The sequence below is a fragment of the Empidonax traillii genome, unplaced genomic scaffold (assembly GCF_003031625.1).
Source record: "Empidonax traillii isolate 1590-97213 ecotype Southwest subspecies unplaced genomic scaffold, ASM303162v1 scaffold149:size904812, whole genome shotgun sequence".
NCBI classification, from domain to species: domain Eukaryota; kingdom Metazoa; phylum Chordata; class Aves; order Passeriformes; family Tyrannidae; genus Empidonax; species Empidonax traillii.
Window position 1 is genome coordinate 148,964 of NW_020955342.1, and position 111,131 is coordinate 260,094.

General features: G+C 42.4%; 3 protein-coding genes, 1 long non-coding RNA gene and 2 other non-coding genes across 8 annotated transcripts; 3 read left to right on the forward strand and 3 right to left on the reverse strand.

Annotated features, from left to right (window-relative positions):
- Window positions 1–24,283: 24,283 nt before the first annotated feature.
- Window positions 24,284–32,056, reverse strand: ALOX5AP (arachidonate 5-lipoxygenase activating protein). Its single transcript, XM_027884591.1, has 5 exons — window positions 31,930–32,056; window positions 28,162–28,261; window positions 26,695–26,765; window positions 25,314–25,395; window positions 24,284–24,729 (listed from the first exon to the last, which is right to left on the reverse strand). The coding sequence occupies exons 1-5, from the start codon at window positions 31,997–31,999 to the stop codon at window positions 24,567–24,569; spliced, it is 486 nt and encodes a 161-aa protein (XP_027740392.1). The 5' UTR covers window positions 32,000–32,056; the 3' UTR covers window positions 24,284–24,566.
- An 8,342-nt stretch (window positions 32,057–40,398) lies between these two features.
- On the forward strand, window positions 40,399–40,472 carry TRNAN-GUU. The gene has a single exon. It is a non-coding gene; the product is annotated as a tRNA-Asn (tRNA).
- Window positions 40,473–40,726: 254 nt separating this feature from the next.
- On the forward strand, window positions 40,727–40,799 carry TRNAV-AAC. Its single transcript has one exon. It is a non-coding gene; the product is annotated as a tRNA-Val (tRNA).
- Window positions 40,800–43,695: 2,896 nt separating this feature from the next.
- USPL1 (ubiquitin specific peptidase like 1) lies at window positions 43,696–60,443 on the reverse strand. Of its 3 annotated transcripts, none has more exons than XM_027884582.1 (8): window positions 60,428–60,443; window positions 55,551–55,679; window positions 53,640–54,282; window positions 51,510–51,596; window positions 50,967–51,096; window positions 49,598–49,723; window positions 48,754–48,914; window positions 43,696–47,228 (listed from the first exon to the last, which is right to left on the reverse strand). In XM_027884582.1, the coding sequence occupies exons 3-8, from the start codon at window positions 53,995–53,997 to the stop codon at window positions 45,322–45,324; spliced, it is 2,769 nt and encodes a 922-aa protein (XP_027740383.1). In that variant the 5' UTR covers window positions 53,998–54,282; window positions 55,551–55,679; window positions 60,428–60,443; the 3' UTR covers window positions 43,696–45,321. The 3 variants fall into 3 exon arrangements, with proteins under 3 accessions (XP_027740383.1, XP_027740382.1, XP_027740381.1); XM_027884581.1 differs by lacking the exon at window positions 60,428–60,443 and adding an exon at window positions 56,295–56,665; XM_027884580.1 differs by lacking the exon at window positions 60,428–60,443 and adding an exon at window positions 56,224–56,665.
- Window positions 60,444–73,673: 13,230 nt separating this feature from the next.
- Window positions 73,674–84,918, reverse strand: LOC114057834. The gene is made up of 4 exons (XR_003571316.1): window positions 84,578–84,918; window positions 83,449–83,495; window positions 74,999–75,049; window positions 73,674–73,755 (listed from the first exon to the last, which is right to left on the reverse strand). It is a non-coding gene; the product is annotated as an uncharacterized LOC114057834 (long non-coding RNA).
- Window positions 84,919–103,602: 18,684 nt separating this feature from the next.
- On the forward strand, window positions 103,603–111,005 carry HMGB1 (high mobility group box 1). Its single transcript, XM_027884590.1, has 5 exons — window positions 103,603–103,798; window positions 106,626–106,788; window positions 107,068–107,213; window positions 108,192–108,366; window positions 110,363–111,005. Exons 2-5 carry the CDS (start codon window positions 106,639–106,641, stop codon window positions 110,537–110,539), a joined length of 648 nt encoding a protein of 215 aa, XP_027740391.1. The 5' UTR covers window positions 103,603–103,798; window positions 106,626–106,638; the 3' UTR covers window positions 110,540–111,005.
- The last annotated feature ends 126 nt before the right edge of the window (window positions 111,006–111,131 follow it).

Below are 111,131 nucleotides of genomic sequence, written 5' to 3' on the forward strand. Positions count from 1 at the left end.
CTTCCTTTTGGTTAGAACATAAACTCATCAGAGTTAATGTACATAGTTTTTATATCTTTGGAGTAAAGATACTCTCAGCCTTTTCCACAGGCAAGCCCTTTAATAGTTAAAAACATTGATTAAGTCTCCTCGTTTTATCAAAATCTATCCTTTTGGAATTATTGAAACTGTTATTCCACAAACCTACTTGTGTTCATACATCCCAAAAATTCAGATGAATCAGTTCAAAGTTATCTTCTCTGCCCAGAAATCCTGAAAGGTTCCTCCTACTTTCAAAATCTCTGTGTGGTAGAAAAAAATACATTGAATAGCACATCTTGGAAAACATACACCTGAGCATCGCCAGCATTTTCAGTCCAGATTGTCACTTTAAAGTAAGAGTTGTAGAAGACAAGGATTTCAGCTGTCCTGTTGTGGCTTGGAGTAGAGCAACAGTGCTTTGTAGCTTTAAAAATTAATAAGCTGTAATATCCTGTTCCCTTCTAGGCTCTGGTGCTATTGCCTATATGAATATTTTAATTCTTTCTTGGAAACCTCTAGCAGTTTGGGCTCTATCACTTTGCTTAGCATCTTGCAGAGAGGGTTATGGGATTTCAGAGGGATATGTACCTAAAAAGTTTTGTTGCCATGCCTCCTCTTTTCCAGTTGAGAGTGAAGGCATTGCAATGACATCTTGTAGGAACAGGTACCCTTTTATGGAAGAATTTGCAAGGGGGAAATTTGAACTAGAACTTGCTTTCACTCAGGAAGCCCTTCTGCCTGCAAAATGCCTCTCTCAGGAGGGTTAGATGTTTTTGGTTTTTCTTTCCCTTCTGCATTTCAGAGAAAGTTGCAGAGAGGGTTGTGAGTGAGCTCCCTCTCTCTCTCTGGTATGCAGAAGAGAAAACGTTCGCAGACACGTACAGGGTCCCCTTGGCCCAGAGAGGACGGGGGAGGACAGAGAGAATACAAAAAGCCCTGGAGAGGGCAGGGACTTGCCTTTCCCGAGGCCCAGTGCTATCTTGAGCCTTCCTTCTCATAGGGTACTACAACCCTCAGCACTTTACTTGCTCTGTATTCATTTTCCACCTCCGGCTGGAGCTTACCAGTGAAAGGGCACATCTTGGTGATTAAAATCTTGTCTTGTGAACCTGATGTTAGGGATAAGAACAGAGGACAAGTCTTTAATTAATTCCTGAAATATTCTGGTATTGTAGAGTTCCTTAGGGCCTTAAGAGTGTGAGGCATCCTTCAATCTCTTCTGTGGCTGATTTCTACTAAAATTCCTGGTGCAGATGATGTTTGTTTGCAAGATACAGCACGTGAGCCACAGGAGCTGGAGCAGGAGATTGTTGGAGGCACAGGAGTGACTGATCTGAGTTTAGGCAGGAGGGGAACTGGTTTGAGGTCAGAAACAGTGAGGTCCACATGTGGGCAGGCTGGAGTGGAAACTTTAGCTGTTAGGGTGTAGGCAGCAGGGATGAGAGATGCAGACCAGCAGTACAGAAAGGCTGATTTCTGTGGACTTAAGCTGCTGGATCACAGTTTCCCCTAAAACCTTGCAATCAGGAAGGATGTCCATGGGATCCATACAGCCTTATGAGGGGGAAATGCAGATACAGGCACATCAGGGGTTGTCTTCCTCTTCTCACACCATACCCTGAGTCTCCAAGGGAGTATCCAGCTTTCAGAGCTCATTGCACCCAGCTGACTTGAAATACGGTTAAGCAGGGTTTTTTATATTACTAGACAGGGAAAAGGGGCTGAGGGAGGGGAAGCAGAAATCCCCCAGGTCCGTGGACTACTTTTGTCTGGAGCAGTACCAGTGAACAGAGGGCACTGACAGCTAGAAGACTCTGGCTATTTCAGGGCCTGTGCTGGTAGGAGGGTCTGGGGTGGCAGGAAGGTGTAGGGCCCTGTGTGTCTGCCCCTCAGCTACTGAGGAGCCTGAGGTGGGTTTCACAGCAGGGCATCCGTAACCAGTACAATTCTGGCTTGGGAAATGCTTGTCTGGTTCCCTCCCTTTTCCAGATGCCATCTTTGTGTCCAGTGTCTTAACCCAACAACAAACAGGCTGCTCTGAGAAGAGTGTCACTTACGGCCGAGGCTCAGGCATGGTTGGTCTCTTGAGGAACTCATGGTGGTGGCATGTCCACGACTACCCACTCCCTGTGAACACTGTTTTTAGGACAAGTTGCAGGCTCGCTCTCCATTGCCACGGTCTCAGTTCCTTGGGTAGGCGGCAGTGACAGCTGTGCTGCCTGAGTCATTCTCTGTGGGCATTAGCTCAGCTCTGCAGGCCTGGTGGCATTGCCCAGCCCTGGCACAGCACCAGCCCTGGTGAAGAGGACCCAAAGGATGGGGTTTCCAGAGGAGAAGGTGCCTGTGGAGCCTGCTGCCATCCTGAGAAGGCTCTGGCAGGATCATCCTGCAAGCAGAAATGCATGATAGTTCACAGCTAGGCTGGGTATGTGGGCAGCGTGTTTGCTTTTGGGAGGGATGGATGCAGCCACAAGTAACATAGCTCAGCAGGTGCCAAGAAGTGGCTGTGTGCTAGGTGATAGGCATGGCATAAAATAAGGACAATTTGCAACACATAGGCCACTTAGTAGTCAGGATTAGAGTCTGAAAGGTCTGCTGATAAACCAAATGCTTGGGATAACTGTCAAAATCAAAAAGGAACCATTAGAAGAAAGTGGTAAAATAGTTCATCAGTGCAAAGAGAGTCTCTTCCAGTGATTTATTTTCATACCATGCACAGACTTTAAAAAAAACAGTAGAATTAAACCAGCATTTGAAGCTGCCCTCTAGAGACTTTGTTTGAATGTAATATATTTCAATTATTGTGTATTCAAAGTTCCCATGCTAATATACAATCTGCAGAGACTTATAATGTGTGTTGGTTGAAATCTGAGATAAATTAACATAATCTTTTCATTAAAAAAAAAAAAAAGAAAGAATCTACTTGGCTGCAAGTAGAATATTGAGCAGAAAAGAGACAGAATAACTGGGGAGTGATTTTGAAAGCAGCTCTTATGGCCAGTTGTTCAAAGCCACTGCCAGAAAATAAGGGAAACCTTCTTTTATTGAACATGATTGCTGTGACCTTCTCTGGTTAACCTACAGCAGGGGAAATGAGCTATACACTGTGTATGACTTGTTGTTATTACAGCTGGGTTGTTTCTCAGTGAACTTGTAGAAGATGGAATGTTTATTTTTATTTATTTTTGCCTTGTTTATGCCCAAAAGAGTAAAACTAAATGCAACATCTTCTATGACTGCACATGTGTACTAATTTCTCTTTGCCTACTGTGACTGCGACCCCTGCTCTCACCTCCTTTGTGAGCATCACAGCTATTCATGTCCCTGCCTCTCTCCCTCCGGGTTTAGGAAGACAGGTTCTGCAGTGGGTATTGAGCATTGTCCTCTTCTCGGAGCCGAGACTGAAGCTGTACCTGACCCTTGAGGGAGGACTGGTAAGGTAAGCTTTCTCTTATCCTTCCTCCTCTGAGACAAGCACCACTTACGCTCTCCTGGGGATTGCATAAATGAGAAGGAGAGCAGCAATTTGGCGTATTTATATGCAACAGAGTCAAGAGGGTCTCACTGTGCTTGGGATGCACACGAACAGAGCTCCAGAGAGCTCCCGCTATGGGGCACCACAGGGACAAAACAGACCAGCAGTAAGACTGGAGGGACAAGGACAGTGCAGTCATGTGTGTGCTTTTGCATTCTTGTCAGCCTTGGAGGTTTTTTGCAGAGGTACGTTAATGTATGCAGCAAAATCAAGAGCATAAGAAAATTCCCACAGAATCCAGACATAGTGAGCTAATCGTGGATTAGGTCATTTTCTATGTGCTTTCCAAGATGACTACATGTACCTAATTAAGATGCCTAATGTATTTTGTTTAGCCCAAATGGTGATGGAGGAGGAACGTTATTGGTCTGGTGTCCAGGGTATTGGCAGGGATGATTTTTATGTGGATTGGAATTAAACAGGCTTTCAGTTTCCAAGGAATAAAGTTACCAACAAGGCTCAGTCACACAATTACTTTAAGGAACAGTGGAACCACTGAAAACATTTTCTGAAATCATAAGATTTCACTGATTCATCTTTGTGTGTCATTTCTTGGCCTCAGCTCTCACTTTAGGAAAAATACTCATTTAACTTTTGTTGAAAACAAGGTTATTTAAAGAATAAAACAATCAGAAAATGTTTGAGGATGGAAGACACCTGGAGATTATCTAGCCCAAACCTCTGTTCAAGCAAAGCCACCTAAAACTGGCTACCCAGGACCATGTCCAGATGGGTTTCGAAAACCTCAGGGGATGGCGACTACATAACCTCTCAGAACAACCTGTTCCACCGTTGGATCACTTGTAAAAAAAATGTATTTCCTGTATTTCCTGTTATTTGCATTATCTCCTGATGTTCCATGTAGGACCAATGAGCAAAGTCTTGTTTTGTCTTCTTTATTGTCTCTCAACATTCGGTATACATTTATAAGGCCCCCCTGAGCCTTCTCTGGGCTCCCTCAACATTGCCTCATATGTCAGGTGCTCAAACCCCTTAATTATCTTCTTGGTCCTTCAAGGGACTCTGTCCAGTATCTCCACATATCTCTTGTTCTGGGGATCCCAGACACCAGTCAGGACGTGGCTGGTCATCTTTGCCAAGTCCTTCTTTGCAAAGCTCTTTCCAGCTGGCTGGTCCCCAGTGTGTTCTGGTGCACACTGTTATTCCTCCCAAGGGGCAAAGCTGGGCACTCCTCTTTGTTGAACTTGATGAGATCCCTGCCATCCCATTCTTCAGCTCTTGAGGTCCCAGCTGGTGCATCAAACTCTCCTGCTCATTTTATATCCTCCGCAAACTTGCTGAGGGTGCACTCTGTCCCATCATCAAGTTCATTAAAGAAGTTGTTAAGTATATTTGACCCAGTATAAACCCCGGGATACTCCACTAGGGCCTGGCCTCTACCAGGACTTTGTGTCACTGGTTACAATCCTCTGAACTCAGCAGTTCAATTAGTTTTCAGTCCACCTTTTAGCATTCATATATCTACGCTAAACTTCATCAGTTTGTCTGTGGAAACAGACTTGACTAAAATCCAAGAAAATAAAGGCCACTGCTCTCTCCCCATCCACCAGTCATCTCATTTTAAAAGGCCATTGGGCTGGCCAAACATAATTTTACTTTCATAACAGTCATAAATAATGCTGACTTCTTGTAGTCATCATATTTTTCTTCATATATTTGGAAATGGTTTCAAGAATTACTTGGTCCATTATCTTCCTAGGCATTAAGGCAGGGCTGACCAGCCTATAGTTCCCAATACCTTTTTCCTTGCTCTTCTTGAAGATAGGAGTGATATTTGCTTTCTCCCTGTCCTTAAGTATTTCCCCTGATCACCACAACCTTTCAAGGATATTTGAGGTTGGCCTTTAGCTGCAACTGGCCAGCTGCCTCAGCACTCATGGGTGACTCCCACCATGTCCTGCAGACTTCTATATATCTAATTTGTTTAAATGTTCCCTAAACTGATTCTCCTCCAGTAAGAGTAACTCTCTTGCTCCAGACACTCTGATAAGTGTCAGGATCTCTGGGATTGCTGAATGTAGGCCGTACTGGAATGATCAAGATAAGGGTGACTTTGGGTACATCAGCATATTCCATGTCCTTTGTCACCAGATCCCCTTCCCCCTTCAGCAGCAGCCCCAGTTTCCCTTTTATTGCTGATAAATCTGTAAAGTCCTTCATGCTGTTCTTCATATCTGTTGCCAGATTCAACTACAGGTGGGCTTTGACTTTCCTAACCCCTTCCCTACACACTCCAATGCCTCTGTATTCCTCGTGGGTGCCTGACGCTGCTTCCACCTCTTGTGCACTTCTTTTTTGTGTTTGGGTTTTGTCAGGACCTCCTTGTACATCCATGCAGGCTTCCTGATGCCTTTGCTTGATGTCTTGTGCGTCCTGTGGGGATGTACTGCTCTTGAGCTTACAGGGGGTGATCCTTGAAAATTAACCATCTCCTCTGGACCCCTCTTCTTTCCAGGACCATAACCCATGGGATCCTTCTAAGCAGCCATTTGAAAAGGTTTAAAGTCTGCTCTTCTGAAGTCCAGGGTTGCAGTCCCTCTTTTTTCCCTGCTCACTCCACTCAGGATTCTGAATGCCACCATCTCATGGTTGTGGCAGCCAAGGCCACCCCAGCCTTCATATCCCTGACCATTTTTTCCTTGTTTGTGATTCTGAAGTCCAGCAGATCATCTCCCTTGTTGTCTCTTCAGCCACCTGTGTCAGGAGGTTATTGTCAATATATTCCAGAGATATCCTGTGTGCCCTGTTGTGTTGCCCATGCAGCAGAAACTAGGGTGAGTAAAGTCTCCCTTGAGGATTAGGGCCTGTGAATGTGTACCTTCTTCCAGTTACTCGATGAAATAACTTTTTTTTTTTTTACTAGTTTGATGAAGTAGCAACTATTTAAATAAGAGTGTTGAATTAAGAAATTACTTATATCTATTCTGGTTTGCTTTCAGTCTATAATTGCAATTTTCCAGATCTTTCGCCTTTAGTGCTAAAGTTCTCCAGTAAGGAATGGGTTTGGAAAATTTGAGTCAAACTGGATTATTTATGTTTGAGAATGGAGAACACACACTTCCCCACCAATCAAGTTTATTTGAACCTTTTCTTGAGCTGTCTCACAGCAGAATGGAGAGGCACCTGAAATTTGGCAAAGAAATGCAATACCCAGAGAAGATGCATCTTTCAGTACTCCAGTAAGAGCCAGATTCATCACTGTCCAGTTGTGTGCCCATCAGCAATCCACTTGTCCCTATTTTTTACCCATTTTATTGCAGCATCATTCACATTCCCTTTGCTGTGCAAGTGATGGATGCAAATCTGAGGACATGGTTAGTAAACTGGCTGTCTCTCTCAAGGTTTTCCCTTTCTCTGCTTGCTGAAGTCACTGCTCATTTGCTTGAGGTCTTGCTTCAAACTAGGAGTGCACTGATCAGCCTAACTTGATGTCAGTTCATGACAGCGTTCTTCTATGTCTCCTATCTTCTCCTCCTCAGTATCTCTCAGTGGCATTTTTCCTGTTCATCCCCATGCTCCCCTTCGCACTGTGAGGTGTTTAGTGACCAGTGCCCAGGAGAGGCAGGTGACCATCATGGTGGCATTGGGAAGAAGAAAGTGAATTCAGCCAGGTAGGGCTGGCCCTGCAGCACCCAATTCCCTTCTGCTTCTCAAATCCACTGAATCCCTTCTCCAGTGTAGTATAGCAGGACAAGGGAATTTTTTGGTAAACTGTCTAGCCCTGGGGCTATATGTTGCATATGCAGCAAAATATGCACAAGATAGGTGGGGAGTCTGTTGGATAATCACACAAAAAAGAACTTTAGAGCACTGATGTGCATGGACAACCATACCTGTAAAATAAAGAGTGTATGTAAAAGGTAAGTGCTGGCTGAAAACGAAATTTTTTATGCGAGAGATTGAGTGTCACGTGGTTTGTCAGAGGCAAAAGTCTGTGGCCATCTGTGAATGGCCAAACACTTTTACAGGACAAGTGGTAAGGAGCCAGTAGAAGTGAGAAGTGCCTGTGGTGTTTGACCAAAAGGACCACCCACATGTGCTTTGGGCCAAGTGCTGCTTTGCAAACAAGGTGGAGGCAGTAAAATGAGTTACATAAACCATGCAGAATTCATGTACAAAAAAGCAGTGATTCTGAATGTCAGCTGTCAGTCATCTCGTGGGGCTGTGGGGTTCATTATGTCTGGCAGGGTTCAGTGTGCTTTCTGGGGCATCTGTAGACTCATTTAAGCTATCCTGTTCCCAAGAAAGCAATGGAGAGTGCAGCCAGTGGAGGCTCTTTGTGTTTCACAGCCACTTGCTCTGTTGCAGGGACATTCCTTCTGACCATAGGCTCATCAGTAAGGTGAGGAGCATCCCAGGGAACCGGGTAACCGCGGGCCTTGATGAGAACAAAAACTGTAGTGGTAGTGCCATTATGAATAGGGTTGCTGCCATCTGTTGGTTGAAATCTCATGGGGAGCTGGAAGAATCCTTGATCTGATTATGCCATCTAAGATTTAGATATACTGAGAAAGGACTATTTTGGTTTTAATGACAAGTATGATGTGCTCATGTTTTAAAAATTGGAAAGTGGGGACAAAACTATTTGTCTGCATTATTACATTACCTCATTGCTATATATCAGCAACGATATACCTGTATATCAGTTTAAGTCCTTTCCTGAAGTACTGACCAAAGTTTTAACTTTTCAAGCTGTGGGTCTACAAACATTTTTCTTTGCACCACTGCCAGCTTCAGCAGTTTGTGCTGCTAATTGCTCATGGTCATTCCACAGCTGAATATTTAATGGTAAGTTTCCAGGACCTATCTGTACATCCTCCCACGAATACAGCACAGCTGAGGAGGAGGGAACCCTCTGAGGCAGCTGAAATCTGCCCTGCTGCTGTGAGAAATTCCTGCCTGTGTCATCAGGGCTTTCTGCAGAACAGAAGTCTGTAGCCACTACCCAGATTAGTAAAAGTTTGGGACCAGCCTATGAAATGGCTGTATCTCCAAGGGCTGCAACTATCAAGATTTCTGCCTCTCTTTCTCCCAAGCCCAGAGCAGCTCAGTATTCACATTCACTGCCCAAAGCTCTGCCTTATTGTATGTCTGTTAAAAGTAAATCCTACAGAACGAGAAGCCCTGAGACATGATAAAGGTTCATTCTTCAGCTTTCTCCACAGGTTTGTTAAACAAAGCTACATGCACCAAACATTTCCAGAGTGAAGGGTTTCCACATTAAGTTAAATTGAACCTGTAGTCTCCTGTGTCCCAAGTGATCTGGGTATTTGATGTTAACCCTCATATTGAACATCCCAAGCTCTACAGCGATTTCTTGTTGTGTCCACTGGGCTCTCTTCATGTTTGCCTTCTCCCCTCTGAGTTCTGCCAGGCTCCATTTCCAGCTCCATGCACCCTGCCTAGTAGTTCAACCACAACAAATTTCTTGCAAAGTGCAGGAATAGCTACTAGCATACTGAAAAGGCAGGATACTTACACTGGGATGTTTCTTGACCTTTCATTGGAAATGTGCATAGATAGAAGCACCAAAATTTCTAGCTAATAAACATGTTTCCTTTAGGCTTGCCAAAGTTTGTGTTTGACCCACACCTCTCTTCATGGTTCCCACTAGCTTGGGTGGATGAGGAATTCTTCCTCATACGTGATCTAGCAGTTCTTGCTCCTCACACTGCTCAAGTTTCATTGCAGCTAGAGGTCCAGTTTCTTCTGCTGTCCACCTGGTAGGTTACTGCACTAATGTTTCCCACTAACTGCCATAGGCTACAGCATATTTTGAAATTTTAGGTAAGTTCATTTCAATTTTTGTGTGATCTTTGCAGAACTGGTGGAAATCAGATGGAGGACAGCCAGCTTCCCTCAGTAATTTAGAACTCTAGCTGAAATCTTGTTCAAATTATAGGAACTATCGAAGAAAGACTCACGTTCTGGAAGTCTGCCTGTGCCTTTCAGCAGAGATTTAAAGGAGAATTAGCTGGTTAGGTTAAACAGTGCCTTGCTCATTCTTGTAAATCACAGCTCTTAATTCTTATTTTGCTTTTTGTGCGAGAATTACAGGCTGAGGATGTGTTCTTGTAATAAGCCAAATACATGAGTGCAAGGCTCATATCAAAAGTATCGATGAATATAGACTAGAGTCATGTACACAATGGTTATGATGATACTGATAAATAAAACAGGAGATAATGGACCCTGTCCTTCCTTGACCAATCCGCTGCTCTGTTTCTGGCTCATTCCTTCATTCAGTTTTGCATGTGGTCCATCTAGCTCTTTCCATGACAAAGCTCAGGTAGGGCTCTGAGGAGCGTTCACTACCCTAAATGTGTAGAAGCACCTTTATCTGTCTTAGACTAATCTACTGCTAGTTTGATCGTGCTTCCCAGAGTTCTAGTAATGAATAACCATTCTGCATTCACCTCATCCATTGCCATTTGCAAATGTCAGTCAAAAACCCCAGCCTTCTCCTCCCCAGAGACTTTAGTCTCTCCTTAGAAACTGTTTCATTCCTTTATCATTTTAGTTGTCCTTTCTGCCCTTTCTCTAACTTTGTCCCATCCTGGAGAGGACACAGCTCAACATCAGTAGGAATGCCTTCTGTGTGGGTTGTGCAGTGAAATTCCCTAATTCCAGACACAGTAGTACCCTATGGAGTGTGCTTCAGCCTTTCAGTCCCACAGGTCACCTCATCAGGGAAGTGCTTGGCTGTTCCCATCATGTTGCCCTGACCATATCTTACTGCACAGGTCTCCATGGGCCAGCAAGGACCCCACTCAGAAATTCCTTCTAATTATGTGAAAGTTTATGATAAACATGGATAAGTTCATCCCCCTCACCTTCCGCTACATACAGTGTGCAGGCACACAAAAGGTGTGAAGGCAACCAATGGTATAAAGAATAGATTGACTTTTTTATGATATCACTGCCCTTCTAGGAGGACAGACAAGTGCAGGGCAGTGTCAGTGGTGCCTGGATGCTCTTTGAGGATGCTCCTCTAAGGGCTGTGCAGCAGCGGAGAAGGACTGTGGGGACAGCTGTCCAATTCGTGAGGCAGATGACAAGTTCAGCTGCTAAGGACAGAGGTTCTCTGGGGTGTTTCACAGAATCATAGAATCATTTAGTTTCACAAGGTAATAGCAAAACCAAAACTCGACAGGCCAAAGAAATGGGGGAAAAAAACCCAAACAAACCCTCATAGGAGCAGGAGAGCACTTGGTGGTTACTGAAGGTTTTTCTAGTAAATAGAATGACTAATGTCTTTCCTGAAACTCCTGGCCCCCTTCCAACAGCCAGCGAACTACCATCACCACCTGACAGCCCTGCTTTGGCTCTAGGGCAGTGACTCCTCCCAATGCACCTCAGCAAAAGCCAAAAGCCAGGGGCAAGTGACCCTCCTGCCAGCCAGCAACATTAAAACCTCCAATTTTGCAGAGTACTCAGGGCTCCTCTCAACCCCTGCATGGGGTGTGAGTGAAACATGTGCAGGGAGCAACTGGCCTGGACCTCAGCAATGTGAGCCCATGCCAAGGTGGTCTCCCAGGGTCTGGGGATAAAGCCCAGTGTGTGGTTAGGGTGCTGGGAAGGGGGAGGTGTGTGGCCAAGCCTGGCTCGCTGACTCCAGAGCTCTTCCACTTTCTCTGGAATTCCAGCAGAATCATATCCTATGCATTTGTAAAAGTGTTTCTATGGCCCTTGATGCAAGGCTTGGACCCAATGGAGTAAATAAAAATGTGGTTATGAGAAAATATTAATGAGATCCTACGGATTGTCTTTGTCTGACTCAATGCATTAGAGTCAGGGTTTTACAACTGAGTGATGCAAAATCTGCCCATCCTTAGAATACACAGAAAAAGCAGTGCTTATCTACCTGCTTTACTATGGGTACTTGCTGGTGTTATGCTAAAGGTCTTCAGAAGGACAAAAAGAAATTTGTGTCACTAAAAAATAAATCTTGCATATAATCTGTCACCCTTGCCCGGGGTCAGAACTGAGGCATGAGATGATAGGCCAGAAGCCAGTGTCTTTACTTGCTCTTGTACCCCAATGTAACCATGAAATCAAGTTTATTGACACAAAAGTGAGTCCAGTTTTCCTAGAGATGTCGGGTGGACTGGCTATAACCAGTCTTTGCTTTGGGATTCAGTAATGGTCATGTCTTCCCTGCCCTGCCTGCTGCAGATCTATTGCCTTTAGCTCTCAACAGCACCCAGCTGGCATGCAGTGGGGAGAGAATCAAGTGTAGAGAAAACACGGGCTTTTGGGTCTTCTGGATCTTATGATTTACATTTCTGTTTGTATAAGAGTCAGTCTGCTCTCAGACAGCTTTTGCCTTGCTTGCTTCCTGCAGCACTTCCCCTAAGGAGGTGCTAACTCCTGTGGGCTGCAAACAATGTCCCCCTAAACTGGAAGAGAGATTTCAGCAACCTGGGAGAAGAGTGAAGACAGGGATGGGGGATAGAGTTGCATGAGAGACTGACAGAAGGGGAAATTAAAATGGGGCCAGATATGGCTGCAGTAGTGATGAGGGGCAGCAGAGCCCCACTGACACGATGCACAGCACGTGCCATACTGGGCTTCAGCAACGGAGTCAGGAGAGGGGGGAAGGGCAACAACCTTGTTAGCCTCCCACATCCTCCTTCCCATAAATCTGCCTCCAGCTGATGAAAGATGATGTGCTCATCTATTTGCAGTGCTAAGGGTGCCTGTCCTTTTGTAAATCTAACCTGATATGTATTTTCCTGTCCTTGACTGTATGTAGCTGTGCAACATATGTAGCTGTGCAACATTTGGGCATACCAAGAGTGAAACGGGAGCAGTGTAGAATTCCGAGAAGTGAATAATATTGCTAATGCTGCTCTTTGTGTTTTCGTTATCCCTCACTTTCTTAGATGCTTAATATATATGCCTGCTAACACCAGGTCCCATGACAGCACTGCAATAGCTCTCTCTGCCTTCCTATGAGGACCTTCTAGACATTAACCAACACTTCCTCTGCAAGGTTAGAGTTTGTTTTTGGGAGTCATTGCTCTTCCTTCAGAATGCTTCTTCAGTGGGACAATGTGGTCTGCCATAGCTCTGCCATATCTCAGCATTCACTCAAGGCAATCAGAAGCAGTTTAGAATGGCTCCATCACTTCACGATGGGTTTCTGCCTTGTGCTGATCCACTTCTCTGTTATTCTTTGTGTATGTGTGTTTTGGTCCTGGTTTTGTCAGGGATAGAGTTAATTTTCTTCTTAGTAGCTGCCACAGTACTGTGTTTTGTATTCAGCATGGGAATAATGTTGGTAATACACTGATGTTTTGGTTGTTGCTAAGTAGTGCTTACCCTAAGTCAAGTACTTTTCAGTTTCCCATGCTCTGTCAGCAAGGAGCTGCACAAGAAGCCATTAGAGAGCACAGCCAGACAGCTGATCTGAACTGGCCGAAGGGTTATTCTGTACCATAGAACATCATGTTCAATATTTAAACTGGAGGATGTTGACTGGGGAATAGAGTGATAGCTATTCAAGGATGGGCTCAGCATTGGTCAGCAGGTGATGAGCAACTGCATTGTGCATCACATATTTGTCTGTTGGTTTCATTCCCCATGAGTTTTACAGGTGTTTTTCATTATTACTACATTTTACTTTGTTTCAATTATTAACTGTCCTTATCTCAACCCACAGGGTTTTTTTTTTCCCCTTCTCTAATTCTCGTCCCCATCCCTCATGGGTGGGGGGGAGTGAGCAAGCAGCTGCATGGTACTTGGTTGCTGGCTGGGGTTAAACCACAGCAGTTTGTGTATGTGAACCATCTCCAATATAGTGAAATGCACCTATACACACGGAATAGATGTATTTTCTATGAAAGACAAGTCTGATAATTGCACAAATAAAGTACAGATAATGGAAATAAAATCAATGTACCCAGACAGGAAATAAGTGATTCACCAATATGAAATGCACATTACACTACCGACAGGTGTTTTAATATAGCTTGTGAATAAGGGATTTATTTATAAGAAAAAAGCTAAGACAAAGCCTCAGAGTCTAATTATTTATCCAGCTCTGCAATTATTAGTTATAAATCTCTAGAATGGCTGAGAAAGTGTTTGGGAAAATGCCAAGTCTGGCTCTGTGTAAATTGCTATTGCTAGGAACTGTGTTATTCCTAGCTATATATTATGGCCAAAGACACGAGAGACTTTCCATTTTCTGGGAGCTCTGCCTTTTTGCAGCAAAAACTATGCTTTCAGTGATGGCTTTAATATCATGTTACAGGCTTCAGCCACACAGGGGAGGAGGAATGGAGGTAGCTGGGCCTTTCTGGATTAAATGTCTATTATATGGTTGCAAGGTATGACAGGGGACTGGGTTTAATGGCCCAGGTGGTCCCTTCATATTCTGTACTCATATCCTCTGCTATTCAAATGGTTCCTCAGGGATCTCTGCCTGATCAAATATGAACTGCACTAAATCCTGAGACCTGTTGGAAGAGCATTGACCTAAGTGATATAATATGTGCTGAGGCAGAAGAGAGAGTGTGTGAGTTAGCATGGCTCAGTTTATCCTACCCTAGCCTCAAAACTACAGTATTTGAGGCATCAGATGGTGACAGATGTTCAGGAGGGAACACAGTTCTGTTTCCATCCTGGCTAATGCACAGAGAGGTTCTTTGTAAGAAACTGTTCCTGATCCAGTGCTCTCTGCACCTTCCATCCAAGGCACACCTAATCCTGGAAGGTTCCTTGTACCCAAAATCTCTGTGTCACTAGACACTTGCCAGTGGTAAAGTAATAAACTCGTTTATGAAGTTAGAAGGGTCTCTTGGCATAATGAGCACAGTACCAGTGCAAGAACTTTGGATATATGTCATAATTTTATCTTTACCCGCATAGATGATTAATGTAGAGAATGAGTTATGTACCCTTGTATAGTTTCCACAGTGCTATACCATGACTATGCAGTTATGGAGGGATATCTTAAGCATACCTTCCACAAATTTCTACTGCAATTTATAAGAAAAGATCAAGAAACTGGACCAACAATCAACTTTAGATACCTTGTTAAAAACATAGTACACTAGTCAAACATAGGAAAAAGACAATTAGAATTTGCCATCTGGGTTAGAAACCCGCACACAGCAACAGTAAAATCACTGCCATGTTTGGAATGAAACTTTTGTGAAATATTGCCCAGCTGACACTTGCCAAGGCCCAGTGGAGACTGGTTTGAACTAGGTTTAGGAAGCTGTCCATATGCAGAGGCTTCCGGGATGTGTAGCTTTCCTAGCCTTGCTACACCTCCACTATAAAACTAAGAGCTGGAACACAGGCTGTGCTGAGGAAATGACTGCTACATTGTCTTCTGTGTTCTCTCAGGCCAGAAGGGAGTGAGGGAAGCATTAAGGATCCTGCCAAATGTTGTCCCAAGCCACACTTTCACAGCTGCTGGCACTGGATTTGTTCTGGCTCTTCTGGAGGCATACATCTGGGTCTGCCCTGAGCCTGCCTGCATTTGGTGGCGTTTTTGCTGAATGAGGCGGAGCACAGGATGCAGGGGGTGCGGCAGTTCAGGCTTCCAGTGCTTTGGGTGGCACTGCAAGATGCATGCATCCTGTATTTCATGCCTTCTGCATGGCTCTCTCGGGCCTGCTCCTGCCATACTTGTATGAAAAAACCCTGGGTGAAAACAGCACATCAGTCCCAGGATGCCAGTTCTTCCATAAATTGAGGTTCCATACTGTCACCCTGCCACACACTCAATGTCTTGTGCAAGCTGCAGTGGGACCAGCAGTGTGGCTGTCACATGCCACTGGTCCTGCAAGTGGCAGTTCAGACATGATTTGGCTTCCTATTCACTCCAGCTCCCTGTAACCACAGACTCAGAGCAGAGCTGCTGCCTATGGCTGCATTGCTAATTTTCTCATTGATAACAAAGGCTTGGAGGGGCAGCACCATGTCTTATGGGGCCTAACTCCAGGAAAAGGGTGCTGAGCACCGCCAGTGACATGCAGCAGCAGTGGAGGGACCTCAGGATGGGAGAGATGGTGTTTGCTGTGTGTGATCGCGTTTCTGTGTCACGGAGAACAGAGTGATGAGAGGACTGTTGATGGAAGATGGCAACCTCTGACAGCAGGGTGACTTAGGACATAACAAGATGCATCCTGGAGGTTTTGTTTCATTTTGCTTTCAGGTAACAGCAATATAGAAGAGGAGGGTAGGTTTTGCTTGTGTGAGCTTGCCCAGATAGATTGGGGATGCAGATGCCAATGGAACGCTTACTCAGTGGGCTGCTGCTTGGCATCACAATGAGTCCCAGGACATGTCTCCTCACCCAAGCCTCACAGAGAGTGTTCACACCTACCTGGATGCTGCTACAGCCCTTGGGGCTGGGGCTGCACAGAGCTCCAGCATGAGAACCATAACATGCCCCAGGCCAGCAGAGAGGTCTCCTCCCCTCTGAAATGTTAGGAGGGGGCTACTGCTCCATTGTAAGCCGTGAAGCAGGTTGGTGCCACCCAGGCTTGTGGTCTGTGTGTGACTGATAGTCATCAGATGGTGGAGGGAGAGAACAAGCCCTGCCCAACTATGATCTTGAGGGCCTGTGGACTAATCTTTCTTTCATTTACACTTCTGAATTTTTCATGCTACACTAATAAAACCTATTTGTACCATCCTATAGTTATTTTCTGAATCTTTTGACAAAGGAATAAACTTGGTAGGGTGTCTCTTAATCGAATTGCATCATGCATCACTGCTCTGTGCTCCTCGCCTTGCTGGACAGCCACGGTGTACTCTGCAAAATTTGCTGGGAGCAGCAATTCATCAAAACATAAGATCAGCTGTACTGAGTCAACCCAAAAAAATGCATGTTGACATGATCCTACCTCTGATGGTGTCTTAGAGCAGATCTGTGCCAAGATATAAGCACAGGGCAAGCATAATGACACTTCCCAAGCCTCCTATTAAATCTGGTTGCATTTAAAAGCAGCAATTGAGCCTGCACAGGATGAGCCTGCACTGATCTCAAGTTCAACACCATAACTACCCAGGCATCTTCAAGTGCAACCTCAGCTACATCAAGCTGAACACACCTCACAGATACAGACAAACACAACTTCCTGCCCTGCATTTAATCTTGCAGAAGATCTGGCTTCTCAGATTCTTTCTTCAGACAGCTGTAACCTGCAGAAATTAGTGGTCTTCTAATATTTGAGGGCATGGAGTGGCTCAGGGAAAGGTTTGCTGAGTGCTGAGTGCTGAGAGCTGAAGCAAAGGTGGGGATGAGACACCAGGACCAGGATTGGGAAAGCAAGGGTTGGGAAAAGCACACGAAGCTTTGGACCATCTCCTTCCAGTGCCTGGAAGGTATCAAATGTGCTCAGTGGTGTGTGAAGCCACAGCTTTGCTATGTGATGTGCACCCTCGCAATCAACCTTCACTTGTCACTCATTATTTGCATGGTGTCAGCACCTGGGAGACTCAACCAGACCAGCTCACAACCACTCAGTGGGTGTACCCCAAAAGCTTATCCTGGGGCAGCCCTGCACATCACACAGCTGTCAGTGGGTCTGGAATGCCCGTGGCAGCATGGATGAACATTGTGCCCTGTGCCTGATGAGCCCTAGGTACGCGGCCCTGGTGGGATCCTGCTGTTTTAAATTAGTGTGAGTATGCTGTCACCTGGAAGCTCCTCAGACCACAAAGTGCAGGGGAAAACCAGAATGTGTTACAGGGAATCTGCGAGAGCAGAGGGAAGAGAGCCAATAGGTGATTCAGCCCATCAGATGAGCTCACCATGGAGTAAGTGGTGATGCAGGAGACTCAACACCTTGGAGGCCAGGGCAACCACTTCCTAAAACCTTTTACAATCAAATACTGCACCAAGGTGTCACTGAGGTGCAAACATGACAAGCTTAGAGCTCTGGGCTTGCAGCATCTGAGAACCCTCAGGCTCAGGGAGTCATATGAAATCCCATAGGGTTGTGCTGGTTCCAGTGGGATGGGGACTTGTTGGCATCTCATGGGAGCAAACAACCTGATGGCTCAGTGCACTTTGCTGGGGAGGCTGGGCTGTGAACAGGTGGGGGTGTATCACTGTTTATCCACCTTTCTGCTTTTCATTTCTGCCATAACAGGCTGTTTCCAAGACAGTATGAATTGTGTGTGGACAGGAAAAGCTACTTTTGCCAGGAAGTTGGAGCTAATGTGTTATTAGCAACCTCTTTAAATTTGAGCTGAGTCTGTGCTGCTGCCAACCTTGTCAGAAGGGCTACATCTTCCTATTTCAGTCAGAAGGAAACCCCCACAAACCTACAAACTAAAGCCTCTGTCTGGGAAATAAAACTACTTTTCTGAAATACAACCACCCAGGAACCAAGCCAACTGTGGGTGGGATGAGCAATGATCAGCAGGGTTTTTGGTCCCCATAACATGCTTGGACAGAGTTTCCTCCCACTATTTCTCATTTGTGAGCAGTGTCACTGGTATGTCATGGGTAGGGTCTGTGCTGTCAGAGATCTGCAGCAGAGGCTGCAAGCTGGGCAGAATTCAGGTAGAATCATGTTTCCTGTGCTACATGGGATGCCATGTCAATCCTATGGACAGTATGAGGTGAGAGAAGGGGAGGTTGGCCTCTGGGTAACTCTGTGGTAACTTGGTGTGAACTAGAGGAGGGAGACCTCAGCCTTGCAGGAATGCCTCAGGACCAACATATCAGCACAGCATTGACACCATGCAGAGGGGGAAACCCTGCAAATCTCACAAGTATTTCTGTTAGGGTTCCCACCTGCAGCAGTGAGGATCAGGGAGTTAAAAACAAGCTAATAAAGGGGAGAGAAAGGGTTGTTTTCAGCCAGATCAGGTTCCTGTACCAGCTCACCAGGTTGCTCTACCAATATGCGTATTGATTGTAAGGAGAGATGTAAATGTGACAATAAACACGGTGAAGGACAAATGAGTGAGACTGGCACTAAAGGGAATGCTTGGGAAGCATCCTGATGGGAGCAGGGAGAGAGGGCACATGGGATTTGGGGAATGAGGTCAGAGTCAAGCTGAGCAGTGGGGTCATGCCATGAAAGCTATTATTTTCTGCTCTTCAGCACTGCCTCTGCTGAAGGCAAGTGGAGCAAGATCTGCTCCAAAAAATCTCACTATTGTTAACCATAGCTCAGGACTGAGCTGCAACTTTTTGCAACTGTGATAAATGACTGTCTGCTTTGGTTTATGGCTGAAGCTGCCTAGGTTGAGAGAAGGAAGTAAATCTGTCCACCAGCATCTGTCCACCAGCAAAGGTGCATGGTCCCCACAGAGGCAGGAGAGCACAGGGACACAGCAGCCTGCAGGGCCGCAGCCCCACAGCTGCTGGCAGGGATGTGCACCAACCCCTCCCCTCTGCTGAGGGCAGTGGGAAGGCTGGCACTGCTTCTTGAAAAGAAATTCCTTTGCTGTAGAAAAACGAATAGGAGGAAGCAGCTGGCCAGGAGACATCGTGCTGTTCTGTTTAATCCCAGAGCACCAAGGGGTCTCTTGCTGGATCAGGCTGACGCCCTCTGAACTTCTGTGCCAAAAGCACAGAAAACATTGTTCGGGGATGAAGGCAGCAGTGGCACTCCCTTGGGAAAACACAGGAACAATGAATCAATCCTATGCTTGTACAAGTGGTGGCAAATAGCATCACAGCAGGCAGCAGCCCCTCTCCGAAGCCTCCCAAAAGCATCTCCTGGCCTTGCAAGAGGTCACTGCAAACAAGCAATCCCTGCCAGTTCCTGCATGCCGTAACTGCAAGTTTAACTCCACTGCAATGTCATCACATCTTTATTTCTTTAGGTAAAAAACACACCTCATTTCCTCTCTGCCCCCCACGTCACTGCTGTCCCTTTGGTGTCTGATTCCCTTCCCCAGGGATGAGCAGGAAGTTCCCAGAGAATGGCATCTGAGCAGTTCAGGAGGCAGCCAGCACCAAGCCCTGGGAGCTTCTCTGTCTGATGAAATCATCTCATAGTGTGAAGATCCTCTCAGCTGAAATTGAAAAGTTATTTATTTCTCCTCTAAAGGGGAAAAAACATCTCACTGTGGAAGCTGTTTGTCCTTTGGGGCAGGAATCTCACTTTTGCCAGCTTCTGTGTTTTTACATGCTGGCTTGGAGGAGTGAGATGCTCTGGCAGGCAGGCAGGACAGAGCAGTGCTGATGCTCTCCCTCCTACAACCTCCCTCTGCCAGGTCAGGTACACTGAGGGGCAGAGGTCAGGCACTGGCTTGAGCTGTTCCTCTCCATGGGATATTTTCCTGGGGATCACAACAGTGCTGCTAAGACCACCTTTTTCCCCACATCAATACAGACTCTGCTTCTCCATCCTTACCCCTTGAGTCACTGAACTGCTCTGATAGGAGCCGCAGATGAGATGTCCTTCACCCTCTCTGGAGACTCCAGGGACATCAATCTTCATTACCCAAAGAGACTGTGAAGCTTGTACCTGTTCCCCAAGTGCTCCACAGAGACATCATGGCATCCAAGGTCCTTCCAGCTCTCAGGAGTCAGCATGTCCTCTGCAAGGGTGCTGATAGATTCTGCTGGGCTCAGTAGACCCCTCACTGAGGGGCTTTTCCATGGGAATGCTCATCCTGTTCACTCCAGCTGGGACATGAATCACACAGGGAATGGTTTTACCACTATTTTTATTCTGCGTTGCCCTTTCACTTATCAAGAGCGGACTATTTCCAAGCACAGCCTAATCCTGCTCCCACTGCCATCTGCAAAAGGCACACCCCTGCCTTGGGGCAGTACTCAGTGCCTTGTAGTATCCCATGCCAGCAGAGCATTGTAAAGGTTTCTGTGGATGTTAAACCAGCTACACTGCTAGAAGAAAGTAACCTCAGAGCAGGTGAGAGATGAAGAAGCTGTCCAGGGCCAGTTTCTGTTCCAGCAGAATTGTTTTCCCAGTTCTCAGACTCATTCGGGAACTTGACTTGGCAGAGATGTGACTTAGACCAAGCTGATACTGTGCAGGATGATTTTGCAAGCTCTGGGAAACTGGGGATCAGTGAAATACTGCAGGAAACTCTTGTGGGTGGTGCACACAGACTTTTTATCCCACTTGAATGTTACCTACTTGCTAAGCAGAACTGCTTGCTTCAGCATGAGTAGGTTAGGGGTCCTGCTTCAGAACTGGGCCTCCTATATGCCTGAAAAATAAAAAATAGCATTCAGTAGCAACAATGCATCTATTCAGAAATGTGGGTGCTGTCGTGTCACTGTCAGGCTTGAAACCTTGAAGGAAAAGCTCATTCCATGGCCAGCAGCACTGGCGTGCCGATAGGGCTGAGTTTCCACTAGAGGGTTGTAGTGCTGTATGGAAGCAGATGCGGTTACTGTGGCAGAAATATTGTATGTACTCCAGGCCTTTGTCAGCAGATCAAAAGCATCCTGCGATATCCTGGCTTCCAGCAGTCTCCGCAGTCTCTGATGTACACAGCCTGCAAGCTGCAAGAGGGCTGGTGCCTGAGCAACCTGCTTCCCTGCCTTCCCCGAACAGCCTCCAGCATTCACATGACTCAGCACCCACAATACGTATATATACATACAGAGAGAGATACAGATACAGTAAGTAAACACACTGTGCCTATGCATATACACACACAGCCAGAATGTTTATTTGTGTACCTTGGATTCCGGTGCACGGCAGTGACACAGCATGGCAATGAGCCAGGCACCACTGGCGAAGCAAAGCCCACAGCCTGGCAGCACAGCAAATGGGCCAACTAGCAATATCAGCTCAATTATAGAATCATAGAATCATTTAGGTTCGAAAAACCTTTTAGGTCATTCAGTCCAGCCATTAATGCAGCACTGCCAAGGCCACCACTAAACCACGTCCCTCAGTGCCACATCTACAATGTGTTTTAAATACCTTCAGGGATGATGACTCCACCATGTGTCTAGGTAGCCTGTTCCAATGTTTGACAACCCCTTCAGTGAAGAAATTTTACTTAATATCCAATCTAAGCCTCCCCTGGTGCAACTTGGGGCCAGTTCCTCTTGTCCTAGTACGTGCCGCTTGGTAGAAGAGGCTACAACCTCCCTTCAGGTAGTTATAGAGAGTGATAAGGTCTCCAGTGCCTCATCAGTGCTGACTAGAGGGGGATGACCAGTTTGCCGATCCTGCTGACCATGCTGTTGCTCATTAGCAGAACTGGGAAGCATTAGCTGTTTATATACAGTTGTAGCTCCGGGTCAGGAGCTGCCACACCCTGCATTGCACCAAACATGGGTGTTGTTCCCTGCAGCTTGCAAGCCAGCCTTAAGCAGGAGCCATCAGAGAGGACTGCCACTTCTGCCACCAACCATGTCCCCACGTCCAGTGCAGCTCTGTAGGTCCTCATAGCTTCACGTGTATGTGACACCAGTATGCGTCCGTACATCTCTTACAGTGGCGGTCGTATTATTTATGTGGATCTATAGAATCATAGAATCACAGAATGGTTTGGGTTGGAAGGGACCTTTAAAGGTGATTTAGTCCAACCCCCCCTGCAATGAGCCTGTGTGTGTAGCTTTCTGAGTAGCTGGTGTGCTAAGTGCTGGCAACTGTACCAACAAGATCAGGATGGTTTTGCTGCTGAAAACAAAAAATGGAGCTGTCTAGCACAGTGGGGAAAGCCCAAATATTATTGACGTTGCCTTCTTTCACAGAAAGCGTAGGAAGGCAAATGCAACCACAAAGCTTGACTGTAACATGGAAAACACAGCGTGACATTCACCAAGAATTTACACAGTGATCCATTTATGTACCACCTGTTTGTCTGATACTATCACTATTTCCATTTACAGCTGGATGGAAAATAAATTTTGCCTACATTTTAATCCCTTTTGTTATCAGAAAGGCTTTGAGGAAGCAAGTAGGAGATATTCTTGCAAAATAAATTATTACAGCTAAAGATAGGCCTTAGTTCCCCTGGAAGATGACCTAATCTTACCTAAATTGAGATGTGTAAGAACCAACCATTGTGTCAACAGAGAATCATAGAATATTCTGACTTGTAAGGGACCCACGATGATCACCAAGTCCAACAGCCAGACCGTAGAGTGCTGGAATAGATTATCTGACCCAAAATAGACATTTGAATCCTCTCCCCTTTATAGCTGACTTGTGGAGTGCCTTTTCTCATGTTAGTGGTGAAAAAGGAGGTGATCAGTTGAGCTGCTTCTTGATATAGAGGATAAAAAGGCACCAGGGAAAACTCAACCATATGAGACTTGCAAGGTGGACACACAGGATTGGGAGAGTCATCTCCCACAAGTGACGGTTTCCATAAACAAGTCTCAGACCTCATGGAGACCAGAGAGGCTGCAGAGCAGGGACTGGTGCTGGTGAAGCTTCTTTTGCTGATAGCAGCAATGCAGAAGATCTCTGTAACTCCAGGCCATGGGGATTACCCCTTTCCGTCTGGGTGCTGCCATCCCTTCGTGGGCTGACCCCACGCGGCAGACAGGTGGTGGACGGGCAAGGATGGGCAGCTGGCAATGAGTTACGGAGAGAGCTATGACAGAAAATCATGGTGTGAAGGAGGGTTTGGAGTGTGTCAGCTGAGAAGAAGGGGAGGGAAGGAACATAAGGAATAAGGTGTCTCAGCACTTACAGGTTAGAAGGGTTGATTATATTTTTTGAATTGCCTATTCTAACCAGTGAGGACATTTATAATCATCATGCAATGAATGTGTTCATTACTAATCTTTCACATCTAAAATTCCTGTAGAAGATTAAAAAAAAAAAAAAAGGTGTATGTTATTTGGGCAGTGTGAGTGGTCAGGTGCAGAGGAGGGCAGCTGTACACAGGCACCTCTGCCCCATCAGACAGCATCAAAACCCTCCAGCCTTGGTGTGGTACAAAGGCAGGCAGCCTTCTGCACCTGCCTTTGTGAACAGCTCTGCAAACTTTCTTCTCGCAGAGCAAGGAGTCTCATTCCCTGCCGAAGGAGTCATAAAATACAGCTATATCCATCCTGCATGCTGCAATCAGGCAGGCTTAAGAGCTTAAGCACTTGGATGGTAGCAGTGTTTTAAAAGATTGCACCGACCTGTTTGCCTACCTCATTCCGCATCGCTACTCAAACCACTCCTCAGTACAGACTTTTGGGGTACAGTGTTAGTCATGGAGGCAGAACACTGAACTTGCTAATAGAGAGGGAGTTCTTAAGCTCGGGTTCTTTTCAGGAGGGCGTGCCCAGGGCGATTAGGAGCTCTCACAAAGAGCCCAGAGTTACTCCCCTTGCTCTGCTTACCAGCCAGCTGCTGAGCCATGAAGCTTTGGGATCATGCACCAGCCAAAGAAGATGGCAGCAAACAGATTTAATCAGTTAAGGCTGTTTTATTAAACAAAGCCAATCAAAACAAACCCAACCCCACCGGCAATACACCACCAAACCCAGCCCCACCAGCAATACACCATCTCCTCATTTACACAAGACTCCTTTCCCCAGCACTGGGAGAACAAAAAGGCTGAAGTGTAAATGAGATCAGTGTGGTGAGTGTTACACACATGAATATTTATCAAGGAAGACAGGAGAGGGGCCAATTTGCTTACCTCCTGCTACACCAGGAGCTCTGTCATCAACAAAAGGGAGGGAAAGGGTAGGTGAAGAGGCTGGTCCATGCCTTTGTGCGGGCAGGGGTATGTGAGATGTTGGCAAAGGTCTATGTGAGGATAACTGTAGGAGCCATCAGTCATGCAATGTCCCTTCCGGTCATGCAATCAGCTCACAAGCAGCACTGTTGGGAAAAAACCTCTAAAGAACTAACAGAAAGTTGTTGCCATTCCTTGGGCAAGCCAAGTGTTCATGATAAATCTTTTTTCTGAAGAAAAAAGCAAGGTTAAATCAAACTACAAAACCCATCAAGCATGAGATTTACAGCAATGTAACTGGGTTATGGGTTCATTTCTTAAACAGTTGAATTATGGCAGCTTCTGGATATGGATATATTAAGTGTGCTGACCCCCTCAGCACTGCAGGAAGTTAGGGTATGAGCAGCAACGGAGAGATCGCGCTGGTTATCGTTTTAATGTGTATTTCAAAGTCACTTCCAAAAAAGAAGATGAGATAGTAGTTGAGTATTCCAGCCACAGACATGAGAAACAGGAACAAGATGATGCGCTTTCCAAACAGGTAACCGGGAGTGCTGAGGAAACAAAAATGGGGTAAAGCAATTTGTTAAAGTGCATCACCTCACATCAGTGAGAACTCTCTGACTTTGGACTCTGCTCTCGAGACCAGCTGGAAGATCTCAGAGCCTGAAATAGAGAGGTCAAATTTCTGTTCTGTCTTGCATGAAATGTCATTTTCAGGACCCATTTGGGTCTGGATTTGGCCTCCTGTTCTCAGCAGAGGCTGCTGCTTACAAAAGCCTCTATTCAGAGAGACTTGGATGTATTCTCATCCATCAAAGGCTGTGGGACAACTTTATTCCACACATGCATAACAGGCTTTATTAATATAAAATGACAATCTTGTGCAAATAGTGGCACAAACATGTAAATGTGTGTTTGCAGAGGCTGTGAGCAGGAACTGCAGCCCCCCCGATCCCAGTGCAATTGCATCTCCAATGTCTTCCACAGCTACTCCCATTCATCCAAAAGAGAGGGGCTTTCCTGTGCTACCCAATGCCAGCAGCTGTTGCAGGCAGTACCACAAGCCAGAGGCTGTGTCTGTGGAAGTGGCAGCATCCAGCTGCCACATTTGTAAAATGGCTCCTCAAGTCCTTACCTCTGAGTCCTCTCGCCGAGGTAGCCCACAAAGTACTTCTGCCGCACAAACAAGTACATCAGGCCAGCAAAGGCAGCAGGAGCTGAGTAAAGGGTAAAACAAGTTAAATCAAGGTAAAACAAACACTGGCTCAGGTCTCGCTGTATCTACTGTTCTCATCTGCTGCCTAGGCTGAACTGGGAAATGGGAATCTGCAGTCTTGGGTTGTGGGAGAAGCACTAGAACTGGGATGGAGACGTGCATGGGAAACAGAGCATTTGCCTTGCCCTTGCTCCAGCTTTTCTGAAGACTTTGTGGGTGTAATTCTGCCCACAACTGTGCCCACTGTAGAGCACACACTTGTCACCTTCATTCCTAAAAGCAGTCTACAAGAAATCTGGAGAGTGACTTTTTACAAGGGCATGAAGTGATAGGACAAGGGGGGGATGGCATTAATCTGAATGAGGGCAGGTTTAGATTATATATAAGGAAGAAGTTCTTCATTATGAGTGTGATGAGGCACTGGCACAGGTTTCACAGAGCGGTTGTGATGCCCCATCCTTGGAAGTGTTCAAGGCCAGTCTGGACAGGCCGTTGAGCAACCTGGTTTAGTGGAAAGTGTCCCTACCCCTGGCAAGGGAGCTGGAACGAGATGATCTTTAAGATCTTTCCAACTCAAACCATTCAATGATTCTGTAAAACACAATGTAGGTTACATCAGGCTCAGGAAAAAGGGTGCCAACTCAAGCACTGTCCTCACCAGAAATAAAAGGCAACTGATGGATGCATTTCACTAGGAGTAGGTGGAGGACTATATTATGGTCCAATACTAATTTCTGAGCTCATAAAAAGGGGCTTTCCCCCATAATTCTACCATTCCCCGTAACTGCAGGCAAAAGCCCTTCTCCTCGTCAGGAAACCTTTTCCTTTTCCAGAAAGAATAGCCATGGACCCCAGGCGAGTACTCAACTTCAGGTAAACTCACACTGTATTGAATATTGTATTGAACCATATTTAGAAATGCAGGTAAAGACTCCTGAGCTGCCCTCAGCAGTGGGCAGGCAGTTTAATAAAATGAGCCCATTTCCAGTCCCAAAAGTGAATAATGTGGCATCCAGCAACTAAGTACTAAATCCTTCACCCCAAACAAAGGGAAGTCATCCATAATGCCAGCAGGAGAAATGTCCCTGGCCTGGAATACCTTGAATCATGTCTGAGAACATATCTGTTCTCAGATGAGTGCTGAGTGTGCTGCTACTCAAACAGCAGGACAGGAGGGTGAGATGTGTTCCCCTGCTACTGGAGGGTTGGTCCCTGGAAGTGTAACTTCTGAAGCACTCGCAATCTCTTCCTGAAAGTGGTGCAAGTTTGAAAGGACATACAAAATAGCCCCCAGCGTTACCTTGGCTACAGAGAAGGCCAGCACACCAAAGCACGGCGAGAAATGTAGGGTACGCGTGTCCGCAGTTCTGGCTAGAATGGAATTTATAGGAAAGAAATTAGAACACAGGGAAACAGAAAAAAATTAATGTGTTTCACCAGCAGAGAATGGTGTGGTGTGAATTTGGGCTACACTAATGCCATTGGGGGTAGTCTTTTACCCCAGAGCAGTGGGATGCCCCTGACCTGCCAGGAGCTGGTTGGTGTATTTGTGTCTGAACACAGGGGCTCCTCATCCACTTGTCTGCTTCCCTGTTTCCTCTCATAGATAATGGGTGCCTTTGTCCTGCCTGATGAGGAAAAGAAACCATCCCAGGCACATGCCTGGCACCTACGAAAGCCACTTTCTCTCTAAGCTGTTTGATCGTATGTATATGTATATACATATGTATATACATATGTATAAGACACGCTGTGTGCTTTATTGGCTTAAAATCCTTGTCACTGAGTCATATTAGTCAAGCTACTGAATGAAAACTACCAAAATAGAATTGCAGCACAGATAAGAGTGTCCCACAGAGTTAACATGTGTCTTTGCAGGGGAACAGAAATACTTTTCAGCTGCCTCCTTCAGCAGGGAATGCTTTCTGAGGGGGAAGCACTCTGCCCTTGGCAGAGGCTGCACACCTGTGAAGGGCAGCACTTGGACATCCCATCCAATTTCAAGCTTGTTGACAGTACTTCTGAGGTAATAAAAAAATATTTCATGTTCTTTTCTGATTTAGAATTAATTTTTCCTCTGGACTCTCTGAAGAGATCTCAAAGACAAGAGGTACAAAGGTATACTGGAATGGGTTGACCAAGGATGCTCCATCTGTCAAAACATTCAGAAACATTCAAGCTCAGGTGGGACAGAACTCTAAATAACCATCAGTTGAAGATATTCCTGCTTATGGAAGGGTTGGACTAGATGAGCTTTAAATGTCCCTTCCAACCCAAAGTATTCTATGACTATGTGGCAGAGAAGTGGAGAAGTGGACATCTGTGTCCCAAGGGAGGTGCCAGGAACCAAAGGGTTTATATAAGCTTTGCCACCTACTTGCTCCTCAGCAAGTTGGTGTCTCTCTGCTGGCTCTTTCCTTCTGAACCACAGTGCCCTTGGGACTCTAGCTGTGCTTGTCACACTTCCATCACAGAAGGGTGGACTGGTTCCCAAATGAAGGGACAACGTACTCGTAAAGGCTGCAAGACCTATATAGATGCAGCACATGGAGTCCAGAAGGATGCTTGATTCATCCAGCAAACATATTGGAGAACCACAGGTCAGAGCACTGTCACAACAGGCACAGCAAAGGATTATGTATAAAGCCTTCAACTGAGGGCATTTGAAACCCACCTCTGGGCCCCAAAAGGGTTTGGATTAAACCCTAATGAAGAATACAATGAACTCCATTCTGCCCTCACTGCTCCTTGGGTCTTGTCTACTCACTTGGCAGTGTAGACGCGGTCGAAGCAGGATGATCCCTGCCGCTGGAACCCCTTGCCATTGCAGTGTTTGCTTTCATGCTCCAGTTTGTTAGCAAAAAAAGCTGTTAAAAAAACACAAAGTATTCAGTCTGAGATATAATTTGGAGGTACTGCAGAAGCTGGGATTTGTGAGCTCAGCTCTGTTCTCATGAGCATCCAGGCAGGACAGACAGCAGAAGAAAACACGGGTGCATGGAGGGGCAAGATGTGGCCAGCGAGCTTGTTCTGTCACCCAGAGGTTAATCAAACTCCCTGTGCAAGAGTGCAGTGCAACGCAGCTTCAGACATCTGCACACGTCTGTATGTGATGGGTAGCAGGCTCTCACCTCTGTGCCTGTTTCATCCCCACATTGCACTTCTGGCAGCCTGCACCTCTTCTGCAGAAGCACTGCCCTGACCCGGTCCTTTGAGCCCCCAGTGGGAAAAGAGCTTTCCAGTCAGAGCTGCCAACCCCAAATCTTGCTTTCCAACAGGGCAGAGAGACAAGGAGGTCTATTCTTTTTTAGTGAAACCCATCTGCCAAACCAGGGACATCCTGCAGGGCTGGTTCTTTTCCCAGAAGGGCCCATTGTAAACCTCATCCTGATAGCTGATCTGTATGTGTCCATCTTGTGTGCATCCTCCTTTTAAGCAACGGCATTTTGTTGGAGTGTTAGCTGCTGCAAAAATGCAGCACCTCAAGATAATGTATCATGTACTTGACAAACACGTTTTATCTGATGACACTAAACCAGAGACCGTCAATCATGTGTCTAAATACACCAGAGAAACCCTGGCAGGCTACAAGCTGCAAACATTGTGTTGTCGTGCACCCCATCTCAGTGCATCTGAATCATGCTATGGCTTAGAATATTAATCAAATATACACATAAAAGACAACCCATTAGGAATACATTATTATAACACTAGAAGTGTAAATAGATAAACTGCAGGATTTCATCCCTGCAATATGAAAAGCTGACCCTTTTTTCCCCCTCATTGATGCTGTAAATAGGTCTTTTGTACTTCCATTGTCTTCACTAAAAGTTACTGAGTTTTTCCACTTTCCCGTATTGTGTGATTCCCTAGGTACATACAGCCTTTCCCCAGAAAAACCCACAGTGTTTTAAGCCAGCATCCCTACACTGAGCCAGGCTGCAGACCTTCCCACTGCCTCCAGCACAGTGCACTGGCCACTCCTGAAGGACCCAGAACAGATACCATCCAGTGTCACAGCCACCAAGAGTTCCCAGCATCTCCATCTGCTCACCAGCCCAGCCTTTGGCAAGAGGCTATTAACCTGCCTACAGTAACTAAGAGGACCTAAAATTGAAGAGGACTAGGTTGATCAGCATTTTTTTGTCCAGTGCAAAGCTGCAGTGATGGGAAAACACTTCTTGCAGGTCTGGGACTGCGTGGGCTCACTGGTAACACACATCCTCCTTTCCTTTTAGCATGTGTGTGAAATCACTAGAAGATACCACAGCTTCTAAACAAGCCAAATAAGCTATTTATCTCCCTCTCCACTGCTGTAGTCGCTGCCACTTCCCAAATGTCAGCATGCTGCCACAGAGAGGCTTCACAATGCCCAGAGGCAAGAGGGTGGTTTCACAAGCCAGCATGAGATGAGTGAATGGAGCAAGACTGGAACAGAGAGGTTTAATTCAGCTTAGCTGTTCCAGGAGATAATGCCCTGAGGCTCCAGGGCTGCATAGACTGCCCAGAGCCTGAACTATGGCAGTCCCACTCTGGTCAATTTAATGTGCAAGAGTTCAGTGTAAGCCTGGTTGTTTCAGAAGTCCATGCCAACAGAAACTATGAGCTGAAGATCCAACCTAGCCAGTACTGGAAAATGTGCCCCTTCTTTCTCTCAGTTTCACGTTTTTCCTCCATCCCAATCTTCTCAGCAATGACCACTGATTTTCATCCTGAAAGCTGCTGGATTGCAACAGCTCTCTGACAAAAGAACAAAACTTAGAGCTGCCTGTGTGACTTAGTGGTATCAGGCCACACGAGTCATTCTGTAGCATATGGAGATTTCCAACATGAACATTATGTAAATGGACATCAGACAGGGGCAGCATCACCTCCATCTTTAGGAATAACAGCATTCATCCAAGATGTTCTCTAATTCTGCACCAGATGCAGAAAAGCACATAATCGCAAATTTACATGACACTGATTTCATGTACTTAAAGTCAGTTAAGCAAATGTTCAAGTGCCTTGCTGAATGAAAGCCACAACAAGAGCACAGTATAACTGATAGCCCTTGACAAGCATTTCTACTGCCTTAATTATTGTGTTCCTTGGAAGGCTTCGTATCAAGTCTGGTCTTTCTAGACAGAAAGCCTGGGAAGAGGAAATCAGACGATGTAAGGCTCGAAATCATGGTTTAGGGCTGTCTGACTCACGTGCTTGGCACACTAAGTCTTCTGCCAAGCATCCTTCTTCCCCTTTGTGGTAGTTGGGTCAATAATCTCACAGACAGATTTCCATGAGATAAAAATGAATGTCAGAATGGAAAGCTGACAAGTTCCAAGTGAGAAGAAAAAGCCCTGTGTATAAAGTCATATGACTAAATAGCAAGAAATGTATATTTGACACATTTTCTTAATGATGGTATGTGCTCTGATCTCAACATGCCATATTCTGGTGATGTCACACACTGTGCATTTACTGGAAAACAACATCGGGCTAAATGATTAGTGCCTATGTTGAAAGTAACCCAGTCTGCATCTCCTTTTTTTTTTTTTTCTCTCTAGCAGCTGGGCTCCCACAACTTCCCCTCTCTGCAGCAACCCAAGAATAGCCCATTTCCTAGGACTGAATGTGGGACTGAATATGGAGTTTGTGCTCAGTGGGAATCTCCCAATCATAAAAAGAAGCCTTAACTAAAGATTTCTGGAATTTGCACCAGCCCCTCCACCCCACTGCTAACTCTCCTTGAATCTGGGCAAACTCAGTGCAGCTGGGGCAAAACTCACTTATTTCTTTGTAATCTGGACAGAATTTCCTGCTAAAATGATTAAGTATTTGTAAAAGATGATGATCATGTTAAAATCAAATCTGCACAGGAGAGAAACTTGATTTATTTAAAAAATCCCCAAAAATAGTAGTGATTATAGGAAGTCTGAATAAGTGCTAGAAGAGGAAACTTCACCATCGCAGGAAATGCGCAGTGTTCTTGGGAGCACAGTTAATTGATATTACTTATACTGTAGGACTTGGAGATAGAGGAAAGCAGGGGAGCTATCTGCCCACAAATAGCCCACACAGACTCCTCCAATGAGGCAGTGCAGTTTTCTCCCCTTCACCCAGCTCCATGCAAAGGTCTGACCCATTGCACCCCCCTGGGGACCCGTCCCTGCCCACAGCAGCAGCTGCATGAGAGCAGCCCTGGCTGACCATGGCAGGGACCTAGGCCAGGAAAGGACACCTCAGTCACCAATTCAAAATGCATGTTGCCACAGGATATCCCAGCATATTAGTCCTTTCACTAGCTGACACATTTAACAAACTCATTCCAGAATATCACAGAGTAGGACCATGCAACTGCCAGGATACTGCCACAATGGCACACAAAATGCTATGCTTTGAAGACCATTTCTAAAGCTAAAGCCATGCCTGAGCACTAACCACACATGTACTTATAACCAGAGATCATCTATCCAAAGGTCAGCTCAGCATACATCATCCTGAACTTTCCTCAGCTCCCCTTCAGACCTTAAATAAATGCTTATTTTTGTCTTACCATTCTGGACAACACTTAGCAAGGTGACAATGGCAAGCAGGACAATGCTTCCCAGGGTCTCCTGGTCCATTTTGTGAGCGGGATGTCAGGGTGGATGGTGCAGCCTCGATGGTAGCTCAGCCCTACAAGCACAGAAGGAGGAAGTGAAGGTCTTATCTTGAATCATGAAGCACTTCCTATGGCTTCACAGGAGAGTGTCAGCACCCTGAGCTTTGGTGCATGTCAGACCAAAAAGTGCACTCATCATACACAAATGAAGCCCACAGAAATAAGAGATTATATGTCCGTGATCTAAAAGGATATACAACATGGAAAGGTATCTATTGCCCTTCCTACACAGGAGCAAAATCCAACCTTGATATCTGAAGTATGTTTGAACATTTGGCTAGCTGTGTGGAACAGCAGAAGGCTGGAATAAACCAGCCAGGCTATCACAGCATTGTCAGCAAGAGTCTGACCACTCCATGAGTAGTTGGGAGGAGAAATAATGTTGATGAGTCTCAGTAACACTATTGCTCTCAGACAGGTGCCCTCCCTGGTCACATCTCCATCAGCCTCACCAGTGAGGAGACCCCGGTTCTACAGGTCAGAAGCAAAAGCTCCTGATCCACCTGGCATACTGGATGGCAGTATATTAATGCTGTGAGCATTGCAGGTGAGCACAAAAATACGTCTTTCATTACCAGCCATGGATCCGGTGTCCTTCCCCCATACAAATAACTCCCTGGAAGTCAGTGACAGCTATGAGCACTTGGTGTTTTAGTGGCCCAGACTTCACAGTTGTACCCCAGTTTTAGTACTTGAAGCCCAGTACGGCTGAATACAACTGCTGCAGCCTGTTCACAGCTTGGCTCTGACCCCCTGATGATAGAGAAACACAGGCTGTGGTGTTGGAAGTGTGGTGGGTTGACCTTGGCTGAATACTGGGTGCCCCCCAAAGTCGCTCCATCTCTGCCCTCCTCAGTGGGACTGGGAGAAAAACTATAACAAAAAGCTCATGGGTTGAAATAAGAACAGGGAGAGATCATTCCCCAGTTACTGTCATGGGCAAAACATACTCAGCTTGGGGAAATGAATTGAATTTATTGCCAATTATATAAGAGCAGGATGATGAAGCAAAACTTATCTTTGAATGCCTCCACTCCCCAGGTTTAACTTAATTTGCAATTTCTCTGCCTCCTTCCCCAGCAGCACAGGGAAATGAGGAACAGGGGTTATAGACAGTTCATCACACATTGTCTCTGCCACACCTTCCTCTTCAGAAGCAAGACTCCTCACACTCTTCCACTGCTCCAGCATGGGGCCCCTCCCACAGGAGACACTCCACGAACTTGTCTAACAAGAATCGTTTCCAGGGGCTTCAGCTCTTCATGAACTTCTCCAGCATGGGTCTCCCATCTCCTTGATGTCTGCTGAGCTGTTGCTCTCTCCTCCCTCCAGCTGCAATTTTCTTCTGTGCAGTGACATTCTCCCCTTCTTAAATCTTATCCCAGAGGTGCTACCCTCATTGCTGATGGGCTTGGCTTTGACCAGCAGTGAGTCTGCTTAGAGCCAGCTGGCATTAGCTCTGTTGGACATAGGGGAAGCTTCTGACAGATTCTCACAGAAGCTACCCCTGTAGCCCTCCGCTACCAAAACCTTGCCAAGCAAACTAAATACAGACAGCTGCAGAAAGTCCCACTGTTTCTGTCAGATTGCTGGAAAGCATCCTCATCCAAAATGCATATCACTCGCTGACCCTAACTACTCTGTTCCCTTTTGCCCATATTCTAATTGGGAAAAGTCTCATGATAAAATGCTTACCTTTAGTAGGAATTTAACACTAATAAAAAGTAATATTTCCACTGGACTTCACCCTGTACAATTTTTGCCCCATCTCTCTGTCTGTCTCTACTCTACTGCATGCTGAGGTCTGAGTGCTGCCTGGCATCCAAACTGTGGCCAGACAACTGGTTACCTCTCTCTGGATGGGACACAGCCAGGCAGGAGTTCCCAGCAGGAGCCAAGCTGCAAAATCCATCTTGTTCAATAGGGATACATTTACCTACAAAGGGGGTTTTATCCAGTCTCTGTATCATGCAAACTTTTATAATCTGTACTCTTAGATATGGAAAACTCTCAGGTACTTTGAGTATAAGCAAATATACAGAAATGAACTGGCTGACAGGTAGGTGATTAACACTGTGAGCTGTGACCTACTGTTACCCTAATAGGAAAAGAATGTCTTTTTGGGAGACCTTCCCTACAGTCCACACAGACATGACTGTGTGAGAAGCAAGGCCATAATGATCATCTAGGTTTAGATTTGGCCTGTGATATTTTCTTCAGATTTTTAACTCTTGGCAAATTTACTTCAGGAAAAAAACCAAATCCAAGAACAAAAAGAGAAACACAATAGGTCTTTGAGAATGCTTTTATTCAGGCTGAAGTTCTCTTTTTCCTCAGAAAATTATCTTTTCTTATTGAACATCAAAGTTTATGTTTTGTGGTCTGCTGAGCACAGGAATGTAGCTGGTATTTAGGGATGATATTTAATGCTAAGCACCTACTAACCTTCTGAGAAGAAAAACCCATCAACTAAAAGAGGTTATGGAATTAAGTCAAAAAAGGAATATTCTCTAAGCAGAGACCAATGTTATGACTGTAAAGAAAGAAGCAGGAGGGGGAAAGCAGGTGTGGTGGGAGGAGGGAGCTGCAAACAGAAGAGGGCAAAGGGGACAGCAGCGGTCCTCAGGGCATCTGCGCCAGGATGACTCCCAGTCATCCTTCCACAGCAGGCATTGAGCTTTCTCTTTCTTCTGCCTGTTTTGTGCTGGTGCAAACCTACCAGGCAGCTTGCAGCTTGCTTTTTGATTTACAAGTGGCAGTACAAGCACATGAGCCTGCTCCAACTTGCCAAGAAAACACACACGCTTCCCCACTAAGTCTTCCCCAAAGTGACTTCTATTCAGCAGAAGTGTCCTGTAAAAGGGAGTAGGAGTCAGGCTGCTGAGCTTTGAAGTTGCCACAATGCCAAAAAATGTGCAACATACTCTGTGTTTATGCCTTTCCAGCTGGCTGACCCAAGCTCCCAGCCCTCACCCTGTGGGATGGCCAGGTCACAAAAGCTGAGCTGATGATGCCTTTGCTTTCTCCTTGTCTCACACTTTGTTTTCCAGCTCTTTGCTTTGCTGCCTTTCAGTGCCTCTCACCACAGCCTCACGACCACTTTGCTCTTCTGCTCTGCCCCTTCTGATTTCCATCTGTCCCCTGGCACTTCTTGGCATCACAGGATTCGTTGGCATTTTAGTGCTTGGCATTCCTGGCACTTTGCTGGAAATGCAGCCTGTTTCCTCCTCTTGCCAAGGTTTCCTCCAAAGCCATCCCACATGTATGTGTGGAGGAAAACATGGTTTCGCAGCTCTTCCTGCAATAAAAAAAAACCTGTGACATCAGTTCCAGGGCTTGCTATGATGATTTCTGTGTGTGCAGGGAAAAAAAACTTTGCCAACAAGAATCTGTTTGGTATGGCTGCCTTAAAATATGAACTGCAGGGGTTTAGTTTTGTTGGGGTTTTGTTTGTTTGTTTGTTTGTTTAAATGTAACATCACTCTGTGGACTCTGCTTGAGGAAAAGCCAAGGAAATCAAGATGGTATGAGAGACATCAAAGAAATTCTGCCCCTTTACCCTGTCAAGTCCACTGTACAGTCAGATAGAGCAGAAACCCCTTGTGGGGAGGAATATTACTTTTTCATACCCCTTAGCACTGGAATAGCTGCAGGATAGAAGGAGGTTCTGGCAACTTTTTTCCAGTTTGGGGAATTGTCTTGGCAAGGGAGAGCTAAGATGGGGCTAAAAATGACTCTGCAAATAGCTTCTGCACATTAAATGGTTCCCTCTCCCTGAGACCTTAACATATACACAGGATCACTGTCTGGGTCAAGCAAAATTGGCACCACTGGAAAACCCTGTCCAGCTGGGAAAAAGATCACTGCAAGACCCTCCATCATATCTCAGTTGGCCATTTGAAATAGGGGATTTTCTCAAGTAGGCAAAATTAAAAAGGGGGGAGCGGGGAGGGATACACATCTCGGAGAACAGCACCTGCACCCTCTATAACCACAGCTGCGGTCAGACCTCTTCAGGCACAGGTAATTCTGTGCTTCAGTAGCTGCTGTCAGACCCCAGCCCTTTTGCTTGCTGCATTGCTGTTTGACATCCACATCGTCCTGTCTGAGGAAGATAACCTTGACACAGCGAGCCATGAAGCTCACGAAAATGTGCAAAGCCAGTGAGCTTTTTCAGTTGCGCTGTGAGGCTTCCAGCACATTAATCTCCTCCTCTGAAATCTTGAACAGCCAGTCAAAATAATCCTTTTGTAGAATTGCTTTCATAGTGAAGAGGAAAGGACTGGGAACACAGATCTATAAATATCTTTTGGGTTGTTCATCTCTCTTCTCCTCTCATGCACTCTGATCAGCACTCAGCTGCAAGGACTCCAGTGAGAGTGTGCCTCTTGATAAAATAAAAGCTTCTCATATGAAACTCCTCTGTATAAATGCCAGGTGATACACAGCCATCATGCTTTATCATAAATGCAACGAGACACAAGCCCCTCAGACTGGCTGGTTAATATTAGCACTGTGTTTTGCAAACCTAAAGTGCCACAGCACCATCAAATATAGTACATACACACACGTGTGGGTGACTACCTGCCGTCACTTAGTCTGCTTCAGCATCGCGTCCTCGTTGAAGCCTGACAAAGCCCCAGTGGAGTGTATGAACAGAGCTGGAAATGTGAAGTGCAACATGAAGAAAGGGGCAATGCTGCAGTTTTTAAAATGCTGTCTTCATTTTGCTCAGCCAGGAAAATGACACTGTGGGAGCAGCCAGAGCGCCACCTCGGAAACCCCTCCTTCTCTACATTTTCCAGGCTTTTTCCTTTCACTTGCTGTCTTCATATTCGATTTGTACAAATTCAGCTTGAAACATGGAGCTGGAAGATAGAGCCTGTAGTCCCTTTGGGCCCTCTAGCACAACCTCCTCCTCTTCACCCTCTGTGTGTCATTGTTCCGGTTTAAACCCAATCGGCAACTCAGCCCCATGCAGCCACTTGCTCACTCCCCACCACAGGGATGGGGGAAGCGAATCAGAAGGGTAAAAGTGAGACAAAGGAAAGCAAAAGTCATGCATGCAAGCAAAACAAACCCAGGAATTAATTCACTGCTTCCCACTGGCAGGCAGGCATTTAGTCATTTCCAGGAAAGCCAGGCTCCATCATGCACAGTGGTAACTTAGGAAGACAAACGCCATCACTCCAAACTTCTCCCCCTTCCTTCTTCTTCTTCCCCCAGCTTTGTATGCTGAGCATGACACCACATGGTATGGCATAACCCTTGGATCAGCTGGCGTCAGTCCCGGCTGTGTCCCCTCCCAACTTCTTGTGCACCCCCAACCCACTTGCTGTCAGGATGATGTGAGGCAGAAAAGGCCCCAAGTCTGTGTAAACACTGCTCAGCAATGACTAAAACATCCCTTTGCGATCAACATTGTTTCCAGCACAAATCCAAAACACAGCTCCACCTGAGCTCCCGTGAAGAAAACTGGCTCTACCCAAAACAAGCACATTCACATCCTGCTCTCGTCTTCCTGTTCACATCAGAGCCACACTGCTTAGTGACATCCCTGTGGCTGCACTTCACCCCTGGGGTCCCCTTCCACAGCGCTCCTGCCTCACCAGCGAGCACCATGCAGTGGGATCTGTGCTCGCCGTCCCCAGTGCAGGTAGTTGGGCTTGTTTATCTTTATTAAATCTCAGTGGGTTGAGCCTGGAGAGTTGCTGCGAAGTGTAGCGAGACCAGTTTGAATCCAAGCCCTCTCCAACAGGACACTGGAAAGCACCTCCAACATGGGCACAGCTGTGGGTTTGGTATTTTCTCTGCTAGCAAGAGACTAAATTGAGCAAAGCCAGGACAGCCCCTTCTGAGGCCTCTAAGGCAAAGCCTTGTGATTTTCCAGGAAGCTATGGATTAGTGGGGTTTGAACAGTGCCCAGTGAGTGGCAAAACCACTTCACAGGGATATTCTCTCTGTTATCCTTTCCTCCCTTGCTCCCAAGCAGCAGCTTCTTAGCAGCTATTGTGATACTAGACAGCCCTGACAACCACCCACCCTGTCAAAGGATGAAATTCACAGAATCACAGAAGGGTTAAGGTTGGAAAGAACTTCTGGTCCAACCACCTGCTCAAGCAGGGTCCCCTAGAACAGGCTGTCCAGGATCAGCTTTTGAATATCTCCAAGGAAGAAGGCTCCACAACCTTCCTGGGCAACTTGTGCCTGTGCTTTATCGCACTCACAGTGAAAAAGGGTTCCCTGATGTTCAGAGGGAACCTCTTGTATGTCAATTTGTGCTCATTGCTTCTGTCCTGTGATTGGGAACCACTGAGAGGAGCCTGATTGCATCCTCTTCGCACCCTCTCTTCAGGTATTTATAAATACTGATGAGATCCCCCCGAGCCTTCTCTTCTCCAGGCTGAACAGACCAGTTTCTTCATAGGAGAGATGCTCCAGTCTCTTAATCATCTTTGTAGGCCTCTGCTGGACTCTCCCGTATGTCCCTGTCTCCCATGTACTGAGGAGGTCAGAAGTGAGCACAGTACTACAGATGTGGTCTCACCAGTGCTGAGGAAGAGGGGCAGGATCACCTCTCTTCACCTGCCAGCAATGCTTTGTCTAATGCGTTCCAGGGAATCATTTGCCTTCTTGGACATAAAGGCCTATTGCTGGCTCACGTTCAACCTGATGTCCACCAGGACCCCCAAATTTCTTTCTGCCAAGTTGATTTCCATCTGGGTACCCCCAGCATGTACTGGTGCATGTGTTTTGTTGTTTTTTTTTTGTCCACAGGTCTAGGACTTTGCAATTCTCCTTGTTGAACTTCATGAGACACCTGTCAGCCTGTTTCTCCAACCTGTCAAGGTCCCTCTGGATAGCAGCATCACCCACTGATCTGTCAATCACTGCTCTGAGTTTGGTGCTGTCTGCAAACCTGTTGAGGTTACACTCTGCCCCATCATCCAGATCATTAATGGAATGTTGAGCAGTATTGATCTTCGGGGTACACTGCTAGTTACTGGCCTCCAACTAGATCATCCCACTGGTCACGACCCTCTGTTCAGCCACTCTTCAATCCACTTCACCATCTTCTTGTCCAACGCACACATCAACAGCTTCTCTGCGATGATCTCAGAGGAGACAGTGTCAAAAGGCGCCACTGAAGTCCAGGTAGACAATATCCACTACCTTCCCCTCATCTACCAGGCCAGTCACTTCATCATGGAAGTCTATCAAGTTGGTCAAGGATGACTTACCCTTGTTTGAGCCATACTGAGCACTACTGATGTTTTCTTTGTCTTTGATGTGCCTGAAGATGGTTTCCAGGATTAGATGATCCATCATCTTCCTGGGCATCCAGGTGTAGCTGACCAGCTTGTATCCCCCAGGTTTCCTTCTTGCCTGTCTTGAAGATGGGGGTGATGTGTGCTTTCCTCCAGTCCTTGGGCACTTCCCTTAGTTGCCATGATTGATCAAAGCTGATGGAGAGCGAGCTTACAATGGACCTGCCACCTCCCTCAGCACCTGTGATATGTCCCATCAGGACCAATGGACTTATATACATGCAGGTTGCTTAAGTATTTCCTGACCTGAGCCTCATCCCCCTAGGGTACATCTTCCTTGCTGATTTGGTTTTCACAACTCACATTTGCTGTCATTATCACCTTATTACCTTTTAGGTGACTGCAAATTGATTAATAATTCATTTTCTAGACTTTTTAGAGCTGAAGTGAGGCTGCCTGGGCAGCAGATTCCCAGGTCTTCCTCTCTGATCCCCTTTGAGAAGTCTCTTTTGCCTTGTCTCATTTCTGTCAGTGTACCCACATTCCTTAAGCTCGTGCAAATAATTATCACAGTCTTTGAATACTGTGGGGTTAATTTTTTCTTCCGTTCTTCGAGTCTGTGGTCACAACTGGTCCTTTTGGTACTGAAATTATCAGAAGGAAAGATGTTGGATACTTTGGCCATGTATTGAGTAACAGGCAGATGCTAATTTTTGCCTTCCTTGTCCTTGGCACATACTGTCAGAGCTTCCGCTTGCTGTCTGGTCTGTCTCAGAGAACAGCTTTCAGGCTCCCATCCGCAACTGTCCCACCAATAGGCAGCGCTTTAACCACTAATATTTTCTGCTTGTCCATTGTTTCCCAATCCCTTGCTTGCTCCTATGGGAAAAGGCACCGAAAACAACAGAGAAAAAGGATAAAAAAAAACAAAACAAAACTGTTCTTCAGATTGAAAAAGCAAACGGCCACCAAACCCCAACCCACCCACGCCCGGCCTCCCAAAGCGGAGAGAGAAACCTTGGAACCAGGCGCGCGGCCCGCCCCCGGTCGCCGCGGGAATCAGGTGCGGCTCGGCCAGCTCTTGGCCCAGCGCGTCTCTGTGGCGCAATCGGTTAGCGCGTTCGGCTGTTAACCGAAAGGTTGGTGGTTCGAGCCCACCCAGGGACGGAGCGCACCTTTTTTGTGGAGCTCGCGCGTCCTTTTTTGTTCCCTCCCGCAGGAGCGCTTTCGCGGCGGCTGGACCCAGCCCGCGCCGCCTTTATGCAGCTGGGAACTGCCCGAGACCCGCTTTCAGCCCCAGGACCTTGCACTTCCTGTCCCCTCCGGAGGAGTTTCACCCATAGAATGTATCAACAATGGAGTTTAGGGTGCTCCGTGTGATCCCTCAAGGGGGGCTGCAGAGGCCCACACATTCACCGGGAGTTTCCGTAGTGTAGTGGTTATCACGTTCGCCTAACACGCGAAAGGTCCCCGGTTCGAAACCGGGCGGAAACACTGAGACCTTTCTTTTCCTTCCCGTGTCACCGCGGACGTCGCTTTTCCGAGCTCCTTCTTTCGAGAGGGCCAGCGGCCGCGTGGAGCACGTTCCCCGCGGGGAGCTTGCGAGTGGTAGAGAGCGAACGGCCTCCTGAGCTGCAGCGGGGGCGGGACAGGGCTGGGGCTGTGTGCTGAAGCTGTGCTTCATTCCCATGCACGAGCTTCCCCTTGGCAAGTGCAGTTTCCATGGAAGGATGGAAACGAGAAGGGGAAAAGAATCTCAGCTGAAGTGGTCAGTGGTTTTCATCAGAAAAGCGGTCAGCGGTTTTTATCAGAAAACAGCCCCAGCCTTGGGTATTACTGAAGCCCCTTCAGATAGTCATTTACAAGAGTAATACAGACCCACGTCCGGGGAGAACCATCTCTTGAGGGTTTCTTCAGCTTCTCTGTTGAAAATGTAAGCTGAAGGCACCAAGCACCCTACCTCTTTACACTCCTTCCCCAGCGTTTTCTCTCCTTCATGAGCCCCATGGCTCCACCGTGGTCTGCGCTGTTCAGCTTCGGCATCTCCCTCACAGACAACTACACCATGTAGCTGTGCAAAACTGATCATGCTGCAAAATTCATCAGCCTGGTAACCCCATTAACCTTGTTTTCTCTCTTGCTCTGACCGCACATTGTCTTAGACTGTAAGTTCTTCCACTCCAAAACCGAATCCTGGCAGACTTCAAAGCACAGCACACACTTAAGAGCTGCATGAACTGCTCGAAAGCTAATGTGCTTGGCTCTGAGCACGAAGAGGCTCACATCAGGAACAGCAACTGTTCAGCTTTGCAAAAGGAACACTGACAGGACACAATTGGTCTCACAGATACATTGTCAGGAAGGGAATAATTACTTAAAGTAAAAACCAGTGCTGGAAGAATAAATGGCAATAGCCTGCCATGAAAAACATCAAAATTGGATTTGTAATCAGCACTGCAGTGCATTTCTAGAATGTGCTCTAGCAGGTATACAGCTTAAAATCCATCCAGGCAGCTCCTATGCATATCTGCTTGCTTGTTGTAGGCAGGATGTGAAAAGGCGGCCCTTTTTCCCACCCTGTGCTGTGACTGAATGTATCATCAAGTCGTAAGATGTGAATCAGAGTGCTATCTCCCCAGAGCTGATTCTGAACTCTAAGTGCCATGACTGTGCCTTTCCCAAATCAGAAGACACAGACTGATAAGGCTCCACAGATGCATCTGGACAGGCTGGACTGATGGGGCTAAGCCCAACTGAATGAGGTTCAGTGAGGCCAAGGGCCAGGTCCTGCATTTGGGTTACAACAATCCTATGCAGCGCTGCAGGCTTGGAGAAGAGTGCCTGGAAAGCTGCCTGGAGGAAAACAACCTGGAGATGCAGCAGCTGAACATGAGCCAGCAGTGTGTCCGGGTGGCCAAGGCCAATGGCATCCTGGCCTGTGTCAGCAAGAGTGTGGCCAGCAGGACCAGGGCAGTGATCGACCCTCCCCGTACTCTGCACTGGTAAGGCTGCACCTGGAATACCATGTCTAGTTTTGGGCCCCATACTACAAGACATTGAGGTGCTGGAGCATGTCCAGAGAAGGGCCACAGTGCTGGGGAAGGGTCTGGAGCACGAGTCTGATGAGGAGTGACTGTGGGAGCAGGAGTTGTTTAGCCTGGAGAAAAGGAGGCCCGAGGGTATGAGTGACTAACCTGATCACTCTCTGCAACTACCTGAGAGTGTAGCCAAGTGGGGCTTGGCCTCTTCTCACAGGTAGAAAGCGATAGAGAGAAAATGGCCTCAAGTTGCACCGGGGGAGGTATAGATTAGATATTAGGGAAAATCTTCACCAAAGAGGTTGTCAAGCACCGGAACAGGCTGCCCAGGGAAGTGGTGGAGTCACTGTCCCTGAGAGCATTCAAAAAACGTGTAGATGTGGCACTTGGAGACATGGTTTACTGGTGAAGATGGCGGTGCTTAAAGCCATTAGACTTTCAGAACTTTACCCTAGAACACTGATGAAACCCCATAATACAGTGACTAGTGATTGCTAAACTCTGCTTGCTCTCTGCCCACTTAGTGTATTTCTAACTGACAAAAACTACTACAATACTTTGTATTCTCTTTGTGGCAAATAAAAAGCTGTATTTTAAAACTAGTCTCAATTATAAATGTCCAGTAACCACCAAATTCCAAACAGTTTCTTTGGTCATGGGTTTTTCATTCAATCTCAGCTGAATTCTCACCTGCACAGGCAAGTGAGAGGCAGAAAAACATTTAAGGAAACAAACAAATCAACACAGATTCATCTTTAGTTAAAAAAAGGCAGCCAGGAACATGCAGCACTAACAGATTTGTTTTCATACTTACTTTAATCTCAAGTGCTATTTATTTGTTCTTGGAGCTTCTATATATATGCGTATCCACACTGAATCCCACGCAGCTGCAGACCAAGATGTCCTAAAGTCAGTTTGCAGAGGGGCTGCCAGTGGTGACCAGAGGCCTTTGCCTCTGTCTAGGTGTATCTTCACAGCAGGTGTGTCCCCAAAGCCCCCGTCCTCTGCTGTTAAGCTCATTATAATCCTTACCACCAGGACTTTCTCATCCTCTATCAGGGTGTTTTCCTTCTGTTGCCCTATGCATTCTGCATCACCAACCCCAGGCTCGCTGCTTTACTCACCCCTGGGTCTGTGCCATGTCCTGAGCCAGTGCTGAAGGAGCTCCCACTGCACAGGTTGCTGCAGGTCACTGCAACCCAGTCAGTCCCTGATGGTACCAACACTTGAAGGCAGCTCCCCACTGCTCCAGGACAAACCGTTGGGGCTGGGAAAGATGCTGCCTTTTAGTGGTTTGCATACATCACTGCCTGGAAAACTCCACACGGAAATGCCATCACCTTCCTCAAGTCTTGCAGAGGTGCCTATTTCATTATCGTATAAATCAAACTCTAGTTTTGGTCAGCTTTTTTTTGATCAGGGAATTCACAAACAGGCAAACATTTCACCAGCAGTGCACCAGCACTTAACATTCAGAACCCATTGATTTGTTTTCTATTGTAATGTTACCAATTACAGTATTTAAAACAAAGAAGGAGCTCAAGTTCTTCACAGACTTGCATTTCAAGAATTAAACCATTCACTGCCTGAAGTACCAGTTTGATTACAATGTATGCAACTGCAGCAGAAATAACTTGACATGGTGAGTTTAGGGCCACCGACAGTTTTTTTGAACAATTTTTGAACCTAGTTCAAACAATCTAAGACCACTAAAATCTGCAGCCATGCCTTGTAATAACTATTATGTTCAACTGCACCTATCAGAAAAGTCTGACGACTTAATGTTTTGAACTTGGAATCTAAAACAATGAAAAATGCAGAACACCTCTAAAAATGGCTGATACAAAGACTTGCTGATAAAATCTTTGTTATTTCTGAGAACAAGAAAAATGTACAGCTATTTTAACTTGGCATGTAATACCCTCAGCTCTGTGTCTATGCGTTTAAAATACTCCCATCTAGCAAAACTAAATCTATACAAATCCAGAAACACCGAGGTGTGAATCCCTCTGCTTAGTCAGTGCTGTTTTGCTACATTTTCCCATTACTTTCTTCCTATTGACCTTGCCTCTCCTTGCCACTCCCACATATGGACAGGGGTGCATTGCTCTAGTCATGACAAAATCCTAGCGTCAATGGTTATAGGCATTGACTTGCAGTTAAACTGGTTCTTAGAAATCTTTGTTTTATTAATGATTTTGCAGCTACAAACAAGTAAAAGGTGCATCTGTTATTCTTTCTTAGTGATGTAAACTCTGGACTGACTGTTACCAATTTTACCTAAAAAAGTAACCTGCCTCAGAAGCATATCCTGCCAAATTACATTCACAGTTAGCCAGGATGAAATCTCAGTACGTGCTGTAACTTTAAGTAGGAAAATTTCTATCACGTATCCATCCTTCCTTGGATCCAAGGGGCATGTGCATCACCATGAGCTTGTAGAACAGTAATTCTGTAAAGAGCTGAATGCCAGTCTAACAGAATGCCAGTTTCGAGTTTAGAATGTTACAAACAGTCTTCATATCAAAGGACTCAAAATTCCCTGACTACAGAATGTATTTAAACTTTTTTTAATGTCAGATATTCAGAAGTGATCCTGTAAAATAAATCAATACTACATAAATAATATTTCTTACACCATTGCATCATTAAGACTACTGAAGTTTATTACTTCTCAAACTCACTAGAGTATGGATGTTTTTCATATTTAAAGCAGCAAAAATTAAGACTCATAGGAGCTTCTAATTAAAAATCATCATATCTGACAGCTAAAATAACTGCTTCTCAGAACAATGAAATTCATTAAAACCTGATTTGCTTGTTACAATAAAATTTTAAGAAAAATATTACATCAAATGTAAATTGTTCAAGTACAGCCAGTGTGCAATTAAACTAATTAGAAAATATAACTTAGTAGTGCTTTGTTTCAAAATATACATAATACTGAAAAAACCACTTAAAACCAAGAAACCGAATAGTTACCAAGTTTCAAACAGGGTTTCATCAAAATGAGGTAAATCTATGTCACCTGCCATTGAGCTTGGTGCTGAAATGGAGAACAGGTCTTCAAGGATATCTTCTCTTGTAGGACTTTCAAAAGCAAGTTTTTTCCCACTGGGTTTGTTTATTGCATCAAGTTCCAAATTAGTGTCCTTTACAGGACTGTAGTAATTGTGGTCCTCACTTGTCACTGCTGCATGTGGCACACTGGTCTTCTCATCAGACCCTGTTGTTGCAACACTGCTATCCACCATCTCCATGTACATACATTCGTCCTCACTTTTTAGAGCCTCTAAGGAAGCAACAGTTGAAGCAGGGGACAGTAACTCTGCCAGTATTTCATCAGTGTTACTATGGGCAGTGCACCCTGACACAGAGTTTACATTAAATTCAGCCTCATTATTTGTGGCATCAATCTGATACTGCAGTTCCCTTAAAAAGCTCTGCAATATTTCACTGTCATTCTGAGATTCAATCTGCGATGGGGTGCTTATGTTGCCACTCACAGGTTTTTCCTGTTTCTTCTGTTCCACTGCTAGTCTATCCAGTGAAGCCAGCTGCTTCTTTTTAGCATTCAGTTTTTTTAACAGTTTCAGGCGAAGTTTTTTTGTTTTGTCGCTATCTGACTCTTCTGCCTTCCCAGAGTTACAGTCAAGTGAATGGCACTGAGTCACTTTACCTGAGGTACCCAATGTACTTCCTGACTTACTCCAAGCTGGATCAGCAATAGTGGTATGCCTTGCTGTTGGAAGACGAGTGCTTTGAGAAAATCCTTTGTAATCTGATAAAGGATGTCTATTATTACTCTGAGGAGCCAGTGACTTTGGGGTCTCAGTTGTTTTGTTTGTACCTCTGCTTTGAAATCCACCAAAGTTACTTGCACCCTTAACTGGCAGCCGCACTTCACTTACTTTTTGCATTGAGGGAGTTTTGCAACTTCTCTCATTCTTGAGAGCTGAGGCACTTGAAGGCATAAAGGAAGTATTCTTGCTTAATAATTTCTTTACCCAGCTTCCTACAAATCCTCTTTTTTGGTCTTTGTGTGAAGGCTGAACAGAATCATTTGCAGCAGAAGAACTGCCAACTTGAGAATTAATGACAGTTTTGCTTGCATATCTCAAGTCAGGTGATTTTTGTATAGTATTCTCTACTGCTGGCAATTTCTTGTGTAGCTGTAGTTCTGAATTTAATCCATGTTCTCTGTTAGCTAAATTAGTTCTGTCATCTGTTCTTTGAGCAAGTGGTGAGTCAGACGAGTCAGGGTCATGTTTTTTAGCAACAGAAGGAGTAATATTTGCTGGGTTCAACTCTTCTAGAGGTAAGCAAATGTTGGAATTTTCATATAATGTGCATTTATTGTTCATAGCTAGACTGGTACCAGCAAACTCTCCTGCATATGGAGTGTTAAGTGAGAAAGCTGGTTCCAGCTGTTGCGGTGTGCCCATTTCAACAATAAGGTTATTTCCCACCCCCTGTCTGTTTGGCAGCGATTTACCTTCTGAGTCAATTTGAACTTCTTCAGGCATCAGTGTTACGAAATCATTGTGTGCCAGACTTTCTAAACCATCATGAACAGTACTTTCATCCTCAGCTACTCGCTGCTGTTTCTTCTCTGGGGTTCTCACAGAATCCTCTTTGCAGTGTTCTGCAGACGTTTTGCCCACAGTGTTATCAAAACCACAGTGCAACACCATGGAATTTGACTGTATGTTATTAAGAGGAAAATCTTCAGTATTTTTACTCTGGAACTGTGAATTCAGTTCTTCTGGCACATGGGATGTTTTCTTTTCCCAGACAGCAATATGAATCTCCGAAGAAGGAACTTCAAATCTTTTATGTCTCTTGCAATATGGCCCCTTTAAATCATCACATTCAAGCCAAGTTCCTGAAAAATAAACAGCAACCAGTGCAGAGACTCAGAGACTTTTAAAGTTGAAGTCACTATCCTCACACTTGTCAAGTACTTTTATTAACCCATTCCCCTGACAAGCAAAAAATAGAGGGTTTTTCTAAAGAGAAAACTGGGAGACTTCCACTGTATAAAGATCAAACACAAGCAGAACTTGCAGCAGTATTATTACAAGTCAGAGTAGGTCAAACATAAAACAAAGCTAAGGGATTTTTGGCTGAGACATCATGTCTGAAAATACCTTCACAGGTCTGAGGTAAGAACTACCTCTCAAATTAAGTTCCTCTGTAGATCTTTACATTGCCAGGGTGGGAAGGATGGAGGTTTAAGAGAAACTGCTCATTTTAATACTCTTGTGTCATCATCTGCAAATTGTCCATGGATCATGAACAAATCTTTTACAGCTTAAAGAACTTAAAAATAGATATGTGTAATGTATAGGAGGCTCTTAACTATGCATTTCCCAGCTGCTCCCTCTTTTATTTCTTAAACTCTGGCAGTATGATTTAGACAATTTTCATGTTGTCACAACACTTCATAAGACTGTACTCCATTCTCTCTACAGAAGCATGAGTATCAAAATATCAACTTTTCACCTTCTCTGATTGTGGAGTTTCCAGCCATCTTACCATTAGTAAAGTTTCTAACATGGATTTGTGCCTCCCACTCCTCAGGTGCCGTAAAGTTCAGAAATAAAAAGAAACTTCATTAATGCTCATAGTTCCATAGGTGCCCTCGCTTCCAGCCAAGAATGGATCAATCTCTGGTTTCAAAATAACCATAACCAATACTATTTATCCCACAGTCATGGTCAGACTGAATCATTTAACTTTTACAAAGTTATGAGCAGAAAAAACCCTGGCCAAGTTACTTTTGCCAGTGAGTGCACTGCAGGGTGCTGAACAAATCAGTTAAATCAAACCAAGTTCCCCCAATTAGTCACATTTTAATACGAAGTTTAGAATACAGACAAATCTTTGTTATTATATATTGACTGTTGAGACTACTGCAGTAACCCATAAAACAGTAATGCATGTAAATTTATGAAATATTATGAAGATAAGAACTATAAACTCTACTCTCTTATGAGGAAAGGCTGAGGGAGCCGGGCCTGTTCAGCCTCGAGGAGATGACTGACAGGGGACCTCATCAATGTCTGTAAGTATCTGAAGGGAGAGTATCAAGGAGGATGCAGCCAGGCTCCCCCCTCAATGGTGCTGAGCAATAGGACAAGAGGCAAAGGGCAGCAACTGATGCACAGGGAGTTCCACCTGAGGCAGAACTTTATTACTGTGCAGGTGACTGAGCACTGGAAGAAGTTGCAGAGAGGTTGTGGAGCCTCCCTCACTGGAGATATTCAATAACATCACTGGAGATATTCAGGAATCATCTGGGCACAAGTCCGTGCTATGTGCTCTATGATGGTCCTGCTTGAGCAGTGAGGTTGGACCAGATGACCCACTGTGGTCCCTTCCAACCTTACCCATTCTGTGATTCTTACCATCAGGATTCAAACACCAGGCTATGAAGTGCTTCTTATCTGTCTGATATTGAATAATAGATGTTATTTGGTAAGTGTCTTCCTCAAATTGAAACGAGTATTTCTTCAAGTTGTTATGTGGCAAGCCTTCCATGAAATGTAACATTAATATTGAAGGTACTCTGACAAAGAAACAATAAAAAACCAGTTTATTATGATAAAACAGTGGCAAAAGTTCCTAATGAAAAAGTAAGGCATCTCTAAGAGTATGTGGTTCTGCCCTTATTATTCTACTTCCTCATAGGACTCTTCAGATTACACAGTAGTCAAGGGAAAAGAAATCCCAACTGGATATTTCATTTTGTTATAGATTTAGGGGGGAAAAAATACTACCAAATAAGGGATTTGGGGAGTAAGGAAAAACTGGGGGGGAGGGGAAATAAAAAAAAAAGAAAGGAGAAAACTGTGCCATAATCTCAGTAGGAAAGGATATTGTTCCTGAGTCAAACTAGTGAACGAATGATCAAACAACAGTTTTATTCACCAATGGTAGGGGCTATGGAAAGGCTGACAGCGCATATAATTTTTCTGTATATACTCCTTGATGTAAGTATTTATATCGAACAAACACATGTGCTGGTCAGCATGTTAAACACTGTTCTATGTTTCATGTTTATTAAACACTATTTGCCATTTCAGCATTCAAGAATGATCTAAAATATTAAAAACTGAGTATTTATCAGATTTTAAATTTTAGAATCTCTGTACACCCAAATAACAGATTGGCTTTGAAAGTCATACATTCAATAAACAAAGTGTCACAATTGTATGTATTTTATTTTCAAGTTCACATATTCAAACTTACTTTTCCAAAATCATCTGTCGTCTTTGAGATCTATCACCACAGTTATTACATGGTCCAATATGAACAGCGTTAAGTGGATGCCAATCAGGGATTGTATTTGCAAATGTTGTTAGTGTTTTCTCAAATCTGGACACACAAAAAGAAACAGAGTAAGCTGAGTTGCAGATCAGAAAAAAATAAATATACACGCTTTACCAGGAGAAAAAAGTTATAAACCCAAATTTTATATAAAAGCCAAATTCTATTAATGTTCAGGCCATTTCTGTGAAATTCACTGTGATTGCATCACATCCAAGTCAGCACTGAATTCAGCTCTCTCAAACAGCATCAGTTACAATTTGTTTTCAGCAGCTCTGCGGCCTTCAGTTTTACATTATTTGATTATCTGCTCTTTTTCCCTTTCCATGTTATCTTCGTTTCCTTTCCAACATAGGACAGAGCTTGTATCAGGATCCACATAATTTACTAATACGGAATCTCAAGAGGAGAAGAAAGTGGTAACAAATTACCTCGGAATCCATGTTATACAAGGTCTTGTTTTTAAAAAACAGAACATTCATAGCAGAGGTTATATTGTACAAAAATACAATGTACGGGATATTAAAGTGAAGTAACACAGTGTATTCATTCATTAGCCACAGAAAGGACTTCCATTATATTCAACCTAACCTAAATTTTTCAACTTTTAAAAAAGCACAGCATGTAACCAAGGCTATTGAGCACATCCTATTAACCAGGGCTACCTATTAACTGTAAGAGTAATAGACAGCATTAATCTCATTTCACTTGGGAATCTAGAATTTTATTGTATAAACCTAAGACAGTGGAGAGAAACAGATGTTTTTCAAATAAAGTGAGCTGTCTTCTGAAGGTGTCTCTCCTCTTCTTCTGACTCTAAAAGGAGCCCAAATTACTAGCTTGTACCTGCAGCTATGCAGAAGTAAATCAATTCTCAAAAAATTACTTTCCTGTAATACTATTTTAAAATAGATACATTATGTCAGAGAATCTCTGATTCTTTGTAATCCAAATGAATATTACAGGTATTCTTCAATAGGAAAAGTGTATTAGGCATATATTCTTTAGAACCACAACAACTTGAATACTCCCAGCAAAATACCAGAGCAAGTGTGGCCACGGACTTGCGGTGTTACCTATTATTTCTTCCTTAATTGATAACGTGGTTTCTTAAGACACAAAATAGCAGTAAACTATTTGCAAATGCTAATCTAAAAAGGTGGATCACGTACAACTCCACCAACAAGCATAAGCTTTATAAAAGCTGCAAATCTGAAGAAAGCCAACTATCATATGTGGATTTTAAAAGGTGGGATAGAACAGTGATATAAAAGCTACTTAAAAATCTCACCGGTTCTGGTATTTGTAGCCACAATATACACATTCAAACTTCCATGAAAATGAATGCAAGAATAGTTTCTCAGTTTGTTGATCCAACTGCAAGAGTAGATGGAGTGCAAACACTGGATTCTCCATATTACCTTCAAAGAAAGGGCAGAAAAAACCGTCACTGAATATTTGAAATCACCTTTCAGTACTTCAAAAAGGAAGAAGATAAGATTATTGCTAGGATTTAAACTTCAGTTATCATTTCAGTTATCATTTCAAGGCTCTGTTTCTAATCCTCACAGCAAAGGGAGTTGTTATCAATGACAATGTCATGACTACAGCATAATTACAAATATGGGAATATGCTCTCCAAAAAGTCAGAATAGGCAAGGGACAAACCAGCTGATTATACTATAAAGTATGTGTATGTTGCCAATTCAAGCAAATGTATTTCCAGACTGTGTTGCATGCATATGTATACACACGCTTTTACGAACTGACATAAAAGGCTTTACATACAGAGTTTTCTGTAAGTAAATACTGAGATGCTGCACTAAGTACTTACCCAATTCACACCTAAGCCGAGGCTGAAGCTCTGTAAACATTACGTTTCTGACTTCATTGAGATGAGATTCTGCTTCTGGAAGAACATCTACAGAAAAAAATACGGCTTTGTGTATTTATGTGTGACACTCCCACCTTTTCACACACATATGTAACTCCTAACATGCACTCTTTCTCTGCAGACTGATGCCTTTCATACTGACCCATACTTGCCTGAAACTTAGTAAAACAGTCAATTCTTGGTATTAATTGATTTGAAAATTAGAGAAGAATTTACACAAGTTACTCACACTTTACTACAGTGTGCTAACTAACAACTACTTGATCTGATTAAATTATGGCTAAGAGCTAGATAGTAACAATTTTTAAGGATACTCTGACCACATATTACAAATCCTGCAGATTCAGAGATTAAGAGAAAACTTTTACATACTTTCTAATGTTATTCAATAATAAAACATTTAAATGTACTGTTTCAGATTAAATACTAACTTCCTAAGTGAGTCTTTAAAACAGTAAAAATAATTTTACACTTAAAAATATTTTTTTCGTCATGTATCTTATTATGTATTTTAATTTCGCCAATTTGTGTATTTCCACATAAACACTCTTTAGGCACAAGCAAGAACATAATTTCTACTACACAATTATGATTGTAACCTGTAGAAATTAAAGGATGTACTTAGAATAGCTGTTAAAACTGTTTATTACATACAAACTCTATACACAGAAAAAAGGAAAAGAGAAGTTTCTTGCAGCTATATTGCTTTCTATTGTTTTTAAAAGCAGCTGAATGAAAGAGATGCTGAAAAACTACACACAAAATACCCTCTCCACTTTAACCCAAACATAGTTTTGGAGCAATTCCAATTCCAATGAAAACGTTTAGGTTCTCTCAAACACCCCTATATTCCAACAGTTAACATTCCCATTTAAAGGTTATTGCACACCAGAGCTCCTTTGCAAACACAGCCCATCAAAGGGGAAGGAAAAACATCTCAGACATGTTCTATGAAGAGGGCTTCCCAGTAATAGCTGAAAACCTTGACTCAAGCACCCTGACTTTCTGGCAAGCAGAGTACATGAACTACTTCAGAATATTTTGGCTCCCCCCTGCCCTCTCACCTCTGTAACATGAATTAAACCACTTTTGATATACCTCTAATTTTTTCTTCAAGTTACCTAAGGCCGTTCTGGGACTACAGTCTCTATGTTCAAACACAGATATTCCAATGGGACGTCTATGGAAATTCATGAAAGGTACTGCCAAACCAGGGAGCTCTTTAATTATCTAAAGATCATGCCTTAGAAGTTTAGACTTATGACACCAATGGTCCAGTTCAAGAGGACTGAAAAAACCATGATCTTAGTTAAAGAATTTTAAACTGAATCCACAGAACAGAAAACGACCAAAGACCACACCAGCAGACTACAGTAACACATCCTCCCGAGTCCAGCTGTGCTGCTCGAAGGTTGCCCTGAGCTGCCCATCACAGCCCCTGTGCTCAGAGGTTACAGTCCTCAAACCTGTTAAGCTGACCTGACCCGTTAACCCCCTGTTAACCTTCCCAGACCACATGAATGAGGTTAATATGTTTGACTACTTTTGACTGAGACAGGTTAGGAGGCACTGTCATCTACACTGCAGCCTGCAGACCCTAGGGGAGGCATTCTTTCAATAAGCACAGCTGGAGCCAGGAAAGAACATATGTTCCCAGCTTTACTATTTTGGTGTCATAAGGCAACTACTGCCTATTTAAACAATGATATAAACCACAACAGAAATTAATTTGAAGATTATTATTAGAACAGCATCCTAACATGCTAACCAGGGAAACAAAGTAAGGCTCAATTACATAAATAATGCACAAAATCTTCCTGTGACATGACAAAACAATTCAAGAGAAGCTCAGTGTTTGATGCCTTCAAAGAGTGCACGTTTGCCCCAAGAAAAACAATTTCAGAGGTTACTAGGATTCTGCTATACAAAGCACACTACTCTGCAAATTCATGGTAATGAATTGTAACTCATTCTTTTGTGATCTTGAAACAGAACGGAGGCATATTTAAGTGCACTGTACTAAATTCCACATATTCATGGCCAGAAGAAACAGCAGCTAAATTTACTCACCTTTTACTTTACTCCTTTTACAGGTATTCAGGAGCATAGTTGCTTGACTATATTTTGTTAGGAGTTTCTGGAGTAAACATTTTCCATTGTTACGTTCTTCTGCTAGGGCAAGCTTTAATGTTTCTAGGTGTACCAGTGCTGACAAAATGCAATCTAGCCAACAAAGATTATGTATGTTTCTCCACTGAAGACAGAAATCTATGTTATTAGTGGAACCTGTATCCTCTTTCAGTGAAATTTCAGACGTTGATAAAAGTTCAGAATTTGGCAAGAGTTGTATTCTGGGATTAGAAGTCTTGGGTGGGCTTTCTTGATGGTTGTCAGTCTTGGTGGTTGTTTCAAAGTCCACCTTCTGCATGCAAGACTCCCCATTGTTACTAGGTTTCTGCTGGTCATCATGTAGGCTTGACTTAGGAATACATAAGCTATTCTGATAGCATTTCACAATAGGGTCTGTATTAATAGCGTGCTCAGCATTTACCAGATGATTAGTTCTTGCTTTTTTTGGATCTGATTCAACAGGAGAAAAGTCACTGGTATCACACAATTTTCTTTTCTTATGAGTAGATGGAGCTTGATGATTTCCTGAACCAGCAGAAGTAATTATGCTGTCTAATGGTTTATAACCAAGTGGGTAGATACACTAAAGGAAAGAAAGTTACAGTGAAATCTACAAAGCAATTTCAGGAGAACAAGAGCTAAAAATAGGTACAAAACATAATGTTAAAATGGAATGTAGAATCACAGAATGGCTTGGGTTCAAAGGCACCCTACAGACTATCTAGTTCTAACCCCCTGCCATGGGCAGGGACACCTTTCACAAGACCAGGTTGCTCAGAACTCCATCCAACCTGGCCTTAAGGACTTTAAAGTGATACTGTAATTAAGTCAATACATATATTCAGCATATATATGACAGGAAGTGTCTTTTACTCAAACATTGTTTTATAAGCAACTGTGAAGTAAATGTATGAGCAGTGGTAATTCAACACTACTTTTCCAGTAAATTTTTCCAACTGCTGAAAACAACCTCATTTTGCTAAGGAGCGTTTTCTAGTGTTATTTTGCGCTAAATGCATTCCTTCAGGATACAGATTTGGCATGATCATCTCATGCCTGAGAGACTACTGGTGCCCAAACTGGCAGGGTATCCTCTCAGGCTATCCCGATGCCTTAGACTAGGTGTTGGTAAAGTCGTATATACATACAGCTATTTTGCAACCAGAATACAGACAAGTTGCTGTTACCAATCTCCAGAACTATACTATAATTAGTTAAAAGCAGGAAGGGATGGAAAAGGCATCTCAGAGACCACTATCTAGTCTAGTCTCTACTAATTTAAGGGCACCGGTCCATTTGGGATTGCTATACCCTCCCCACATGCATGAAGCAGTGAAGGGAGATGCAGAAAAATCACACAACTCAAATATCAAGCAGCACAGAAATCCAGCTAAGGTTAAACATAAAAAGGAAAAAAATAAAACAAAAACATTGTAATTATAATTATAAACCCATTTGCATTTCCCAGACTTAAAGAAGGAAAAATGGGACACTCACACCTGCAAGAATCATGAATTAGTTACATGGGCCATCAAATTCTCACCTCCTATTCTGACTCGAACAAAGATTCATTTGGTACCACTTGTGTTCCCTTGTTACATAAGCAAATCCCTCCTTTATTCATTTTAATTTACTCTTTTAATTCTTTAGAGTAAGTACCTATGCCTAAACACTGTACAAAGGTTAATTATGGAGTTTTTTCTATATACAGGCAGATATCCTCAAGCATACAGACTGAAAGGGGTCCTATTTCAATAGTCTGCTTACCACCACAAAAATCACCAGAGACATGAAACCACTGAAGGTAAAGGCCTCTGCATTGCCAAATAAAATTGTTTATTAGTATAATACCTGAGGATTTTCACAAAGGAAAATGGACTCTTGAAAATTAATCCGGTAAGTCCGTAAAGCTTGGATCTGACCCTTCTCTTTGCAGACTGGACAATACTCATGGGCAGTTGTTTCCACAGGATTAGAGTTCTAAAATAAAGATAAACCAAGAAAGATAAAGCAGCATAAATTTATGCATTTCTTATATTCTCCAAAGGTAAGACATACATATCAGGATAAAAAAACAATGTGCAACTTCCAAATAATACCGTACAATATAAAAAAACTACATTGGTTTCTTTTTTAGTATTTATATATTTGTATGGTAGCAAGTTCTAAATAAATTTATATTTTTATTTAAATATTAAAATAAGGCATCTTTAACAACAGTTACGCACATTTTATTTTATTACTTGAACTAAACCACAGGGCACTTACTGCCAGAGAACACAAGCTCAGATCTTTTTAAGACAAATCAATTTTCATAAGAATGCAAACAATTCTAAAAATAGTGCCAGTAAAAAAAAAAAAATCAGAGGCACTGATTTACTTAGAATAATCTTTCGCCATTGTTATAGATTTCCGTGGAAAATAATTTAGGGAATTTTTTTGGTAAAATTAAGACCAATTAAAAATCTCTCAAAACAGAGAAAAATATGAACTTTGCACATATGTAAAACAAATTTCAACTGACTTTTCCCAAATACCCCACCATGTGGAGTGTCGATTTCCCTACACCAGTCCCTTCTCCAATCACTTGCAAACCATTTGTAGTCTTCTGGGTATCCATCATTCTGAGCCACTGGCTAACTTATGTCCCTTGTAACAATGTCATGACCACTAAGGGTTTTTCAAAGACTCCTGAAAAATAAGAAGTAAATAAAACAATTAAAGAAAAATTAGGCTGAAGTTTGGGGAAAAAAAAATTACCAACAATAATGCAGCTTGTATAATTTGTGGAAATTAATTCAGAGGAGTATTTACTTAACGGAAAATAATTTTTTTTTTACAGTGCAGATTATGAACTCAAAATTAAGTCACATAATAGATTTAACAGTTTTAAGTCTTGAATTTGCGAGCTTATCTATTCTTCGCACTGCAAGGTCTCACATATTTTCCAAGTGCAGAAATGTAGATGTCTTATACTTTGCAGAAACGCAGAAGTCTTGCTGGGCATCTCACCTTACTGCATCTAATCCTCAGAAAGAATGAACTTTAAAAATGGCCACAGTAAGATCCCATGGGGCTACCGGTTGATGCTGAGGAACATTAAAAAAAACCACCAACTAAAAAAACCCCACTGCTGCATCTTTCAAAGCAGTGAATTTATTGCATAATAAACTGTCAGAAGTTTGTCCTGCAAACATAACAATTTTTAACTACAGAAGGGCATTCTGCTGCTACTGCCACTTTTGGAAATTTCTCCTAATGTTAATTTAACAAGGTTACAGTCTTCCTAGCAAACTAAAGCTCTTCCGCAGTATTCATGACTGTGTAACTCCACTGCATATTTTACAATAGGTACTGAATCTTGTATTTCCAACGACTCTCAAATTCAGAGTCAAAATCTTCTCTTCTCACCTATCACACATACACACAGATTCAGTTGTGGAGTACCACTTCAGTACGACCCAGGTGCACATCAGAAGGCAGCTCTGTAAGTCCATTCTTTCACTGGCACTGGGGTTAACTACACCTTCAATTAGGCAGCAAAACAGGGGGGTGGAACTACAGGGATCCAATTCTGCTCCTGCTGACTTCCAATGGAACTAATTAGAATAAATACGTATCTCTTCAAGATGCATGAGGAAGTTAAGGTAAGCTGAATTGCAAAGTCATCAATGTACTATCTTTCTTTCAGTCACAACTGTTCCCTTTTCAGTACTTCCACTGAAAAGTATCCTCTCTCACACCATGGTGTCCTTTCAACCCTTTCATACAGTACAGCACCAACTCAGATTCTAGTTCCTTCCAAAAAGGGAAATTTCTCAAGCCATTCTTTGAGACCAGTGCCAATACCAGTTCAACCTAAAAGCATTTATAGTATTTGGTAAGGAGAGACCCTACACAACTGGACAGAATGCTAAAAATCAACAGAGCATGAATTAAAAACAGCACAGCGGAACAATGCAACCCCTCATTTCAAATCAGACCCCAACGACAACTTAAGAGCAGGTCAAAATGAGATGATGATGTGTCACATGGACACTTTCAATGTGTTCAGCAGCACTTCCCAGAATTAGCAGGCTGCAGCATGTAGAGACAGTATACCCTGACTTATAAAACTAATGGCTCTAATAGAAGGCAAGAGCATAAAATATCAACCCACATGCCTTAGCACACGTGTTTAGCTTTCAAAGTAATGCTAGAAGGTGCACAAGAAAAAGTACGTTCCTGGGCTCCCACAAGGTGAAGATTAATGAATTAGCTAAAAGCATGCACACTTGTTGGACTACAAAGGAAAAGCAAGCACTCCCAGTTTTTCACCCAGTGGCAACAGCACTATCACACTGCAGCTCAACTATATTATCATATATTTAGTCTAGCCAGGAAGCTGATTTTTTTTATACAAGTTGCACAGATATCAACCTATATCATAGGTTATATCAGATAACATGTAACCCTAAAACATGTAACTTTACTCTTCAAGGGACTTTTAGTAAATTCCTTGGCCTGAAGCAGTCTCAGCTCTCCATTGTAAATAAAAAACATAGCTCACATGACAGGAATTCTCCAAGAAATTTCTCACCACGTAAATAAAATATACAGTTAAAAGGTTAGTAACACTATTAAGCTGCAGGTTTTTCCTTCTAATCCCTTTGCAAGTCCCTGTTTTCCCTATTAGCCTCCTCAAAAGGAAAGCAAGTTGTGTTTTTTTTTTAGGTTATGTTCAGTCTCTGTTACTTCTGTTCTTCTTTTTAGAGCTTAAGTATTGTTCTGAGATGTACAATACCCCCCCCCACCTATAATCCCTCAGCAATAGTACTACGGAACTGGAGTAAAGACATTTTATTCCTCTTGTCAATTTAGTAACTTCAAAAAAAGATTAATTATCCTTTCAGTTCAAACACAAACACAAAAAGCAAATAAAACAGGTCTGCTAGTACTAGATATGCAGAGTGGTACTAAGTGGCCTGCCTATATTTTTCAAAGAGCTTGTAACACTGCAGGAAGTTATTGATGATCTTTGCACAATGTATGAAAATTTGGCATCAGCTCAACAAAGCTACCAAAAAACCAAAAAAGACTGCTGCACCAAATACTGGAACAACCCATTGCAGCCATGTGCAATAACTGCATTACAGATGGGAAAGTACACAGAAATGCACTTTCACACTTACTGGGTCACATTGTAAAGCATTTAAAATGCTACTTTCCTTCTTTTAGTCTGAATACTGAAAAATGTAATGCTAAATATGCTGTGGACATGGCATAATTATGCTATGGTTATGCTTCTTTGAGTACATGAGGTGATCTAACAGTTCACTGCAGAACGGAGGGGGTCCTCTCTCGTATTTCTCTCCCCTCAACTTCCCTGACACCTCACATACTCATCAGACTTTCCAAGAGATAACTGAACTCACAGAAAAGTCAGTAAAGCACAAGTTTTTCTGCCATTCCAGTGAGTTAAACCGGCCTATGAAAACTCCAATGACCTACAAAGCTGACAAGGCAGAAAACAGAAAACAAGGAAAAAGTGAAGGACTGGAGAGAGAGATATGGTTTGATGGACAAACTGTTAGATGGCTAAGGAATTGGCTAGATGGCCACATCCAAAGAGTCGAGGCTCTATGCCCTAAGCAAAACCTAGTAATGAGTGGCATCCCTCAAGGGCCTGTTTTGGGACCAATACTATTTACTGTCTTTAGCAATGGGACACAGACTGTGGGATCGGGTGCTCCCTCACTGAGTTTGTGGATGACACCAAGGCAGGTGGTGGGACTGACGGGCTGGATGGAGGAGGTGACATTTAAAAGGACCTGAAAGCAACTCTCTCTACATCACAGCCTATAAGTGCTGGGAAGAATTGCAAATCTCCATGGTGGGGGAGCAAACACAAATTTCTTTCCTGAAAAGAAGCCTAACACAGACTAAGCAAATTAAGATGAAACTGATGAAGTTTCAAAATAAACTAGGGTGAAAGTTCAGAAAGTTCTGAAAGTTTCTTCTTCAGTCAAACTTGTCTTAAACATCCTCATCCTAAATGCTTTTATGGGTGTATGACAAGCGACAGAGGCTATGTGTTTTGCTGACAAAACATTCAGTTTTTCTGGAAAAAATAAAAAAAAGCCAGTGGTTTAATATGGTTTAAACTAATGGCGTTTATTATAGCTGCAGCTAAGAGACGCAAGACTTCGGGAAGGGACTTGGCGCAGGCAGAGGCCTAGTCTCTTTCCCACGGGAGTGGAAATGAGGGGCTAAGGGTGGATGGATGAAGGGATGGCAGGCAGCTGGTCCAGCCCATTGCGCGGGTCCTGCCCTTCCACACCGCAACGTGCCCAGCTCCTTCAGATAAACCTATGGTTAAACTGCCTTCTCAGTTCTTAATCCACATCCAGAGTGGTCCATACGCTACGGAAAGACTGCAGAGGAAAAAAGCGTTTGTAGAGTTAATCGCCGGCGCACGAGGAGCCGTGCAAGGGGCGGGTGTGCACGGACACACGCGGCGCCGCACCGAGCGCGTCCCCGGTTAACGGGGAGCGGAGGGGCCGCGCCCCGTCCCCGCGCACCTACTGACATGAAATACTCAGTCGGCATTTCGGAACCCGGGACACCTCCCCGCTCTCCGCCGCACCCGCAACCGAAGGGCCCGCGACAGGCCGGGGCCGCCACTCACTCTCCACCGGCCGCAGCCCCCACCCGGCCCGTGGTGGACACGGCTCCAGCCCCGCTCTCACCTGCCTGCTCCCGCCGCCCCCGGTTCCCGGCGCCCCCGGCTGCCCGCGCAGCCCCGGCCCCCGTCGCGCGTGGCCGCCTCAACCCGCCCGGCCGCCGCTGCTGCCTCTGCGCAGCTTCCGGCGCGCTCCCGCCGCCATGCGGGCCCGCCCGCACCGTTCCCGGGCGGCAGCGGGGGCGGAGCCGCCGGCGGGCGGGGTCGGGGCTGCGCCGCGGCCCTGCGAGCGGCCCCGGGGCATTTTCCACTCCCTCCCGCCGCGCTCCATCACTCAGGCGGAACGGTGGGAGGGGCGGCCGCGGGGGCCGGCTCTCCTCCGCCGCCTCCCCGGGCGCCTGAGCGGGGAGGGTCCCGCACCTGCTCCCCCCGCCCGCCCCTCGGCCCGGGGGGTGACGCGCCGCAGCCGCGGCTGCCGGGCGGGAGGGGCGGCCCCGGTAACGGGAGAGAGGGCGCTGCCGCCGCTCCGCGCCTTGCTCGGGGCACGGAGTTGATGATTAACCTGCCGTTCACTGAATACCTGCCCGGCTGAAGTCGCGCCCGGGGTGTGGTGAAACCTTGTCCGAGGTTTCGGTACCTCGGGTTTTGCCTTTCTGCCCGAGACCTTGGTGCTGCCAGTTCTGCTGCTAACGAGGCGCTGCGGGGATGTGCAGCGCCCCGTTGAAAATCTCTGCTCTTAATCTCAGCCTAGACTTCGCTTTGCGGTCGTTTTATGGAGGTTTGAGGCTCAAGAGATCGAGGTGATGTGGGGCTCTCGGTCTCGGCGAGTATTTTCGCAGCAACAGCCTCGGGCTGCAATAGCTGGCAGCTTGAATCCGTGTTGGCCCCTTTTCCTCGGGCGTGAGCTGCAAGGAGCTCATCAGCTTCGGCATTTAGGTCAGTGCTCTGCTTCTCTTACGTCAAGAAAGCTGTCAGCGTGGACCAAGCCAGCCTGCTCCCCGGGGCAGGAGGGAGTGAGTCAGGGAATGGTTCTGGTGATAGCACAAAAAATACCTTCTCTCTTACTGCCTGCCTCTGCTTTCGGGCCTCTGCTTTCCTAACACGTTAACCCTGGTTGCCTTTGTAAAAAGCGTTTAGAACTGTATGATTTACATGGTTAAATGGTATGTTAGTATGATGGGTCCATTTTAACATCCGTAATCTAGCTTTTTGCAGTAGTTATTCCTGTAATTTTTACGGCAGTGTTTTGAAGATTGAATTAATGTTTGAGAGTATTTTGCTCTATTGGAGGAAGCTGTTTGCCTGACCGGTGAAAGATTGTAGTGAAACTTGCTAATAATCTTGCGAGAAGACTTTTTTAATATTGATCTTGTGGTTTGGGTCAATAGTGCTTTCCTTGTGGAGAATGTGTTTTTTTCTGTGTACTTTACTTCAGGAGTGCAAAGGACTTTTGGGTATGTTGAGTAGGAGAAGGGACTAATTTGCTCTACAGCCATTGAGATGGGTCTTTCTACAGACACGCACTATATTTGATAAGTATTTAATCTCTTTTTCCAGTTAACAGTTTAACTGTTAAAACTGGTCAAATAATGCAATACACTGAATAATGTTATTTAATAGTTTCATTAGGTAGTTGTATGTATGCAGTAATTTTTCTCAAGGCATTTTAGGACTCAGAATATTGTGAGTTCAGCCCTAGTAATACTTTCAGTTTAGTTTCTTATCATTGTAGTGTAATTTCTTAGTTTTCCTAGGAGTGTCTTGGGACCATTGGTAAATTAACTTACATTTGGGGACAGACTTTTTAACAGGGTCTGTGGCAATAGCACATGGAGCAGTGCTTTTAATCTAAAAGGGGGTGTGTTCAAACTAGATATAAAGAAGGGTTGTGAAACATTGGCACGGGTTGTCCAATGGTGGTGGATGCCCTGTCCGTGGAAACATTCAAGGTCATTTTGGTGAGGGCTCTGAGCAACCTGATCTCTCATTGAACATGTCCCTGCTTATTGAAGGATAGTTGGACTAGATGACCTCTAAAGGTCCCGTCCAACCCAAACTATTCTATGATTTCAGTTATTTTTCTATATACTGTTAAGTACCACAGAAGGATTTACTGGTATAATTTCTTTTTCCCTCCCTGATATTCAAGTTGGATAAAGAAAAACCTTGTGCCAAAGAAAGAATCCAGACCTGAGTTTTTCCATATGCTTGAGGAAGAGGATTTGTTTTGGCAAAGAAAAGAAACTGACGTTTTTCATCTCACGATACAATAGAAATTCAGTTGTCCCGAACAAAACAGTCCTAAAGTAATAATTACTACATTATGCCAACCTCACAGTCACCAGGAATTGATTTGAGTGTTCCAGATGTGGACTGGTAATGACTTTGGGATCTAGTTAGACTGCTGTTTGCTTAAATGTAGTTTTCTCTGGCGTGTTGTGTCAATTTGGTTTGGATTTAACTCACAGTGTATGAGCACATGGCTTATTTCTTGTTTTTCTGATTTCTGTCTTTACCTTTTGAAACTATTTTTCCTTAACATAGAGTAGAAGTGTTTTAAGGTACAAATTTTGAAACTGCTTTGATTCAGGCAAGTGAACGAACAAACATACTTGATTTAACTTTCTGAATCAGGGTATGATCCTCTTGTTGCACTCTATTCAAGCATAATTTGCCAACTTAGTCATTATATTGACAGTAAAGACTCATAGAGGCTCCTCCCAGGCCCCCCCAAGATGAACTCTGAAATGAGTTTAATGAGTTTAATTTGTTTAAGGCTTGATAAATATATATATGTTGTTTTCAAAGAGCAACATATCTGTACAAGAAACCATTGTCTAGAACATACTTAGGAATATTGGTGAAATAACATTCAGGGCATATATTTAGAAAATTGCGCTCGGGCTGAGAACATATGCTATTAGTGTGTGTCTTCTAAAAATATTTTCACATGCAAATTACACACTTGTTGGCTGCTTGCTTCTAACCAGATTGTTGCTGCATGATGGTCCCTGAGAAACTGAATATGGAGTAGGAGGTACCAGCTGAAAACTTTTGCTCTCAAGCTTTTGTTTCTTGGGTTTTACACTTGCTTGATTTTCCTTCCTCTTTTTCCAAAATCTAACGTAAGAACATTAAAATTTAAACTTGCAAAGTGCCATTTTTGAAAGGTAAGAGTAATAAAGTAACTGATTATACGTATATCTCTTTTTCCCTGTTTAATGCTTAAATATGTTACTGATGTTCTGTTGTCAAATATGGATCACAAGAAGTTTAGTCATCATCATCTCACTTTGATAATTTCTGTGTGTATAAAGTCAAGGTGACTGTGATTGTAAGCTTTCTTGTATTTCACAACTATTTTTAAGACAATGACCTACTAATGTTACTGATTTTAATCTGTACACGTAAAATCTTTTGGCTATTGCATTGCAGTATTTTAACGAAAGGGAGAGACATCTTTTTTGAGACAGAGGTTATAAAATCAGTAGCTAAAATAAGAGGCCAGGTTTCTTTTTTGTCAACTGCTATGCTATCTGTTTAAACTCTTTTCTTTTTTCTGAATTAAAAACTTCTTATGTTTTTACACCTTTTTTTCCCTGTACTTTTGAAAATAAGGGCTACACTTTTTCCTCACTATGGTATCTGTAGCCTTGCCAGAGCCTTGCCTTCAAAATACTTTTTCTTAATTTTCATTCTATTATTTCAGTTATTTTACCTCCCTTTCCTACAACCTGTAGGCTTCTGACCCCATTCCGGTAGGGAACAATAGCCAAGACTTAACTTAGTAGCTCTTGTGTTTTCATAAATGAATTATTTTCAGGAATATTTCTAGTGGGAAAATATCAACGATGAAATGTTGATGGAAGAAATTGAATGGGACTCAGCATGAGGTAATATAACAACAGTCAAACAAAAATCATGTGGAAATTTGGAGTTGCATTGGTTAAAAGGCATACAAAGTAAAAAGGATTAGAGCAAGACAAGTGTTTTGAAATTAAGTGAACAAATAGATACCATTTGCCCAGATATCATATGTTGGTTTCTGGTTTCCTATGTTTATTGGTGTTGCTCTTTTAAGGCTCTTTCACTCTCCTTTTTGTTTGGCCTTTATGCTGGTTTTCCCTTCTCCTGCATGAAAGTGTGAGATTTCTATGGTGGTTTTTAGATTTAACTGGCTTACATCGGAATTCAAAGATGTGTTATCAGTAAGGTGATTTATTTGTTTTGAGAATCTTGGTTTTCGGTGATAGCAGCTGAAGGCAGTGTTTTACAGGGTTTAGCACATTTTATACCATCCCAATTTTCCTATCTCTATTTTGTGTGTATTTATAAAAGGGAAATTAATGCCAAATTATAGCTATGCAAATAAACAATATTTGGTATAACACGTGAGGCTTTAAAATGAATCTTAATTGTTTCATTCTGTTTTCAAAGTAACTTTGAAGGCTATTTTGTTTTCTTGAAAATAAGTGGTAATCAAACATAGTAATTAGAGTTGAACCCTTGTGACTCTTGGAAAAAAAAATTCTAAATATCTTGCCTGCAAAACCTAGTTCCTGTGTTTGCAGAACAAAGAAGATTAAATGAGACACTCGCTGTCCAAGAAATTAGACAATTCTTGTTACGCTCCGTAACGTGCTTCAAGACATTTTTCATGTATTACAGTACAAAAGGAAGGGGTCTCTTCAAGCAAACTGATTCTAAGTTGGCAAGGTGTCCATCCACCCTGAGAAAGAAGAAAGAGCAATGATACATTTTATGAAGTTTTAAAATGACAGATCATCCAGTTTTACCTAGTTAAGCTTATAGTGTTACCTACCAATTAGAGACTTTCCCCTCTGGTACTTGCAGCACTTGAGCTAAATTTTATCTCTGTTGTCTTGCGGTTCTTTTCTTATTTAGTCTTGCACGTTTTTGCTTTCCGTGGTCGCATTTGGGGAAACATCTGTCCTGTGTAAGGATGCCAATACTGTTAATAGCCACTAATACTATGCATTACCAGAGTTCCAGTTTATGGCATCTCTTTCTAATAAGTGCTGTGTAAAGGCAAAGAAATGCTAATGCTTGTTTTGAAGAGTTAAAAAATACCTGTCCTATCTCCTCTTTCTTGAATTGCTGATACATTGCATACTTACCGAATCTTTCACAGAATTGCATGAGTCTAAATAGTTTGTTAGACTTGGTGGAACTAATTCTTTGTGAACTTAAAACCCTTGCAAAATCTTTCCTGTTTCTGAATTATCCTTTGATGGGGTTTTTTAATGTCTGAAAAATGTAGTATCAGGCTTGGTGTTAATATATTTGTGAATGTATTTGCTAATGTATTTGTGAAACAGCTAGTAAATCCAGTGATATGAATAAATTTCTTAGATAGGGATACTGAAAGAAAATAATTTATATTTACAAAGTAGAACATAGATGGTTTTATATTTTTATATTATATATTATTTTTATATGATAGGTTTTGTTTTGTGGTGCTGAAACACCACATCATGACTGAGTTTTGTTACGCTAATTGCTGTGAGAATACATGTGGTTCTTCACCCTCAAAAAGCAAGTATTTTGGGCCTGGAGACCACTATCCTTCTCTAAATAAATGATTTTTTAAAATCCTCAAACTATTTTTAGAGCATTTTGCTGTAATTCTTGGATACTGTGTTGGTGAGGGATGTGGGTAGTGAATGGGGGGGATTATGGTGGTAACAAAAAAACTATTACATTTTTCCCTAGAACCTAACATATCAATAGTTCAACCTCTAGCTGAAATCAGATATTACTAACTTCTTGTTTTTGATGGAAATTTATCACCCCTCTCATTCTCAGGTGTTGCAAGTTATTGGCCTGTTAAATGCATCTAATTGTCCTCTTCCCTGTCAATCTCTCAACCTTCCTTTATACTTTAAAATTAGAGATAATACATTTCAAAGCTGTCATAATGTTCAGTAATTGTTCTACATAAAGCATTTTTTCTGCTTCTGCCTTGAAAACAGAAGGGAATGGCTGTAATTGTCCTTTTCGGTCTGATAGTGCTTTTTCCTTATATCAGAATTGTTATTAACTAGCCACACTGGCAATTTTCATATAACCTGTGGTGTGCTAATGCAGAACTCTTAGGCTGATGTCATTTTCTGTAAACAATACAATATAATTGACACTAACAATGCTTTCTCTCTCTTTTTTTTTTTTTTTCCTTTTTTGCTTGTTTTCTAATGAACGTCGTCAGGAAAGTAGTTTCACACTTTGGCCAAAACTCAAAACCAATCACCTGCTTTTTATATGGTAGCAGCACCTAGCAAGGTGTGGACACATCTGTCTTGGTTGGATGTCATGAGAGCACCTCCTTGCAATTTGTTTACTCTTCCCTCAGACAAGGTGCCAGCGCAGTGACTTATTACTTGGTAGTCAGGTATTGAACCTCCTACCTCAACTAGAATGCTGAATACTGTACTCCTATAAAAAGTTGCAAACGTGGAAATGCAATTAGTTTTGCCGAAACCAACTATTCTCTAGGAAAATTTTATTGTCTAAAATACAAAAGCAGTATAGTTTGGTGTTAAAAGGGAGAACTTAAAGCTGAATAATCCATTCTACTAAATATTTATTTTATACTTGTGTCAAGAACCTTTAATATTTTGTCTGATTAACAAAGATACCTAAAGTAGAAATTTGCTGTTGAAGATGCCCTGTCAGTTTGGGGATCCATCTGATCTCTCATTTATGGGTTTAGAATTGCTTGCTTGATTCCTATCTCTTGCTGCTTCCTACATGCATCTTTCAGCCGTGTCCCTTTCTTTCATGGCCCTGTGGTTGATGTGGGTGCACCATCACCTGACCTAATTTCTGCCACTTATATGCTGGTGGGAAAGTTTGTTGAGAGGTCTAAGTTTAACTCTTAGTGTATAGTTAAGGGAAAATTGTTGAAGTATCCTGTACTTTAAGAGCTGGTATATCAGGTCAAATAGGGACAGGCCTATGCAACCTAGCATTCATCAGTGATAGTTAATGAATGCTTGGGGCAGGCATGTAAATAATGTCTAGAACTGCAGAATTGAAAAGGTTTTCAGTGTATTTAAAAAATCCCATGGCCTAGTATTTTAAAATGCCTTTCTGATTGGCCTAAGACCAGACTTATCAAAGCTGCTAAAATAAATTTCTTTTTTTCTGTATAACCTCACACTGTTCATTTCTTGTTGCTGTTGTTACTACTTTAATAGTATTTATATGGTTTACAATAAAGTGTTCACAGTATTAATATTTGCAGTCACAGTAGCAGGTAATAAATGTTTAAATAAAAGAGTGTTTTAGAAAATAAGGGGTTTTTTTCTCTGTTTAAATTGTGGGGCAGAGTTCATCTATTGCCACACAGCATAGATAAAATATTACTGTATTTCTTTCTTCAGCAGAGAGGACATTACCGAGCTAATATAAGGCAAATTTGTTTTGTAATTTAGCTTGTGTGATTGGCTAATCGTGGTTTTCTAAAACTTTTCAACTTTTTTTTTTTTTTTTTACCTGTGGATTGTTTGTGATTTTTTTTTTAAATTAGTAATGCTGTACCATATTAAATCACTTCTTCATGCATGAAACAAAGGTAGAAACTTAAACAGAGATGCAAAATGGAGGTCCTTATCAGAGCGAAACTGGAGGAACAAAACAAAATGGCAGGACTAAAGTAGATGTTCCCAAACTTAGTCTGCTGAAGTTTGGTCACTGACGTTGATCACTACAGGAATGTTAGTGCCAGCAATGTTGATTTCTCTGGTTTTATAGGTATGTCTCAGAGCAGGACCTCCATGCTACATTCATGAACCTGTGAAACACGCCTGAAACCAGGACCTGGCTCTCTGCTTCTGCCTCACTTAGTAATTTGTTACCGCCTACTTCACTCCATCCTTTTCTCATCTGTGTTTTGATACCCCTGTACATCTATCTTTTGATCTACCCTTGTACTGCAGGGTCCCTGTTGAAAATTGCTCTCACAACAGTACCTGCTTAGAAGACATTTGAAATGAAATGGAAGCATGGTGCTGGTGTTACAGGTGTAGCTAGGAAGTACTGTAATGTTCCACGCTTAAGCTAGTAACTGGTCCCACAAACCCTTCTGCAGATAAGTATTGCTATCAAAGGCAGCTGAGTGCATTTGATTAAGGATGACATGCGATTAGTGGTCTGCAAGGTTAGGAGTACAACTTGGATCATTAATGAGTGTTCACATATTAATGCTGCTTTGAGCAGGAGGTTGAACTAGATGATCTCTGGGGTCTATTCCAACTGGAATGATTTTTTGATTATCACACTTGTATTATGCAAATAGGTATTTCACTTGTAAAAAAAAAATTACCTGAATAAGCTAAGCTCTAGCAAATCATTGCCATTATTTTACTTATGGCATCATGTTGTAGCATGGAGTTGCAAATTTCACCCAAGTTTAAGATTTAAAACAGTAAGAAAATACACCCATGCCTTTTTGTGTATTGCTTCAAATTCCTTGTATACAGGTTTATGTCAGTTTGAATTCCTTGTACAGCTATTCCTTCCTAGCTACAGTTGACTTGGTTCCAGTACTGGAACTAGTCCAGAGTAGAGTGCCTGAAAATAATGCTTTTTGTGCAGTTGAACTATATGAAGGGGCTTGAGCTTATTTTGCCTAATTCAGGTACCAGTTCTGTTAAGACTACAGTAACAAAGCCATCAGTGCAGGTTAGCAGCCTAAGAAAGGCTTAAGGCCTTTCCAAACTTTCCAAAGCAAGGACTCTGAATGCAAAAGAGCATTCCTATATAAAAAAAAAAAAAAATTCCAAACCCACCACCACCCCAAAAAGTACCCAACAAAACCCACCACTGTTAGAATATACTATGTAGATTCTGAGTATACATAGATGTTGAGATACAGCTGGTTGGGTTTAATAAATAATAAATGTTAATTGGATATTAAGATGGACAGTATTTTTATCTAAGAGGTTGTATTTTGATTAACAATAGTATGATCCTTCTTATGTGCAGGGAATTCATATGAATTTCCTTCCTCTTTTTGGATAGCATTTGTTTCCAATTGATACCTCTTTAACTATTCTTATTTAGTGTTGTTAATTATTTACTTATAAGTGAGAAGTTGTTGATAAGAGAGGCAATCTCAAAATTACTGCCTGTATATAAGCAAGTAAAGGACCAATCACATTCACATGCATGTGATCAGAAATGTTTTTATGTAACATTTTAACCCTTCCAAATATGTAAATTAATCTCAGTAACGGGATATAGTTGTCATGTCTTATTGGTAGCAGTGTGGATAGAGTTGTCATGTCTTACTGATAGCAGTGTATTTCAGGGAAACGTTTGGTTGTATGCTTTTATTGAAAATTACAAGGAGGATGGTAACATTGCAAGTATTATTTGAAGGACATGACATGTCTCTTGGACTTTCAGGGAGTATAAAAAACAATTAAATGGAGTCAGAGGTTCTAGGAAGGAGTTATTTCTTTATGCTACTCTTCACCACAGAGATGTCATATACATTTTATTCTTTTCAAATAATATTGATGGGAAGTTACCTGATTATGGGATTAGAGAATCAAAAGACTGAATGCTAGAATAAATTGCTAAAGACTTCTAAGTCATAAGGACATGATATTGTTCATTCATTTACTCATTCTAAAGGATGAAGTGGCTGATCTGCTAAGCAGAATGCATCTCGTTAGGATGAGATGCTGTGCCAGGGGACTGGAAGCTATCAAGTGTTGTACAACCTGTACTTTTAAACTGAGCACAAGGAGCAGAGCTGGAATTTGCAGCTTATTTTAATGCCACTTAAGTAGATTTGAATTCTACATGGATAGTCAAGTAGTTCTTGTGAGCACAAGACCCAACAGCCACTCACTTCCTATGTAGTTGTATCTTAGAGGGAATGAAAAATACCAGCTGCAGCTGGGGTAGTTGTAAGGTGTGTCTCTTACCTATATGCTTGTTCCCTAGGAGCATGGGCATATGCTCCAGTCTGTACTTCAGTTTGGTCAGTGTCTGTGTTGGTCTTCTCTGTCCACCTTCCCAGTACTTGGAATTCTGAATTCTTAATAAAATGTAAATGACTTTTCAACTTTTGTCTTTGACAAACTTTGAAATCAGGCAGTGGATTCAAAAGTTAGAAGAGATCCGGCCTAACCTAAGCAGACATGTTAAGCAGCAGAAATCTCTTCTGTGATTAGCAATCTAAACAATGATCTAAGTTGCTTCTGTTGTTAGTGGAAAAGACAGAGATGCACCCATGTATCCATACACTCACACACTGTGTGTAGTTCATCCCACCTTAAACTGGCAAGGCTATGTCCTATGGCAGGAAACTGTAACCCAAGCATATTTGGTGTGGCCCTACAAGCACTCATTTTTGGTGCCAGTGTGGGGATGATGAACTGTGATGCGGAGATAGAACTGAAAAGTAGCAAAGCTGTGATTTACTTCGTAATTTACACTTAGGTGACAACAGTAGTTTCTTAAGTGCTGGCATTTGTAGCTGCAATTAGCTGTGTGGTCCTGTTTGATCACTTTCCCTCCAATTGTATTAGCACAGTCGTTTGTGCTGTCATACAGTGACTTGAGTCAGAATATTGATCCTGAGGAGTCTATGGCAAGCAGCAATTTTTAACCCAAGTCAGTTCCTCAATACAGTGTAGTAGGTGGCTCCACCAGCAGATACATCTGCACAAACGTGGTCGTGGCACAAGGACGAGAATAAGCCCCATGAGGGTCATCTCTGTTTGAACTGGCATTTTACCAGAATAGATGCTCATCAAATTATGCCTGTAAAATCTGTCTTAGATGTGGTTCATCTTGTCCTCAAATAAGTGTCCAAAGTAAAACGCTGCATACATTCTGTAAAACGGGAGAAAGCTGTGAGGAACTTGAGGGCAGCCTTCTAAAATTGGCTATATTAGCATAATAGTGGTAGATGTCATTCAGTATTTGTAATTTTAAAATAATTCAAACTGGAAGGAATAACTTGAACTACTTGTAAGATAATTCTATATTGCAAGTAAACATTCTGCAAAAATACATGTATCGTTTTAGATAGCCTTATGAAAACTTCGTTGCAGAGAAAAGGTATATATAGTATAAGAGACAGCCCTAAAATTTATTGAAATGGTGCTCTGAAGTAGCATTAAATGGAAGTTCTTTATCTGGGCATTTCTCCTCAAATGAATTGTCCATCTGGTTTCCTTAGTTCCTTTATACTTCACTGATCTCTGCATATGCATACCCTTCCTGTGGTTTTAAATGCTATTGATAAGCAACAAGTTCTTGAAAACTAACTAAGGTATTTTCAGTAAGGTTACAGAAAATAAAGCTGCTGTATTTCTTGCTTTCAGTTCAGTTCCTTCAAATTATCTGTAAATTTTCAATAATGGCAATACATTCATTCTGCCATTTGGAGGAGCCTGTGCCACAGGATAATGATCTGAAGAAAGCTCACTTATTTGCAAGGAAGAGTCTTCATTTGGGAATTAGCACCCATGCAGCAAAGAGGTGCTTTCTCAAGTTCAGGTAAGTTTTCTTAAATTATCCTTATTTGGGTTCGGTATGCTTGCATTTCATTCAAATTAGCATATACGCAGGGTCCTGTCAGACACTTCGTGTTGGTCATTTGACACATGAAGTATCTTGAAATGAAAAGGCACATGCAGGAGCACACATACTTATGAGATGCATGGAGGGAAATTGTTGTCTGGAAAATAATTTTAGCACACTTACTATCTCTGGAGTAGCTGTTTATGGAGAATATGATGATCTTAATGACACAATTCCCTTTTGCTGAAAGCTTTTCCAGAATTTTCTTATGTGTTTATTGTATGAATTCGGTATTTTGCTAAGCCAGGAGTTGTTCGATCTAAATGTTAGTTATTAGGTTTCAAATCATTCAGAGGAAGTAATAAGGAAGTCACAGACAGGTTTTCACAACTTGGAAATTGTTCTATTTTAAAAAATCAGCTTTTGAATTTTCTGCCATTAATTTTTTTTTTTTTTCTAAAGTAGATCCTTAAATCCTGGCATTGTAACACTGGATCAGAATTTAATTTTAGACAAATGGTTACGGTACACTGTATCTTTTTTTCCAAGACAACCAGTTATTTTTATAACATTAATGACTTCACAGCAGAAATTGGTTTATAGTCATGTCCTGCATGGGAACTCTAGGCAATGTACATTCAAGAAGAAGTATTACAAGTAGATTTAATAAAATACTTGTGAATATTTAAACAGGTACTTGCATTTCTTTTTTTGTGTGTTCTTTCCCACAAAAAAAATGAGGATTCTCTCACTGAGAGAGCTCACCATGGGTTTGGTGTTTTAACTAGCAGCCAAACAAGTGATAATCTGGAAAAAAAACCAGACAACCAAATGCTTCATTTCAGAATGGCGGTGTACAGTTTGTCACCCTTTTCAGTGGTGCACAAATCTAGAATCTTTTAATGATACCTGTCAACCTTGTTGCTAAATTACTGGATCACTTGCACCTTTGTAGACACATATATGATCTCAGAAGCCTTAACAATACCATTTGTCTTGCTAAAAATCCTACTGAATTAAAAGTACTTGATTTTTCAAATTAAAATGCTATGATATCTTTGGGGTCTAGAAACTGAGGCTCCTGTTTCTGTATGTTTTGGTGCACATACTTAACTTCTTATCAGTGCCTTCCTGATGCTGAGAACTTCAGTAACATGGAAAGAACATCACTTCTTTAGTGTAAGCCTTTAGTTTAGTCCCCTTATACTTTAAGAAAGCAGGAAGATATGCTTTATAAATGTAGTGGATAACTAAAAATCAGAAACTAGTTAAGAAAAGCTTTTGAACTGTTAATGTACTCTGAACAAGAACAGCAGTAGTGAAGAGGAGGCTTTTGCTTCAGTGAACTTCTAAAAGTTGAAATGCATTTCAATAAAATCACAAACCACAGAATTCATTCTGGAGATAATGCTTAAATTTTCCGGTCTTATTTTACAGTATGAATGTTATGGATAGTGTCCACCAGGTACAATTTTAAAATGCTTTTTTATAAATGCTACAGAGTTATAAAAACTGAGGGCTTTGGCTTTAATATAGTTGAAGAACAATATTGTATTTTGAAGCTTTTTAGGCTTTCCTTTTGGTGAGAAGGTGTTCTAGCTGTACATGAAGTCAAACTTTTATTGAATACCATTCCACAGAACCCAAAGTAGGACAAGAGCAAAACAGAAACTAAGTTAAGTGTTATTCTTAATAATGCTTACGATGTCTGTAATGCAGATATTGAGAGCAGCAAGGATATTTTTTTTTTTACTCTTTTAGCAGAGCTGTTATTGTTTCACCTCTGGTACATGGGCAAAACTGGGTTTTCTTCATAGATCAGTATTCTTGTACCTGAAGAGTAAGAAGGTAAAGTATTTGAGATTATATTATTTCAGCAAGCTGTTAACAGTAATTTCAGGTATTTGTAGTGCATGCAAATACACAAAAATACTTGATTTATCATGCATCAAGAAGTCTTAAATGTTTTATATCAATTTCTGGTTTTTGGTTGTTTTTTTTCCTTTTTTATCTGATGGGTGGAATCTCTGAAAGTATTCAGCTCTGCTTTCTAGATGTGTTTTCTGTGAAATCAATGAGCTGACCTGAGTGGGAATAAAGGTTGGTTTATCTTTAGTGAGACAAAGTTAAGTTGTCAATAACTGATGTTGAAATCCCATCCTTGAAATGCCAGGTCTTTGACATTCAGTGGGATGAGAATCTCAGAACAGACTACTGGGGACTCCCATGCTACAGTTCAGGTAAATAACTTCTTTGGGGGAGGAAATTAAAGGTTTCTTCTTTTCAAAATTATGATAATTAAGTAGCAAAGGGTGCAACTTAAACTATAAATACTTTCCATTTAACATTTAAAATAGATATGCCTATATTTGTGAGAGGATTTGTTAGTTGCAGTTTGAGCATGATATAGTTATTTAACATTTCAGCAGTACTGTTCCCCAAGAGTACTTCTATACTGACACAGAACATGAATGTCTAGTGCTAATTCCAACCACATTTTTATTTTGTTTCCAACATGTAGCTATGACTGTGTAGCTAGTTTAACTACTGCAGTTTCCATTTTGTAAAGACAGAGATGTCTTTTGGTAATGCATGCATAATTTAGAAATAACAGCTTTTATATTGGAGAGCATTAGGGGCTCTGTTCAGATCATGGGATTAACTTGGTTTGTTTCCTGCTCCAGCTGGTCCCCACTCTCTCCAGGGACAGGGACTGGGTAGCTCATTGGTTTGTGTTGTAACAGCTCAGTATAGTTTGTAACCTAGAGCTTTAAAGTCACCCGGAACTTGCAGGTACTGCTACCTCAGTAACAGAGGCAGGAAATGTTTAGAGGAACAATGGCAACAGGAACTGTTATGGCCATCTCCAGTAACTTGTCCTAGTTAATCACCCAGGGTCCTCCTTCACTCTCTGTTTTTTGGGGGTGACTAGAAGGAAAAAGTAGAAATTTGTTCTGTAATTGTTAGAGAAAGAGCAATAAATTTTCCTGGTTAAAAATCAAAAAGTTATTCTTCTATGTGATAGTGTGTCAAAGAGAAAACATTAAAGATTTGGGGACTTGTTTTTAAGACTTACCCAATTTCAACTATAGACTACTTCCTTACCTTCTTCAAAATCAGAAAGATACTATAAAAGATCAGTATTTTGAGATCAAGATCAAGAATAAAAATGGAGAATATTTTAAGATAAAAGATTACAACAAATCAAAGAAATACATGTATTACCTTTTTAGACATTTAACTTCAATGAGCCATTAACATCAATGAGATACATTTTGGATTTCCTATGCTCAGTTCTATAGGCAATACAGAATGTGAGAGAAACAGGTCCATCTGAAGCAGATCATCTGGTTTAAGAAAGTAAGCAACTATTCCTGGCAAGCAGTTGGTTAAACAAAACTATTAAAATACATGTGGTTTTATAGTAGCTTTCTAATTAAGTGGAGGAAGTATCGCATGCTTGTAATAAGTTCCATGTTCGTGATGATGAAAAATACAGATTTTTTTTTTTTTCCCCCCCGCCATAGAAATCAGTAATCCTTGTTGTTCTTGCCATGGGAGATACTAAAGGATTTGGGTCAAATTTATTCACCTCTTGAATTTGTAAAGTTATAGAAAATCTGAGCAACAGTAACGTAAGAGTTTTTTATTATTAAAATTGTCACATAGCAGACAGCACATTCAATCTTAGAGAAGTGATGTACTTTAAGAGACAGTTCCTATCAATGTAGGCAAGTGTACATCATTAGCACTTTAAAATAGAAGTATCTGAGCAATATATAAGCTCAGAGTTCTCTCTGTGGCTAACACATGAATGGATTAGTTTTATGGAATATCTTAGTTCCATTCCTCCTTGGAACACAGTTAGCTTCCTGCCCCGTCAGAAAGACGTATCTTAACTTGTTCTTGGGACTTGGGTTCCAAGAATGCCTGAGGGAGGACTCATTGGCTGTGCAAGCTGATGTATAGGTTACCTTAGGGTTTAACAACAAATGCAGGACTGTTGGCAGCACCCAACATGCTATGCTGGTTTTGGTTCCCAGCATCATGACATTCTTTTGAGAGCAGGCCCTTATCATGGTCATCAATATCCAGCTTAAATACTCTCCTCTTGGATCATACCATTTTAGTGTGGTCAAATTGAGCTGGTTGGTTACGTTTGTGAAGGAGGAGACTCTTTTGCCTTATCTGCAGTACAGCTATGGGAGTTCCAGGGTCTTCCAAGAGAGGATATCTCATTCCTGACATGCTCACCAAGAAGAGGTGATGAAACCTGTGTAGTGCCTAGAAGATTAGCTTCATTATCATACTGTGGAATGGGTTATTATGTTTATTATGGAATACCATCATACAGGATACAAATACTGCACTTGCTACTAAATAGGGAGTCCAATCAGTACATCAGAGAGGGAGAGTCAGTGACTTGAATTCCAGTTTCTACAGCACTGTGAATACAGCAGTCATTTAGAGACCTGGCTTTGGGACTCCAGATGCTTCAAAAGGACAGTGGATCATTTTTAGCCACTCTTAAATTAAGGGGCTAAGTTTTTCACCTTGCAGATGGGTGAAGTGCCCTCTGCTTTGGTTGAGTTAAGGACTGCAGTTAGAGACTTAGCTTTTTGCTCGTATCTACCTGTTGTTTTCACAACTACTTCCGGAACTGATTTACTCTCCAGCTCATTAGTGAAGAAGATGATGATTCTTTAAGCAATGTCTGTTTTGACACAGCCTTCTGCTTCCAAACTCCGTGTGAGGATGTTTACTTTAGAGTCTTACCTGTTTCTGCGACTGTTTTTTTCTCTATTCCATTTTTAGAGACGTTGTCTTTCAGTGCAACTTGCTGTGGACTAGCTTCCTACTATATCATTTAGTCCTGGAGACACCAGTCGTATATGTTCCACCCTCCAGCCTTGTTTATCTGACTATGCTTCACACAATAAAGGGTAATGAATAAATACTTATACCTCTTGGGGCACAACATAGGGCCAGAGGCAAGTGCTATGTGGAGTATATTTCCTAATCATGTTTAATTCAGCAGAATACATATCCAAGATTAATTTCACCTTAGTAACAACAAAAGGAGGACCTCTGAAGATATGGAAAAAAGATCTTGGCTGAGGGATTTGGGGGATAAAAAGCTTTGGAATCTCCAGGAAAAAGAACGATTTTCCTCAGTTTTCCCCCGATGGGATTTTTTAAATTTCTATTCTGTTCTGTTCTATTCTATTCTATCCCACTGTTAGAAAATTCTTAATGTGTCAAAAAGAGCAGTGAAGTTGATTTATAAGTAATAACTTAGAGTATTGCATCCTTCACAATGATTTCTGTATGTAAAAATTATTTTAGATTAATTTGTTACAGAATTTCATACCATTGAGAAATTCCAATTTCTGTATATAAGGGACTACATTTATTGGCAGGTCTTTAAAGTGCTCTGTTAATTATTTGCAATGAGATAATTTTTCTAAAGAGAGATATCATGTTTACTTAACAAGATTTTCTATATAAGTATGTCCTTCCTATTAATTTATGACAGGATGCTACTATTATAAGGATTGTATTGTTGATTTTTATTTTCCTTTTTTTTTGGTTCTTACTGAGGTTGACCAACTAGCAAACAAAAAAACACGAACTCTAAGTAACCTCAGTTTGCAACACAGATCCATCTGTGAGACCAAGTTTAAGCTATAAAAAAAAATTGCTTATTTTTAATAACTAGTATACCTACCTGTACATTCTATGTGCCAGCTAGGTTATGGTCAATACAGTTCACTTTTGATAAGGAAATTACAGTTACAGTTGCAGTTAAAGATTCTTGAGAGCAGGGGTCTTATTTTCAGGGGAGATGGAGTTAGGGAGACAAAACCAATGCACATATGCATTTATCTTGAGTCTGGTTTGGAAGCTATTGTAGAACAAGTCATAAGTAAGGAGGAAAATGCATTCTTGTTCTATCAGGTGATTCTGGTGTCTCAACTCAGTTGTCTGGAAGTTACCATTCATAGTTTTCCCAAGAACACACTTGTTAAAACAATTTTTTTTTTCATTTCTTTTTCTCATTTAAGGAATAGTTGAAGTTAGTTCCTTCAGAAGCAAAAAAGATGGCTTATTTTTAATAGCACTGCCTGAATTTGCAGGTGCTGTTTCAAACAACCAAACAAAGTATAGATATTGGTGGAAGTAATATAGTCCAACTGAAATAAAGGGATTTTGCTGGATAACTAATTGCCTGTTATTGTCATTGGCAAGTCAGAGGTAATTTCCAAAGCCATAGTCTGGCAGAGGAGGAGTATTTGCTTTTACGTAGATTTTTCAAGCCAAAACACACACTTTCCTTTTACCAGTGTTTTTATGAAGATTCAAAATTACCACAGCATTGTTGCTGAAAAAACCCAGTTCATTTACGAAAAAGAAAATTATTATGAAAAGAGTGGTGACATCTGAGTGGCACACAGAAAACTCTTGTCAGCTGAACTCCTGACAGAATCTGGCAGAAATTCAAAGTCTGGTTTGTCTCTAGTAATTCCATTAACATTTCAAAGGTTGGTGATGTTCTGGGAATTACAGAAGGGATTATTTTTTAAGTTAAGAATTAGTACTCCAAAGCTTTGCCTGCGCTAGGAATATTGTTACTATCTTGCAAGAGGTAAATGGACTATATCTGAGACACTAAGTTCTCTATCAGACATTTTACTACTTTATCTGTACTGGCATAATTAAAGTATCAGCCACCTTTCCCCATAGTGTGAATAGAGCTGTATCAGTCTAAAACTGTATATACTGGTAGCTTATTTCCACATAGAAGGAAACAACCTAGGAGGGCTGGCCCAATTCCAGAAATTGTTTTAAATTATGTTGCAGTTGCTATGCCTGTATAAACTATTTGTATTGGAGACCTTATACCAGATGAAAGTGACTTCGTTCTAGTTTATTTGCCCTTATCCATACAGCCCCATAAAAATTTACACCACTTCAGTTTCGTAGATTTGATTTGTCTTTGTGGGCAGACCTGCTCTTTACACTGACTTATCTCCATTTATGCCAGAAGATATAAATGGTGAATGTTTTGACAATGAAAATGCTGCATCTTTCTTTCTGATATAAGCCTAATCTGTTCAGTTAATACTAAAACAAGTACAGTTTACTGTGAAGATTAGAATATTTTCATCTGGCTGCTTGCACCAGAGTCTGTGGAGCAGCTATCCCCAACCCAAATCCTAAAAGCTCTGTGTTAATCAGTATGGAACACAATGTCTTACGCACTCTTATCAACTTTCAACTGTTTTACAGATCAGTGTCTTGCCTCACTTTTGTGCTGCATAAATGAATCTTGTCCAGTATGTGTTACCTAAGAAAGAATCAGGAAGGTTGAAGTCAGAATATCAGAACTCAGATCACATGCAAATAAGGCTGATCTGCATGTCCTAGTTCTATAAAGATATTGTTGAGCAGATTCAGATGATCTCTTTTTTAAAGCTATAGATGAGGGAAAGATCTTTGATCCCATGTTGAAAGTTGAGGAGGGGATTGTGATGGGGAAAAGACTGAAAATCAGTATAACCCTCTGCTCTAAGCCTGGGAGCAGTAAAGAAAGGACCTTGTCAGAGACTAACTCGCAGGAACAGAAAGAGCCAAAAGCCCAGGGACCTTTGAACATTCAGAGAACGTTCACTAGCTTTAATGAGCTGCTCTCTGTCCTATGCTTATTGACTGTTTCTTCCACCCTCTTACCGTCCATTCTACTTCTTTACTTCCGCTTCATGCCTGCTTACTACATACGCTTCCCCTCATCCAGTCTGCCCACCTTACCCTGTATCTCCTGGTTTGTTTGCAAGCAAAAGCCACCGACAAAGCAGAACTACTGTTACATTTACTATGGTGCTGCTGTTTGTGCTCTGTGTGAACTTTTCCCCTTGTTTGGACCATTGTTTTTAATAGGCTCAGGGAGCTTTTGCTGTTCTGTTATATACACTGTCCAGCATAATGAAACTTTGATTTTCATTAATTCTTGGAGGACCTTAACAATGATTAGGAATAATGTTCCTTTATTCTGCTCTTTTATTAAAAAATCATTTATAGGCAAATGACCACCCTTAATGAGATGAGGTATATGAGATTTCATGGGGTAAAAGGAATTTTACTCTTGCAGTTTTTCTGTAGGTGAACTGGTGATTTAAAAGTATAATGTTACAACTCTGGTTATATTAGTGTCCAGCACAAAATGATGAACATTTCAGAATTAATTTTATATTGACTATGTTTGCATTGCATTTGCAGTGGTTTGCAAATTGCTGTTTGGTTTTCCATGTCTTACAGCTATATAATTTGCTTTCTAGAAACCATTTTGGTAGGTGTGGGTTGCTTGTCAGAAATTCATTCCGAAGCTAGAGTGTGAAGCAAGCGGGGTACTAATGATGAATATGAATGGATATCTTAAGGATAACAATGGATATGGCATCTTCAAAAGCAATGGCATTCTGGTAAGAATTTGCATGTAATTTATTAAACAGTACTTGATAATTCTCAGTAAAATGTGTTTGTGTATCTCTCTGAAGATTTGTCTGATGAATTTTTCTTTTAAAATGTGTAAAGTAGGAGGATTTCTCTATATTGTGCAGCATTTTAAATTCTAAAGCAGCGTACAAAAACTTTACTTAGCAGTGACTTCTTGCATATAAAAACAGTGAAAGTATCTTTTTAGAAAAGTAAGTTATTTTAGAGAGGCAGTTAGTGGCCATTTATGGCTCACTGTTTGTGAGCCTGTTTCTCTGAATATTTAGAACTGAATATTTTTGAACTGTTATTTTAAAAAAACCCAGCTTTTTCTTTAACTCAGAGTATGTTATAACTAACCCCTGGTGGCATATGTCACCACTACACATGTAACTGTTCTAACAGGCATTGCATCCAACTTTGCAGGAGATAAGAAACATGTAATTATTGACAAACTAATCAAAGCCGGAAACTTTTAATCCTCATATAGGTTAAAACACATATAATGGCAGCGTGCTACATTACTATACTGGTACTACTTTGTTGGAAGTTTCACAGTATTTAAGTAATGTACATAATTAGAAAATGCAAATAGAAATACCAGTGAAAGTGCTATTGTAACTGTACTGTAGTAGAAGTGATTCCTTGTAATTTAGTATTTGAAACAACTTAGGCCAAGAGTTCTTTAAGGAAAAATTCTTGTTTTCACCAGAGCCAAGTATATTCATACCTGTGTATATTATTGACTTGTTGAAATCTACAAAGAATTTGTGCCTCTTTTTCTTCCTACTCTTTGAATCCCACTGGTGATTGATATTGCAGTGGAACTGATCTGGTAGCAGCTGGCAGTTCTTAAAGCTTCTTTGTAAGGGTATTTCGAGGTGCTGGATATGTATATGCTATGTAGTAATGAGCAGCACAGGCACTGAGTGCTCTTCTGATGAACTAGTTTCATAGCTGATACAGCTGTTCCAGCAAAGTGCTACTGCCAGTGACATTGGGGTTTTGGCACACCTCAAGAACTCTTAATTTTCTCATGCCATGCAGAAAGCTGTGGTGGCTCAGGAGCTGATTCACAAGCAGATTAGGCATTAATCGGATAGAGTGTGTTGGTCAGAGGGGTGGTGGTTAATGTCTGAGACTGGTAACAGCATTCAGTCCAGTGCGTGCCTGTCAGAGGCCTTAGCGCTGTTGAGAGGCAAGGTTAAGGAGCTCAGATGCATCCTTATGCCAACACAGATACTTCCAATGGGCACCAGATGAGAGCAGGAAAACAGTAGTGTATCCTCGGGGCTGGGACGGGGGGCAGAGTACCAGCTAAGCTGACAGAGGGAGCTGCACTGTGCTCAGTTGCACAGTATGGACATGAATCATAACAGGCACCTAAGGCAGCGTTAATTAAAACAGAGTATCCTCAATAAGATACTGGGAGAGGAAGTACAGGGAGTGCCTGGTGGATGAGTTCCTAAGAGGTCTGTGCCGGACTCCAAAGGTCTGATATAAGTACGTAAGTTAGATCTGAAAAGATTAATGTAAGCATTCTCCTTATTTGAAATAAGGTGGCTATGGAAGGTGACTAATAGTGACTTCTATTAAATATCCCTTTATGTAACTCTCAGCTTTTAATTTTTACTTTCTAGCTGGGAGGGAGATAAAATCTGGCACTCAAAGTGCTGTTTACTTATTCCAGTGCCAAAATGCAAAACACAAATCAGCAACTGTAATTTTAGGGTATACTAGGTTCCTTCAGCTGCACTGTACAAATATGCATGTTAGGTATATGAATATAATTTTAGATACCTGTTTCTGTGTATTTATAAGTGGGTTTTTAAACTGCTGTAATTCTGTAGGCTAATTTAGTAACTTGGGATGAGGAAGTTAGGCTGCTTACAACTTTTTTTTTTTTTTTTTTTGCCAGGCTAATCTTTTCACTCAGGTTCATTGCACATCAAGTGTTTGGTAGTTATTTTATCTTTCTACATTTTAAACCAACCATCTAGGGGGGAAAAGGGAATTATATCTTCTTAATTTTAAATCCCTTCAAATTCTGAAGGATGATATCAATGAAGAAAAACCTCGTTTGCAACTTCCATGTCATAGAGGTATCTTACCTTAGTTGCACTATTTATAAAAGTCAAGTCTGGAGTGTCTTTTTCTGTTGATCTTCTCTGAGATGACTGTACTGCCTGGTATTCTTTCAAGTAAAACCAGTTAAGTGATTGACTTGTAAGCGAGTTGACTGCAATTTAATGCTTAATTCCTCTTTTGCTGAATCATTTCTGTGATATTGACTTAATTTGTGACACTTTAGTAGGTGCAAGCCTGAGGGGAAAACGTTATAGTTCTTTCACAATTCATTAGTTTGTGGATATTTGTTATGTTATTTCCACACTGAATGACTCCTATGTTAAATGAACATGCCAGCCTCAAGGCATGCCCTCACTATTGCAGCCCACAGCGAAACTCGATGCCATCACACATAAAAGTGTGGAAGATGCTCTCATGCCCATTTGGATCCTTGAGAAGCTTTGTGCACTTTGGACACGCGGGGTAGCAATTACTCAGTATACATTCTTTCAAAAAAGCTGCGCTTTACAATGTCTGATTGCTCTTTTTCACACAACTTGCTGAGTTTTTAAGCTACATCTGTCATGTGAGCAAAAGGTGGAACTGAAAAATAGTGAATTTTATTTTTTTTTAATAAAGTGGCACAGTTTCAGTGTATTCATTTCTGGACTATTTGATGAGAGACTATAGAAGTAGCTGATTTGCATTGCCACCTGTGTATTTTTAAAGTATTTAGACAGATTCAGAAATTGTTCTATTTGGGAAGTCGATAGAACAGATCTAATGCTCTCTACAGTGTGAAACGCTAAGTAGTTTGAACCATTAGATTGAACCATTTGGCCCCTGGTTATCTTAGCTCTCCTTGAATTTTGGCTTTCTTACCCACTTAATTTTTTGTTGTCCTATAAGGATGTGAAAGACAAACCAGACTTACCTATTGATAACATCAGATAAATTATCACTTACATTACAGAAGCTTAGCACCAGAATGTTGCAAGAAGGTTCTTTTGTATCTGTAATAGGGAGAGAGACGAGAGGAAAAGTTTTGAAAAGTAGGTGAAGTAAAATTTTGCTGATATTGTTTTGAATCCTTAGGACTTTTGGGGGTTTTTCATCTGCCATATAATATTCATTCTAAGCTTGACTTGATTCATGTATTGAAAATGTGTGCATGGCTCCAGAATTTTTGTTCTCTAGGTGACAGAGCTATGTTATTGATAAGACATTGCTGTGACAGGATAGATACAACACATCACAAGTCAGGTATTCTGTCTTTTAAATAACGGTCTTGTTCTACCATACATGGTATGTAGCAGAGGAGTTTATGCCAAAGTGAACAGATACATTCATGGGAAGACCACTCTTTAACATGAATTTTTCACTTAACACTTCTCATGGCTGTACATTGGGTGCAACTTTTTCTGTTTATGTCGCTGTTCATTTTCAGGAGGAGGTTGTGACTGTTCACCTAACTACTTTCACTGATGTGGAGCTTGTCTATCCCATCCCTTGTCAGGTTTAGGCTTTAAGACCATAGGCACATTAATAAAAACTATATGCAACTATTAACAGAACTGATCACAATTTCCACAGTAACCATTTCAAATCCTGTTTCTAATTCTAGCACTCCAGATCAAGTCATCTAGGGTCACTTAAATGTCTCACTAAAATGGTATAAAACATATGAAGATGTAACAATACTATTGTTTAATCTTTAAGTGATGTTGAAGTATAGGCAAGGAGAGGAAGGAGGCAGCAAAGTGAAGACACATCAGAAATTACTGCTCTGGCCAGGCTGATGTGTTTGAGAGGATGGAGTGTAGGTGCATGGGTGGTATCCCTGCTGCCTCCTGTATAGCTGTATTTGCTTGTAATAAACCTAAGTAGCAAGAGCAAGGCAGAAAGCAGACATGCTGGTACATTCCACATGCACAGGTGTAAAAACTGCCTCACCAGACTGTACTTCTTGCAGTCTTCTCTGTTCTGAATCTTTGGCTTGTCAAGAGCCTTTCTTGGTTTGCTGGAGGGATCCTGGAATCTCGCTTGTGTCTGCTACAGCATGTACAGTTTTAGTCCTGCGCTCTCACTTTCCCACCTGTTTCAGAGCGTTTTTTTTTTTTCTGTTCCTGTACTGTGTGATGAAGATGAGCAGCTTCAAGGCAAAGTTCAGGCACTGAGTTTTGAGGAGCAAATCAGGATTTCTTACAAGCACAGAGGTGGTGCATCGATGTCAGGGGCTGCCGGTACCTCTTCCTTTTCCTGTCTAGTCCTTCGCTGCTTTTCTCCTGGGGTGCTGTTTTCACCCGTGGCTGTGCTCAGCTCTGCCAGTCTCCGAGCACACGGAGGCTTTGCGTTCGAGCACATTCGGGGGGTTTCTCCGCGAGATCACTGATCGAGCCAGCGCGGTCAGAGACTCCGCCTGGGGGATGCTCAGGGCGTCGCTTGGGGGGCTCCTGCCCAGGCTCGGCGGCATTAGGACCCGGCGGCTTCTTCCTCCCTCCCTGCCTTTTCCCTCCCTGCCGGCGGCCTCGGGGAGCAGCAGCCGCCTGCAGCCGGCCGGGCCCGGGCCGGGGCCGCGGCCGAGGGACCTTTGCCCGCCGGCCCAGCCGGTGCCCGGGGCGGGCGCCGCGCCCGCTCCGCACCGCCATCGTGTCAGTTTTCCTTCGTGCCTATGTGGCATAAACTTAAATCTTCCTTCAGTGGTTACACGGTGGATTGTGGCAAAGCGTTCGTGTTCAAAAACGTGCTTTGGATAATGTTGAAGTGCATCCCATTTAATGCCTACGTGATATTAACACTGCAAGGCAGGTGTTCTGCCTTCCCTCCCAACTACTGCGTGTCCTGCTGAACTCTTCACCGTATAATATTTAAAACAAGATGTTAAAAATAAGAGTTCTGACCGCTGAATTGAAGTGGAGCAGGAGCTGATATATTATCTGACACTTGGCTTCTATAGTGCCTGTCACAAAGTAGTGGCTCTCTTAAACTGTACATTAATCATCAACAAGTTCAGAAATGTCTGTTTCAGCCCAGGAACCTTTATTACCAAATAAATAGCTTTGATACTGTTGGAATGAGCAAAGAAGTGCCCTTAACAAGAAATTCCTTCACACCTAAATGAAGTTAGTTTACCCCTTCTCCCCCATGAATTTAGTTTGTTGCTATTACCCACTGTTCACTTAAAACGGGGAAAAAAAAAACATGGGCAAACTTTGCAGGTAAAGGTACAGTGAAGTATACTTCAGTTAGGTACATTCAAAACATACTATCAAGCGTATAATGTCTTTAGAAGAGCAAAATGTTCGCTTTAGAAAGTGATCAGTATTTCTCAGTGGGGTGTGTTATTAAAATGTTTGCAGGCAAAAGCTATGCAACTGAAAGGCAAATCTGCCAAGTAACAGTTCTTTCACTCAAATATGCAACCTGTGAAAACAGCAAAACAGAGTAAGTTACACAAGGAGAATAATTTTTATGTTCCAGTATCCTGGTGGTGAATGGTCTGCTGCTTTCAGGACAGAAGGAAAGGTATGTTGCCTTTTGGGTTCAGAAATTTTATATTCCTTTGTGCAACCTGTTAGCTTGCTTTTATTTCAGGCAGTTTTTCTGTCATTACAGGCAGTAAGGTCTTCCTAGATTCATAGCTGCCCACTGGCTGAAATTCCCTTCTCCATCAGAACTAGTACCCATGCCTACATTCGAGCATCATCACAGGAAGTTCATGTAGCTCTTTAAATTTCTCATTTTCTTGTGTCCTAGTACAAGCTGTATACTCTCTATCCAAGACAGAGTTCCCAGGCAGTCTTTCTGGTTCTGTGTGCTCTATATTATTGATTTTTGAGTCTTCATTTATACCTTCTACTGCACTGTGTGATGCTTCAGCCATTTACTTCTGCCCTGTTTACCTGCCCTAGCCCCAGGAAGTGCCAACCTCCCGTTGACAGTGCTGGCATCCTCTCCTGTTCCACCACCTTCAGAAAATATAATATTTTCTTCACCTTCCCAGATGCAGTGGGAAAAATCAAATAAAATATATGAAGCCACGTCCTTACACTCTCTTTCGTTTTTACCATACCTATCCTAGCAAAATTAGGACTCACTGCTCTTTGAGAAAATTATAATCTTTTCTATGTTTTTGTAGTGACTAATACAACAGGACAGTATGGTTTTTAGTATGTGCAGTGACAATATGCATTTCAAACTAAACCAGGATGATCTAATCAAGATAACCGGGCAGTAGAGTGGTGGCATACTAAGGATTTAGTGCTTAAGCTAATTCTAGCTCTCTTGTTAGTGGGTGATCAGTAAGTAGTCACTTTTTGGGTGCTTGTTAGCAAGATCTGTGATGAGAGTGCTTGTTAAAATTATCCTTAAAAAAAGTGGTAAAGGAAAAACTGTTCAGTGTCATGTCTTCGAAGAACAGACAAACTTCTAAGAAGCTGGCTGTGATTGTAAATCAGAAAAAAATTACATTTTAGGTAGAACCTGCAGTGAAGGAGGAAATGAGGTTATAGTCGTGCTGTTTTTCATTTTATCATGTATTTGCCTTTATTGCTTACATAAAAGCTTAATGTGTCCAAACTTTAGTTGTTTCAAAATCTTCTAGGTATGACTATACTGTTAATGAGCTATTAATAGCATTTAATGCAAACTGTAGGAAACATTACTGTGACGTGAATAAAATTTTAATAATGAAATCAAGTTGCTATTCTTTTTCTTTAATTGATATTTTTACACAGGGATTACCATATTTGTTTAAACTGTAATACAGTTTCCTGTTTCACTAGTAAATACATCCTAATGCTTCAGTTGATATTAACTCCAAATAAGTTGCTTCCTGATTTCTTTATGTAGTAACTGATTTGATCTATAATATCATTGATAGCAACATTGTATTTAGATTAATAACTGAATTTCTGTGACAGTCAATATGAATGGATTACATATGATGTGACAAAACATTTCTTCTTATCAGTTTTGAAATTTCCATACTTTGGGTGTTTCTTTGTATTGTTTTCTTGTGTTGTAAGATAGCAAGCATAGAAATGTCTGATCTGACCTCTTTACAGCAATGATTATTTTACATGTCCATGCATAAGACTCCAGATTTTAAACTTCCTAATTTCTCTTCCTAGGAATTTTCCATGTCTATTATTGTCCACATATGAACCCTATCCAGTTTTTTAGTAACCTTTTGGAGAAGAGGTGACCTGTACCTCCTTTGGGATTTTCTTTTTCTGATAAGGTCAGAGCATTGATTTTTATAATCCTATTACATTGGCTTTCTTCTAATTCTCTTCCATTGTTTAAGCTGCCCGTTTTATTACTCTTATTTTGATTGTAGTGTGGTGTTGAGCAGAGATTTTCACTAAACTGCTGAAGTGGGCCCTGGTTCCTTCCTGAGGCCAAAGCAACTGGTGTACTTTCCCAATACGGCATAACTGACCTAATGAACAACTTCCATTAAACGGAGGCAATCCTATACCATAACATAGGACCAAACACATTTCTTTTTTATACACTTTGTAGTTAACTATTTGCTAATAAAGAAATCTATTATAATGAAATCAATCATTTAATCCAGTATTTTTCCCTGTTTAGATTTTGATCAGGTTTTGATCTATGATTGCCTGTGTCCTCATTTTTTTGTTTGCTTGCTTCAGGATGCATTCTCCTCCTACTTCGGGCTTTGAAAGAACTTTTCTGTTATCTAGATCACTAGATCTGGAGCAAGAACTAGAATATCATCAGTCGTAGTTGTTCTATTCTCTTTCTTTTTTACATGATGCCTAGTATGACTTTTGCTTATTGTTTGTGTTAGGATTAGATTTCTAAATTTGTGTATTTATTAGATTTCTAAATTTCTAAATAAGCTAATTTCTTGAAGCTCATTGTTTCTTCATAATGTTTTATTATCCTTTTCCCAGCAATAAGCATGTTTTTTGAGACCCTGAGAATTTCTTAGCATGTAAGATATGTCAGTGGGGTTTGCTTCATTATTTTGGGCTTTAGGGACTTTCTTATGTTGTTGAAATCTCTTTTTTAATAGGGTAGATTTCAAGTTCAGTAAGTTTAACAGGGAGCATCGTACATTGTGGGGCATGAACTCTTCACATATATGAAGGGACTCCTTCCATTTCTTACTTTTGCTTTTACCAGTCCTACATTTTACTATTTTCTCATCAATTGTTTCACAAAATAGCTTATGATGTGTCAAGCACATGACGAGGGTTTCCATAGTTTGTTTCCTCCACTCTGCTTTTTCTGCCAGAAATTCTGTATGTGTCTTGGATCCACCCATACCTTCCCATCGCTTTTATTCTCCCTTCTCTTCTTTTGCTGTGTTGAATTGTCTTGAGGATTTGCCCATTATTCACACTGGGTAGAAAATAGCTGGTGCCAGCCATGAACACATTCCACTCTTTGTTATAGGACTGAGGAATTTAGGAAATACCAAAGTTGAAGTTGATGCACATAGCTGTGCATCATCTACAAGGGGGGGGGGTGTAATTCTATGATAATTACATGATCAGGTACTGTTTAATAAAATACTGGTTTGTGTAACTGTAAATTATTAGTTCCTGTGATTTTAGTCCCCACACAGACATGGGCTGAAAAGATGATCTGCAATTTTAAGTGCTGGAAACGTAAATATAATACAGTTGAAAACAGCAAATATACACTAATAAATATAATAATAAAATATATAAAATATAGATGAGAAGGGAAATGCTAGTAGTTAGGGCAACATTCATACTTTAGGGATCCAACTCAGGTACCTAAATCAAAAGACTGATCGGCCTAGGCTATTTCCATAGCTATTTCCAGAGACTTATACAGTTTGGAATGTTTCAGGAGTTCTTTCAACCAAATCACTTTCAACAGGAACCTCTCCATTTACTGTATAGTAGAATACGTCTCCTACATCTCCCTCTTCCTTACTTTAGATGCTTAAAAATACGTGATGTGAATATAACTGCTTATCACACGGTTTGCTCATAGGGGCTGTAGGGTTGTGTTAGTAAGCTGAATTTCAGCGAAAGCTTTGAACAACAGCAATGCAATATGTTGTCAAATATTTAAGGGAGTTTCCATAAACTGTAAGGCACAAAACAGAAAAAAGCATAAGAAGTTTGTGTGAAAATACAATGTGTGGGTGAGAGAGAACCTGGGAACTGGACGCTTGATGCAAGAACCATCTCTGAATTTAATTTTTTTACCAGTAAAAAGTGGGGGTTTTGAAAGTGTTTTAGCCCGACACAAAATAATAATCAGATTAGACGGTATGATGTAATGGTCTTTTAAGCTTTATGTTTCATGAAAATTGTCCCAGCTTCAAATGGTAGCAAACCACAGCTGGTCTTCCTGACAAAGATTAAGGAGCAATAGGTGTGGTGGTGATAAGCAAGGATGGACCTTGAAACTGAAGACAAGCAGTAGATATTGCAGAAGTAGCTAGGGAGAGCTGTGGAGACTGTGTTCTCCAAAAAATCAGCTAGGAAAAGGGTCTTTGCAGCAGTTTTCTGAGTGAATGCATGCAATATTAGGCTGTGTTTCTTAAAGGCAGAGAGAAAAAGTGTTGCTGAATCAAACAATGATGATTAACCTGATTGAATACTTTAGCTCTTTGGAAGAGTTAAGAAAAATACCATCTTGGAAATGTTGCACTGAAAGTATCTGCAAATTATGAATATGAATCTTGGGATTTGGAGTATATTTGGGATCTAAGGTCATGCTAGAGTTATATGTCTGAGCAATAGGCAGGATGATGGTGTGGCTATCCTGCTTGGTGTGCGTCACCACCAATTAAGTAATTCATATGGAAACTGTATATATCTGTCCTCAAATATAATTTTATTATTTATTATTAGGTTTTTCACTCCTGCAGTTGCTTGCCACATAATATTGCTTAGAATATATCCCTTCCTGACAGAAAGGGTTGGACGTTAATTGTTGAGTTTGATTTGTAATGTCATGTTGGGGTGCCTAGAATGAAAAGATGTGTTTTGCATTTGCTGGGAACGCACTGATCTTTTCATTTGGTTTATAGTAATAGTGAATCCTGGATACAGTAATTTCTTTACAATTAAATTACAAAGTTAAGTCTTCTAATAACTATACTCTGTAGTATTTCAGTAATAGGTAATTGATTCTTTTCCTTGTCCTAATACTGCCTGATGATGTAAGAATTCTGCCCAAGAGGAGTAAGCTTTCAGTGTGCCTGAAGCTTTTATAGTCAGGTTCCGTATCAGCCACAGTCATCTTTGTTTGCCCCTTCAGCGTGTCCCAGAACTCATGGGTTGAGAAAGGACAGAGGAAATAACATCTGTTCTTGGCTAATTTTCCACTGGCACGTAGTTATATGGGCATGGTAGAAAACAGGTATGAATTAGATTGCTTCTAGGTATTTTTCACTTAAACCAGAGATGAGGAAACTTTAGTATCAAGGAGGCATAATCTGAAGAAAAAAAAAAACCAACAGCTTTTTATTTTCTTTCTTCTTATTTTTATATAGATACCTTTCCACTAGGTGTGGAAATCTAAACCGTTAATGCATTTTTTCAAGAGGAAGAAAAAAGGTTGTCTTAGGCATCTAGTTATTAGGTGTCCAGATTAAAAAGTTAAAACTTATAGTATGCTCAGGGAAAAGACATTAAAAATTGCCTTTCCTCAGAAATGTAACTCTAGGAAGGAATTTGATAATAGCCCATCAGTAGTTTCAGGTTATTCAGAGAAAGAATAGTGATAGTGGTAAGGCAGTAAATGACTCTTTGCCTGCTAAAAATTTGTGAAATGGTAAATTTGTGAGCAAATCTGCTCTGCTGGCATGCTCAGCTCTTCAACCGTAGTATGCTTACAGAGCAACAGCCAGGTTTGAGTTCATAAGTCTTTTGAGATAAAATAACCAAAATCTGGCACCATTAGCGCAGTGTTATAGGTGCTTTACTATGTACCAGTTTTGGACATGTATGTGGTGTATAAGTGGGAATTCAACATTAAAATGGAAATAAAGATTTTGATATCTATCCTGAGCTAGCACCAACTCTAAGAAGACAAAAACATTACCTTTCTTCACAAATTTTGGAAATCTCATCTGCCTTGCATACCTATGAGTTTCCTCATACATAAATACTTCCAGTAAAGTCAGTTTCTCATCTTGGCAAAAAGGGTTTGAAATGCCCATTAGAAATATTAGCAGTTTGAGTCCTTACCCCTCAGTCAGTGCTATAGGCAAACCAGTGTCTCACTGAACTTCATATGTTCATGTCCACATGTACCTTGAGATGATTTTTACACTTACTATTTTATAGAAAGGATCTTGCTGCATCTTAAGCCATCCTCTAGGAGATACAAAAGTAATCAGAGATAGTTGATAGTCTTGAATGTTTTTTTTCCGTGTAGAAAGTGTGTTCATACTGATTTATCTGGTTACACACTGGTCTCTGAAGGCATAACTTTACTACAGTAATGGGAAGAATGGTATCATACTCCTGGACCTCATTCTGTCTTTGGTCTGCCTGTTTCAGAGACGTTGTACCAGTGAAAGGTGCAAGGTGCAGCAACATTTACAGGCATGATAAATTAGCTGTTGCCCCCTCCTGAGCTGACAGATAGCCACAGGAAGGTCATAGCTAGAGAGAAAGCATGGACCCTTTCCTGGGGTGGATGAAGAGAGCTGGTGTTGACATTTGGATGTCGTGATGCTCCGCAGTGTAGCCTGTGAGTCTGTGTGCTTGATGCACCATAAACCTGATGTTCCTGTATTGTCCTCGCTGCTGCTGTCACACCTTCCTGTTGTACTAAAGTCTATATTTCAGTGGGCAAACCTCATTATAAGGGAGGCATTTTTTTGAGACAGTATATTTTTTTTCATTGGCAACTGTGTGATACTAGGTGCATGCTACCATGGGGTTTTATTGGAATGTTAGGGAGAAACACTGCCAAGCTAGAACTTCTCACAACCTTCAGATAGGCATAACTATGACACTTTTTACAGAAATGTTATTACTTTCTGTCAGTTCTACAGTGTTTTAAAATATGGGGAGATTATCTCATGTTAGTTTTTGCTGCCGTGTTACTAAGAGGCTGAAAATCTACATGTCTGGAAATGAATTGATGAAGATAAATATATCACCTTTAATGATTTTAGGCTACTCTCTTTTATGAAAAATAATAAACCAAATTATATATAACTATGAAAAAGCAGCAGCATGCAGGAAGTGAGCAAACACACTGCAGGTACTAATGTTTGCCTGAAGGGAAATACACTGTGACCAATTAATGCTGTATGAGCCTCTTGTTTTAAGATATCACTGTAGCCTTTCTTGTAGCTGCAGCATTTTCTGATAAAAATGTAGATCTTGTCATGGTCTAGGCACTCAGATTATTTTTCTGTGGCTAGTTTGATGTCTGTTTAATTAGAGCTGTGCACAGTGTTACCTGATTTCATCCTCTTTCTGTTTACATATTTAGGCCCTCATCCTGCCACTGGATTTGTTCAAGTGGACCTTGATAGCCATGGGGCCCGACTGAGCTGATGGGACTCCTGGATGTCTGCGATTTCCTACTCTGAAAATCTGATTGTAGGCCTGAACCTAAATTTTTATTTTCTTCCCATGTCTATTTGCTTCTAATTGATGAAAATTATCCAAAACCCAGTATTGTCTTTGAGTCTTATGCACATCACTTTATTAGCACTCAGGCACTGTGTGCTTGGGATGTTGTCAGACATTGTTAAAATATTTACGTTCTGTCATGTGCCAATATCTCATGATTGCTCTCATTATTGTGTTATATTTTTACATGTAGTGTCTTCCTATCTAAAATGGAGATCATCACCTGTGTTTTCAATCATTGTGATATTTCTTTTAACTCAGATTTTTAAGTCAGAGTAACTGTTGAAACTATTCCGAACTTTTAGATTTGTTTTTTCCTTGGTGGACACAGAGTATATCTATTTTATTTTATTTTGCAAACTTAGTAGCCTATTATTACTGCAAGCTTTCAATAAGATGATACTCTAATGCAGATCAATAAAATAAGTAGGAAAAGGCATTAACTTTTACTAGATCTCCTGTTGCTTTTCTATTTCTGTGGCTGTGATTACATGACATACAGCTGAGAGTGAGGATATTTTTATTTTTTTGTGAGCCAGTGAATATCTTTTGATTACATTGAGTGCTGTTCCCTGTCTATTCCATATGACTGTCTTGCAGTTTCACTGAGTACTAAAGTTACAGCCCTGATAGAAGCTGAAAAGGACTTTGCAAAATCACATTAGAAGAGTTTGAGAGGGAAAACAGATCTATTTCATCTCTATGCATGTTAGTATTTATTTTTTATATTTTTTAAAAGCAAATCCATAGCAATATATGATAATTAACATATTAAAAGATCAAAACTTTCTCTGTATATAGAGAATGAGAAAAACCTTTTTTTGTTTTGTTGGTTTGTTACAGTGCTTCTCTAAGCACTGTAAGCTAAGATCTTCACAGTATTTGATGAATTTTTGCGTATTCCCAGAACAACAGAAAAGCACTGCTGTCCTGTGTGACTGAGGAGAGAACTGAGCCACTTGTTCAGTCAGTAGTAAAGTCCATGATATTAATTGGATTCTCCTGCCTTTTAACCTTTTGCCTCCAACTCCGTTTCTCCCTCAGGAGCCAAATCTTCCATTATCATCATCTGTTTTGCATTTCTGTGTAAAAGGCCCAAGGTGTTTCGGTTTGGACTCCCGGAAAATGAGGAAGACAAGGTTGGTGGCCATCTGCCAAGGTGCTTGGTCTGACTTGCTCCTTGCTCACAGAAGCCGATGGGAAAGGCAGAACTGAGTGTTCCTGTGTGGCATTCAACTGCCTTAACCACATGCCCATCGCTCTCTTCCTGTAGTTGTCTGTCTTGTTCTCTGCATAACTCCTAGAGCAAACACATATACCAACCTATAAATAATCTAATTCGATACACAACTCTGATTCATTTCCTGAGCTGCATGTCCTGCACACACAGGGCGGCCACGGTCCTGTGGAAAAATTCAGCAGAGCACATGAGGCTGAACACTAAGGCTGTTAAGTATTTAAACTTTGCAATGAAATGGCGTTCCTTTATTGTAGCTTATTATAGATATAGCTTGAAGTATTTTTAACAAGGAACAAGAGAAAAATGAAGGCTTTTAGAACTGGTTGTAACAGTTTCCCTGTCTGGCATGTGGACGTGAATATCCAGCTCAGTGAAATACAGAACATCAGCCGGTGGGAGGAGGCTGGCCACCTCCAGGGAGGAAGGGAAGGAGGAAGGCTGGGTAGTAAATGCTATGGATATACCAAGTTTGCTTTTGAGTCTCAGGTAATATTTGTGTGGCGTTGACCCTAGCTTTTTAGCTTTTGTTTTCTCTTCAGCATTTCCAGCTAAAGAAACTGGCTCCTTCAGAATTGCTCAGTGGTGTAGACATTGGGGGTGTTCCCGCAGTCTGCTAATAATTAAAATGAAGAAACGGCAGTCAAAGGTGGGCTTTTCTCCTGTGTTCTTCTGTTGGAAAATAAGAGGAGATGCTCCCAGAGTCTCACAGTTCTCTCGCCAGTGAATTTCAGGGGCAACCCATGTGATCCTTGATTTCACAAATAGATAGCAAAAAATTTACTAATAGAAAATACTGCTCTCGACTTACCCCTTTAGTCTTCTTCCCAGTCAAAACATAGTGGCCTGTTGTGTTTCTAAGCTACCAAGGGGTGTAGGCTCCAGTGCCAGAGCAGTCTTGTTGGGAATCACAAGTTCATCTCTCTGTCTTTTATGTTAGACTTCATTAGGATGATAGATTTTTTTCAGAGAAATCTTGCCGGACCATGGGCTAGGTTCTAGTTTTTGTTAATGTCTGCGTAATCTGTGGATGGTACTTGAGATTTGGTCACCAAGCTAGTGATTTGCTATGAGGAAAAAAGAACAATCTCATACTTGGCTTTTGCATGCTTCTCCCTAGGATATGCAGTCTTTCCCCTCAGCAAATTCGCATGTCCTGTAAACAGCTCAGGTGGGGATCCTGTTAGGGAAAGTTTGTTCAACCCATTCACTGCAATTTGTGAAAATCGAAATGCTTGCAAAAGTGTATCAGTTCCCCTATCATTTTGTTGCAAAGAAAAAAATTAAACCCCTGCTTTTAACACTGTGTTTTTTTAATAAGTGTCAGTTTCCATCACTTCACAGCTCTATAGAAACTGTAAGAGCAGGATGAAAGAGTCTTGATAGAACAGAATCACCTTAAGCCAGTATCTCAAGTCAACACTTTGTATCGTGAAACCATAGCCTGAAACTGCTGCCTGTCATATCAGATAATATTGTCATTGATTTATTATGTTACTTCATCTTATGTATTTTTTGTAACCTTTTAGCAGCAATGGGGGTTTTTTTCTGTTTGTTTGTTTGGGGGTTTTGGGGGTTTTTTGTTGTTTTTTTCCCCTCTTGGTTTTGGCATTGGGAGTCTTTTTTGGAGAGGAATGGGTGGGTTGGATTGAGGTTTTATTTTATCGGCACCTTCTGGAGCCCTGATCCATGACTTGGCTTCCAGGTACTAGGATAATACAAGTAGTAATCACACCTGCTGCTAAAAATTTTCTACCTTATTTCATTTGCATTTGTTTACCTTCAGCTTCCAGTCATTGATTCATGTTATGCCTTCTCTGATGGATTAAAGAGCTCTTTAGGACTCACTATTTTCTCCCCAGGAAGGTGCTTTTACCCTGTAATCAAGTTACTTCTCAATTTTTTTTTTTTTTTTTTTTTTTTTTATTTTTTAAGAAAAAGCTAAACGGATTGAGGTTTTCTGATTTTGTTTTCTGATTGTCAGATGATTTTTGTGGCTCTTTTCTATCCATTCTCTATTTTTTCTTTTAAAGAAGGAGACCTAAAACTGTATTTTACTAGTCACATACACAGAAGTAAAATTACTTCTCTGGTTACTCTTGTGTTACTATGATTAGAAATTGATGGTTTTGCAAGGTCAGATAAAATAACTACCTGATATGACTTCTACATGTCTAAGTGTAATTATTAGAGGACTGAGAAGGATGGATCATTTTAAAAACATTTAAATGTTTTTCAGTATTTTAAAATGGTCCAAAAATCAGCAAGAGCAAGAGGGGGTGTGCAGGAGGGGTTGCAAAAATATCTGTGTGAGGTTTTTAAGGAGATAAAAGTGAAATAAAAATAATAATCTTAATTGTAAAGCAACAGTAATACATCAAAACTTAATTGCTATGTTTAACACAGCAATACATGCTTGCTGAAATTTTATAGGACTGAATGAAAAACATTTTTTAGTAGCAGACTGTTGCAGGCCACTGGAAATAGAGACTGAATGGATGTCCTTTACATCCCGTAAGTAGCTACTTGCTTATATTTGGAAACCGAAGAATAGTTATGTGGTCTGTTATGCTGTAATAGAAGAAATAACAGTATTGAGAATTTCTTTTGCTACAAGAGCTGTCACCATTAATTTATATAACAGTTCAAACAGTTAAAATGCACAGCTTCAAAGAGGTTCTTGAAAGTTTTACTGCTTCAGTACTTCTTTCTAAAGGAGTGGCTATTCATTTTTATTTTTATTCATACTTGAAGACAAGGTTGAGTTAAATTTACGTGAAGGAGACTAATCAGATGCCTGCCTGGTCAATGCATCTCAGCTTACCCAGTTACTTCTATGCATATCATGCATATCAGCATCTGAATTGAATCTACACTCCCAGCACCCCACTTACTCCTCCTGGAAACTATCAGATTTTCATTAACTTGAACTACAGACTGTTTAAACTCTCAGTGCTGCTCATCAGCTTAATGCAAGTTTGTCTAATGTTGTGTCTCACAAAAATTTGAGGTCTTTCTGTCCAAACTGACTTGCTTTTTGACTTCAGAGGGAGTATGTCTTTCTGTTACGGCAACATTCCTTCCCTCCGTGAAACTTGGGGCATATTCAATAAAGGACTTCATTTGGTACAGCAAAATGAAAGTTCATGGAAACATGGTGAATGAGGAAAAAATGAGAATTAAAATAATGTAAAACACTTAAAATCTTCTAAAAATCCTGGAAAAGAAGTAAAGGTGAATAAGGACTGAATAGAAAGGTGAATGGCCTCTAGTTTAAAAAGTGCTAAGATAAATAGATTTAGACTACAAGTTTGTATATGTGAGTTAATGAAAAAGTTATTACTCAGATTTCAGCAGCACTGGGTAGAAGTTGCCCCCTGAGATGAACTTACAGAGCCCTTTTCAAAACAGCTATTTGCTGTTGGAAAAAGATGAGAGAAGGGGGCATTCCCTTGAGTGCCTTCTGGTATCACAGGCTTAGTCAATATAAAGTATGTCATTTCTTACATCCTAGGTTGCCTCAGTTTCTTCTCCTGAGTCTCCCAAATCCTGGAATATAACCATTAAATAAAGGGAGGTGACGGCACTGGGATAGAAGGTAGTAAAAGAAACAGGATGATAATGAGAAAAGCTGGAGACAGTCTCTGTGAGAATACTAGTGTGACTTCATTTCTCTGAACAGCCTTTTAAGAGGTGATCCTCCTTCGTAAACCAGTAATAAATTGGGATGGGTGCATATAATGGTAGGTATTTGACCAATGCAGCACCCAATGCAGTACAGTATATACTGGATAACTATTCTGGGAGTGGGGGGAGAGAGGTTGTAGCTAGAAATTACTTTCCCATTAAATAATGCTGCTAAGGAGTATTTCGTGAGCAGGTACACCTGCCACAGTACATTTTTCATCTTATATTTACACAGGAATGTGGAGAAGAGAAAGGGGAGAGAAAGAAGGGAGATGGAGAAAGGATAACAGCTTTTTGAGGCTTCTTGTGCTCTTCCAGGATATGTTCCTTGCCCTCCTAAGTGGTTACTCTTATAACTTATAGTACTTATCTTCCTTGAGCACTGTATCTCATTGGGAAGTTAACAAGTTCATGAAGTTTCTGAGTACGTGGACAATTCCTTGGCTGAATGAGAAACACTCCATTGTGTAGCACTCCTTGTGAGGGATGAGGCAGACACTACTTAGTGACAGCCGCGTACACTTGGCCGTGCTCAGCAAAAGGGTAAGACTGTCCTGTCAAACTATACAAGTTCCTTTTTTTTGAAGCTGTTAGCAAATGGTTGTTTCCTCCAGCAGTTCCTGTAACTGTGTGCAGTCTACATCCCAGCATATGCTGTGTAGATACTAAATAGGGATGTGTGCTGCATCCCCTGGTTTTTTGGATATCAACATCCCCTAAGTTCACATTATTTTCCTGTTTTGTGGAGATAAGTCTGTGGTAGGCTTTCTAATGTGCTGTTGTTGAGGTGTCATCTTCATATTCAGAAGCAGATGGTTTAGCCCATGTTGCAGAAAGAGATAGAGTCTTGTATAAAGGATCAGAGTAGAGGCCAGGTGATGTTTGTATACTGTGTATTTTCAAAAAACATATATATAAGGGAATAGTAGCTCTGTCCCAGCACTATACATGGCTCAACAAATCTTTCCAATTTGACATGTAGCACTGAGGTCTATCTAAAGGAGTCCTGGATGTGAGGGAACATATCTTGTTGAATCTTTTGGGCTGGATAAAATAGGAAGGAAGGGATTCTCCAGTATTTTTCATCTCCTTAGGCCTGGTTGGATCTTGCCTGTTCAGGTGTAGAAGTCTAATAGTGGTGTCAGCATCAGAAGCTTAATTGTCTCTTGACTGGGGTGAGGGAGACTGAGTACTGACACCTTTAGGAGTGTCTATGAAGGTGGACTGTAGCATTTTGGGTTTATTAGAAGCAGCTGTTAACTCTTATCTCAGTGGTAGGCTTGAGTGTACAATACATAAATGATCTGGAGATTTTGGAGGGAATTGAATATTTGATGCCATGTTTCCAGAAAGTTGAAGAGATAAGTGAATGTTGCACTGCATGTTGTGCTCTCAGCAAAGCAAACATCTCAGCAGGTCAGCGATTTCAGAAATAGTGCAGTCCTGAAAGAACATTTTTTGAACTCCTTTCTGCTGTTGAAGCTGAACAGAGTTCCCATCTGTCTGAAATTCCACATCAAGAGCTTCACAGAAGCACTTAAAGAAGTTATGTACTTATGCATAAGCAATAAGATGCTAAAGGAATCATATTTCATAGTAATAAAGCTCTTAACCTTACCATGAAATCATTACTTTCTGTACACATGTTCACTGTAAAAAATGTTTGTGATAATACTGATCATCAGAAGAAAAGTCCATACTGATGTATCTTCTTCCTTTTGCCCACTTCTTAAGGTGAACAGTGTAAGTATACACTTTTGCTATGAAAATCTGTTTACTTGGATACTTTACTGTGTATCTGTTAATTCCTCAAGAAGCGTGCAAATCTTCATGTTACTCATTTTGTTGATAAAAGCACTGTGTAACTACTGACCCTGATTTAAGAATGTATCAGCTCTAGAAATGATGGAATTGTCTGCAGGGCTCACATGTCAACAAAAATCAGCTGGTTCACACATGAAGCTTGGCGAGGAAATCACTGCAGTGGCACCAGTGCTATCCCTGCTCCCTGCCTGCCTCTCCCAGACCGCTTCCTTTAGTTAGCCGAGGTTACCTTGTGTGTCTGCCACTCCTCCACAGTTACCACTCACTGGCACACCACTAGCCAGCCACTCATCTGGGGTGGGTGGACAAATGACCTTCTGAAACCCTGTTGGTTAATAGAAGAGAGACAGCTATACATACAGATTACCTGACACAACGTGAGCAAATCCAGACAGAAAGGTAAAACAAAGCAGATTCCATACATTGTTACTGTTCACAGACACTCACAGGTCTCATTTCTTTGAATGGAGTCTTTCTCGTCCAGAAATGATTTTAAGGAAATACTTAAAGTATCTCCCAAAAATTTCAAATAAAGACACCAGAGGAAAAGATTGGTTGCAAGTCTACATCTTATAAGCAACTGAGAACTGTGTTCATTTGGGCTGTCTACAGGCTGGCACTGCAGCCTCAGGAAGAGGGCAAATATGGCCAGTGCTTTTCTTCAAAATATACTGTGAACAACCTATTGACTGTGTGGCTGGAAGTGTTTGGAAGCAGCAGTGACAATCCAAATTACTAGCAGCTCCATCATAAGTACGTGTGCCCAGGTGCCTTGTCTCTGGAGATGTTTTGCTCCCGGTTTGAGCTGAAAATGTAACATTTTTGTTGAAAAAGGCCTTCAGATCTCGTTAAAAATAGCTTAATGGGAGCTTTGGATTTGACTGACAAGCTAGTTGTTATTGTGCCATTTTGCCTGTAATAGTCTCTGACCCAAAGAAACAATGATCTCATTCCTTGGGAGGGAGGACAGAGTGACAAAATCTGGAGGTCCCGTGACGACACTGAATCTCTTCTTTGTCAAAGCAAGTTATGAAATCATCTGCCTTCCAGCCAAAACCACTGGGGAGTAAGCAGAGTCCTTCATAGAAGGCACAGTTTGCAAGAGAAGGTGGGGGGCTTGGGAGGTGTGCTGCCCTATATCCTGTGTCTCCTGGAATTGATGCAAGTGCATTTCCCCACCTCTGTCAGCAATCACAGCACTAAAGTGGGCAGAAACTTTTAAGGTTCTTTATATACTGTGACTTCCTCAAAAATTCTGCTGGAGTAGTCTCACCGAGGTGTTTCGGGGAGAATGAGATTCCCCACTCTGCATCTCTCTGGATCAGGCTTTATTACCAGCCAGGTAGTCTGTACTTTTTGGGATTCTGCATACATGTTTGTCTTTGCTAGAGAGCTACATAGGAGATGATCTGAAGTGAGAGGATAATTTTAATAAAACTATTTTCATCATTCAGTGGGAACTTTTCTGTTCCTGCTCAGCAATACATTGTTCAGAAGAACAGTTCTGTCTTTAGAGAGACCTTTCTCTGTTAATTTTTAAGAAAAATAGAAAACAAAAAGATGCTTTAAGAAAAGGATGACAGTGTGTAGCTGATGTTTCCATCCAAGTTCAGCTTGCCTTGAATGGAAAATGAGTTGAACCAAAAGGTTCCTTACCAATATTTCCATTAGTTTCCAAGTGAGTAGCTACAAAGGATGTCATAAAACCTGAAGTATTTTAAAACATTTATCTAAATTGAGACCATAGTCTTACTCTTGCTTTGCAAAACGACATCCAATCCATATGACTTTTCCCAAAGTATACTCTAGTTTGCAAAACACAAAAATTACTAAAGAGAGGTTTTGAAACTTCCTGTGCAGATGCGTTTTTTTTTTTTTCCTGGAGCAGTTGTACTGGGCTGTTATGACCCAAATATTCTGTGGGCAGAGCCTCTGTGCATGAAGTCAAAGGTGTCTTGTGTTATCCAAGTGATCTCAATGACTGCTCCTGTCTTGTGAAGTGTAATTTGAAACAGATTTGAACTTCAGTAAGGTTTGCAAAAGAAGGCATGTTTGCAAAGTATCAGAAGGGATGTGGCACAGCATGAACAAGAGAAGAAACATATACTGCTTCCTTAAAAGTGCTACTGTCTGCAACCAATGAGTAAATTGGGGGTTTTTTGGTGTGTCATCAAGGGCTGCAGATGAAACCCACCGGGATATGCAAACATGTACAGGCCTTAGCATATAACCAGCAGAGATGGAGGAAAACATTTACAGGAGTATGTCATGTAATCGGAACTTCCTCATCCCTTGCCTTTTACTAAAGTTTTTGCTGTAGACCATCTGGGAATAAAAGCATTGCTTTGCCTTTCACAGAGGAAACTTTAAAGCTATCAGTTTCTGCACACTAGGCTATGTAAGTGCTAGTGATTTTTACAGTTTTCTTCTGCTCCATATTCTGTATAAAGGTTTAAACTTTAAGACACAAATCAGAAAAACAAAACAAAAACAAAACACCTAAAACCTTTCCTTTAGACAAACATTAGTGTTCCTTACTGTTCATGTACATCTTAAAGACCATTCTTACCTTGAAACTGTTTTTACACTGGCAATATGAGTAACAGGTGCTATTAAGAGGCGGTCTGTCTTTTAGGCCACCTAAACATGAAAATAGGACAAATCCTTGTGTGTCAGATCACAGACCCTTCCAGAACTTCATAGATAGAAGATTTTGAGAGAGTGTTGTTGAAATCAACTATTTAGACATGAATATTTGTGACCAAGGTACACCTCTTTTCACTCGAGTTTCTTGTACTACAGTGAGGGGGTGAAAATGCCTTTCGTGGCAGAGCAGTGGATTTGGGTTTTTCACAGCAGCGCTCCTCCCAGGGTTGTTTGCATCAATAAAGCAGATGTAGACAGTGAAGCTCATGTAAAGGGGTATTTCTCCTCTTCACTTGTCCTCTATAGTTGACTCTTGCGGTGCAAGTGACAGTAAAAAAAGCAGGGAGAGGAGCGGCAGCGAAGGAACAGTTGAGATATGGCTCAGCCCGGCCCTGCACCGGGATGCCCGGGAACCATCTCTGCGGGACCGCTGAGAACTTAAGAGGTGGGGGGCGCTACCTGGCCGCTCCAGTGTGTCCCTTGTCACCCAGGAGTGAAAAAAACCAAACCCAGTACCTGCCGGTTTTTGCTCTTACAGTTGATTTATCCATTTCTAGGAAAAAAAAAAAATCGGATAAACTCCCAAACAACAAAACAAAACATATTCCCCCCACCCCTCCTAAGGTCGAGGAGGGGGCAGCGCCGCGGACGCCACCGCGGCGGCGCAGGACAGCGCCGTGTGCCGGCTGGAGCCGGGCGAGAGGAGCGGGAACACGCGGGCTCGGCGCGGCTCCCGAGTCCCGGCTGTGTCCCGGTTTCCGCGACGAGGCGGCCGCACGGCGTGTTGGCGGGGAGGGGCGGCGCGGGAGCGCCCACGGCGGCGGCGCCTAGCTGTCCCCGGCGGGGCGGGCGCGGGGTCCGCACGGAGCTGCGGGGGGCGGGCGCGGCGGGGCCCGCGGCCCCCTCAGTTGGCAGCGCAGCACCGGCCAACCATCCCCGCCGTGCTCGGGCCCCGGCGCCGCCCGGCTTCCTGCGCTCACTTTTATATTTGCGCGCCCTTTCCCTGCTCCGTGACGTGTCCCGCGCCGCGCCCAACCCGCGCCGCGCTCTGGTCAGGACAATGGGAGCGCCTCGGCCAATGGGCGCGGCGCTCGGCTTGGCGGCGGCCAATGGGCGCGGGGCTGTGCTGAGAGTAATGTTACCAGCGCCGCGAGTGTGAGGAGGCTGCGTATCGATCCCGCGCTCAGCCATTGCGGTGCACCGGGCTGCACAGCGACCCAGCCAGCGCTGGGGCCGGGCGGGCGGCCGCGGGAGCGTCTCTGGGGCTCGGGGCCGAGCTAGGGCTGCGTGCCGACTCTGTCTGACGCGGGTGAGTACGCGCCGAGGGCCCCCGGGCCGGCCGGGCGCGCTCGCCCGCCCGCTCGCAGCCGGGCGGTGAGCCGGAGCTGGCCGTCGTGCCGCCGCCGCCGCCACTGCCTGACCGCGGAGCACGGGGCAGCGCCGGCTCGGGCGCCCGCACACAAAGGCGAGCGGGGCTGTGCCCGGGAGACCCTTTCCCGAGCGGCGAGCCCCCCGGCCGGGGTGGGGCGGGGGCGGTGGGCGACTTCGGGAGAGCGGGGCGGCGGGAGGCTGGGGGCAAGAGGGAGAGAGAGACGGGCGGAGGGAACCAGGCGAGTGACCGGGGGTCGCCCGCCGCGGGGGGCGAGGGCCGCGCCGTGCCCCGCCGTAAGCCGCTTACACGGTGCCTCGCCGTAGCCATCGCCGCTGCGGCGGAGCTGGCGGCAGGGCGGCGGGGGCTCCGGGCGGGCCGCGCCGCGCCGCCGGGGCTGCAGGGAGCGCGGGGGAGCGGGGCGCGGGCCGGGGCGCCGCTGGCCCCGCGGCCGCCCGGCTGTAACATGGCTGACGGGAGCCGCGAGCGAGAAAACAAGGCGAGCGGCGGCGGAGCAGCAGAGGAGGCGCTCGGGCGGGCGGGGGCGCAGTTCGGGGGAACTTTTTTCTCCAGCAGCCGCCGCTCGCCCGGGCGCGAGGCCCGCGGCTCCGGGGCCGCACAGCTCGGCGGGGCGCGGGAATGAACCGGGGGTCCCCGCCAAGGCTTCGCCCGCGGCGCCGGGGTTCGGGCAGGCACTGGAAGCGCGCCGGCCGCCCCCCCAATCTTCCTTCCCCCCCCCCCCCCCCCTCTCCCACCCACCTCCCCCTGTCTCCCGCCCGCCCTCCCCCGGCTGCAATGGCTGAGCGTGTGCGCCAGGGTAGCGGCGCGCTCACACAAAGGGAAGGGAGGAAGGAGCCATGTTCTCTGCGCGGCGGCGGCAGCTGGCGACGCCACAGCGGCCATTCCGCGCCGCCCGGGCTGAGCTGCCGCCGCCGCCCTCGCGGGCGGGGGTCGCCGCCCGGCCTCGCCGCGGCCCCTCTCGCTGGGGGTCTCGCCGCCCGGGCTCGCCGCCCCGCCCGGCCGCGGGGGGTGTGGTGGCGGCGGGGGGGGGTGGGGAGCGGCCGGCTCTGCTCCTCAGCGCACAAAATGGAAGGAGGCTTGGCGGCGGGTGACCTCCTCCGCCAGGAGCCTGCGCCATGGCGGCCGCTCCCGCCGCCACCGCCGCTGCGGCGTCGCGGCCGGCAGGGAGGGAGGGAGCGCAGGCCGGGGCTGCCTCGCCTCATGGCGGCCGGAGCGGGCAGGGCTGGACATGGGGACGTCCCCCCCGCCTCGGGGTGACGGGGGCGGCGGCGGGAGAGCGCTTTGTCCCGCCGAGGCCGGGGGTCGCCGCCTGCGGGCAGCCGCACCCCGGTGGGTATCCGGCGTCCGGGCATGTGCTCACCGCCCGCCGGCCTGATGCGAGCCCTCGCCTGAATGCGAAATAAAACTTCAACAGCTTTTCCCTAATAACGGGACTCTTTTTCTTTTTTTTTTTTTTTTTTTCCTCTTTTTAATTTTTTTTTTCTCCTCCTTCCCTTTCACCCCCAGCAGGTCTCTTGAGGGACTTCTGAAGTTTCCCTCTGCCCCCTCCAGAGAAGCGTCCAAAATGGCGGGAAGGAGGAGGCTTTTAAACGCCGGCCCTTGGGCCGCGGTGCCCAGTGCTCCCCGCGGCCCCTCCGCGCCCTCAGACCCCCCTGCCCCCACCGCCACCCCCGCGGCCAGCTGGGAGCGCCCCGGCCCGGCCGAGCCCCGGTGCCGTCTGGCGCTGGAAGCGTCTCCATGGCAGGCAGGAGCGGCTCCTGGTTCCTCAGCCTTCTTGTTTACTTGATAGAAACTTCAAACCGGACGTGTTTAGTCACAGAGCAGAAATCTGTTTCTGTCTATCCGCCAAACCGATAGGAAATGCAGCTTCTGTGGCAGTACGGGCAGACACTGCGTGCCCTTTATTTTTTTTTCCCCTTCTTCTTTTAATTCCCGCTGAAGAGCAGAGATTGTCAGGGTGCAAGTGACTTTTTCCAGGGAGCTATGGAGAAATAGTCTGGATGTCTGACTTGGGTGTGAAAGTTCCAGGAAGGTATTTTTCAGTCCCTGAAAGAATCAGATAGTCCTTGTGCTGAGCACAGCTTTGCTGGCTGTATGTAAATGTCATACTTCTCCCTGCCTAGGTTATAACAAGTTTGACCAAGTATGATGTTTCATTACTGTATTTCTTCTATATACAAAGAGAGAGGAAGTTTTTGCAGTACACATAAAGGAGAGTGATAATATATGGCACATAAAACATAGAAAATGATAAAAAATACATATATTTTGTAAGTGAGCACCCAGGACCTACAGGGGTGTAGAAACATGGGTTGTAGAAGGAAAGAATTTAGTTACCCAGAAGGCCAGCTGGGGCAGGATAGCTGTGTACTTTTTCCCTCCTCTTGATAGAATTTATTCTGCCCAAGCACATGATTAATATATTGGTAATAATTGTAGTGTGCAGTCTCCAACGCAGTACTTGCCTTCAGATTTGTTAGAAGGAAAGTTTTTGCTTGTAGGAGACTGTAACTGGACATTTTGAAGGCCCTTGGAGATTTTCAGGTTGCTTGCATCCAGGTCACCTCAGAGAGGGATGACAGAAATCTTCAGTAAATTTTCCAGAAGGGAAACTTCTTCCCATTGTATGATTTGGGAATACTGCTCCAGCAGGCCTTGTTTGGCATGATCCTTCATTTTGACGTACTTCCCACCTTGGTTTGTTGAAAGTACAAGTTTTAAAGGTGTCTGTCTTGCTTTGTTACAGAAAACCAGCAAAAATGGGCAAAGGCGATCCTAAGAAGCCGAGAGGTAAAATGTCTTCATATGCCTTCTTTGTGCAAACCTGCCGGGAGGAGCACAAGAAGAAACATCCAGATGCTTCAGTGAACTTCTCAGAGTTCTCAAAAAAATGCTCAGAACGATGGAAGGTAGGAATAGTTGCTTAAAAAGAACCCTTAAATGACTAGTTTGTGTGAAATACCATTTGAGATTGTAAATGATTTATTTAGAAATTCAGGTTTTAGGTAAGTATGAAGCGCAGTTGAAAGATTAGGGGTAACTATCCATTGTCCTTGTCTTACCTTTAGCTCTCCCAGCTGAAGTTTTGGAGTGGACTTCAATACGTTTTTGAATTTTGAATCTTAAAATACTGTTTTGACCCATCTGTATCCCTTCTGACATATTCTGTGATTCTAATTACCTTCCAGACTATGTCTTCTAAGGAGAAGGGGAAGTTTGAAGATATGGCAAAGGCTGACAAGCTTCGTTATGAAAAAGAAATGAAAAACTATGTACCACCTAAGGGGGAAACAAAAAAGAAGTTCAAGGACCCAAATGCACCGAAGAGGCCTCCGTGAGTAGATCCCTAGTTTTAGGTTGTCTTGTTCAAGACCATCACACTGGTGTATATCTATAAAATGATAATTTTATCCAGGTTTAGGAGATTTAGAAATACAAGACTACTTGTTTTTCCTGAATGGTGGCTTAAAGATAGGTTGAAATATTAGTTACGAATGTTTGGCTTTTATTTGCAGGCAGACTGTCCCACTCGCAAAGTTGGAGTAATGGCAACCTTTAAAAGTAAATGCAAAAATTGAAGATGTGTGATGCTGACTGATATTTCTGATTTTTGTAAAGAGAGTAATTCTAGTGTAATATAGCATTAGAGTGTTGTGGGCATCACCTGTTGGCTTGAGCATAATTTTTGATTGACAGTCTGTTTAAAACTAGAGACTTTTACACTGAACAGGTTAGAGAGATGATCTTGCTCAAAACCAGCTTGGAGAATTAAAACTTCAGCCGCTACATAATAACAGCTGGCTTCAGGTTCTTCTACTACTACACACCAATGCTTTCTACAAATATGTTTTTGTGTATGTGTTTGAAATGGAGCTGATGCTGAAAGGAACAGGGAAATTCCTTTACAAGCTAGCGTTCTTATTTGGGCTGATGCTGTCATTAGGAAATCTTAGCTTCCAGAAGAGATACTGCAGCCTCTTAGCCTTTAACAGTTCTGACATAACATTTGCTCCCTGGTGTTATTCACTCATTCCTTCTTTTTAAGATTTTCTGTGTATGGTATATAAAATTTGCTTTTCTGGGGGTCCTGCCAAAAATGGGACCAGATGTGTGGCATTACTTAACAGACGACAGTGTGCATAAGTTCACAAAGTAGCTCATTCACTTCTAATACCTTCCATTGTAATCAACATTTCTCTCACTTCGGGTGCTATTCCGAAATGCTCCTAAGGAAAAGTAACAAAGGTTACAAAAGTTGCTGCGGTAGTGAAGTCTAAAGTTAAAATAATCTTGTCTTATTTTTCCTCTGTAGTTCGGCTTTTTTCTTGTTTTGCTCTGAGTTTCGTCCAAAAATCAAAGGAGAGCATCCTGGTCTGTCTATTGGAGATGTCGCAAAGAAACTGGGAGAGATGTGGAACAACACCGCTGCAGATGATAAACAGCCTTACGAAAAAAAGGCTGCTAAGCTGAAGGAGAAGTATGAAAAGGTAACATTGATATCTATGGAGATGGCTGGAGGGGGGGGAGGTCAAGCCTCAATCTAGACTTTTTTTCCTTCTCATGAACTCTTGATACCTGATGTTGCAAATTCATAATATTATCCATAATTACAGATTTCATTGTATTTGTTGGAAAATACCACGTGAGGGGATGTATGGTTCGTTGGCATTCATCTGTAATTTTGGGCTGTCACTGATGGCTTAAGAGATGCCATGGTGTTTGTATCGTTATTAAATTCATAGGTCACAGTGGTATCTGAGTTAAGGGACTAGTAAGTAACACTAGTAAAGAATGAATCAGTTCTCCCTAATTTTGGCTGTAGTGATGAGCATCCCTGAACATTAGGATAATTGATACACACGGATGCATTTTAAAATTTATTCTTGGGATAATGACAAAACACTAAGGAGATGCTAGTTTAAGACGTGTTTTTCCTAGACCTACTTTGTGTCCATCTCCTTTCTAGTAAGTAACTTAGTTAATTATACATATAAAGCAGCTTGTCATACATTTTTTTTAATTATTAAAGCTAAATCCCGTCATCATATAATTGGAGCTGTAGAATTCTGCTGTGCACACAGGCTTGTGCTGTGCATGGTTTTATTTCTAGAGGCAGATTCCCATCCCAAGTCTGTGGGAGCCAAGGGAGGAGGGAGTGCACATTAGAATTCCCTGATGATGCTTTACAGTGGGTCAGTGATCACCTATAGCTAATGTATAGCACATATGTCTCTCTGTGTTCCACGGCCTTCCTCTGGGTATTGCTTCTGCTGGCAATCAAATCCATTTTAAAATATTAGCACTGTAGTGAGCAAGGTGGAACCTTTGAGCCCTCATTACATGCTGGAGAGGAGTTGCAGGTCTAGAAGCTTTCCCCCATGATGCTTTGTGTACAGGATCAGAGTAATTGTACATACAACCAAGGCAATTCATAAGACATTCTCTTTAAATGGTAGAATTATTAGTCTTCATACAGAGATACTTTAATTTTCACTAGTACTGTCTTTATTTCTTACACTTACAAATGGGTTTTTAAGTGGAGTTATCTCAGTATTTCACTGCTTGGCCTTTGACTTAGTGGCTATTGTATCTTCTCAAAATTTCATGCTGAGCTTCAAGGTAGTCCAAAAGACCTGTAAGATTAGTGGTGTGGTGTTTATTAGGTGAGAACTATTTAAAGATTTGTACCATCTGCATACATGTGTTGACATTGCTCTGTAGCTGGTGTGTTTAAGTCTTGTAGGTCAATTCCCTTACCTAATTGTTCCTACTGTTGTGGCACAAAGTCGGGAAGTCTTAACTGCTTTTCTGATTAGGCCTTCCAGGTACGGTTCTGACTTCCCTGTAACAGGAACTGAATTTTGTGCATTATAAACTACTAGAATAAATTTACTGTGTGCAGAAGGTGGCACTGTCTACCCTTTAATCAAGTTCTTATACCTTTTATTTTGTACATTTCTGTTAGGCAGAGTTCTGTGTAACTGCTCTTCACTGAGGCATAACATTGGAACTCTTAGGTTGGGTCATTCTGTGTGTTCTGGGTGGATAATTACAGTTTTGTGCCTCAGACAAGGGTTTTCTTGTGCATTTTTTTAGGCATTGTAGAAGGTAGGGCTAGAAAGGGACCTTAAGAGGTCTCCCTACTTCATTTCCTTGTGGGATAGTGGACTCAGCTGTGCCTTTATCATCAGAGGCAGCTTTTCCGTCCTGTTTGCAGAAGCCTAACAGTGGAGATTCCTTAGCAGTCGTAAGCAGTGTGTTCTCTTGTGCCAGTATTCTTTTTGTGTTAGAGGGTTCCCCTCTCATTGGCATTGGGCTTCAGTTCACCTTGTAACTGAAGCTGCAGCTCCCAGTCCTAGCCCAGTGGATGTGGAGAAGGGGCAGATACTTGGCTTGCTCTGGTTTCACGAGTACTGTTTGGAAGTGGCTCAGACTGCTTGGATGGTTAAATCTTTGAGATTCTTCCTGCTTTTTCTCTCCAAGGATATTGCTGCATATCGGGCCAAAGGGAAGGTTGATGGAGGCAAAAAAGTAGTTGCCAAGGCTGAGAAGAGCAAGAAGAAGAAGGAGGAGGAGGAAGATGAGGATGAAGACGAAGAGGATGAAGATGATGAAGAGGAGGAAGAAGAGGAGGATGAAGATGATGATGATGATGAATAAGTCTCTTTTAGAGCAATTTCTTTCTTGTCTATAAAGCATTTAACCCCCCTGTACACAACTCACTCCTTTTAAAGAAAACAAAATTGAAATGTAAGGCTGTGTAAGATTTGTTTTTAAACTGTACAGTGTCTCTTTTTTTGTATAGTTAACACACTACCGAATGTGTCTTTAGATAGCCCTGTCCTTAGTGGTATTTCAATGGCCACTAACCTTGCCTGGTACAGTGTGGGGGTTGTAAATTGGCATGGGAGTTATAAAGCAGGTTCTTGTTGGTGCACAGCACAAATTAGTTATATTCGGGGATGTAGTTCATTTCTCATCTTCAGTTGTCTCTGATGCATCATAAAAATAATTGTTGTTCTGTTAACTGAATACCACTCTGTAATTGCAAAAAGGAAGAAAAAAAGTTGCAGCTGTTTTGTTGACATTCTGAATGCTTCTAAGTAAATACAATTTTTTTTTATTAGTATTGTTGTCCTTTTAATAGGTGCCCTTGAGAATCACACTTTTTCTTTTCTCTCTCTCTCTTTTTTTTTTTTTTTTTTTTTTTTTTTTTTTTTTTTTTTTTTTTTTTTTTTTTTTTTTTTTTTTT

Excerpts from the sequence above, each read along its gene's own strand:
- ALOX5AP (XM_027884591.1), bottom strand. The coding sequence starts at position 31,999 with ATGGACCAGGAGACCCTGGGAAGCATTGTCCTGCTTGCCATTGTCACC. Across the intron at positions 26,766-28,161 it reads GACCGCGTCTACACTGCCAA|CCAGAACTGCGGACACGCGT; the intron begins GTGAGTAGACAA and ends ATTCCATTCTAG. Across the intron at positions 24,730-25,313 it reads CTCGGCGAGAGGACTCAGAG|CACTCCCGGTTACCTGTTTG; the intron begins GTAAGGACTTGA and ends TTGTTTCCTCAG.
- HMGB1 (XM_027884590.1), top strand. The coding sequence starts at position 106,639 with ATGGGCAAAGGCGATCCTAAGAAGCCGAGAGGTAAAATGTCTTCATAT. Across the intron at positions 106,789-107,067 it reads AATGCTCAGAACGATGGAAG|ACTATGTCTTCTAAGGAGAA; the intron begins GTAGGAATAGTT and ends ATTACCTTCCAG. Across the intron at positions 108,367-110,362 it reads TGAAGGAGAAGTATGAAAAG|GATATTGCTGCATATCGGGC; the intron begins GTAACATTGATA and ends TTTCTCTCCAAG.
- USPL1 (XM_027884580.1), bottom strand. The coding sequence starts at position 56,322 with ATGATGGATACCCAGAAGACTACAAATGGTTTGCAAGTGATTGGAGAA. Across the intron at positions 51,097-51,509 it reads TCGGCTTAGGTGTGAATTGG|GTAATATGGAGAATCCAGTG; the intron begins GTAAGTACTTAG and ends CTTTCTTTGAAG. Across the intron at positions 48,915-49,597 it reads CGACAGATGATTTTGGAAAA|AGTACCTTCAATATTAATGT; the intron begins GTAAGTTTGAAT and ends TTTCTTTGTCAG.